Source organism: Aythya ferina (assembly GCF_964211825.1).
Source record: "Aythya ferina genome assembly, chromosome: 2".
Classification (NCBI taxonomy): domain Eukaryota; kingdom Metazoa; phylum Chordata; class Aves; order Anseriformes; family Anatidae; genus Aythya; species Aythya ferina.
In genome coordinates, this window is record NC_140297.1 from 149236578 (window position 1) to 149352751 (window position 116174).

Genomic DNA, 116174 nt, shown 5'->3' on the forward strand with positions numbered 1-116174 from the left:
ACTAATCGAGAAATATTAAAAACTTAAATTAATAAAATTACTAATTCCATGGCTCTAGATTCCGTGTAGGATTTGAAAGTGAGGAATTTTCAAACTGGGCATCAAAAAGGAAGCCTTACATTCCACCAGCATCACAGATCCCCCAAAAACTCACAGATGCTTCAAGAACCCTGTGAGGTTCGTGACGGAAAGCTACCTCTGGAAGTTCAACTGAAAGGGCGATTTTATACTGGATTTCTTATTATTTTTAAGATATCAGTGAGCAAAGAAAATCATGAGACATTAAAAGTTTAAATGCAGAGATTTATGCATTCTTAAAAGATACACAGTAAGAACTCTTAAAAAAATATGAACGTTTTTGCAAGCATCATTCCACAGGCATTTGAAGACGTGATAATACAAACAACCAAACTTTTACGTAGCCGGAGGTGGGATATGTGATTCTTGACAGAGCTGTCTGTCCGAGTGGCATAAATCATCCCGGAGCTCACCGAACCATTTGGTTTCAAACTCTGAGGCCGAGGCAGTTACCAACGATGCCAGTGCTGAGGAGCCTATGCATTTCACCTCACCCTGGAATTCCTCTTTTAGCTTTTCCGGTATCAGATCCGCCCCCATAGCCTGCAAACAGAGTAAGAAAGAAGGTGGGAAACAAGGAAACAACGTGCAGAGGAAACCAGGAATGTGACAACAGCCAAGGCATTTACACATGAACCATACTCCACCTAGGAGACGTTCCCAAGCCACCATTACGTTGTCTGCCTGTTGGGTTCTGCAATAAATATGGAAAAGGGAGAGGCTTCACAGGGCACAACCCCTCCCACCTTCGCTCTCGGCTTCTATGCGGGGATTTTTGCTCTGAATAGCAGGGGAAATCTCACCCCCAGCCCCACACTCAATGCCCACCTCCCAGGAACACCGACTGTGGCCTCCTGCTAGGGGGTGTCAGGCCAAGGGAAGCAGGGACAGGATTTTCTCTTCACCAGCGTTTTTAAAAGCTGCGATAGTCTGCATGCTACTGCCCTCTTATGGCTGAAATCCCACAAGATCTTCTGCCAACTTGGCAAGTAATTTGGCTTTTAGTAACTTAAACCTGTAATGCTGGCAGCAAAGTTTAAATCCCGCCAGCTTCTTTTTGTTCTTTAAAATAGAACTCCATAAATGACACCACAGATGTTTAAGCTCTGTGAACAAAGCCATGCAATGTTAATCTCCTCCTCTGTAGTTCTTTAAAATTACAAGCCAGTACTCGGACCGAACAAAGAAATAATGTCAAAGGTTGTCTCTGGCTTTTTCTGGAAATTTGCTGAAGGAGCAGAGAGTTCCCCAACCCAGTGGCCCTCGGTGCAATCCCCACGCGCATTTCACGCCCGTGATTCACTTGGTGGCATCGCAAGTCCCCGAGATAAAACCTGCATCCCAGGAAACGATGATGAACGGCGATGATGATGATGCAAACGCCAGCCCGATGAGGAAAGTAACAGCCCTGAGAGCTCCCGCAAGGAGAACCTCGTCAGAACACAGATCCACCCGCGTGACACACGGCAGCACCAAACAGTTCTGGATAACGCGCTCCCAGGGCATCCACCCTGCCTAATTTACCTCGTTTCCCAGCACAGTTAACGAGGCGAGGGGAGTGTCGGGCAGCTGGAGGCAGCACCCGGCCCAGGCACCTCACCCAGGCCTCGGTGCTGAGCTGCCCGCAGGAACCTCCACCCAGAGCAGCGTTCCCTCACCTTGCTCAGCAGCAGCAAGGAGGCCGGGGTTAAGCCAAACCGCGCCACTTTGTCATCAATTTCTTTTTGACTTCTTAAGTTGCTCTCCAGAGCAAAGGACGCCTGTTGAGACTGGGTAAGCTGCAGTAAAAGCCTGCAATGAGAAAGGCAGTTAAAGAGGGGACCGCTGGAGAAAGAGTACGTCAGCAAACCTAAACCCAGCTGCAGTGTGGCACTTTAAAGCAGCTCTCCTTCCTGAATTTAGCCAGCTGCACAAACTGAGGAGAAATAAACACGTGTAGCAATCTGCTCTGCTTATCCTGCCTGCTATGGGACTGAGACAAACAGTTGCTTTTAATAAACGACGTACCAAGTATCTCTGCTTGCTCTACACAGACATTTTCCTCCCCTCGTAGTCAGAGAAGCTCAGGTCTGCAAGCAAGGTGCTGTGCATCAAGCCCCTCACGCCCTGAGGCCAAACAAGGCAGCAAGGCCTTGCTGCATACAGCACTGGTTATTTCAGCTATTATTTTTGCAGCCTGAAAAGCCAGAGATTTGGTTTTGTGTAGCCAAACATCAAATACCTGCAACTATCCAACATCCTGGCAGTTCCCAGAGTCCTCCTCCCACAAGGACTGTGAAATGTGTCAGCAGAGGAAATATCTGTGCCTGTTCAACCACTGAGGCTTAGCAGGATCATGCTGAAACTATGCTTCATTCACTTTATGCATAAATAAAATAAAAATGTATCGCATCTACCACAGCTAAATGTAGCAGGTGTTATAATAGAGGCGTGCTTTCGTAGCAAGAGCAAACATCAGGTCTTAGCTGACAGTTTTCACGTGAGCAATACAAACATCAAAACCTCCAAGTCTCAGCCAACAAACCATGGGTAAGTTCAGAGAAGTTTTCACAGGGAATTCGAGGTAAAAATGGGAAGGAGCTTTTCTGATGGAACATTTTTGCCTCAAAATTTGCATAACAATATTTTAAAAAATGAAATGTTGAAAACTAAGCAAAACCATTTCTCCATTATTGTTGCTGGCAAAACTAAAAGAATTAATTATTTACAATGCTCTGAAGCAGACCCTTATTTACTGAACAAAGCCATGCTCACATCCCTTTTCCAGGTGCCATGTACCCCACATACACAACATCCAAGTCTCACTTAAAATCCAGCTGACCTGAAAACTTCAGATAGCCTGACACATAAACCCTGGGATGGGAAGAAGTTCCCCCGGGACAAGTGTTTATGCAAATATAAACCACCACAACACCTTGTGAATCTGTGAAGTGAAGCAAGGAGATCCCTGAATTTACAGTTGTCTCAGTGCTGAGCCACACACACTGAAACAAGAAGCACAAATTATTTTAATACCAATGTAGCTTAATATTGGACATCGATACTAAATCTACTACCTGCTCCCAAGCAGCAATTAAATCCCCTTCTTTCAGTCAGAGTACAGTTAAAAACTACTCTTCCTGTTTTAATATTTCTTAAAAATCGTCCACACAGGGCAGTTATAAGGGTTTCTCTGTAAAAACCTTCAGAAGTTCATAAAAAGGTATTAAGCACATTCAGTGCCTAATGTGTTACTAAAAGGCAAGAGGAAAAAAAAATCAAGGATATTTGAACAAAAATCATTTCCTAATTATCGCTTTGAAAGACTGTGTTGTGGGGATTTTTGTTGTGTACAAGAGTTTCAGTAAGAGGGAAAAGAAAAGGGAAGAGCATTTTAATGCAGCCTTGTCAGTCAGCTGTCACAGAGTTCATTTTTCCGCCTCATCCATTATGCAAATCGGTGTATTATTAAAATAATATGCTTTTGCTCAAGCAGGAGGCTTCAAGCAAATAAGACAGGTGGCACTCACAGAGGGAAGACAGGCAAGGCTTCCCTCTGGGGGCCTTCAGCTGCTGCATCTTTAACAGCAAACCAGGAAACAGCAACGCTGTTCTGTGTCTGTAGGAGAACAACCCCTTTAGTATACAATTATTTGAAAAAATCACACAAGGAGATCATTAAAGAAAAGTTTTGCTTCTCCATGTTGCATGGCAGACTTTTTCCACTTGGATTTTAGTTGTTCATGGTTGGTGGACTTTACCTTTCACATCTCAAGCAGGGTGCCTCTTTGTGTCGTCAGTGCCGAAACAAACCTTGACATTGAAAATGGAAGCTCAACATTTCAGAGCCGGGTAACAACATGCTTAAAATTGTCCTGGACTGGGAGAAGTTAGCATTATTCTAAGAATGCAATTAATTACCTTGCTCTAATAAATGAGGCACATGCCTTTATCCCAGCCTCCTTCGGCACGCTCTGCTCCCAGGCCTCGGAGGCTCCCTCCTTCCCTTTGTCCTTTCTCTCAGGTGCGTGCGAAGCGCAGAGGGTTTCATTTTCAGCTTGGCTGCTGCTACAAGTCCCCGTGTCCTCGCTCTTTGTAACAAGGCCGGACCAAAGGCCTTCCCTCTGGCTGCCTGAGAGCTGAATCTCTCTTCCAGTTGGTATTTTGGAGTGGCTGTCACTGACACGAACCTCCTCAGAGCTATTTGTGTTTGTTTCTGGAACGCGTAACGGAGACAGACTCCCTAAAAGGCTTGTGTAAGCTTCACCAAGTAACTTCCAGTACCAAGGGTTGAAGGGATGTAGGCAGATCAGCTGCTGCAGGCACAGCAGCTCTTTTTCGACGTTTTTCAGACCCTGATAAATGGCAAGCTGCAGGCTGAGAACAGTCGTTAAGTGATCCGTGTTAGTAGCGCCGCTCCTCTGAAAACAGAAGATAAAAGATTAATAACAGAAGCACGGAGCCATCCTTCAGAGCCTAAGAAAGCGTCTCCCTGGATAACGACAGACAAACACCTCTGAAGGTGATTTTTAAATCGTGCAAGGCTGTTCTCTGAGCTTTAAATGGCACAGCGTGACATGGATCGCGCCAGATCAATCCGGCAGCGCTGCCTCCAGTCGCCTTGTCCCAGCCTGGAAGACAAGAAGGCCCCTGAACATTTCTGCCCCTGAACTCTGTCACTTGCTTCTTTGCCTTCAGTTTTATCCAGCTGCCCTTTGATAATATAAATACCTTTTCTATACAATACACAGCAGCAGTAAAATCTTAGATTTCGGAGCCTCTCGACACTTTCCTCTATGGAAAAAACTCCACTTGGGGCTCGGCACCCTTCTTGGTGGCAGTTTGGCAGCGAGTACATGGAAATAAAAGCAAGTTTTGAACCATCACTTTTAGAGTGGAAAGATTTAAGCACTCATTTATCCCCTTCCTTATAAATCCCATTACGTTACGTTAACTCTGCCTGGCAGAGCGTGATGTTCAGTCCCTTCCAGGACTACCAGGCTCCCTGCACGGGGAGCTCACAGTGGTACAGGCTGTTCTGATTTCTACAGGGTGATGCTATCTGCAGTGACAGTTACCCTCTGCTTCCCAAACAGTCCCAGCATCCTGAAGGATTACACACATGAAGATTATTTTTCCAGAAAACAATCCATACAAAAGGACTACCAGCAACGTTTTAATGTTCAAAGCGTAAAAGAAAGATTGGAGGAGTTACCATTTTTTCTGCGATATCCAGAGCCTCCTCGTGCCTTCCTAGTTGAGACAAACACCGAGCCTGGCCCTCCTGGACGTCCCGCCTCATGGCGATGTTACCGGGAGGTAAGAGCAGCAAGCAGCTGGAGTATTCCCGCAGAGATTTCTGGTAGCGGTGGTAGAAAGAAAAGGCAGACAGAACAGGGAGAAATGGTCATTTGGAGGCAATCCCGGCAGTGTGCTTTGTTTACAACTACAGTCACAAAGGGAATCCCGGAGCTGAAGCCCAAATTTTTGTGTCTCCAGAGCCAGCTACCACCCACGGCCAGCAGCGCACAAAGGACCTGGTACCTCGGGGTCAGAGAGCCCAGCTCTGAACCACCTGAGCGTGGACAGCAAGGAGCAGCCCCAGCCCTAACCCACGTTTAAGCACGGGCAGGGATTGCAGGAGGTCGCCTATGGACAGGGCACACGTGACACAAGGCTCCTTCGTCCCAGCTAACTGAGTGATCACAGCGCTGAGCCCAAATTTGGCAGACGTTGCTTCAAATCCACGAACATCCTGGCAAGAAGGTATGAACCTGCGAAGGTGTGAGCAACGAGAAGGGCTCCAACCCTGTGAGCAACGAGAAGGGCTCACCTCACATGAATAATCAGCAAGTTGGGGAAGACCGCAAAGAAAGGGAGCCTCCATCACTCCTGTACGGCGGCTCGGATTTGCATGAAATAATTAAATATTAATTGGTTCAAGGAAAAAGACAAGAATGAGCAATACTCGGTAGCTTAATGCTCAGGGCACTCCCCAGGACTCCAATTAACATTTAAATACATTATATTAAGTATTCAGTGATGCTAAGACTGGAATCTTGGTTCCTTCCTCTCCATGGGAGAGCTCAGACCAAAAGACTAAAGAGCAGAGCTCGTTCTCCCATCTCTCTAAATGAATATTTAATTATTCCTTGCAAACCTGAATAGCTCTAACAAAAAGAGCCCATGAGCAACATCCCCAGAATACTTCCTGGCATAACGGCCGAAGCATTTCTCTTCCCTGGTAAGCTCACTTTCCTTCTCAAGCAGAAGTGGGAGCTCCCTTACACCCGGTGAGTACAGCAGGCACAAGGGTAGAAGGACCAGAGGAGGGCTGCAGGATGTCCCTCTCTGCCTTGCTACGTGATGAAGGGGAATAACCCCAGCAAAGGTTTGGCATTACGAATGCAAGCAGGTTCTGCAGTCCTAAAAAAAAGGCTTAGATCACTGCTGTCCTTGGTCTCTCCTATCCACTAGCTTAGGCTGGCATCAAAAACTATTCACAACGTGTGAATATTTAGTCCCGTTTACTTATTTCCAGCCCCCTTTCTGAGGTCACTGCCCTCAAATCTGTGATTTTACACGCAGACACTCTCTATCCTGGCTCTGGTCCTGCCGCAGTGATCCAAGAACACGCCACCAGACACGGCTGACGTGAATCGCTGTGAGGGAAGATGCTCGGGAAGCAAGAGACGTTGTGTCGTGCTGCAGATCTGCGGGGTGCCAGTCCCTCGAGGTTGGGCACCGCAGCACGGGGCAGGGAGCAAAGCTCTTCATGGGGCAGGATGCCTGGCTGCAGCCTCAGGCATCTCCCACAGCACACTTCTGTGAAGCCATTCAGGCTGAGATTGGAAAATGTCCGTCAGGTACAGACAAGGTGACAGCAGAGCTGGGATAATGTTTGAAAGCAGGACTGAAAACAGAACCCTGACAGCCAGGGGGAGCCCTGAGAAAGGTGCAGGGCAGCCAGGCGGTGACCTGTGAGGCAACAACCTTTGGGGGACGAGGCATGTGTCAGTGTTAGGTCAGAGGCTGGACTAGGTGATCTTGGAGGCCTCTTCCAACCTAGATGACTCTGTGATTCTCTCCACAAGCACAGAAATCAGCATGTTAACTCCTAATGACCACAATTTCAGCAATCGCAAACATCAGCCCTGCTAAATGCCGGGCCATTCAAATGCACAGGCTGGGTGTGCATCGCCTCCGGAGGTCAAACACCATTTCTTTTAGGCTGGCCGGTTCACCCTGGTTCCCGTTGCCTCTAGGACATGACAGCTGGCGGAGAAAGCTTGCCAGAACAAGGTTAAATGTTATTATTTGGGCACGCTTTAACCAGCAGCGCCTCCCTCCTAGCTGACGGGGCTGTAGTGCCTCCCAAGGTGCCATCGGGATGGATTTAGGCACCACAGGACTTAGGGGCACAGCTAGATGAGGATTTTTTTACAAAAACCTATATGTTCACTCAACACACTGAGGACTACAGGGCCTGAATTTTGTGTCCCAGTAACCGGGACTGACAGAGGCACCGACTCGTCCCCGAGCCGGGTGCGTGCGGGTACCTCAAAGTGCCGCTCCCTGTACGCCAGGTCAGCCCGGAATTTATTGCCCGTTACGATCTCGGCGTCCTCCTCGCCGCCTGTCTCGCCGCAGAACCACTGGGGGCATTAAAAAAACAAAACAAAACAAAAACAAAACATATTTGTAAACCCACGGCCGCCACGCTCGGAGGCGCTCCGGGGCGGCTCCCTCAGCCCCCGGGAGCCTCCCTTGGACCCCGGGCGACCTCCTGCAGCCCCCGGGAGCCTCCCTCAGACCCCAGGAGCCTCCCTTAGCCCCCGGTCCCCGTCCCCCAAGCCCCGGGCAGGCAAAATCCCGGTCAGAGCCGCCGCTATCCCAGCCCATGCCGGCCCCACACGGCTCCCCCCCCCTCTCCGCCTCCTCACCCGGGGCTCGCAGCGCTTGGCGCTGTAGGGCTGCCCGCTCCCTCCGCCCTTTCCCCGCTCCCTGCCGCCGGAGAAAAGGCTCTCGGCGAACTCGCAGCCCAGCGGCAGCTCCATCGCCGCCTCCATCGCCGCCTCCATCGCCGCCGAGAGCAGCCCAGAGCGGCTCCCCCCCGGCCGGCCGGCGGCAGCGCTCCCCCTGCCGGGCCCGGGGAGAGGCTGAGGGGGCGCGGCCGCCATTTTGGGCAGGGCGCTGTGGGGTTGGGGGGTGCTGAGGCACCGATCTGGGGTCGCGCTGGCAGCGCTGAGCCCCTCGGGGAGAGCCGCAGAGTGTGAGGGGCGGCTGAGGGAGCTGGGGGTGGTTGGGCTGGGGAAGAGGAGGCTCAGGGGAGGCCTCATTGCTCTCTGCAACTGCCTGAAAGGAAGGTGTGGGGAGCTGGGGGTCGGCCTCTGCTCACAGGTAACCAGTGATAGGACCAGAGGGAATGGCCTCGAGTTGTGCCAGGAGAGGTTCAGGCTGGAAATGAGGAGACATTTCTGCTCAGCAAGAGCAGTCAGGCACTGGGACGGGTTGCCCAGGGAGGTGGTGGAGTCCCCGTCCCTGGGGGTGTTCAAGGAGAGGTTGGACGTGGTGCTTGGGGACATGGGTTAGTGGTGACATTGGTGGTAGGGGATGGTTGGACCAGGTGAGCTTGAAGGTTTTTCCCAACCTTAATGATTCAGTGATCCCGTTCCTAGCATTTGTGCACTGTTTTTATAAGGTAGGTGCTAAAAGGGCGAAGCTTCCCCTCCCACTTGGAACAGGACTATTGCATTTCCCGCTGCTCTGCTGAAGATCCTGGTCACGAGTCATCGTAATGGAAATTTAGAAAGATACCGTAAGAAATACTCAAACTTAAGTGTCCCGTGCTTAGATGAATTAATTGCAGAACCGTGGAGTTATTCTGTTGGTATCGTGGTCCAGTGTGCATGCCAGGGTGGATGGGGCAGTATTTCAGTAACTTTACCATTTGATTTCAGTTCTGGCCCAAGGTAGGATGGGGAACTTTGGAAATCTCTTTCAGAAGGCTTTCAGAACACAGAACATCCCAAATCTCCCTGCACTCTGCATTGTTGTGCTATGGGAAAAGGGGACGCAGCAAAGTAAAGACTGATCCTACAGCTTCTTTAAGATTTTAAGACTCAGACATGGCACTGCTTATTAACAGCTGCCCATCCTGCCTCAGGTTACCACCATACAGAAAGTGTATCATGTTTTAAGTGTCCTGCAGTGTTGTTTCTTCTCTCTGCCCTGCTGGCCCTTTCATCCAGGGAAACCCATTTCCTCCCACTAAACCACCACACAAGTTCAGAGAAGGTGAGCTGAGAAGTCGTCCTTGTGCTTCCCTAACCTGAAAATGGACTCATGAACCTGTGCCTACCAGAACAGCATTCGAGGCCAAACCACTGCTTGTATGGATAATTTGAAAGGTTTCCTTCTAGCAGAGATGTGAGAAAGGGGTGGAGGATGCTTGTGTTGTTTTTTTGCTCTAAGTGGATACATGCTCAAAATATCTTCCACACCAGCATAGCTGTGACTGGAACTAGCATCAGCTGGTATAAATCCTTTGGTTGAAACTAAACATTGGCAGGTAGATTTGACCAGAAAATGAAAGGGGATTGAGGTTTCTTTCGCTTCTAAGCTGACCGTTTGGCAAACAAGCCCTCCTGAACATAGGAAACTGCTTAACAAGCAAGTCTGGAGGGAAGCAGGAGCTTGCTCCACGTGATGCTTCAGTCATTTCGTTACAAGCATCAGGGTAGGCGAGCACAGTCAGAGCTTCTTGTATGCGCACAGCAAAACCATCTGTCTCCTCTCTGCATGCAGACTGGTGTGCTGAGCTCCTGCAGGACACGCAGAGGACACGGGAAGGAATCTGCAGAGGTTGGCACTGGTGTCTGAACAGCTACAGCGTCTGCGCCTCTCTTCACACATGCTGGGCACGTGCTGCTGCTTCCCCACTCCTCCAGGACTGCCGGTCATGCTGCAAAACACAGGTCTGATGAGTACAGCACTAAAATCCAGCAGGACTGTTAAGAACAAATCGAAAAGAACAAAAAAAAAAAAAAAGAAAGAAAGAAAGAAAGAAAGATGAGTAATCAAAGTGAAATGTGGCCCCCGCTCAAAGTAAAACACAAAGTGCAAGGCGCTCCCAGGGGCAAACCCGAGAGCAGCCAGCTGGCTGCCAGCGTGGATTGCGGAGTCCTCCAGGGCTCAGGGTTTCAGCCACCGGTGCCTCTGAGGATACCAACGTGGTCTGCAGAGGCTCAGTGTTGCAACGAGCGTGCCTCTGCCTGGTAAATCAATGATAGGGGAGCAATTCCTGAGCGCCACGCAGGGGGCCTAGCGGCTGACTGTGTGCTTTGAGGCAGAAGTCCCAGGCATAGCATCGCTTCTCTTCTTCCATCCTTCCTTCCTTCCCTGGCTCTCCCTTTCTCCCGCCTCCCCTCAGACATTTAAAATGCTCCTCGTGTCTTAGTTACCGAAATTAAAAATGTGCAACTTAAGGAAATTCCTCTGCCTTGTCAGCACTGGAGGTTTGCTCAATTCCTCCTGCGAGACCCGAGTCATCGGCGGAGCTGCCAGCGCGCAAATCCCCGCTGTACGTGAGCAAAGCTGTTTGCCTGAGCTTGCACGGCGTGGTTTGCTGTGGTGCTGTGAGCCTGGGCTTCACTTGGGAGAAAGCAGCTCTGCAAGAGGCAGCTCTGAGAGGGTTTGGAGATACAGGAGCCTGAACTGGCACAGCTGCTCCGTGTATCCTCAAGGATAACAAGCCACAGATGAATCTCTTCCTCCAGGCAGACGAGGTCTTACCCCCCTGCCAGCCGAAACCACCAGCTCAGCGGGTGAAAATCAGGCCAGTGGCACCGACGGACTCTGAGAAGTTGCAGTCGCCGAGTTCCTGCGCATCAGCCAAGCCGCTGGAGCTGCTGGCATGAGCCTGAGCCAGCTGTGGTGTGCTGGGACCCAGCTCCAGCCTCAGCGAGCCGGGGACGAGCTCGTGTGCTTCAGCTCGCCGTCAGGGTGAGCCCGGAGAAAGCCCGGACACGCAGGACAGCCCAAACGACGGGCAGGAATTTGTTCCGAGCTTTTTGGCCAGGAAAAGAACACGCAGCATGGCAGGCAGAGCTCGTCTGAACCCCCACAGCCCTTCTTCTCCAGCTCCCCAGCCTATTCCGAGGCGAAATTAATTCCAAAGAATTGCCCCCTGGGTTCTTCCAGGCACTGTGAAACACTCGTACCTCGAGGGGAGAGCAGTTTGCTTTTTTTTTTTTTTATTATTTATGGACAGTCATAACATGGGCTCTCCCCTGAAGACGAGGAGGAGCTCGTTATGGAGCTCTTCATTTCCTGGCAGTGTCTCGAGGTGTCCTTGTCTCCCTCTGCTTATTGTCTCCTTCCTTTTATTGAGCCGCGAGTTCTTCGCAGCGCCAGCCATCCCTCAGCCTCTTTGCACGGTGCCAAACGAGGGGATATTGCCCGTGATGGAAAAACAGCATTTCAGGTGAGCTCTAGAAAATCGTAGGCTGGTTTGAGATGCAGCTGCAGGTCCCAGGTGGCACCAAAGCCACCACAGCGGGCGGCGTCAGGCCCAAAACTCATCCAGAAACCTGAGCTGACTGCCTGCGACGTTGCTGCCTTGCAGGAACAGAGAGAAATAAACCTAAAGAACGGGAAAACAACCAAGAAACCAAAAAGCTATGTCAAAGAAATGCACAAAGGGCTTGTGGATTGCCCTCGAGTGCTCCTCACAACTCGTGGGCTTTCAGCCCCGCTCTCCTTGTCTGTCTGGAGGCTTCCACACGGGAATACCCAAAGTGGGGGTTTTTTGGGTTCTCTGGTGCAGCTTCTGCACAGCTGGACAGGACCAGTCGCTCAGAGAATTACTGCCAGAGCTGACCTTTACTTTCACCCAAAGACACGAATCAGCTAGGTGAGACCACCAGTTTCTCCCCCTTTTCCCATCTTTTTCTTTTTTTCTTCTCCCAGATAAATATTTTAAGGTAACGCACATTGGCACCGAGACTGCAAGGCGACACGGACGGGAAGGAGTTAGTCACAGCGCTCACAGTTCAGCGTTTTTGCACTGGAAACACGTAGTCAGAGCTTTCATTTTACACTACTCGAAGTGCAACAAGGCAATGAACAGCCCCAAAACGCCATCAGGACTTGAAATTATTAAAAATAGCCGAGTTTGGAGCCACTGCCAAGGCAGCAACCGAAAAAAGGTAACTTTAAAAAAAAAAAGGTGTTTGTGTGACGCTTTTCCTGCCTCCCTCTGGAGCTGACCGAATCTCGAACAAGCATTTTTTGCCCTCCTGTTTTTTTTTTTTTTCACTGGACCGAGTGCAACTATTTGGGCAAACACCCAGCTGTGCTGACCGCTAGCGCTCGCCTCCAGGTCACTGCTTGGGTTCAGGGCGTAGTTTTTCCGTGCTGACACAAGCCATGGCACAGGAACAGCTCTGCTGCCTTAAACCTGTCTTTTTCTTTCAGGGATCGGCATGTGGGAGTGAAGCCAGGTCCTGTGGGGACAATGGGGTCCCGAGCACCCCAGGCCATGGCACAGTGGCTGGAGCAGGACACCGCAGGTAGCTGGGGAGGTGAGGGAGGCTGGCAGGAGGCTCCTGGAGCCTTCTGGGGCTTCTAGAGAGATTTGGGGCTCAACAAAATGCCCACCTCTGGCACTGCCTGAGGAAAACACACATTTTTAAACCAGCCCTGAGGTCACCCAGCGTGACGTCCAGTTGACAGGGGCTTCAGCAGGGAGGCTCCTGCTCACCCCTACTCCTCCCACCCCAAATATTTTCAGTGTGGTAATAAAGAGCGTCTGCCTTAATGAGAAAAGCCCCGGGAACGTCCCTGCTGATAGGACAGGAGAGTTAGCAGCAAGCTGCTGCCTCGACCCCAACGTGAAGCTGCCCTGGTGCTGGCTCTCCAGCCAAGCCACTTCTCCACTTGTATCGCCTCCGAGGCATCAATGAAATTCGGTTTTGTGGAACAGGAAAAAAAAAAAAAAAGCACTCGGCAAGATCCGTTTCGTGACATTTTCAGACAAACACGGTCTCTGGTTTCCACGCGGCCCTTGAAAAACACACACACTCAGTAAGGAGACGTTTATTCCATTATTTCTGGTTTCAAATTTTTTTGGTACAAAGTTTATTTTCAGAAGTCCCCACGTGATCCTTTCTTCTACCAGCTTCTTGTAGGATTTTTCTATCTCTGATTTATTTTCTTTATCTGTTGAAGCAAAAGCGGTAATTGCTACAGAAAGCAATAATGGCAATATTACAAATATTTTACAGCAGCATCCATTCATCTCTTTGCCTCAAAAAAATAACAAAAATAAATCCAAAGACGAGATCCATACCGCCACAAAGGCTTAGGTTTGTAGTATCAAGAAGTATGCTGCGTTCCCATATATGAGTTGTACAAGTCCGGCACAACTTTCCAAGTTTGTGCAGAGCCTGATAAATAAGACACAGAAATATCAGTTACATTATACTGTTTCTAAGAACTTTTACTCTGTAAAATGTTTGGTCACTCCAAGCTATAAGCTTAATCACATATCAAAGAACACAGGCAGTAAAGCCCATCTTACTAGAACATATAGGATTAGGCCAAACAAAATATAAGAGGACAAAATCTAGTGGTCACTGAAGCCTCTTCAGAAAAGGTCTAAAACAGAATGTTTCCATTATGTATCAGAATAAAAATGTACTGTATTAAAATTTGATTTTCTTTTTTTCCTTTTTTTTTTTTTTTCTTTTTTAAAAGCTGTCTTTTAATCAGTCTTCTATTTACAGTGCAGAACTTCTGCCAACTGCAGTAGTTTTAACTTTGGCACAACACTAAGTTCCAATCCTTTTGAGTATTCAAGTCCTGTGTGTGTCCAAATATGTTCTTGGTTTCACGAAAAGTTTAGGGCCCATTCACAGTTAACCAGTTCTCTTGAACTTTTTCAAGAATTGCTTCCCCTTCACCACGCTGGGCAGCTACAAAGGAAAGACACTGTAAGCTATTGCATCACTCATCAGAAACGCTTCATTCTACACGAGAACAGCATCGCTGCTTCCGTTAACAACAGCACGTACGCCAGACATCACACAGACTGCTACATACCGGACACCTTCTAAAAACCTTGCTGGTCGTTAGTGAATCGTCTTCCTCATACTTCCAACACATTAACAACGCATTAATTTAGCTTCATTTCACATGTCAAACAGGACATTTAAATATATTGCAATATATTATAGGAAATTGCAAAGCTCCATCTTTTCTGTAAACGAGACCGACACCTGTTAACTCTCCTGTGCACGTGAAGAGCGGTACCTAGTGCCACATTTTCTGTACAATATAAAGCCTTCCCAGTAGGGCAACTCCTTTTAGTGCATTTCTGTACAAACGGTGAGCATACGTGCAGGTAACCAACTAGGCAGGATCGGGAACGCTCCCGTAAGCTGGGACTGGAGGCAAGGGGAACACGGCAAAATCAGAGCGGAGCGCTCGCGCTTGGTTGTTTCATCTCCCAAGTGAAGACTTGGCAGCTTGAATCTTCTGTCATCCTAGCAGATTCGTTAGGGTAAGTTTCATGATAGGTATCTGGTATTGAATAAGCATAAGGAGACGCTTTGATCAATTGGGATACAAATATTACGTCTCAACGCACTTTTAGGTATGCACAGTCCAATGCTCGGATGCTAACACTCTCTAAAATATTTTGGCAACCCGACAGCCGTATTTATGCCACAGTACTCTAACCAGGACCAGCTACGTTATCCGCCACTGGAGTGCCAGCTGCTCTAGAGTAAGGAACAAAACCCAAAAGGAAGACCTCACGCTTCCCCACGCGTGCCATCAGGGAGCGGAGGCGAGTACCATCGCTCACACAACAGAAGCCCTCCAGAGACCAGCGCTGCCACCCAGCCAGCACGCTGCAAGGTGAAGATTCGTCTCCCCTTAACTCCAGACATCTCTAAGATCGGTGTCTGCCTGCAAGCTGCCTGTAACAGCCAGCGGGGTTTGGGGCACAGTTCCTCTGACCGGCTGCAGGCATTGGGGACGAGCAGCCTCGCACTCAGCCAGACGAATCCCCCCTGAACTCAGGAAAAGTGCTACGGGATCCTCAGCCACCCCCCAACATTTTGAATGTTGTGGTAAGGCGTTTTTTATTTTTTTTTTTTTTCTATGAGTATCCACTGAAAAAGTGCAGATGCCCTTCACTGCAGCAGGAAAAAAAAAAAAAAAAGACAAAAGAAAAGCTCAGACCATTAGGCTTGATAATACTGTCAGCAACTGCCCGTGCTTCAGAAGCTCCCTTTTCACAAGTGGGACAATGACGCTGAAATTTCCACTATTGAGTGTGTACAAATAGCTCTGGAGAGGACTTTACTTTTGTTTAAAACCTCACCAAACCTGCCCCAGTAAGTTTGTGTCACACCAAACATCTTTATCCCAGTGCATCAGAAGCTCAACGGGGAACACAACAGGCAGAACCCAGCACTGCTCAGGGCAGGAACCGAGCCCTGCACTTGCCTGTCCCATCCCCGACACGATTATCCCAGGCGTTCCCAACAACTTCCAGCAGTTTTACTGCTCCCTCATCACTAATTCCTCATTCCTACCGAACGCAGGCAAAAGTATTTTCCAATAAATAATAAATTAAATCAAAGACAAGTAACTACATTTCATTGCACTCTACTTTTGTGCCTTCGGGTGAGGGCGGGGATATTTACTAGCACAGAAGCCTAAGGGTTATCTTCTCTCCTTGGGAGATAGGAACACAGAGAGGAGGAGGTGGTGGAGGACACGGTTTGGGGCTGTCATATTTACAGGAGCAAACGCTGAGATCCGATTTGGATGCGCAGCGCCCCGTTAAGTGCAAAAGGAAAATGCTCCCCACCTTCCAGCTTGGTTCCGCAGCAGCCAGACTTGTTGTCAGAGTTACTGCTGTGCTTTCACTTCTGGGGAAGATGCAGGAGGAGAGTGTCTGCAGCTTGGGGCTTTCTAGCTTACGGGACTGCATCGGGCTTTGAATCCCTTTGTATGGGCTGCAGAAATCCTCTCTCTGCTCCGAAGGAGAAGGGAGAGCATTCGCCTGCCTCGGAGCTCCTTGGTGGGCAGGAAGACAAGGGGCTTTCACCCCACGTCAGCAAGCCATGCATTAGAGAAATTATTTCACGTCACACGTGGACATCGCGTGAGTTTCCTTACTGATGACCAAAGTTACTGCTAGAAACCATATTGCACATAACGCTGTGAAAAAAACACTAGAAATGGAACTGGACAAGGTTCAGAAATGGAACGGCCCGGCTCACTGCAGTATTAGAGATAATCCACTGAATCTAGTCATGGGCTACCAGCTATCTTTTTTCTGCTTTCAGGTCAGAGCTGGGATTTCTGCGTGCTGCACATGAGTGACTGCAGCGCTTGTTCAGTGCTCGGAAGAGCGCAACGTGCGGTGAAGCAGCACGATGCAGGGACAGCGAGCGCCTCGGCAGCTGCCTGCCTTCAGCCTGGCTTTATCCGGATCCCAGAGACAACATTAACCAGCACCAGGTCAACCAGGTGATCGGATCTAAGACCAGATGAGATGAATCTGGGCTGACCCCCTGCCACCAGCACTTTGGGGCTGCCACGACCAGGGGCTACAGACAAAGCAGAGCATCCCTCGGCCTCCAGCATGCCGCCAGCTCCTTCCAGTGCTCCTCCCATCAGCTCTGCTGCAGGAGCCTCTGGTAAGCATCTCCCACAATGCAAATACACCCGTGCTGTAAACGTGAAATAACCTGGACTCTTTTTTCCAACTAAAATAGCAGATTGTGAGTGGTAAGTGCATACAGCCGGTGTTCTCAGGACTGAACCCACACAGAGTTGTCTCGTCCTTGGCACAACCGAAAGGTTGCATCTAGCCTAAGGGACAGGTGGGTACCCTGCACCTCTCGTTACCCGGCCCCCAGCACCTGGTTTAATTTAAGTTCTGTGTTCTGCAAAGAGATGAGACGGGCTGTGAATGCTGTTATAACAATATTATGCAACGCGAGGAACTGTGATGTTTGCAGCAGTTGAAGATCTGGTCCAGCACACACCAGCCATCCTCTCTGACCATTTTACTCAAAGAAGACGTCCAATCCAACTATATTTAGTCTGATAAACAATGTGTTTCCTCTTCCTGCCTTTCTCAGACCAGATGTGCTAAGGCCTAACACTGTAGCTGCGTGTTAGTTAACAGAGCACTGCCAAAACGGAAAATTTCCCAGTAATCATACAATTAACTTGGATCTTTGTATTTTTTTTTTTTTGCATCTTTTAAAGAAGGTTAGATTTAGTGATAAACTAAATGCTAACGAAAATCAAGATGCTTATCAGGTTGCTTGGGTGTTGTTTTTTGTTTGTTTGTTTGTTTTTAAATTAATTCTGGCTCACCCCTAAGGTTGAAGGCAGAACTCGCTTGTTGGAGGCATATTCCCAAGGAGTTTAAGGATTTGCTTTAATATTTCTAGAAACTTAAAAATAGCATCTCTTCCCCTACTAGTTCTGTCCTTTCCCACCCATCAAGCATTGATTTCTGACCCTGTGGTCCCAGCGGAGCTTGAAGCTAACGCAAATCTTTCCTTGATTTTGTGCTATCCCCGACAGCCTCACCCACACCATCACCTGCCAAGCCACAGCTCCCAACCTCCCGCAGCAGCCCGTGCTGGGGAGGCCAGATCCTGACCTCTCTTACACCAGCTCACAGACATTTGTCAGACATTATTCCCTCTCTTGTTCTGACCCAGGTTTCAGCCACAATCTGGCAGGAAAATCGCGTTTAATATGAGCTCCTCTGCTTCAGAAAATCATCACCGAAAAGATTTCCTTGGTCTTTTGACAGTTATCACAACAAGGAAGAAAGAATAACTCTAGATTAGGTTCTTGGAGATCCGGAAACATCAGGACACGTTTTCTCTATGCTCATCTTTCCCTCACAGGTCAACAGATGCAAATGCCTACAGAGAAGAGGTCGACAGATTTGGAAAGGAGATGGCTAGCGTGCACTCTGTTAGTGCCCATGGAAAAGCAGACAACGCTGCTTACAGCAGCACCAGTTCATTAGCATCTTTAGACACCTAAATATAAAGCAACTTACCCCTAAAAAACTGCAGACTGACAGTGGTACGGACACAAACTACTCTTCCTTGGAGTACCACTCCTCTACAACACCAGGTATCTGCCTAAACTTCTGTGAATTTGGCCCCCTGTTCTTAAGTTGGTCATCCAAACGCTATGGAGACTTCATTGCCTCGAGACCATTTTTTCTTTTCTTTTCCTTTCTTTTCTTTAAATATAAACACTCATCCAAGACGCAGATGCTCCCTATCAGATTCGACTGCTCCTGGAGTTCAGGCAGATCGAACCATCCCTACAAATACGTGTGCTCACCCCGCAGCCCTAAGAGCGACCAGCACAGTGGCAAGCTCAATCCACGAGGCTGAATTTTAGCTTAAACTTGCACGTGAAACATTCAGCCGGGCTATCGCTAGAGAACAAGCTAACACCGCTGTGTTTATCGTGCCTAACCATCTAAAAGCCACATAACTTCATTTCGTTTGAGAATTATAAAGCAGGTCGTTGCCACAACTTACTTGAAACCCTTTCTTACTAGCACCTGAAGACGCTTTTCGCCTCTGTCTCTGTGTATTCTTACACGACCGTAAGCAACGCTGACCCAATGGAAACAGGCAGGTTCTGCCTTGTGTTCACCTTAAAATACAGTGTAAGATTTCAAGAAATTAGTCTTTTTAGCTAGAAACATAAATACTTTTCTTACCATTTTCCAACAAAGTAAAGAATGCATAAGCTAAAAATGAATGTTGCTATCAACTGCATCAAGTCTGTCAGGCATTTAAATTAAATTGATGTAGGATACACTGATTAAATTTAACGAAAAGCATCTTCTAGCATTAAACTCGTTCAGTTAGCTCATAATTATCAGCAAGAAACATTTCAGCACAAGCTCTGTAAACCCAAAACACTTTGAAGATATGCAAAAGGTGCAATATCGCCTCGTTTTCTTAAACCAAGCAATCCTCACCCCTAGGTTCATTGGTTCCTTTGTCACACTTTTCCCCTTCTCTTTTGTTTTGAATCCTTTCCTTAAGAAATAAACCCAGGCCTTGAAACCTTTCAGGTGAAGTGATGTTTGCAAAAACACATCCTAGGTTTTCTGTATTTTCCTCCTTCGCGAGCAGGCAATGTTCTCCTACAACAACAAAAAAATATGCGTCTGTGGTGGTTTGTGTTTTTTTGGAATCAAACAACATAAGGCAATGAAATATTGAGAAGCAGTCATGTGAATGATGAACCTTCCCATCGGTAACGCGGAAGAGGAGGAGCTCAACTGGAGCTGATTTGTAACCCCATGTCCTAGGCTGGGCCTGAGGATGTCCACCTCTGGTAGCAAGGAAGCAAACGCTGGCCGCCTGCACGGGTCGCATCTTGCCCGTGTTCTCCCGGGTGCCAGGGAGATGCTTTGCAGGTGCTTGCTAAAACCGAAGGCCAGGAAAAATGGTTTGGCTCTTCAGCATCAGATCAAACCTAATTCACAGGTTTTTGGCTCCCAGATCCCAAACCGTGCGTCAATCGGATTTGGAGAGTTTACGCTTAACATGTCGGGGCGGTTCCCACGTATCGCTATCGTCTGTTTCTTCCTCGTCTTCCTGATCTTCCAGCGTTTCGTCTTCCTCCTCGTTCTCCTCAAAGAGCTCTATCCCAAGTTCTAACCTCCTTTGCCTTTCTGCAAACCACTCTCGGACCTGCTCATACCCCATGTGCGATTTGGCTACCAGTTCATCGAGGTCTTGCTCGTTAAGGAATTTGTGCTTCATGTAGTAGTCCTTCAAGATCGCTGTTCCAGTTTTGAATTTTATCACCGACACGCCTCTGTCCCAGCAGTTTAACCTCTTGCTCCCCCGAGGCCTCCCTCGAGGCCTTCCTCTCCCCCTCCCTTTTGGTCTTCCTCTCCCTCTCTTCCTCGCGAAGCCCTGCCCGTTTAGGCTGCCCGCGTTGGCGCTCTGGTAGTAGTAATACCACTTCAGCCCACCGTTTTTCCAGGCGTAGCGAGTGTCGCCGAACCAGCTCACAATTTCTGACCTTGGGAGCCCCGTTTCCTCTGCCAGCTTGTTGTACTCTTGCGGGGACGGCCACTGAGTGCGAACAAAGGAACTTTTAAGCATGTGCAACTGCTCTGGGGATTTTTTGCCTATTTTGCTGGAAGCAGAGCCCCCCGATTTTGGTCCCGCTGCTCCGTCTCCCACAGATGTTTCTCCAGCCTCCTCTTTTGAGCTGCTGGCATTGCTCTCGTTCACGTCGGCTCCCTCTTCCTTTAAGACATTCGACTTCCGTCTTTCTGTAAACCAGGCATCGATCTCCCTCCTGGTCAGTTTGGTTTGGGCTCTTAACCTGTTCATCTCCTCGTCCGTAAGGACGGGGTTATTAAGAAAACTCGCCTGGAGGACTTGCAGCTGTTCAGCCGTCTTCTCCTTGAACTTCTGCGGGGTGAAGTCGGGAAATGCACCCCACGAGGACTTGCTCTGGGGAGCGGCTCCCGTTGGGGACTCGTTCATTTCATCACTCGAGTCAATAACAATGGTGGCGCACGAATCGCTGTTGAGATGAATCCCGTGGTTATTCTTCGAGTTCCTCTGATTGTAGCGCGTGTCACTGAACCACTTCTTGATCTCTCCTTTAGTCAGGCCCGTTATTTTCATAAGCCGGCTGATTTCCGAATCTTGAGGGAACTGGTTCTTCAGGTAGCTGACTTTTAATTCTGCCAGCTGTTCCTTCGTTTTTTTGGCCCGCATGCCGAAGGAATCGGGATTCATTAGGGCGGTTTCGTTTTTGATCGGCTGAGGGGCAGGCACTGCAGCTACCTGCTTGGTTTCTGCCACGGGCTGAGCGGTGTGGATCTGACTCTTCTGCAGCTGGGTTTGGTTTGGGACTCCCGCTACAGTCAGAGCTATCGGGGCTGTCACCGGTAAGGTATTGGCACCTGCGACTTGAGTGAGAACAAGGCCTGGCTGACCGACTATTTGGCACGTCTGTAAAATCGAAGGTAGCCCGTTGCTAGCGGCAGAAATGTGCGCTGGGATGACGGTGATCGTCTGCGGCACCGTGTGCACCGTGCCATTAAATTGCTTCCTCCTCGCTTCCTCTACTTCCTCCGGCGTCCAGCTCACACCGTGCTTCAGACGCTGGGCAGAAAACCAGATTTTGATCTGCTCCTCCGTGTACTTCGCTTGAGTGGAGAGCACAGTGATTTCTGACATGGTCGGGTACGGGAATTTGTTGTAGGTGTTGAGCAAAAGAGGGTTGTTGTCCAGAGCGGTGTTGTAGGTCGGAATGCTATTTACAGGGATCAGGACTTTGGGGATCAGGTTGGAGTTCTGCGGAGCTGTAACAGCCGTGATGACCTGTGCCACCCCGGGCTGAAGCACCGGCGCGGGGGTCACCACCGTGCTCGTCACGTCTGCTGCGCTGCAAACGGCCGAGTGGCTCGCTTTGGACTCGGAAACCGCTGGCGGTGGCTTCTCTCCTGCTTCTTCCGAGTTTGGCTCATTTTCCGTTCCCTTTTCTTCGCCAGGAATGTCATCGATGACGTTGTGGAAAACAGCAATGCGTTTGGTTTCGCTTTTGTTTTTCATCATCTTCATAATGGGCGTCTTGCTAATGGAGATCCCCGACGAGGGGGCCTCGGCAGGGTCAGCCTGCTCGGCGTTTTCTTCTCTAACAAAGCTCCCATCGAAAGTGAGGTCGTTGACAGTCTGCTCGAAGATTGTCTGATTGTTACGCTTCACCATGGTCAGTTTAAAATTCTCCTCGCCGGGGTGGTACTTCAGATTGTGTTCTGAGAGCGCGTCGTATCTTTTGGTAAGGAAATTGCATTCCACGCAAACGTAGGACGAATTCAGCACGACGTTGGGATGTTCCGAATCCACGTGGAAAGTAAACATGTTGAGATCGGGAGTCTGGAAAGTACAGTATTTACACTCGTAGCCGCCTTCGACTTTACTGGCGTTCTTCTGATTGTCTGAATCCACGCACTCGTGCGCGTCCTCCTCGCTCGTGGCGCTCTCTGCCGCGGGGTTGTTCTCTGCCGGCGCCGCTGCGGGCGGCCCTTCCTCCACGTCCGACACCGTCCCCAGGTCCGGATCCTGCTCGTTGGCTAAGACCATGCACGGCGTTGTTGATTTTCGTTTACTTGCCATGCCTGTTCCTGTGGATGCGATACGGACTGGTCAGCTACAGGCTTAGCTTCAAGCTCTTCTGCATCAGTAATAATGGCTTTTGGTGCTTCAAGTCAGTTCTGGTGACGTCTCAACATTTCTCCCGTTAGCAGCTTTTCTTGGGTAGTGCAATCGGATTAAAAAAAAGACAGTTGAGGATGAAATGTTGAGACACTGCTTTAAAGTCCACATCCACCACCTGTAGCAAAGAAGAGAGTGTAATTAGTTCGATTTAAAGGCTGACTTCTATTCTGCTACATAGCATGGCTTAAGGTAATCCAGCCCCTTAGGGTTCCGTCCACCACTGTTCACCCCTGAAACCAGCAGACCCATTCCAGGAAGAGATCCTCACAGCTAAGGCAAGAAGGACAAATTCCAACTCAATTATAGCTGGGCTACTGATTTCCCCTCTGTTTCCTTTCTAAAAAAGGCACATTTAGCCTATTTTTCTGCTTCATTACACACAGAGGGACAAGCATGCACAGGGCCTTTCTCCCCACTTTGAAATGAGGCAAAAAATGCCTTTTTAAGGCGCTCTGACAGACAAAAGATGAGTGTCCTTTCCTCCTAGCTCCCCAAATGTCATTCTTCAAGTGAAAGCCAATCCCAGACCAATAAAAGTTGATTGTTAACAAATGGCAATTAACTAAGATCTGTTTTCTTGGCTCTATGCATTAATGGGGATGTGATTGATTATGTGAACTCTACCAGAAGAAAAAAAAAAAGGCATTAAAAAGTGATATAGCAAGCAGCAGCCAAACAAAATTATGTATTTTCTATTCAGAATTCCTTGTTCATTTCTAAGAAAAACTAAAGAAGTACCAGCCCAGTCTGAGGCCTGCATAAATTCAGAGAATAAATATGTTCTTAAATAGCACAGACTGGAGTGAGTTGTATCCCACTGGGACCACAACTAGGCTGTTGGAAACGATGCACCAACTTCTGCAGTGGGTTATACTCTCTTTAATAGTTTTCTTATTGAAATAAAAGCAGGCACTGATTGCTCGTACAAGAAATCCCACAGATACATGAGTCTGTAGACAGTGGAACATTATCTACTGCCCAGAGTGCAAGAGGAACATCCAAGCAGCAGCTTCAGAAGGTTTTTGGGGTGTGTAACAGGTTAGAAACAGAAGGCCAGCTTGGATCTTGACAAAATCTTGAAAGAAGAGCAGTGTAAAAGGAAGCAGTGCAGTTTAAAGAAACAAGAAGGAGAAAATAAATACTATTTCCCACAGTAGGGTAACACAGCCCTTTATTTTTGATTATGGGGCGAGCAGAGGCTGTGGCTAGGAAGGAAGGCAAATAATTCATAACTTCACCTTTTGTCTTTAGGCAAAAGACAAAATCACTCATCCGTAGCTATCACACAGTGCTTTGAAACTGGGGCTTACTGCACTTTGCTGCAAAAATCCTCCCCAAGTGCCTGGAAGTGACCCTCCGAATCTCTCTGCACTGCTCCTCTGCCTACACCCGGCGTGTGCCACCCAGGACGAGGGGCTCCTTATGCCAGGGCTACGGTTACACAGCATTAAGGACACCGCCAGCGCTCCATAAATCTCCGGTAATCATCATTCCAGGGTCATAATTATTTCATAGCGCTGGCACTGAAGGGTGCCCTTCTTCAACAAGCCACCGCCAGCCGTCTGTAAAATCGCAGAGAGGCGTAAAGGATATTTATTTTAAAGCATACACAAAGCGTGCGCTGCAGACCGTCTCGTTTATCTTCGCAGCGAGAAAGCCACGAAGCCCAGCTAAATGGATCCATTTGTCTCCCTGCCCGGAGGGACGAGAGGTAGGGAGAGCATCAGTAACTGTGCCACTCCTCTGCGGGGCTGGAGGGCTCTTCACAAAAGACAGGCAACTGCCAAGACGAAACGTTGGGCAATTCTCCTGGGGAAGAGCTGGGTGGTATTACCTAATTTTTCTGCGATCTTGAGTAAAATTTCCGAGATGCCAGACATGCCAGTTGTCACAAGCTCCTCAGCAGCCAGCAGAGCTGGCTGGGGTTGCAGTTTGACACGACCGGAGGTGCAGCAGCACTCACTGTTCTCAAATCCCAGCAAAGCCAGATGTTTGCAGCCCTTCCCAGCCCTCCTTCCTCTACAAACCTTCCAGAAGCCCCGGTACCGGTTACTGATGGGATTGCTGCAGCTGCAGCACGCTGCCTGACCACCGTCTGTCAGCGTACCAGGGAATTACAACTCACGCTTGAGCAGTAGATCAAAGCAATCACGCACACCCCCAGTAGTTAAGTTCCCCTGAAACACCTCTCCTCTTCTGCTTACGAGGATGCCGCTGCGACCTTCTCGTGGGTTTTGACTTCAGGCGGCTTTGCAGCATCCAGCTGCAGGAGGCTGACTCCACTGACAAGGAAGGAATGCAGGTTTGCGTGGGATAACTTGCTTTTTGACAAATCCACCTGTCTTAAAAATAAACTCTTGTTGTTCTCTAGGTGCTTACAGGCTCTTTTTAAAGCAAATTCTTCCTGTATTTTTCTGGGAACAACGATTCCAGGAACTGATCTGTAATTCCCGGCGTGTTCTCCCCCTCATTTCAGACCAGGTTTTATGTTTGCCTGCCCCATCTCCCCTGAGACCACCCCTCATCCTCCACAAACTCCTAAAGACTGCCACTAGTGGCTCAGGGGTCTCTTTGGCTTGTCCCTTAAATACTTTTGAGTCAAATACAGGAGCAAAGATTAAGATATAAGGCAGAAATTCAGTACTCTGAGGGTGGTGAGGCCCTGGCACAGGCTGCCCAGAGAAGCTGTGGGTGCCCCATCCCTGGAGGTGCTCAAGGCCAGGCTGGATGGGGCTTTGGGCAACCTGGGCTGGTGGGAGGTGTCCCTGCCCGTGGCAGGGGGCTGGAATTAAATGGTCTTCAAGGTCCCTTCCAACCCAACCCATTCTGTGATTCTGCAGTAGAAGAATCTGGAGGAAAAATTCCACGTAGCTGCACTTCATCTCTCAGGACATTCGCTACTACAATGCCCTTTTGTAATTTTACCTCAGATCTTCACACAAGTGACATTCCTAGCACAACCAGCCCACAAAACGGATATTTTCCCAGGGAAATAAAACTAAACTAAGTGCAGGCACACCTTTTCAAAGGCCCTGGAGCTTATATTTTATCTCCGAGCACACAACTGCTCAGGACTCTGCTCTTCAGAACATAAACAGTTCATAACACCAATTCATTAGTAATTTTATTAAGACCGGCTTACTCTCCAGAGTGGAATTCAACACTTAAAAGCTGTCTCAGTAGCAGATCTGGATACAGATTTATACATTTCCTAAGTGCTGCCTCTTTGATTGAAGTTTCAGGAGGAAAAGATATACGGCTGACAGCAGAAAGCAAGTCAAAGAACACATTTCTAAAGTTTTGCCCGCCTCGTCCTTCCATGCCCCAAGCAGGAGGAGCCGATGCCACAAGAAATGAGACTACAGAAAGTGTTCTCCGTGTGTTAAGGTGCTTTATGAAAAGCCATTTTTCCCTGCTTGCTGTATGACATTTCTGTGCAGCATGCAGGAAAAAGGGAGAAAAACGCAACAAAACCCCAAACTGAACGTAACTGGAAGGATGTGCCCAAGCGGAGTGGCTCAGGAGGGCATCGCTGCTCCTGACCCCAGAATTTTGAGCAAATCTCAATTTAAACCTAATTTTCCCTCACCTGCTCATCCGGGCAGCTCCACTTTACATGGGCAGCTCTTGGTTTTTGGAGCTCGAGCGTGTTTAATTCAGGAGGTGAGCGCCCAGTGCTCATAGCACCTGACATCTCCACGTCATTACTCTTTAAAGGATCAGGCCTGGCCACGATCGCCGAAGCAAACGTTCACCTTAGCCAGCAAAACGGTGGCAGAGTTCAGAGATGGATTTCTTTTTGCATAGTTACAGCTCTGTTTTGTTTTGCCTGCTGTGCTGTTACACAGAAAAACGGGGAGGAAGAGGAAATAACATTATTGACCTGAAAAGATCGTGGAGCGTGTTTTGGGTTGAATAAACATTTAATTCAACCCCCAAAATATTTGTTCCATATTGGCTTTTAAAAACCGTAGCGGTAAAAATTGATTTCACTTCAGAAGCTGTTTATCAAAAAAAGTTTATCCTTAAAACACCAAAACAAAAGGTTTTGTTCCCCCGGGATTTCCTCCCTTAAAACGAAAATCTGGCACAGGCACCGTTTCACAAAATGTTCCTTTCCACTTCCATTTTTTAAAATTTATTTATTTTTTTTTCCCTAAGCTGAAAAAAAAAAAATCTGCGGAGACCTCAGCTTTCCCAGGCCCCGGCGTAGGGCTGCGAGTACAAAACCTTCCCTTCGCCTCGGGAGCTCAGTGTCCCCAGGCACCTCTCAGCTGCCGCAGCCCCGCAGATGGTCCCACACCACGCCGGGGTGACAGCCCAGGCAGAGGGAGGAGGAGAATCCATTTGCCAGCGGAGGTTTAAAGCAGCAGGAGTGACAGGCATGAAAGCCCGTGGAGAGCGGGTAACAAAATATCCTGCAAATCCTACCTTGGATACAAGGAGGTGGCGACAAACTCTGACTCATAATCCTGCCAGTTCCTTCGCTTTGAACAGCAGAAGGCATTTGTCAGACCTCGGGCTAGACCCTTGCCAGATTTCAAGTTGCAAGTCAGAATTTCAAACTGCAAGTCAAAAATGTGACTCCGGAGCTGACGTTTGATTGTTTTGAAGGTGCCTCCTGCTGTCACACATCGGCTTTACACCTGTAAGCTGAATTAAACCACAAAACCAAAGCAGAATTCACCTAGAGCCTACTGGCAGACTCTCCTAGAACTGGGGAGATGAATTTCTTTGGTCGATGCTTGCAATTTCTTTAGGATGTGCCCTGACCTGATCCAAGCAGCACAACCCTTGAGTTTCCCTCTCCGTATGCAGGGTGCTCGGTCCCTGCTGAGCTTCTGCCAGGAGCCAGGAGAGGCTCTGGGGCTGCTTCGGGTCTGTCTCCACCTCGCTGCTCTCGGCCTGCTCCTGGAGATCACTCACTGCTTGTGGGGCAGGCTGATGGAGGAGTAGCAGCACCTCCACACCGGCTGGGGACTGCAGGCAGCTGTGTGGAGAGGTCGAGGAGATCTGCTGGCAACTTTGAAGGAATTTCCGTCCCTGGAAGATTGCAAAACTCGGCAAGACCCAGACCAACCCGATCTCATTTCAAAGTTAACCTCGCTTTGAGCAGGAGGCAGGGCCAGATGACCTCCGCAAGTCCCTTCTATTCTTTTTCCCCTTACAATCTGGGGATGTTTCAGCTAAAAAGGAGGGCAGAAACACTCTCCGCAGGTCTCCACCACGTAGTAAAACAGCGCTGTGTATCCGGTTAACCTCTGCAGCCAGCAAAGCATTTCTATCTGCAGCAGTGCCCTGACCCCAGCCTCTTGCTGAGCTCCGTCCTGTGCTGCTCGGATGCTCCCGCTGCTCAGACCCGGGGGCTGAGAGAGCCACCGGGCCAGCACAAGCCCCCAGCTCACTGTCAAACTTCACATTTGGCTTCTTTCACTTCACCAGCGCCGCCGGACGAGGAGCCCAGCGATGCCTGACGCCACTCCGGGCTCACCTAAACGCGGGGCTGCAAATTCAGATTCAAAGCAGCGAAGCTTTTTCTTACTGAAAGCACAGAACGAGTGGCCATCGGGGACTAACCTTACAGGAAGGCATTCACTTTGTGAATGCTGCAGTGAGTGAAGACTGAAGGCGTTTTCTGAATGACCTAAGGAGAGTCCTCCCCGAAAAGCAGGACGGTTTATTGTCCATGTAACATCTCCTTTGAAGGTTCGAGCATGAGCTCCACCAGGTTTAAGATCTCAAGACATGGATCTGTCACCACAGAAGCAACACATTTCATCTACTAAGCCTAAATACCGTATTTTGCCTCCTCTGTAGGTTTAAAAAAACACGGTCATGCTTGAAGGAATGCATTCTCAGATATTCTACGTATTTACAGTGCTTTAATTAATACCACAGACATGTTGTGCTGTTTAGGGGAATTTGCAATTACATTTTCATTTCCAACCAAACGCAGCCTGACACAAATTGGGAGTAACAGGAACTAATCATCTGGAAGCCAGGATACGCATCATTCACCATTTTCTAAGAAAATGACAAAAATATAAAACCCCAGCAGTCTGAGAACGTGAGGCCTGATCAAACAACACCCACAACTATGATTTGTCCTTTTAACTCAGCAAAAGTCCGCGAACTGCCACGGTAGCAAACGAGGAGAAGGAGTTGGTATTTACAGAAGTTGCAGCTGAAGATTCGGATAAACCATTTGGATCGATGCTCCCTTCCTGCAGGTTTAAGTTGCGGTCACATCGCCTATTTCAAACCCTTTTGATTTCTACCAGTCACCCCAGATCCCACCTATTTTGCACGTTTTCCAATCAACGAATTCGCTACCTGATTTCTGGGGCAGAAGAGCAGGCCTGGTGAAGAGGAGCACGCCCGGTGCCATTATTAAATCGAATCAAAAGCGTCCAGGAGAAGCCCGGGGTGTGGTACTCACAGGGAATGTTTGCGAGCAGCCAAGTTCAGCAGAAGAGAATAGGCAGGCCTGGAAGCCCAGGGGAACGAGATGCATCTGTTGTTGTAGGCAGCCCCAGCAAAATGTTACAGCTTCACTAGCCTGGGGCATGATTCCCCCCTTCCCTTTTGACAGCCAAGTACAATATTAGCTTGCCTTTTCTTTTTTTTTTTTTTTATTATTATTTTTATTTCTTTTTGCCATCATCGGGCTGAGGCCGGCTGAGAATATTTTGTGTCTAGACTAATAAATGTTTGTGCGGATTTTGCAAGAGCGGCTTATGGGAACAGAATCCACTTTTTGTTTTCTGCTGGAGGAAAAAAAATAAAATAAAAATAAAGGAGGAGCATTAAAAACAACCGAGCACCCCCGTGCATTTGTTTTCAATTGCATATTACGGTGCTGCTATTTTATGTGCAATCAATACATAATTTGGAAGAAAAAAAAATGCTTTTAAAATTCAGAGCTATCCCTGAGCAGCTAAGGTTCTCTTGGAAACTGAAGGAGGAGTCTGAAATTATTGTTCTTTTGTTTGCATCCCCCAGTGGGAAAGGCAGCACACAAGTAGAAACCACTGTGCTTTGAGGCGGCATGAATCATTAAGAATAAAGATCAGCCCCCCCCCATTTAAACATGAGATATTAAAACTGAATCTAGGACAAAGGTAAACTGCACAGACTCCTTCCTTCCCGGGCAGTCAGTGGGTTAAATCAAATATCAAAGGGGCAACATCAACCTTATCACTTCCTCTGCCAAAATTAAAAAAAATAAATAAAGGTAACTTCTATTTTGCCTGCCCCGACCCCAATCGCATCACCCGAACGGGTGCAAACTGCTGGGATCTGTGAGGGCCCAAGCCTACATTTTCCCTTTTTCATATTTGTTGGAGGAGGGCGGGGTATCTCCAGATGAAATGGCTGACCGAGCTTTTTATTTCCTCGCTTTGGGTGGAAATGACTGAATCTTTCCAGGCAGCGGAGCAGCGCTCGGCCGGCTCCCTCGGCCTCCCCGGGTGGGAAGAGCCCGGCCGGGAGCAGCCCGCGTAACCCTCAGATGCCAGCCCCATCAGGATGAGGTCCAGCAATGGGATGTCGGCTCCTCTAAGTGAGGACGCATCCTCTCGAAACACATACACAGAGATTTAAATGAGAGATTCCCAAGAACACCCGCCTGTTCTTTCAGCAGGTGTGCGAAGAGTAAATTCATTTGACTTCATTCCTCCTTTTCTCAACTCTCCCCTCCTTCCTCCAGAAGGAAACAACCAAGCAATATTAGCAGGGCCTTCCTTTTCCCCTGGTGGAGTCCAAGAACTCGAGAATTAAGAAAAGCGACTTGTCAGGAATCAAGTTTAAAAAGAGTGTTCGTGGACTGCGAGGTAAAATACCCGAAGTTGTAATCAGAAACACAACTTTTCACTAAAAAAAGCTTCTTTCCATTGTAAATTATTCCAGTTAGTGAAATAACAAATTAGTTCTCTGCTCAGCCACAGCCTCCTCCACCAAATTTAAGTAAAACCTGCAAAGAAGTCGAAGTTGTAAAACATTTGTCAGATGCAAGGGGCAGCGTTGCGTGGGTTAGCATCACACTCGGATGCCCACAGCACCAACAGGTGCTTTCTTTCCCGAGGCACCAGCTCCTCCAAGAGTTCCCCGCATGAAGAACTGAAGAAGCTGCAGGCACGGTGAGCCTTCCTCAGTCCTCATCCTCACAGCGAGGAATACTGGGGACGGGGAGCTGTGTTTCGGCTTGCTGAGAAGCAGAAACCCCCCAAATTTTCAGGCAGGCTCCGCTCAGCTCCCCTTGTGACTGCTGCTCGGGACACGACCCTGCCTTGCTCAGCACCCTTGACTCCAGCAGGTGCTGCTGCTGGCAGCTGCCCTATGTATACAAAAAAAAAATAAACCAACATAGTATTTTCCTGCTTTTAAAGTATATCCCGAAGATTTACTAGGAATTGTGACGTTCTGCAGAAGCCCACAGCTGTAACTAAGGTTTGTGGAGTGTAGAGGGGCTGGGGGTTAAACAAGGCCAAGAAGAGCCACACCTCCTCCCCGGTTGTCTCCCCTGTACTCTTTTTAGGACATCCAACATTCCCAGGTCTCGTTTTGTCCCAGTGACCAAACAGGAGCCTGGCACTCATGCACGACGCCTTAAAACCTCTACAAACCATGTGCCTAAGTCACAGCACTCATTATAAGCCGGCAGCTCTTTCTGGTCTCATAAACTATATGTGGCTCGAGAGATGCTCTGAGGATTCAGGGTGCTGACCACCTGCAGCCTTTGCCAGAACCATGACAAAGTTCAGGAGCTCCCTGCTGGCTCCAAGGCTGGCTCCAGCAGCGGCTTCAAGCTATGGGTCAAGAAGGCCAAGACACCCAACAAGAACCTACAACACCAAGTGGCTTTCTGGAACGGCTCCAAACACAACTGGAAGCCTGTTTTTTTTTTTTTTGGAAGTGAGCTCTTCTGGACCTGTTAGGTGCAAGCAGAAGTCAAACTTTCAAAGCGTGTTTGCATCATTAAGCTCTCCATGATCTACCTCCAAGGTCTTTTAAGAGCTACTAGCAACGTGTTCAGAGTTCTTGCCTGTTTTGCCCTTCATGTTCTCCCACAACAGCAGCCGTGCGCTCCCTTTGGGCTGACTTCCAGAGCTGGGTAGAAAGGATCCCCTGGAAGCAGAGATGCTGCTTTGTGCAACACCTTGCAGCTCGCTGCACTCTGAAGGGTACGAGAAAAGAGGTGAGTGGTCCTGGTGTGGTTCCTTCCAGCTCTCAGAAAGACAAGAGAACTGGAAATGAACCATCAGCCAAAGGGAGGCACGGCGCAGCGTTACAAAATGCCATCTGGCTGCTGCAGGATAAGGAAATGAGGCATTTTTGGTGGCTCCCACCTCCACAGAAAAAGAAACAACTGTTTATGCAGCAGAGTGGTTGGAGTATTTCAGGAGGCCCTGAGCTACCCCAAAAACCAACAACAAAACCACAAACCGAACCCAAACCAAACTAACATGATGGACTGCAATAAAAGATGAAAATCAGAATTAATACTACCAATGACAATAAAGATGTTGAAAACTTCACTCATCACATCCCTTGTGTAGACTGCAGGAGGAAGCACCTTTAGTGCCTGATGTGACAGTGTCAGAAAGTTAATTAGTAACACCACAAAACTGGATTCCTACGAGCACACACTCGGCAAAGGTGATACAACCAGCAGCAGGACTTGAACACTGATACTGGTACCTGACTGGGAAATAGCGAGGAAACAAAGGGAGGAGGGGAAACGGTGCTATCCTGAAAATTGCATCACTTGTTTACAAGTCACCGGCAACTCCGAGGCAAACCATCTCGGGCATTTATGGATCAGTGACCTCACGTCTCTGGCACAGGACGGAGAGGGAATACCGACCGTGAGTTCACAGAAGGGAACAGCGCGTCCAGGCCCTCCTGCACTCAGCCAAACGTGGCCAGAACGTCCCCTCCCGTCATCACCCCAAAACTTATCATGGAGGACTTCTATTAAACAGACCCCAAAGAGCTCGTTCTGTCAATTTTGCAACAGGCTCAGGATTTCTGAAAATTAGAGAGGCTAATTTCATAATATAAAAAAACACTGCATCTGGCACAGGGGAATTCTCAGCCAGACTTCAGCCTTGAGACACAAAGAGAAACTGACCATAGAAATAGAGATTGGCCATAGCTCAGCCACAAGCGAGTATGCCTCGGTTATATTTATTACGTGCAAACAGAACTAGAAAAACAGTTTACACTGACTTGCTGCTTTAGAAGTTGGTTCCATAAAGATGGAAGAAATTCTCAACTCAAACTTGAAGAAAGCATCAGACTTCAAAACCAGTCGTAGATCTTTGAAGTAAGACTGTTATGAATTCAGAAGTCACATCCAAACAAAAAGATCATTTATGTTAATGGTAACTAGATAAAAAAAAAATAATCCTGTCCCTCAGGCTTTGTAAGTGACTGGGGGAAAAACAGCTCAAGGATAGTAATAAGCCTAAGTGAAACACCACAAACTGCTAAGGGAAGCAAAAGACCCAAGGGAACAGCCTTTTTGGTACATTAGGAACAAAAGGAATCCTAACAACAGCACAAAGTCCATCACTTGACAGAAATTCTTCAGCGTGGAGAAATTTACAAAAGGCAGAACAGTTCAAAAGCCAGCTCTAACAAGCTCCAAGGACACATGGACACGCAGCGATAAACATCGTCTTTCCCAATAATAACCAGCAGAGATAAATGACAACAATTACGGCTAGCAAACGGAGCGCTGGATGCAGCTGAAGCAGGCACAGGTCATCGAGGGCTTGGCAAGAGAAGAGAGAGCCCAGGAGAGCCACAAGAAGCATTAAAGGAGTAGGAAAGCCTCACAAAGAGAATGAGTGCCCTACCTCCAAGTGTTATGTCCCAAACTTGTCTTTGTTAAACAAGCACAGTGCACAGGTGCTTTACCGAAATGCAAAGGGCTTTTTGGCTGGGGAAAGCTAGGAGGACTGCCAGCCTGAAGTTAGCAGTCACCTCGGTTAGAAAAAATGGCACCTCCTTCTAACGAGCTCCGGGGAACCCAATTAACAGCGTAACTGGAAGAGGCTGCCTTGCTGGCAATGTTTAAAGACGGTAACAAATGGGTTTTGTACATGATGTCTGCTTGTTCGGGGAGGTTTGGACTTACGGCCTATGGTATTTGGGTCCTGGGCTTTGCCTCATACAGGTTGTTCTCCACAGCTGGACCGGGTTCCTCAGAGCTCCCACCAGCTCCTCGTGCGTGCAACCCCTCTGAGCAAACACCACCACGGCACAGGCTGCTCCTGCTCCTTCACACCAGCAGCGCAGCTTTCCAAACTCCCCTCTCCTCTCCCCCTCCAGCTCGTCCTCACCTCAGCACTTCCACAACAAAGCCCCCCCCTTTGCACGGATCGCCGCGCACTTTGACAGCCCCGAGGCGCTCTCCGGGCCGCCTGTCCCGGCTGGGACCGCCACCTCAGCCTTGACTCACCCTTCAACGAAGCCAAACTCCTCCGTCAAGCCTGACGGGGAGCCCCAGCACCTACCGGGCAGCGCTGACAGCCGCAGCCTCTCCGCTCCCTCAGCGCCCCGCCGCCGCCTCCATTAGGCGCCTCGCCCCGCCGGGTGCCGATCTCCAGCGCCGCGCAGCACCTGGGGGACAGCCGGGCGTCAGGGCGGCCCCCGGCACCCCAAAAACCCCCGGCAGGGCTGGGGACATGGCCCCGCTCCCCTCCCACCGCCACACCGAGCGTGTGTGTGTATATAGAAAGGGGGGGGGGGGGGGAGCCCGGTCTCGGCTGGCTCCGTCCCGTTTCAAGGCAAGGAAAGCGAAGTTGCTCGCCCTGCCCGTGTGCCCCCCATCCCCCCCGGCTCTGTCACTGCCTCGTTTATCCCCCCCCGGGGGCCGCCAGACAATGAGGAGGAGGAGGGCGACGAGGCGGGGCGCCGCCGCCCCACCGCGCCCCGTTCCCCCCCTGACGGACCCGGGGAAGGGGTGCTCGCAGCCGCCCCTCTCCTCAGGGCCGGCCGGGGGAGCGCCTCGCCTTCTCCCCGGGGGTCTCCCGTGGCCGCTTGGGGTCGCCCCCCGCAGCCGCCTCGCCCCCCTCTCCTCTCCTCGCAGCCCCGCCGCCTGCCTCCTCCTCTGCCGCCGCCATTTTGCGTCTCCGGGAGTCGTCCGCTGCCGGCGGGGCGGGCGCTGAGCCGCCGCCGAGTCCCAGCTCCGCCGGCCGCCCGGGCCCTCGCCTCGCCGCCCGCGGCGCCCACTCGCATCCTCCCGGCGCCTCGCAGCCTCTCCCCCCCCTCCCCGGGAGGCTTTGAGAGCCGGGGAGGGCCGGGCAGCGGCGGGCCGCGGTGCCTCAGCCTCCCCCGGCAGGGAGCGGGGCGGAGCCGCTCCGCCCGGCAGGCGGCGGCCGGCCCGGCCCGGCCCGGCTCGGCTCGGCTCGGCTCAGGGCATCAAGGCGCTGAGGGCGCCCGGCTCCCCGCCCTCGGCTTCTTCTCCAGCCCCGAGTTCCCCTCAGGTGCCCGGTGCTGAGGGAGGAATTCCCTCCGGGGCTGGCTGGGACACCCCCAAAGCCTTTGGAGAAAAAACAAACGAAGAGCGAACAAGCAAAAAACCCACCCCAACCCCCTTTTTTTCCACCTCCAAGTTGAATAAAGAGGAGCTCTTCCTTCAATACGCGTCCAGATATCTTAGTCTACGCTTCGCTTTAACTCCCACTACGTACTTCTCTTCAATACGCTGTGTTTCCACATACCGCTGCTTTTAGCAATGTTTCTACCTCAGACGCTAAAAGTTGGTCTTTTCCCCAAGTCAGAAAAAACAGAATGGGGCTTCTGGGAACCCTTAGCTGTGACAGCTGTTCATGTAGAACCGAGATTTACACCTTTATATATATATATATATATATATTTTTTTTTTTTAACTGTGAAGGTCTTCTCTCCAGACTAATAACGGGAAGAAGTTTGCCCAAAACTTTGAAGAGCAAAAGTTTTGATGCCAGGAACGTTCCTGCTTCCTCATTGCCTGTCATTCCCTTTTAAGTATGAAATTTTCCAGTTGCAATGCAATGAGCTGACTGTGGTTCCATAGGTAAAGATGCATTTAGGATCCCAGGTTTTCAACATCGTCTTGAAGTGGATAAGAAGAAACACATTTTTGCCTTAGTGATACTTTTTTTTCCTCTCCTTTGCCTGGAGATGCAATGAAAGCTTCCTGTTGTCCGCTCAACACAGGCATCTTCTTCATGGTAGCTTTTTAAATACAGTGCTAACAACACAGCTCTTTGTTCCTTTCTGTACATCTACTGAAACACAGAAGACTAGGTGCCAGGTGTAGGTCAGTCTTGGAAAAAGCTGCCACCCCTCACACACTGACGGAAACGTCAGCATTGAGTTGCACCTGGCTCACGATTTGCCAGTGTTTACCTAGAAAGCTCCATGGTTTATATGGCACAGATAGATCCTGCAACAATTGAGAAAAGTTAGACTTGGAGTACTGTGTCCAGCAGTTCTGGGCTCCCCAGTACAAAAAAGACAGGGGTCTCCTGGAAAGAGTCCAGCGGAGGGCAACAAAGACGATAATGGGGCCTGGAGCATCTCCCCTGTGAGGAAGGGCTGAGAGACCTGGGGCTGTTCAGCCTGGAGAAAAGACTGAGAGGGGATCTCCTCAGTGTGTATAAATAGCTGAGATGTGGTAGACAGAGGGATTTGGCCAACCTCTTTTCAATGGTTTGTGGGGACAGGACAAGGGGCAATGGCCACAAAATGGAGCCCAGGAAGCTCCGCACCAACATGTGGAAGAACTTCTTCACGGTGAGGGTGACGGAGCACTGGGACAGGCTGCCCAGGGAGGTTGTGGAGTCTCCTTCTCTGGAGATATTCAAGGCCCGTCTGGATGCCTACCTGGGCAACCTGCTCTAAGGAACCTGCTTTGGCAGGGGATTTGGACCCGATGATCTCTGGAGGTCCCTTCCAACCCCTACAATTCTAACAAAAAGGACTGGTTCATATTCATTCTGGTGCCTCAGTGGTGGAAGACGCTTATTGGACTGGCCTAGAAACCTGAAGTAATGTGCTCAGGAGTGCTAGCTAGCATCCCAAAAACTCAGCCCTGTAGAATGCAGTCACAGGAGAAAGATGACAATGCACTTCTAACAGATGAGGAAAAAAGCTAGGAAGCACAAATGGATATTTTTATGGTGTGTACTCTTTTGAGCACCTCAGAAGTTATTTTCACCTGTCTTGTATGTGATTCCTCAACTTCATGTTTATTATATAAAGGATTTCTCAAAAAGTCATTTTAGAGAACAAGATAAGCAACCCATATACACAATCCCATTAAAAATGTCAAGCATAGATAAAAAACATCATACGATGGGTGAACAATGTCTGACGGGTAGGGCTCAGAGGGTTATGGTAAATGGGGCTACATCAGGCTGGTGGCTGGTCACCAGTGGGGTCCCCAGGGCTCCGTTTTAGGGCCAGTTCTTTTCAATGCTTTTATAAACAATCTGGATGTAGGACTAGAAGGTGTCTTGAGCAAATTTGCTGATGACACTCAACGTGAAGTTGTTGACTGTTGAGGGTGGAAAGGCCTTGCAGAGAGATCTGGACAGATTGGAGAGCTGGGCGATCACCAGCTGCATGAAGTTTTACAAGAGCAAGTGCCGGGTCCTGCACCTGGGACGGGGCAACCCTGGTTATATGTACAGACTGGGCGATGAGATGCTGGAGAGCAGCCCTGCAGAGACGGATCTAGGGGCGTTGTGGTTGACAGCAAGTTGAGTATGAGCCAGCAGTGTGCCCTGGCAGCCAGCAGGGCCAACCATACCCTGGGGTGCATCAAGCACGGCACTGCTAGTCAGTTGAGGGAGGTGATTGTCCTGCACTGCTCTGCGCTGTGCGGCCTCACCTCGAGCACTGTGTGCAGTTCTGGGCACCACAGTACAAAAAGAACATTAAACTGTTGGAGAGTGTCCAGAGAAGAGCTACGAAGATGGTGAAGGGCCTTGAGGGGAAGACATATGAGGAGCGGCTGAGGGCACTGGGCCCGTTTGGCCTGGAAAGGAGCAGGCTGAGGGGAGACCTCATCGCGGTCTACAGCTTCCTCATGAAAGACTCATAGAAACACAAGCTTGGAAAGGACCCACAGGATCATCTAGTCCAACCATCCTTCTATTATCATTACTACCTACTAAGCTACTAAATCATAGCTCGTGCACCTTGTCCAGGCGCTTCCTGAACACCGTGAGGGACGGCGACTCCACCACCTCCCTGGGCAGGCCGTTCCAGTGCCTCACTGCCCTCAGAGAGAAAAAGTTTTTCCTGATATCTTATCTAAATCTCCCCAGGCACAACTTGTGGCCATTTCCTCAAGTCCTATCATTAGTTATCTGAGAAAAGAGGCTGACCCCTCCTCATCACAACCTCCCTTCAGGCAGTTGCAGAGAGCAATGAGGTCTCACTGAGCCTCCTCTTCCCCACACCAACCACCCCCAGCTCCCTCAGCCGCTCCTCACAGGACTTGTGCCCCAGGCCCTTCCCCAACTTCGTAGCTCTGGGCACGCTCCAGGGCCTCGATGTCCTTCTGGGACTGAGGGACCCAAAGCTGAGCACAGCACTTGAGGGGCGGCCTCACCAGAGCAGAGTACAGGGGGACGATCACCTCCCTGATCCTGCTGGCTGTAGTATTTCTAATGCAGGCCAGGATGCCATTGGCCTTCTTGGCCACCTGGGCACACAGCTGGCTTGTGTTCAGCCGAGCAGCGATCAACACTCCCAGGTCCCCTTCCTCTTCCTAATTTTCTAGCCACTCTGCCCCAAGCCTATGGCATTGCATGGGCTTCTTGTGGCCAAAGTGCAGGACCCGGCACTTGGCCTTGGTAAACCTCACCCCATTCAGCTCAGCCCAGCAGTCCGGTCTATCCAGGGCCCTCTGAAGGGCCGCCCTACCCTCAAGCAGGTCGACACTATCTCCCGGCTTGGTGTCTGTAGTGGGTGTCTGTAGTGGCAAGGTTTTGGGGGCAGGGGGCCATAGGGGTGGTTTCTGTGAGAAGGATCTAGAAGCTGCCCCATGTTTGGTAGGGCCCCACTGTTTTCCAGAGCTGAGCCAATAAGCGATGTTGTTTTGTGCCTCTGTGAGAGGGAAAGACAGGGAAAAAAACGCTGCGCCAGACAGCAGCTGGGAGAGTGAGAGGAGTGAGGAACGGCCTTGCAGGCACCAGGGTCAGTGCAGAAGGAGGGGGAGAGGTGCTCCAGGCGCCGGAGCAGAAGTCCCCTGCGGCCTGTGGTGAGGACCATGGTGAAGCAGGATGTCCCCCTGCAGCCCATGGAGTACCACGGTGGAGCAGGGTTCCACGCTGCAGCCCGTGGAGGAGACCACAGTGGAGCAGGTGACCTGGCAGGAGCTGCTGCCCATGGGGGAGCCAGGTTGGAGCAGTTTCCTCCTGAGGGATGGACCCCGTGGTACGGACCCATATCTGGAGCAGCTCTGGAAGAGCTGCTGCCTGTGGGCAGCCCACGCCGGATCAGTTCATCAAGGACTGCATCCCGTGGGTGGGACCCCACAGCACAGGGGACGAGAGTGACCGAGAAGGAGCGGCAGAGAAGAAGCGCTGTAGACTGACCATAACCCCCATTCCCCCGTGCCGCTCGGGGGGAGGAGGTGGAAGAGGGTGGATGGGGGGGAAGGTGCTTTTGGTTTCTTTCCTTTGTTTCTCACTTCTCTAGCTTGTTAGTAATAAGCAATGAATCTTACTATCTCCCTACGCTGAGGCTGCTTTGCCTGTTACAATCATTACTGCGTGATTTTCTCGTCCTTATCTCAACCTTTGAGCCCTTTTCACATATTTTCTCCCCATTCCTCTTTGAGGAGGGGGAGGGAGAGAGCGGCTGTGGTGGAGCTCGGCTGCCCACTCGAGCAGAACCACGACAGTGTCACCTGCCACCTTACTGAGGGTACGCTCCATCCCCTCATCTAGGTCATCAGTAAAGGTATTAAACAAGATAGGCCCCAGTACCGACCCCTGGGGGGCACCACTTGGAATGGGACGCCAGCTGGACTTAATTAGCCACAACCCACTGGGCACAGCCCTCCAGCCAGTTCTGTACCAGGAGAGGGAGTGGAGGGGCAGGCACCAATCTGTCCTCTTTAGAGACCAGTGACAGGACCTGAGGGAATGGTGCCAAGCTGAGGCAGGGGAGGTTCAGGCTGGACATCAGGATGAGGTTCTTCACCGAGAGGGTGGTCGCACACTGGAACAGGCTCCCCAGGGAAGCAGTCGCTGCACCGAGCCTGTCGGAGTTTAAGAAGTGTTTGGACTGTGCTCTTAGTCACATGGCCTGAATTTTGGGGTAGACCTGTGTAGTGCCAGGAGCTGGACTCGATGATCCTTAGGGGGCTCTTCCAACTTGGGATATTCTATGGTTCTGTGGTTCTAAAAATCTGTGACATATTAACCAAGTTAAAGAAGAATTTAAGGAAAAAGGAGGTCGACTCCTTTATTACCTTTTCAATGTAATAATACATTAAAATGTAAATTCTCCATATATATTTTTCTTCCTCCTGTGTTTGCCTTTGACATACAACCAAGACAACAAGAATGGGGTAAGCTGCTCACAAACTTTTTTTTTTTTAAAGTTTATACAGTTTGAAGTGTAATATTAAAAAACGATGACAACAACAAAACAGATGGTGGCAGATGGTGGCTCACTTTTTATTATTATAGCCAAACAATACACATGAAAGAAAAAATTCTTAATACTACACTGATATTGGGACAGATGCTAAAAAGCTGCACGTGTGTTTCAGTTTTCTTAAGAAAAACAGACGAAGACATTGCAAAGCATAGATTGCATTGCATAGAGATGGTATTCACCATCAGTAGGTGTTGTGTACGTGATGTGACAACACAACAGCAACATATCCTGCTGCGTATTTTAGCACAGCTGATACAGAATCTTATTTTCAAAAAAATTAAACCTTTCCTGCCTTAAGTATCTGTGAAATTCAGAGAAATTTTTCTCTGCTGGGTTGAAGAGGTATGCTTCAAACAGAATATTGCTTTCTGTTTATATTTAAATATATTTATCACCAGCAATATATTCATTTTTATGAAAATAAATAGATATAATTATCTCCAGGTCAGTAGAAAACAATTTATTCAACTATAAGGCTTTCTTGTAACTAGTTTTTCATATTAAAATGGTATTCTCTGGTATCAGTAACACTGTCATTGTTAGAAGCAAGACTCTTGCTTTGCTTCAGTTTGTGTCGTTTACTTTTAATAGGCAAAAATCTTGTGTTTCTGGACAGTGTTTCTCCCACATCCTTTCTCTAGCGTGTTAACGCTATGAAAGCCCTTTAAGGTGATATCAGTAAATTATAAAAAAAGATACCTCCTGCACTAAGGTCAAGGAGGTTTACAAGTTTTTATAGGACATAAAAGTACCTCCTGCACTAAACTGCACTAAGAGGTTTCTGAAGGATTTGCGTTTCATATATAGGTTTCTTTTAAGACATTTATGTAGTGTCCAGTGGAATAAAGAGCACCACAGGTTACTTCAGAAAAATATATTCTGAAGAGCTGACAAAGTACGTTAAAAGTCTATCCAGTTTTCAGTCATTTTCTTTTAAAAAGAGGTATTGGCAGTATCCGAAAGACGTTCAAATCTACAGTGTTACATAGGCACTGTCAGCAGTAGCTCCGATAAAAAGAAGATGGAAAATGAAGGTGTTGTGTAATGGAAATGAAAGTCATGTCCTGTGATTTCAAAAGACTGTGTATATTCCATTCCTTCTGCCAAGCTTGCTATTTATCATGCTATATACATACACATATACACGCATATACATAGAGAGAGAGGATAATAAATAGCTAAAAATATCAAATAAAAGTACTTAAATATATTTAAGAAAAACAAATTTGTTTATTTGACCTAAAATATCTTAAAATACCTATACATGAAATTTTATATACCTATATGAGATACTATTTACTAAATTGTTTACAAATAACAGAACAGTGTGCAACAAAAGCCTCTGGAGAGTAAAAATTAAGTATGTTGAAGACTACGTGTCGGACCAGAAGGCTGAGATTTCTTTCTTAATTTCCTAGGAAGAAAAAAAAGACAAAATAGCAGTAAGCACAAATGAAAGCTTAAGAACACTTTCTATTACTACAAAAATAAATAATTTGTAATACATGGTTAGTAATATTTAGCAAACAGTGTGCTACCACCATCACAACGGCCTATTACCCTTTCTAGCTTCAGAGGCATCCTTATACATCCAAAAGAGAGAGGAGGATATCAACTATATGGATCTCTCTCAGCAGCGGTTTCACAACAATTAGAAAGAAGAAACAGTTCCTGAGAAGCCACAACAAGCTCAAGTTAATTTCTGGACTTTGAATAATTACTCCTTCAGTTCTCTCTCTCTCCATACAGTAGAGCACGCTCCTGACTAACTTGTACCGTGCACTCTGAAGAGGAGAGATTTGTTTGCTGAAGCTAAAGGAAGAAATAGAAAACCAAGAAAGCTACTTAACTTTTAATACTTCAATTAAATGTTAAGTTACAAAAGTTCACAGGCCATGAGATAACATAAATAAATCCCTTCTCGAGCTAAAAGATCTCATTTTTTTATTCAGGAGCGGCCTCCCTGAATCTAAATAATCCTCTCACAGGCAGAACAGAGTGTCCGTTCTAACTCTTTATCAGATGTGGAAGAAGAGAGCGAGGTGACCAGTGCCTAAAAAAAAAGAGGCACTCTCTTTTTAAGGCAGACTGATCGGCACAACACATTTTATCTGTTCTCAAGCACGAGCAACTCTAAGATAAATGGGTTCAAGGATCTTCAATGTGAAGAGTGAATATCCAGCGTATACTGGGGACACCTGACTTGGACCATGGACGCCTCACGCAGATTTCTGAGGAGTTCGGACAACTCAGAAATCATCTTTTACAGGAAGAGACCAGAGAATTCGACTCAGTGTAAAACTGGCACAGGCAGAAATCTCCCCAGTGACAGATGCTCAAGGGCATTAGTTAAAAAGAGATTAGAGTGTGACTAGAGAGAAGTCTCAAACTCTTGTTATATACTTAAATTTCTCTCCAAGGATGGAACAACTGCTATCACCGTGCATGACTGGCTGTAGAGGGAGAGAGAGCAAGTGAAAGACTTAGAAAAGCACCTTCCCTTCGTAGTCCTCCCGCTCCCAAAATGGTTCTCAAGGAAAACTACTGACAGACTAAGGTTAACTGCTTTGAAAGGGCTGTGTGGGTGGACCCATTCATTGTCTTCAAGTTCAAGCTTTTTCCTGCAGAAACTGCCAACAATTATGCCAAATATAACAATGGTTTTGCAAGATGGAGAAACGTCTTCCAGACTGAAAGGGAGAAGTCGTACTGTTGTTGTTGTCGTCTGCGCACAGACAGCTAAGCAGTAACGAGCAATGCTAAACAACCACGATATTCCAGAACACACAAATACTGCCTAACAGTGACAGAAAGTGCTAGAATTCAAAACAAAAATTACCTCCACCAAATCGGTTTTGTCGTAGTCTTCTCGATGGTTGTAAATACACTGAATAATGACTCCATACACTTTTTCCAGGTGATATATGTCCAATCTCTTCGTTATCTTAGTGACAAAGCGTAACAGTTTCTGAAGACAACAATGGAGCAAAGCAACAACTTTAGAATAGTACAAGATCCTTTGAATACGCTCTGTATGTTTTCAGAGGTTGAACAGTAACAATACAAGTGACATCCTACTTTTTCTTTCGCTATTAAATAAAATGTGACACACAGATTAAATATCCCATGAGATTTCAGCAGGGAAAGGAGTTAATTTTTCATAGTTCAGAGAAAGAAAAGGCTGAAATTTCGGACAATCTTTTACTACTAATCAATCTATCCCATCGATGGTCGTAATTGCAAGTCGACTGCTCCCAAAGCAGCAGGGAATGACACGATCCTCGCTGTAGGACAGCTGCTGCCACAGCAAAGCCACTGTTGCAGTTCATTCGAGAAGCGTTGCAGCAGCGCGGGGCACTGTAAAAAGGCTGCAGATCTTGTAGATACAGCTGTGCCAGCTGGAAAAGGAAGCACCCTTAGGTGATTACCTTTACCCACGTGTGCCATGCCTACAACTCTGCTGGCAGAACAGATTGCTCAAACGCCCAGAGCAAAGGTGGATTCGTTTGCTCAATCCTATCTTTAAATTCAGGGGTGGGTAAATAGCAAAGTGACTGCTTGGAGCAATCACCTCTCTCTCACACAGTCATTTCTATTACCAAAGATGCAGAGATGATCATCTCTGGCACAGCAACAGTGACGAGCTAGTGGCAGCACCTTCTTCCACTGCCACAGCTGTCCATTAGCTGTGTGAGCCTGCGAGTATGTAGCTGCAGATGACCAGAAGCAAATGGTAGCCTACAGAAATCTACACGAGCTGTGGAAACTAAACAGTCACAGTGCATTACAGGCTGAATGATTTCACTATCTATATGTCCTTCCAATTAATTGTTTTAATTGGCATTGGTTAACAATGGGCTTAATTTGCAATTTCACATGTCGCAGGAATATGTCCTATTTGAGCATTAAAAGAAAGCTGAAATGAGACATACTTTGAGCTCAGAGCGATCCACGATAACTACGTAGTCTGTCTCTGCAGGAACTTTTACAGTGTTCTCATCCCTTGTCTGTTGCTGGTCTTCTTCCCAAGAACGTTCAGGAGTCACCGCTTGAAATGCCCAGGAATCTGGAAGGACACAAATTTCTTCAGTCAGGTTTTCTGTTTATCTAGAGTACAGTCTCAGTGAAGTATCCTGTACCTGCAAAACAGTCTCCTTCTGCAAATACAGAGACAGAATTGTTAGCGTCTTCACTGAGAAATACTTGGCTTCTCCCTTCTTTCCAGCTACAGTCACTGCTCCATGAAAATTAGAAACTAAGACCAAAAAAAGCAAACAACAATACCCACAAACAAACAAAAAGCACTCCTGAAAAGGTTAATAGTGGAAAAAAAGAGTCACGTTGCCAATTCAGGTTAGGGAACACATCTTAGAGTACAACATAGGGCTTAAGTCTCCTATTCCACATGTTACTCTGGATCCACGCATCTTGAAGGGCAGCTTTTTCACCTAAGCTGCTCGTTATTGGAAAGCACCTCGTACAATAAAAGAATGGCAGTGACTGTCAGTGACTGCTGGCTTTCAGTTAGGTACCATTAGAAAAAAACTGACTTTAGAATCAAAACACCAGCACCTACAGAAACCTGTGGGCTTGGCTTGCACAATTAGAGGAGCAACATCATTACGGAATAAGCTGTGTGATGAGTTTTGAGAGCTGTAACAGAAAAAATAGAGTGAAATTGAAGGCTAAGAAATAGTGCAATCCTCCTCAGCAAGAATAAGGTGCTAAAGGATCTGTTGGACTTCTCCCTTACCATTTGAACTTGGATTTTCATTAGTTATAGTTCCCCATCTTGGTGTCGAATATCCACAAAGCTTAGCGCTTTCCTTTTCAGTGTTCAGTTTCACTTGACATATGTCAGAAACATGTTTTTCCACAAACTCTTCTTCAGCACTATCGTTTTGGTCACCTGTTGGTACTCTGTTCTCTTTATCAAATTGAGAACTCCTTCTTCTCTTTGCTGCAGCACGCGCACAGTTGTTCCTTCTGCGCTTTCTTTCTGACGCACCTACAAAGAGACAGCATAAAAAAATAATCCAAAATATAACCAAAAGAATTCTTTCTTCAAAATACGTTATCTTCATCTTACTCGACTGACAAGGAAAACAGAGGAACTGAGCTGCCACTGCCTATATCCCTACATATGCTGAGAAAAGAGTTGAAAGTTCATGGGGTCAGGTTGCTATTAAGATTAAAAACAAGCAAACAAACCACACACACAGCTACGGAATTTCATTCACTAAACAGTCACTTTCAGGATTTTACATGCTGAGGACTCTTACTTTGGATGGGCAGTATTAATACAACGTGAGGTTATTTGATAAAGTCACTGTCTTACTACATGAACTAATACAGATGAACATCATAAAAGCCTCTGGAAAGAAGCTCTCCTTCGAGTCTGGTATCAAGCTGAAGACTTCCAAAGCTGAATACGTGTTTGGAAGAGTTTAATTAATGAGACAATTTTAAGGGAATATTCAAAGGAGAAAAAACGGGAAGACTTATACCTCGTATGCTTCCTGATTCGGTAAACCTTTTGTGAAAAAACAGACTTTGTGGTTTTGCCCAACTTTCGTAGTATCCATCTAGTATTGCAAAAGGATATGTGTGGAGTCCATGGCAAAATTCCCACTCTCACTAGTTAGACTTCCCTCCTTCAACTGGGAATCACAGGATGAGATAGCTAAGATTTTAGCATTTGGGGAAGGGAGGGGTGGAGTGGGGGTAAAAATACCATTGTGCATAATTAAGAACTAGTTAAGTATTCAGAAACTGCCATCCACGATGTTTTTTACCTCAAAAATTAGCAATTCAGGGGCGACTAAATGTCAATTGGGCCATCAAAGTTGTTTTTTTTTTTTTTTTTTTTTATATTGTAAACCAACTTTCTTTGAACTTTAATTCATAACTATATTGAATGAATGACCTCTGGATTTCTCTCTCCCATTTTGAAGTAAATTTGAAAACAAAATACCTCTGGGATAAAGAGCCAGGCATCAGAGACACCTGTTGCACCTCAAGAACAGAGAAGGTAGGAATGACAAGAGCAGCTGAATAAAATGCAACTTGCCATTAGAAATGGGTGTACTGGCATCTACAGGTGCTGCTGCCATCTCCTCATTTTCATTACTCTCTTCATCTGCTTTGTCGTCTTCAGGAGCAGGGTTCTGCTGTGGTGACTTGGAGTTGTCGCATGGAGCACACGCTGGAGAGGTGCGACCTTGCAATAAAGAATAGATACCAAAGGTCTTCGTCGTGCATTTTCAGTTACAAATGCAGAGACAAGTCTTAAAATCCTTAGCGTTAAAGCACGTACCTCTTTTCTCACGAGATTCTTTAATTTGTTCACAAAGTCGTCCAAACTCTGTCTCCATTTCATTCCTCACCATTGAATATGCAGTGTCTTGCAAAACATAGGCTCTGTGACGATCTGAAATTTTACAGACTTTAACTGAATGTTGTCTACCAACCAATGAAACTGTTTGGATCACAGAAAAAAATTGCTTTCTTCAGAGGTTGGTTCCGAAAGGTTCTCTCAGTGAATATTTTCAGCATAACAACATAGAAGTTAATTAAAACAAAAGCACTAGTTCCTTGGGAACACTTATATCACAATTCCATGCCCAAGTAGCAAAATGATCAAATATTTACAATGTGCTAAGAGATGTTCTCTGTGGACGTCCAAAATCATCTAATCCATCCGAAGTCTATTGTCCGCACACAGCATTTATCCATCTCTACGTTCGACAGATTTTTTAAACTAGGGCTAAAAAGCACATCCTCACCTGTAGATCTTTGATCTGGGTAGTACTCTAAGGCATTGTTACAGATTAGGTCGATGTCCTTTAGATAGTCTCCTGCAGTGAGGTACTGGCGCGAGTCAATTTTCGTCAGAACTGTTGAAAGATCCATCGGCTCTTTAATCCTCGTGGCATAGTCAGGTACCTGCAGGTCAAGTACAAGCATTCAGAGGTTTTCTTAACCTTGCACACTGTCTGCCAAAATTATTCTGAAAACTTTACATAAACGACTTCCTAAAAACTCTGAACATTTGCGATGCATCGGAAGATGCTGAAATTAACCAGTTTGCTTCTCAAAAATGGAAGGGCTCTTTCAACTGGCATTAGAGCTGCTAGGAGAGGACAACAAGAAGCAGGGAGGTCAGAAGCACGTTCACGGTAGAGAAGAAACTCTGAGGGTGGGAGATTCTTTTCACTTTGCTTCAGAAAATCACAACAGTGAAAGCTGAGTAAGCCATCCAACATTCTCTTTGTTATCGACATTGAGGAAAAGGTGCATGCATTGCACCTGTGAAGTACCTAGTGCAGGCATCTACTTTAGAATGAGATAACTGGGCCCAGAGGTGCTGATTTCTTCCCTCAGACCGTAATAGGAGCCTCATGACTAGTTCAGATGAGGACATATGGATCTGTCTAGATTTTTCACAGCTCAAGAACCCAGGAGAAAAGGGGAAGAAAAGCCAGTGGATGCCCACACGAAGAGGACTTTGCTGATCCGCAGGTATATTCAAGTTACATCTGTCTTTGAAATATACGCCCCTAGTTTAGGCTTATCTAATAAATTAAGGAGAAAAAGGGCTCTAAGCAGCCAATCGGAGGAAAAAGAAAACACACTGCACTTATGGTTGATTCCTATTGAGGAGTTCCAGATGAAACAGAGAACAGGATCTCAAAACTTATTTTTACAAACTGCTGCTCCTATTCCTGTTCCCACAGGAACTGACAGTCCAATAAAGGCCTTTAGACTTCATTAAAGTAGTCCTGTAAATACTGTTTGTAATTAAAAGGAAAGATCTCTGCGCTCTTCTGTGCTGTGACATGCCTACATATCAAAGCCTTTTCACGAGCAAACTGTGTTGGCATTTGGACTAGCTTTTTAGCATGAAACCAGGGCTTTCAGCAAACAATCCAGTAAGAGACATTTGAGAGTCAGCAGAAGTAAAAGCACTGCCTCTGATTCTTGCAAAATCCCAATAGTGCAGCCCTAAAAACAAAGTTGAACCTTCCCCAAAACGCTGAGAAATACGAACACTGAGAAGTTACAGACACACACAGATCAGCACTAGTTTACCTTCTGGGGGTCAACGGGCTTTGCAAATTCCCTGAAACGTCTGTCAGTGGCAAGTCTGTGGGTAATGTCCCTCAAGAAAATTCTAAGTTCACGCAAGGTATCCTCCTCTTCCTCCTCCAGCATCCCTACTTCTTCCTCTTGTGGCTTCCGAGGCTCAGCTGCTGGTGCTACAGGCACGACTTCCAATGTCCGATGAACTTCAATTAATCAGGAAAAATTAGCCAATTTACAGTACTCAAACACAAGCATATGACAAATTACTGACAGAAAACGACCACCAAAGCAAATCCCAAAGAGCTAGTAACTTAGGAAAGTTTTAGATGTACTTCTTATATCCTCCTCACCTCTTTTCTTTACAGGAGGCTTAGCCACTTGATTTAGAATTAGGTCCTCAAAAAAAGCTGCTCTCTCTGCCCTACCAGGCAACTCAAGATTGAAAACTTCTCCAAACTCCTTATTAAATAATTTCTGGATCTAAAGCAGAAGGAGGAAAGACATTTCAGATTTAAGGCCACAAAAACTCATATTCTATTCCAAAAAGACGAGTGCTTTTTAAAATTAATAATAACCTGAAGAACACACACTGGAAAAAGTTATCTTCCTGGCCTTAAAAGGCTACATGCTCACAGGCTGGCACGGCAAATTCAAATATCACCTTTAAGAATCACCTGGAGAATTAAATCTCGGTGAAGGGATTGTACGCTACACTGATAAAGTAATGGCTTTCACCACATCCAACATCGCTTCCTTTGTATTTACTTGCCTTGCTGCATCCTTTAGTTAGAACCTTTATGGCTACAGAGGGAAGAGAAAGGCTTCAGCAGACAAGTGAGGGCTTTTTGCTGAGTTTTTATTTCTGTACCAAAAGGTGTCTGAAGTAGCTAGTACCTCTACGTCTTCCTCCATTTTCAAGTTCTAGTATTAAAAGGTAGGTAAGTGTCCTGGTTTCAGTTAGAACAGAGTTAATTTTCTTCCTAGTAGCTGGTAGAATGCTGTGTTTTGGCTTAGGATGAGAAGAGTGCTGATAACACCCCGATGTTTTAATTGTTGCAGAGCAGTGCTTATACCAAGCTAAGGACACCTCAGACTTTTGCTCTGTCCTGCCAACAGGCAGGCTGGGGGTGCAGTAAGAGCTGGGAGGGGACAGACCCAGGACAGGTGACCCGAACTAGCCAAAGGGGTATTCCATACCATCTGACGTCATGCTAAACAATATAGAGGGGTGGCTAGATGGGGGGAGGAGGGCTGGATTGCTCGGAGTTAGGCTGGGCATCGGTCAGCGGGTGGTGAGCAATTGCATTGTGCACCACTTGTTTCGTACACATTATTAGTAGTAGTACTATTATCATCATTATTGTTATTGTTATTATTGTTATTATTATTTTCCTGTCTTAATAAACTGTCTTTATGTCAACTCACGGGCTTCACTTTCCATTTCTCTCCCCCGTCCCAGAGAGGGAGGGGGGAGGGTGAGCAAACGGCTGTGTGGTGTTTAGCTGCCGGCTGGGTTAAACCACGACAGTAAGGAATTTCACTACTTATTTTAGAAGGAATTTAGAACCTGTGCAAAAACTTCTGTGGGAACTCAAGCACTTTCAAAGCAGTTGATAATAAACATGTCTAGGTAAGACCCGTTCTCTTCCCCCAATAACAGACAAAATAATCCGAATGAGAACAGTGTGTTCCTGTTTTGGGCACCTTCCCTTCATGTAAACTCTCAGAAGTCAGTGAAGTTCTGCATGTACTTTTACTGCAGTTTATTTAGGAATACAACTAGAATTCGATTCCAAAGTTACTTTAGCAGAAATTGGAACTCAGCTTTCCAGCTTGGAAAGCTTTGGCCTATATGAAGAAAGAAACTGATTTTTTTTTTTTTTTAATCAAAGCGTTTCAATTCTCTACTAAATTGCATTATTAGCAGTTTGCCCAACATAGCATGGAATGGCAGACTGTCAGAAGAAATTTCTTCAGTAAAGACATCCTCTTGTCATTTCAAGCACTGCATATTCTTGACTGAACCACTTTGTAGCCACCGGAATTATTGTATTAATTTATTATTTGCATGCGTGAGAAGGGGGTGAAAGTCACTTGCTTGACCTTAAGCAGATGCTTTCACAGTATTCTTTTTCTCTAAGCAAATTTTACGAGATTTGTTAGGGTGCCTGAGTAATAACAGCATGCATTTAACAAAGCACAGCATTTTGATGCTGAAAGCATTCATAAATTACAAGAAACTGAAGAAATAGTAAGAAAAGTATTGACAAATACCTCTTCTGGGAGATCTGAGTGACCTACATCAGATGTAGCAAGCAGCAAAACTGGCGAAAATGCTGGAATGTTACGTAGTAGAGTTAGAAAAGTAAATTTCAAGGCAGGTCCAGCATTGTCCCACCATGAATGGATATCTGGGACATAAATTATGCTTGGTGCTGTCTTCTGAGCATTTCGGATCAGCTAGTGAAAAGAAAAGCTTGGGTAAGAAAACTAAAACACGTAGAATAACCTGTTAATACACAGCTACATAGCCATCGGACTGCCCCATGAAATGAAACTACGTGAACAGAGTGGCAAGCATCCTTTCACATAAGGAATTTCTCTGTGCACCCTTTCAGATGATCAGTATTCGGAGAACTCTAGTCAGAAGATGGGAAGGATATATTCAGGCAGTGGCTAGACACCGTAGCTATATGGCCACAGCCACAATCATCGCATCACAAAGAAAATAAATGTCCCTCTTATGGGACACATCAGTATTCAGTCGTGTAACACATCTGTCCTTACTTGGATGGCTCTCAAAAGTTTCCACTAAAGGGAAAAATATTTTAAGGTAGTGATGCCAAACAGTAAAATGGATTTCCTGCCTAAAAGTAAAAACACTAAATCTGTTCATTTTTTCTAGTTAAAACCACATCAGCGTGCAAATGAAGTGTTTTGTGAATGTTAATGCTTTCATTGCACATACTGCAACAGCACAAGTTGTGTCTGTCCGTGTGAAAACAAAACAAACAGAAGCCCCAAACCTTGGTTGCCTTACTAATATAATTTAAAAGAAGGCTACAAAAAGCAGCCGACATGCAGTCTGATACAGAGCCATCTACTGGGAGCACACAGTCTTAGGAGGCAATAAGAACTACTTTCTGGATCCCAGTGAGATGAGCAGCATTTCTTTCCACAAAGAGATGTTTATTAGCAACACCGCCCAGCTTCCTGAGCTGCTAGCAACATCCTCACTGTAAAATTGGGTATGGAAAACGTGGACATGTACAACATCCAGACTGTTTGTGGTTCTGTCTAAAAGAAAAGGGCATTTTCAGACAGAAGCAAACATCCTAGCACATTAAAACAAGGCCACCTCCACTACCAATGAATTTTGCTCACCTTACTTGCAACTCGATTGATCCTTTACATACAGCCAGTGAATCTGATGAGAAGAAAAAGAAAAAAGGTACCTGTCCACAGATTTCTTCTGGCGGTGCAACCTTTGTAAGCAGAATAGAAAGGTCCAGGGTGTGAACGGGAAACTTCTCCAAAGCGTGCAACACTGCGGGTGCCACGTAAGAAACCTGGCCATACCCTTCTTTTCCTACTATTAGCAGACGGGGCCGGCATGATGTTGGTTCGCAGAAAGCACTCCTAGAACAAGAGTTAAGAAAACAAGTTTATAAGTGAGGTGCTGAATAGACACACAGATGTTCCAAGTACTTTTCCTATAGACTTTCTTTTCCCTCCCCAAATAATCCAAATGGCAGCGGTACATTAAATACGTGTAACATTTCCAGTTAAGTTATTCAGTCATTCCAATTGTTTCATCTTCTTCCCTTGTGTTTCCTATAATTTACTAAACCAAGACTGCAAATTAATATCCCTGCAATCTTGCTTTACTACTAGGAAATAAATTTGCGAGGAGCATTTGTTTCCCCACTACAATCAGGCTGTACCTTTGCTGGCTTAAATCAAAGATGCTCGAGACTTAGCCTTGCTCTAGAGGACAGAAAATCTTCTGGACAGCACAGCAATAGAAACTGAGAAAAATAACTGATCCAGCTGCGACAACATGATCTAACTTCCCAACTGTGGGCTTGTATGACTTCCATACTAAAATACCAAAAGATTAACACAACTTGGTGGCTTAACAAATAAAGACACCGTTCAAATTTTTCTCAAGGTGTTTTAACAAGCCATTTCTCAGTTTTCTTTCTGCTACATAATTCACTCCTGGTTTAACAATCCTGGAAAACAGAAGGGCAAAAGGTGGCAACACAAACCCATAAAGTTGGGGTGTTTTTAGCTAAAAGGACAGACAGGACATTTATGTGGTCTTGAGTCTTTCAAAGAATGCCATGGATTAAGTCAACGTGTTCTGGTAGTCTACGGATCACTTTGGCTTAGGAAGAGAAGCCTGGGCTTTTCAATTTGGTCATTCAGAGCAACTTCATTACAACTTTAGTCCCTTCACCCTTTCTTCTCGTGAATACCAAGCACCCCTTCAACACACAAACTTGATGTTACCCCTTCGTCTACCACCCCTCGCACTTTTAACAGCTGGAACTGTTTACAAAGACTCAGCAGACCTGAGAATTTAAACGTAACAGGGATCTATCTTTCTTTACCTGCTGAAACAGAGGCGTTTTTTCTCTGGTCCGTCAGGCATTCCATCTTTTAATTCATCTCCAGAAACCAAGGATGCATCGTCATCACTGTCGAACATATCATCTTGTAAAATAGGATTTAAATGGTCTGAAAGGCAAAAGAGGTTTGTTAACTTTCCTGAATAGCCCGTGTCTCTTTCTCTTACATTAATACAGCTTCTAAATCAGTGCCAAAACCCTTTCTTCATTTGAGAGCACACACTGAAAGCTATTTCCTAGAGTTCATCCCACCACAGATCTAAGGAGATGGCACAAGGCCCTACAAAGCTGTACTAAGTCCCACTGATGTGTACGTATAAGGTACGCTACTCTTGGTGATTTTTTTCTCCCCCTTAGAATAAAGGAGATTACTAACAATTTCTGCAGTTGCTAAATAGCTAAAAAAAAACCAACCAAACAAACAAACAAAAAAACACATTTCTTTCTGGAGGAGGTTCCCACAATGAAAGCACAGGGATTAAGGAGGTGATGGCCACAGAATTCCATTCATCTAGTAAGTATCAATGCTAACTGATCTCACGTGCACGTGTATAGTACGATCCACAAACATTTAAATTAGGAGACTGGTTAAAAATGATGATAGCTAAAACAATATTTAGCTTAGACCAGTTATACTTGTATCCTGGTCCTGACATTCTTCAGAAAGGAATTAGAAACATTGACCTAGAAGTGCTTCCCCTCCAAATATCTGAGTTTTTGCTTTTTAAAGAAAAATAGGTGCCTTATACTTCAAACCTCAAGTCAACCTCTACAAATGCTAATTATCTTAGCTGCCGTCAGAAGCAGGATGCTTCAGTAGAGAACGCATCGTCCTTTACTGTGTATTGAGTCATTCAGAGCTTCCATTTGGCATTTCAGTTTCGAATCCAGAATAAAACCTACGCGTTATATTCCAGACATGCCCAAAAGAAAGACATGCACATGCAAATAATAAAATTCTACCATCATTATGTCTGAAAGGTTTAAGTTGATTGCACAAACCACAAGTTTTTGCTTTAGCAGAATTATGAAGAAGTGGATGCTGTGGTTATACCTTGCTCTCGGTCCTTCTTTAGCGCAAGCAGTGCATGCGGGAAGATCTTCTGCACAACTTGTAAAATATTCTCTACTGATCTTTTAAAAAGTGGCTTGAAAATAGGCGATAGTGCTTGTACGGGTGAAGCCTCGATCCTGTTTGAAGCTGGAACAACCTTCTTCATAGCCATGAAAAAGTCCTTTGGTTTTATTTTAATAGAATTAACGTCTAGTTGCAACTTCTCCCTACTTGCATAGATCTGAGGATAGCATCGGCGCAGAGAGCACAGAGCAGCTTCAGTACATAGGGATTTGATATCCGCACCACAGTATCCTAACAAACAAAAATCAAACGTTACATCAGTCAAGGCCCAGGTTTACAACATGCAACATTTCAAGAATTTGTAATGCCAAAACCAAACAGGTTAACAGGGAGTTCAAAGTGCTACTGCTCTGCAGGGAAGTTTCACGTTGCTCACTGCCTGATATCCTGCGCTTATGCAGCTGAAGCAGACTCCTCATCAAAAAATCTACTCTTGAGGAAGATGCCCCAGAACCATTTCATGTTCTCAGACAACAAGAGGAACGACAACAAAGAGTAAATAGATGAAAGCATCTAACTCTGATTGCTAGGAAGGCGTGCCAGCTGCCTCCTTGACTAGTTGTGCAGCAACGCACAAGAGCTTGGGTACTGCCTGCTACAAGCTAAGGTTCTTTACAGCTTGGTCACAAGCAAGAATCCACTTTGGTTTCAGTCTTACCAATGCATTTCTCAGCTAGTTCATCAAGCAACATGTCCGGTGGCTTAGGGGTCCAGTCACGAGTATGAATCTTGAAAATTTCTTTTCTAGCCTGGAAGCAAAATCATTGCATTTTAGCTTGTCCAAGTTTTCCTTAAAAATACCAACAAGAAACAAACAAACCAAGAAGCAAAAAAAAACCAACAAAAACAACCAAAAACAGTCCTCCCTCAAAACCCCTCGTCTGTTAATACGCTTTTCTTACTTGCTCAACTTCCAAGTATTTTACAGTTATTTAATATACACTCTGCATTTTCAACCAGGAAATTGAATATTTCTTACTTGTTACACTTAACTTTTTTCTAGGAACCTGCAGTGAAAGAAAAGGCATTTATAGCTTCAATAACAAGTTTCCAAACTAGGAGACCTAAGGACCCAGAGGAAAATACTGTAATGAAAAATTTATCCAGAAGCATTTCTTTGTTGTCCAAAAAACTTCTCTAACATTTAGCAAGCTTTCATTGTGACAGTCTCATTAGTTCATCACATTTGCTTTTCAGTCAGTAAATTCACAGAATGCACTTCTGGCACAATGTCTCAAATTGCTACAATTACTATAAAGAAAATAATTATGACTCAAACTACTACCGCTGATCCGGGGCACAATCAAATGCAAACACGTGCCCTATTCATTCATAAGTGAAGGATTGAGACCAAAAACACAACTTCATGATGAAAGCGCCCAAGTGGACTAAATAATTAAGCAAACAGGTACAACTTTGGGAATGAAAGGTTTGATTACAGAATTAACTACTTGGTGGTATCATCCTGACCATATATATCCAGTACCAGATTTGCCCTCCACGGAACAACGCAGTGTCTCCACATATCACTCTCTTGTTCAAGTTGTCAATTTTTTTTCCCTATAAAGTTGGACTTTGCCATGGTAGCACTAATGTTGAATTTAAGTTCTCACCTCTTTATTTGGCAAGTTGAAGAGGAACTCTCTGTCAAAGCGTCCCGGTCTTCGTAAAGCAGGATCTATAGAATCCAGTCTGTTGGTAGCTCCGATTACCACGATCTCCCCTCTGTTACCTACGCCGTCCATAAGTGTCAGAAGAGTTGAAACAATGGAACTAATAGAAAAATATAAGTTTTACTTACTGGTTCAGTAAATTTTGTTACATTCCACGACTTTCTTCCATGAGTAGTCAAAAAGGACAAGCTTTAAGGACAAGACTCGTTTTAAGACATAAAAAACAGGTAAGTTAACACAGACCACATGCTGATACCAGGCTTAGTAAATTGGTTTCAGCTATTGTTTAAAATCACCTGTTTTGGCATTGAGTTACAAGTGTGCAGGATAAATTAACGTGCTCACAGTAAATTAAACAGGTCATCATCCCTTTTTTTTTTTTTTTTTTTTTTACTTCCCCAAAGATCAAGCAGATTTTATGTAGGTGCAAAACTGTAATACCTATGAATGTGGTCTTGTTTACTGGAGCGCACAGGAGCGAGACCATCTATCTCATCAAAGAAAATAATTGAAGGTCGCATCTGATAGGCCTAGCACGAAAACACAGAGTAGAACAGCATTATTTAAAGGAAAAATGCACAAAAACATCATGGTTGGAATGTCATCTAAACTTGATTTTTCACTTTAGCCTCTGGGACCTCTACTGATAGAGCCACTGGAGTATCTGGCATGACTAACAGAAGACAGCAGTCTGTGTCAACCCACTGGATCCGGGTGACAGGAAGCAAATCGTTCCAGTAGTTCTTACAGCTGACATTCACAGAATGACAGCAGAAACACTGACATTTCCATTGCAGTGGGACAAAAAAACTAACAAAATACAAAAAAAGAGCAAGTTCTACTTAAAAACGTTGACTACAGAAAATAATGGTTTCAACTCTGACAGAATACACTGCGCATTTCAACCTTACCTGTTCAAATAACACACGAAGTTGGCGTTCTGATTCCCCCACGTATTTTCTCATGCAGTCCGAAGCATTTCTCATAAAAAATGATATTTTTCTGTCACTTCGGCTATATTCACTGGCAAGTGCACGAGCAACTAGTGTTTTCCCTGTTCCTGGGGGGCCATAAAATAGACAGCCTCTGCAATAATAAGAACATAATAAGAATAAGAACAGATAGAAGTTCCGCGTTTTTACAACGTTTCACGAGAAAATTCTTTTTTTTCACCCAAAGAAATGAATAAGGGGGTAACTCAAGTGTATAAAACCTTCAAAAGAGAGCATATTGTCCCAGAAGGACACTTCCAAAACTGCTGACAAACAGGGTGATTACAGCAAACTGGAGCCAAACGGGCAAACTTCAGCACAGAATCTGAGAATAGGCTGAACGGTGAATCACCAGTTTATTCTTCAGCGATAAACTACGTATTCTTGCTTTCACAATATGCAGAATCTGATAGTAAAGCATTTAATGCTCCTCTCAAAAGCATTAAGTTACTGGGTTTGGTCTCTCAGACCATCTATTGCTGATGGCAAGTGAGGAAGCCTAAAGCCAGAAGGAAAAGTGATGCCTTAGCACTCAGAGGAGAAAAAAAAAAAAAAGAAAGCAAAAGTAGGCAGGAAAAACAACTGGGCTTCCAGGCAACATATTACAATTGACTTCCACTAGATAATCCCTTCTTGCTTACAAACTAATCAAGCTGACTTGTACATAAAACTGAGAACAAAACCAATCCAACCCAACTAACCCAACTTTTTAAAAACACCAGATGGTAAAACTTAAAATTTTAAGACGTTGCTTATATTTTTAACCTACAAATATTCTGGATTCTATCCATTTTTAAGAAACCACTTTTTGCTACTACTAAAACAAATGTTCACCGCTGCCAAAAATGTTGAAGCATGGAAGCATAGTGATACCTTAATTGAACTTTCTCCTGAAAACAGCTGACTTACGATTTACCACTTTAATGAGTTACCTTGGGGGCTGAATATTGAACCGCTGAAAAACTTCTGGATACAGGAGGGGAAAAATCACCATCTCTTTCAAAGCTGCGATGTGTTTGGAAAGACCACCCACATTCTCAAATCCAATCTAAAGAGAAATTCAACACCACAGAGTTTGTATGTTAAAGAAAGCAGCAACCTAGATCAAGGTTTCATCAGAAATTCTCTCAGCACAACGGAAACATTCTGGGCAATTTTTGAAGTTGCTTTAGAGAAAACCATCAACAAAGGGAGTTGTAGATGGCACACTGATATCTCCCATAATCACTGGAAACACTCGCTGACACGAGGATTAGTTTAAGACTTACCGCACTATCTATTTGCATTGCATCTCCCTGACTTCCTCCAACTTTCTTTTGATCCCTCTGAACTCTCTTTAGGTCCTGTTTCTGAAGTTTCACTCGAAAAGTCCTGATTTGAATTAAGGAGAAGTTATAAGGCTTCTTTTTCTTTAAGATGCAGCTCAAAGATTTTTGTTTTTCATAGTAATGCCAAGCAAATGTAGAAGACATTAATTAATATATAGAAGACCTAATTAATTGACATAAACTTCCACAGTTCAATTTAGATAAACTTAAACATGGCTAAATATTCATTTGAAGGAGATTCATCCCTCCCCTGTTCTCTAACGACAGCAACCTTCTTGGAGATGTGCTCTCGCCGTCCTCACTGCTCTCACCACCCTCCTCCGTATCACATGTGCTAAGCGAGGGAGATGAGCAAGAGGATGTAGAATCACTGATGTCATCTGCACGTCTCCGTCTGCAAGCAAGCATATAAACCAGAAAGTTAACAAGAAAATAGAGCAGATACTAAGTAACACCAAAAATTAAGGGAATTCCATCTCCGAATTTACTCTGAGATCTATTTTCCAGTCCATTGTACTCCTTAGGAATCTGATTTCAAAGGCCATGACATGATTTTCCTCGTGACAACTGTCTGCTTTCAAGAATGCTCAACAAAACATCTGGCAATCAACAGCATTCTCTACACACTAACTGCTTACAGAATCCAAAAAGCCTTTACCATGACTAAGGCAATTTATGACTTCATTTAGATCTTTTATTGTTTAAGGTTAATTTCATATAGAAACATTACTTGATTCCAAACAGAAACTAGAGTCAGTATTTGAGTGATAACTTTTTTTTTTTTTTTTTTTTAAATCTAACGAAACTTCCATAAAGCCTCTCCCTCTAAATCAAATACAATTATTTTCGGTTTTAAGAAAATAATTTGTATCCTTCAAGATTAAATAGTCTGACTAAGATTTTTAAGGGGGGATTCTGGCTTCAGTTCCAGAACCAAAAAATTTCAGTTACAGAAACTCAGACACTACCTCCATAATCATCTTATCAGCGACCCACAAACATTGGATTTAAAAAAGAAACCAACTTAAAAGTATCCACCTCCTCCCCTCCAAATATTTCTTTCCTCTCTATCCTCAGACTACCAAAGTATCGATCATAAACTTACTCTGTAATTACCACTAAACTGAAAACCCTTTGAAGCATTATGCAGTAAGGAGACTGACAGCTCTACGGATAAGTAAGAGCTATCACTAGCCATACACCAACCTGGCACGTCTTCTAGATTTTTGTGACCCAGCATTTTCAAGTGACTCTTTCTGTCTGACAGAACGGGGCTGGCCCGAGTTAGTCCTCTCTCGATCTCTTTGTCTTACTGAAAGGAAAGAATTTAGAATAATGATACAGATACAGTTAAGAGAGGAGGATATCAAAAGATAAAGAAAATGCCACGTGTTTCACTCATCCCTAATGCCAGAAGAATTTTTAACTGGTTTTGCTTTTCAGCAGTGCATGGTACAAGTGGAAAAGTACAAGTTCACCCTTTTTAAAGGTGAACTGAAAATCACAAGAGCAAGACTATTAAGTGTGATTAATCACTGTTATATCAAGGATACACAGCACTAAGTACACCAAACAGCAAAGAAATACAATGTGCACAGGACACACGTGTCTGCTAAAAACAGGGAAGTTCATGTGCAGAATGAAGGTACAGAACTGAAATAGAACTGTGTGCGCAAACACATGTATTTGCATTCAAAAAGTTTATCTCACTTATGTGCAAGAAACAAGGTTTTCAGAGAAACTGTGCGTTCAACCTACTTTCCATAGGAGCTTGGTAGCGGTCAACAGGTTTCCTCTGTCGACGGTTGTAACGCCTCGGAACATCTTCACCATCATTTTCTTTGTTCTCACTTCCTCTTGATGTTTGTACTGTACCACAAAATGACACCAAATCGTTAAGTACTTTTGCAAATTATATGAAATCCAAAAGGCATTACACAGATGCCTGTAAGTTTTATTACTATCATTATTTGAATGACACAGTGGATCCTGCAAAACCTTAAGATGAATTTATGCAAGTCACGTTTCAGAAATCACAAATCCTAGCATGCAGCTAGACATTGTTCTGTCCTCTCTGAAACTGCTGATGGACTTGTCGTCAGCCTCAGCGTTTAACAACAGGCCAAATTCTGTCATATTGCTTAGCTAAGATGCAGATCTTCTGAAATCAGCTACTTCAGAAAGTCACTTCTTAGTTTGAGAAAGTATTTAATGGAAAGGGTTTTAATAATCTGGAGTGCTAAGACTAAGCATAGTCATCTAAGTCCAAGTCTAGCTCTGCCACAAATTCTGTGAGCAATAATGGGCCAGACACAGGCTTGAAGCTCACCAATGAGAAAACAATGCTAAATGCACATAAGTTTAGGCCATTAGCTTCTGCCAAGTAACCTGAAGTTGTTTCATGAAAGATGGTAAAATACACAAGAACCAGAGTGCAATTATCTACTGGGTTCTGCTGAATATCCTCTCACGTTAACAGCAGGACACCGAGGAAGGAACGTACATACTCCGTTCACCTACCTGTTTGCCAAAAGGACTTTTTTTTTCTTGGAAAGCACTGCCCTCTTTGGTTTTTATTTGTTAACCCCAAAGGTTGCATTGCTTTCTGAATGCAAGGTAGGTGCCATGGGGTATACAGACAGCACACGGAAAACTGAGTGATCAGGAAATGAGTCTGTGATCACTACCATCTCCAGTCCTTGGTGTTCCAACACTTCTATCGCAAAAGCATGAATTCCTCTGCTTTATTGCTCCTCTAACCCTTTCCTTTGTTCCAATAACTTCCTTTAGAACAACACTGACACTTTCCTCACTCTTTTCTGGCATATTGTTCATTATAAAAGTATATCCTAGCTTTTTCCTGATTTAAAATTGTAGTTTGCATTTTGATCATCAATTAATTGCCCCGGGCTCATTTCCCATTCAACGTGCTATTTAAAATTCCTCTCTACAACTCCCTACTGCACAGCTCCCTGAAACCCACACACTTTAACCAAGCTTCTCCCTCTAGACTGGCCCCCGCCTTGTATTCAAGCTACTCTTACTAAGACTTTGAGCTAACATTTTCTTAACTAAGCCTCCAAAGGAGTCAACTCTGCATCTCCCTTACTAGTCCATGGCCCAGCCATTCTTCCTCTGAAGAACTTCCCTCAGGTTCCCACCTGCCACTGTGCATCTCTCTGCTCCTCTGGGCCTCTGAAGGGAGGAGCAAAGTCTTTTCTGGGGCTCAGCCTCCTGTCACTGTCTCTCTGAGCTCCTTTGCAGGTGTGCAGGTGAGCTCTATCACTTAATCTAACTCGTCAGCTCATCTACTGCAACACCCTTGTCGGTCCTTAAGTACAGTCTTGCCCTGTTCTGATCTGTTTACAAAGCTCCTACGAGGATGATCTAATTTACTGCCTTAATCACAACTAACATTCTTCTTAAAAACTGTAAGTTTTCCCATCACTTCCAAGTTAATATGGCCTTTCGTGGCTTAACCTCATTCCACAAGTCACTGAGTACCCAGATGACAGCTCCTAATTACAGGCCCTGACAGCAGCTTACGGTGACTGCCTCCTCAACGCAGAAATGCACAACGCTATCTTCCCTCCTGCTGAGCTTCACGCTTGGGAGGAGCTTTTCATACACATCTGGCAGCCTATCTATCTTGCTTCCTGAAAATTCTTGCTGTGCTGCTCAAAACCATGAAAACTGTCACACTCCTGCTGTAGCGGTATCGCCGTTTCGCATGCTGAGTAATGCTGTCCATTTCTTTCCATTCCCACCTGTCTACAACCATCTGTTGCCTTTTATCTTGTAAGCAGTTTGGAAAAGCGCTGTATTTTTTTTTTTTCACCTGTTCTGAGCTCACTACAGTACAGCCCTAGAGCTCATAGTAAGGCTTGTGAAGTCAATAGCAACACAGAATTTTTACAGAAGACAAATACCCAGTAGATTAGCTTGTTTCAGTTGTTCAAGACAAGGCTTTTGGTTAGAACAGAGTAAAGAAAACTTAAAACCAGAACTCACCAATCTCATCTGGACTGCCAGGTCCAGTTCTTTCAAAGTCCGACCTCACACAGGTGAAGATATCAAGGTTCTCCTAATTCCAAGCAGCAAGAAAGATCGGTCACAAACGTGCAGCAAAACAGACGTGCATACACATACATCCACTGACAGACACGTCTGTCTGTTGATGCTTACACAGAAACATTATCGAGGCACCCCGTATACACACAAAAAATAAATTATTGCACAAGATGACAGAATGGGAATATGATTGCGTGCACTCACAATCAGTAACAAGAATTTCTGCTCTAAACCAGGGCTCAGTACATGCAGTGGTTAAATACTTGCCCAGATACAAAACTGAGTGCATTAATCGTAGGTTAATAACCTACAGCGTGACAGAACCAAGGAAAAAGAACTACCTTTCTAGCAGACATACCAAAAGAAATCATACAGGCGTGTGAGAGATGCTAATAAAAAGTACTGTGGACAATTCTGGATTAATTTCACAGCCCTGGGCAACCAGCTCTAGGTGTCCCTGCTTGAGCAGGGGAAGGTTGGACCAGGTGACCTCCAGAGGCCCCTTCTAACCTCAACCATTCTGTGATTTGAGAGAAAAAAAAAAAAAAAAAAAAGGGAATTCAGAGCTAAACAAAAAGCTATGAAAGTAGGTTATCGGGAAGTTTTACAATGATGTGCCTATCATTCAAAAGAACAGTAATTTAATAAAATAATTTAATTTAATAGAGCAAAACTAAGACAGAGGAAGTATGATTGCTGCATACAACTTTAACATGGGTTCCTCTACAGACAGGGGTTTATTTAAGCTCTCAGGCAAGGCCAGCACACGAACAAATATACATAAAGTAGCCATCAGTTCATTCAGCTGGAAATTTGAAAGGCTTCTGAAAACTCTGCTGAAAACTCTGGGAGCAGTTTGCAACCAAGGAAGAATTCTAAAATGCAAGTTAGGTCAATTAAAGAAAACAGCTCCATTTGCCTGTAACAGATGATTAAAGCTACATGATACTGGAGATTCTTTGTGAGCTCTCAGGAAAAAAAAAAAGTTCAGTCAAAATTTGAGCGAGTGACCAACACAGGAAGCTATGCACTGCCTTTTGTCAAGCTTTCCAAGTAAGTGCGTTCCTGAGCACGACGAGAAATATGATTTAGGAGTTAATGATAAAAAGCTAAACAGCTTAAACTGCCAAGCTGATGGAAAGCACCAGGCTTTTTGCATATTCAGTCCCCCAGGCAGAGCTTTTAGTAACATTTGCAGTAAAAACCCAAGTCCGAAACAGCTGTTTGTAAACAGTGTCCATTCAAAAAGCAGAAGGCAATTCAGAAACTGGAGTGGTAGACATGCATTTCAGCATCTCCCCGTTATCCCACGTCTTCTGCAGAAGATGCTTCCTCCACTCTTAAAAGATACCTGGAGCACAACCGTATCAGTAAGACATGAAGACATAACCAGAGAGCAAGACCAAATGGTAGTTTAGACCACACTATTCTTTGGAAGGAAGTTATTTCAGTTCAATTAAAATTACAACTAAGTTACTTCCCTACGGGAAATACTCTACAAAAATGGCAAACTGACGGAGTATTTGCTCTGTCATTTGTACCTCAACATCTTCCCAACGTCTTTGGCATCTACGTATCTGCTCCATTTCATCCATTTTTTGTAGCACAACTTCCGCAGTACTAAGATACAAAGTTGACATGGAAGAGCAAAGTTCGGCATGTATGAAAAAAATAAAACAGCACACATAATCAATAAGAGATTTTAATGTAGTATGCACAAAGCAAAAGTCATTGACACTTAGCCAAGACTTTAGACATTACCAAAAGATTAGGTCAAATCTTTATTTTTGATAGAGATTTAAGAACAAGCTTTTGAGGATTTGCAAACATACGCTGTTTTCAGGTTTATTTTCCCCTCTTACTGAGCACATTTAAAAATATATATATATTTAAATGCAGCAGGAAAAGAAGAATTCTGACATCCTAAGAAGATGTTATAAAAAAATTATGTCAACTTTTAATCCTACTTAAGTTGCTCTGCACAGTAGCAGTAAGTCATTTTTTGTTAACCGAGGAAAGGCTGTTTGTCCTTCTCTACGTGGGAATCTAAGTTTAGTGTTGTAGAAAATGATGAAATGAAAGGAAAGCAAATTCTGAAGCAGAAAACAATTTTGGCTTCAGAAAGAGAAATAAACCATGGACAGAAGTGCAGAATCGCTAGGACTACTTTGCTTTGACTGTATCAAACCGTTCTCAGTTTCCTAACCAAGCATTACATTCACTTTTGTGAGTATGGAACAAAAAGTTCATTAAAAATGATGGCACTTCTGATGCTAAGAAAACTACCAAATGGGGAAAACTCAACGAATTGAACTCTCAAGGCCAGGAGCAGCCATACCTCTTTGCTGTCAAAATAAAGAGCAAGTCGAGGCCAACATCATGCCATAGCGCAAAGGCTTGCTAAGAAAGATCATTTTAAGAGGTCTGCAAGAAAAGATGACTTACTTTGTTATAAATTTGTCAAATAGAATAGACGAGTTAGGAGTAGAGTACCGACTGCTTCGGACTTGACAGCTGCGGCGCAGCTCCAAGTCCCTGTTTTCTCCGTGGACTCGTCTCACAGGTTTTGCACCAGCTCTACTCCTCAATGTTCTGGTGACTGAAACGCAGAAACAAAGTATTTTGAAACAGTGAAGATGGGATTCTCCTTATTTCACCGTTGCTCTTGTAAAATGTAAACAGACAAACAAAAAAGGCACCCTGAAGTGGATTGATTTTTCTTTACATTCCAGATCAGAAGTTGTTGTCACAACCACTGCATTCCACTTATTTATCGCTCTGCACGTTTAAACTGTCTACTTAAAACTGTGACCTGTAGAGAAATTTTTAAAGAGACTGAAAGCTAGCCAGACAAAAACAAACGTGCAACTTTTGTTCCATGCAGGAGGGAAATTTACTCCAGTTACTTCTGTCTTGGAAAAGTGAGAACAATCAACACCTTTCTCTAAGGTGTTTTCACTCCATTTATGTAAAAGTGTATATAACAGTGCTCAAAAAAAACACTAGTACATTGCAAGCCTCTTCCTAAGAAGTGTATGTTTTATTACTCTGTTTAGGCATGCAGCACTTTCTTTTCCTGCATTATGATCTAACAGCTCAAGGAGGTAAGAATTGTTTCAAGAGAAACACCCAAACACCAGATAACTCAAACTCGTGCTTTTTAGGAAAAAGCCTGCCCATTGTTTACCATACAGCAACCTTTGGCACAGCTTTGTTGCTTGCACTGTCATTAAAAGAGCCAAGAGGACAAGGGGAAGGGAAGAGCTACACCACTGTGGTGGTAGGATCACAGCTAATGTTTAGTTTTGGGGTTGCCAACTATAAAACTAAGTTTGAACTTACTTTTCAATTTACTTTGCACAATTAGAACAGTTTCCTTTGCGCCTACAAAGCTGCAATTCACACTGCTCCCTCCCCAAGGAATTCATAAAATCTCCTATTTGCACCTACCTCTCTTCACAGAAAAGTCACTGAGGAGTGAATTCAGCTGAGTACAGAAGGCTTTGGGGCCAAATGAAAGCGATGCAGTGACCAAGTGCCATCCTCTTCAGTAACCAGCATAAATAGGTATCCCGGGGAATTACAGCCACTTACCTGTGTTATATTCTTTTTCTTGTTCCAATTTCGGCTTTCTCAACTGCCTACATTAAGAAAGAGGACAGGGGAGAGAAGGGAGAAAAGAGTTTTTGTATTAGACCCATCAAGGATGGGAAATTTCACCAGGTTTACAAGCCAGTGCTCCATGGTATACAAAGAGAAGCCTGTAGGCCTCACGGAGGATCCAGATCCCAAGTCTGTTGCATACCGTATACACGTGGTTCTGTATGTACCCACATTTCCTAGCTTGCTCATGTTGAATTCTCAAAATTAGGAGCAATAGCACCCAAGTGGAAAAGATCCATGTCCTGGTTTCAGTTAGGACAGAGTTAGTTCTCCTAGTAGCGGGTAGGTTGCTATGTTTTGGTTAGGATGTGTGAAAGGATGTTTAGAAGAGTGCTGATACCACCCCGATGTTTCCATTGCTGCAGAGCAGTACTTACAACAAGCCAAGGACCTTTTGGTGTCTCACTGTCCTACCAGCGATCAGAATCGGCGCACAGCAACAGCTGCGAGGGGACAGACTCAGGATGGCCGACCCCAACTGGCCAAAGAATTCTATGCCTCATGGCAACAAGCTGCACCATGGATAGGGCGGGGCAGCCGGGCTGTTAGGGGTTACGCTGGGCACTGGGCAGCGGGTAGTGAGCAACTGCATTGTACTTCACTGGTTTTGTACGCATTACTATTAGCAGTACCATCATCATCATCATTATTTTCCTGTCTTAATAAACTGCCTTTATCTCAACTCACGGGCTTCACTTTCCCGTTTCTCTCCCCCATCCCAGAGAGGGAGGTGGGAGGGTTGGCGAAGGGCTGTGTGGTGTTTAACCCGGCTGGCAGCTAAACCACAACAACACCTCGAAGGGGTTGGGGAAAAAACACACGTTTTTTTAGAAAAGCAGAAGACTTTCACTGAGAAGAGGGATTCTAGTTTTAAGGTACTGGTACCGCCATCAGCATGCTCATAGGCCTCTGCTGATTTTAGCCGGAGTTTTCTCAGGCCACGACTCACTGCACATGCTTTCTCTCTTGCTTTTCAATCTACAAATCGAACAGAGATTGAACATATAGAAATACAGTACCTTGAAAAGCGTCTTCTGTTGACATTTGCCCTCAGTATGGCCATACTTCCTTCAAAGTTGGAGTCCGAACACCGCAGGATGCTTTTTCTCATTGATCTTAAACAGTGTCCGTTGAAACATTCAATACTGGTAGAAGAATAATCCTAGGGAAAGAAGGAAATAAGAATATATTTATGTGAACCGCGTAGATTCAGATAAAGAAATTCTGCCTCACGCAAGTTTAATTAACCCTCCTGACTTGGTAGTGGGGCAACTAATGGCAGGCAGACACTGAAACACCGCTGTGCTCAAGAAAAACCCAGGGAAAAAAAAAAAAAAAGCTTTCAACACTAAAGCTTCCCTCTCCCCACCGTTTTCTTGTGGATAACTTAAGCTTAATATCCTTGGCAAAAACATATTGCAGCAAAACGTTTCACATAAACTTAGTGTTTCGTGAAAAACAACAACAAAAAACTTTAAATTCAATTGGAATTTCTTTCAATAAATTCAACTGGAATTTAAATTCAAAACTTTAAATTCAATTGAATTTAAATTAAAAAAAACTAAACTAATTAATTTAAATTAAAAAATTTTAAATTCAATTGACTGTTCAGAGGAACAGTCAAGCTTGACATTATACGTCCTAGAATTAAAATCTAGTTAGTTTTTCTCCCATCTCCAGACCTTGCTAAAGATGCTTATTAGGAGCTCTGTCAAAAAAAAGAGTCAGCTCGTTATACCAAAGCTTTGAACCCTTCTTACTGCCCTTGACCTTCTTCACATTGCTGCTACAAGGGTCAGTACTATCATTTCTAGTACGGGAGGGAAGCTGTGATATCCTTGAGCGGGGACTCGTTCTGTTTACAAAATGAAGTTTCAGTAAGAGTACCTCAAACCAAATTTCACTCCAAAGTCAGAAAATAGACAAGATTCTTCTGCTTCTCAGCACCAACTTTACTAAGAGCTTAGTTAGTGTTTGCTCAAGGTAACGGCAAAGGCATGAAGAAGTTAGAGGAGGGCACTGGTAAGGGCACGTGGGAGAACGCTTTTCTTCCTCCTGTTCTCTGTGCTGATAGAAAGGGGCCTCACGAGATGCTTGCCCTAGCACGAGTTTGAATCCAGGCACCTGAAACAACTCTTGAAGACATTTTTTGTTACCCAGATCCAGCAGAGATGAAACAAGACCTAAAGCTTGATGAGACCAGCCTGTTTAACGTTTTTCCTCTGGGAGGCTTAAGAAAGAAAAGAGTGGAATAACTCGGGAGACCTCTGTACACATAGTTTTGCATTTATTTGATGACTTCTCTGCAACAAGCACAGTGCCGTGTACTCGTGTTATTCTTTATCAGCTCTTCTTTTATCTTCACCCTGTCTCAAACAAGGGCACAGCCAGGAACAATGGACATTGCTAACTCTGACCATCCTCTGGCTCCTACGAAAGCATCCCAAGTCAGTGAGACAGCAGGCGCTGAGAAGCACTACGTCACCTGCAGCAGGCTGCCAGCAGGGCAGAACTGGCTCGCATCAGTCATACAAGGCTGAAAAAACGCACTCAAGAAGTGAAATTCAGCAGAAGCAAGCACCTAAACCAGAACAAGGAAACCGGAGGAAGGAATTCTGTAGTAGTTTGAAAGTTATTTTCCTCCTACTACGGGAAGCGATCAACAATCGCTTCTAAGAAGTTAGCTGTCGGGTGTCTCTAGGGAAGTAAGCAGATGCTCAAGTGCCAGCCAAACAGATAAGTGCGTTTAAGCTACGAGCTCTGGTGTCAAGTCCCTACGCAGATGACTCAGGAAGGCTCAGCAGAGAAAAGGGCCACTTTCCCCAAACAAAAAGGGAACTCTGAAGCACACGGGTGTCAAGTACAGGTCACAACAAAACGACCTGGTCCAGCCTGAGGAATTACAGCGGGGATGTAAAGCTGCAGACAAACAGCCTCCAGAGGGACAGCAGCCACTTACGGTCTGCCACAGGACTCCTTGGGACTGGAAACTTGGGAGAAGACGAAGCCATCAGATTCCAGTTTACCTGAGACTTTCTGCTGCATGCTTCTTAATCTAGATGGATGAAATACGCCGAATAACTGGAGGTAAGCGGCTTGCTGATATTGGGGAAGCTGCAAAAGCTGCTATTGCCATGTCTTTGTGCACCAGAAAGTTAGGGAAGAGACATTAGGATGTGAACATGCAGCTAGGAGCAGGATCGCCATCTCTGTCATCTAGGGCACTTCTACATGTCTCCCATATTGAGTGCTCCAGCAAAGCCTGGCGGTCCTACAAACGAAACAGGATTGAGTCTGTGCCTCGAAGCATGGGAAAGTTCTGCAAAGAGGTGAAAAAACACAAAGAAAGAAACCAAACCAAACACACCTTACAACCTGTCTCATGAGAACGAACATCTGCTTTCGCTTCAGTGAAAACTTTACACTTAACTTCCTCATTCCTGCTCCCACAACGAAAGCGGGCCGGCTGTTTGCCCTGCCTGACTTTGCACAGCCTTCCCTCACGTGCCGCGGGCAGCTCAAGTCCTTGCAGGCTTTGACAACCATTTCTCGCGCACACTGCAACAGCAAAGTGCAGATACTGAAGCAGCCTCCAGCGCCTGCTTGCAAAGAGAAGACACCCCAAGGGCTGCTTCCTGCTTAGTTCAGCAGACTTGAAATGAGAAGGGGGAAGAGAAAAAGCAAAACAAAACCCCAGCCTGAACCCAAACAGCCGAGAACGCTGAGCTCGGCGGCACGGAGAGCTGAAAGCATCGCTCAGAGGCAGGGCTCGCCCCGAGAGCTGTGAGGTGGTTTGAGGTGCTTCTGCTCTGCCTTTGGGAAGAGCAGAGCTTTACCTCTCGCTAGCTGTATGTACAGCAGCCAACTCCTCCAGGTGATGCTGAGAGGGGATGGGAGCAGCAAGACGGAGCTGGAAATGGTGCGGATGAAATACCAGACACACAAACCGTCCCTAAGAACAAATTAGGGTCTTCCCTAACACCAGCAAACCCTTCAGGGAAGTCGTAACCACATTACACCCCCTAACTAACGGTTTTTTTCCTTCAGCACTACTTAGCCCTGATTTTTAGCCTTGCTCTCCGAGCCCCCTCAGCACCCCCCGCCTGCACCTGCCCCCGGGGCCGCCTGAGGGAGGGGGGGGGCTGAGGGGGGGGGGTGGAGAACGACCCCCGCGGGAACTCACGGCCGGGGCTGCTCTCTGCCTGCTCGTCCTCCTGCCGCCGGGCTGCAGCGAGAGGAACTCGGAGCTCGAGTCCATGGCGGCCAGGGACTGCCGGCGGCTGCCGGCACTGCGCCTCAGCACCACCATGGCGGCGCCGCAGGGACGGCGCCCGCTGAGGCGGACCCGCGCAGCGCTGCGGATCCCTCCGCCTCACACGGAGCCCTCCAGCTCCTTCCTCCCCCCTTTCTTCCTCCCCTCTCTTCCCTCCTCTCCCCGCCCTCACGGAGGGCCGGCCCTCGCCCGCCCTTTTTTTTTTTTTATTATTATTTCTTTATTTTTCGGAACTATTTTTGAAATCTTTCCCGGCGGAGGGTTCGACTTAGCGGCCTCAGCACCGTTTGAGCCTTTTGGCGGGCGGGAAGCGGCGCGTGCCGCCCCCTCAGGCGGGCGCCGCCTCCTCACGGGCTCCGCGCCCGCCCTCAGGCGGCTCCCTCAGGAGCCCGGCCCCGTTCCCCAGCACGGGAAATCTCCCCCCGGAGCATGGCGGAGCTGGATGAGGGCCGGTATCGGTACCGGTACCGGCCGGCGGTGCCTCCCCGAGCCGCCTGCGCCTACACCGGCTGCTCCTGGTAAGGGAGGCGCCTCAAAATGGAGGCTGGCGGCGCGCTGAGGGGGGAGCTGGAAACGGAGCTAAAAACCCCGCAGGGAAACCTTCCCGGCCCGGTTTGGGTTGCTGGAGGTGAAGGTGAAAAGGGGATGGAAAAAAAACAGAAAACGGTGCCGTCGGCGGTTGTGTTTTGCAGCGAGGAAAAGGCGTGGAAGCAGCGCGACTGCATCAGGAGTCGGGGGGAGCGCCCTGTGGAGGAGTCCTACGCGGGTTTCATCTCCGACGAGAGGAGGATGGCGAGTGGGGGAGTTGTGCGCTCCGGGGGGGTGGTAAAGCAGAGGCGAGGGGAGCTGGGAGGCCCTTTAACTATCCCAGGCCTTTTAACTAGGGCCTGGGGTAGGTGAGACTTGGCCCCAGGCCCCCCTGCAGCAGCTGAGAGGCGTGCGGGCAGCACCACCCGGGAGCATGAAGAATTTCATTTGTTTCTGGCCTCCGGACCCTAGGCAGCATTTGCTCAAGACATCAAGGCGACAGCAGAACCTGAGAAACGGTAAAAGGAAACAGCTCGAGCTGCCATGCCAGAAGAGAGCCCTGCTCTCTCCTCTAGAAGCCCCAAGGATAAGGATACCCTCAGGGGAACAAAAGGTTCGTGGCATTCTTTCCAAGCTTAAAAGAAGTTGCCCTAAAACAACAGATTAATCTTAATTAAAGGTTAAAGGTTGGGCTGGATGATCTTAAAGGTCTCTTCCAACCTGAATGTTTCTATGAATGTCCTTACCTGACACGCTTGGATTGTGGGAAGAAGGAATCGTGGTGCCCCTAAGGGCTGTGGGCTGATTTTTCCCTGTCATCCCTCAAGTTAGGGGGAAGATTACATTATATGGTCCAGAATAGCGTCCAGTTTAATGTTTCTGAAAGATAAAAACTGGGGCAAGCTTTCTGACAGCAGCACTGATACAAGCTGATGAAATGCAGAGTTTAGCGAAGAACTTACCCAAGCCGAAACTAATCTCTGGAAGTCAGGAGTGGTTTATGGCAAATTGCTTAACTTTCAGATCCCGCTCTGGAAACAGAAGTCAGGGCACGGAGATGAGCCTGTTGTGTGGGTAAGGCCCTCTGTTCTTTCTTTGTCAGTATTGAAGTGCGTGCCTCTGCAGCTGAGGTCTGCAGGATCAGATGTGGGCAGTGTTAGATACCTCTGCTGGAATGAATTTAGGTTGATGTCCCCCCTGAGCATCAGGAAGCACTCTCACTGTGCCAGAGGTCCCTTCCGACCTCAGCCATCCCGTAGTTCTGTATTAGTATTTCTTCTTCTTCTACAGCAGCCTAAATGCAGCCCTCCTTTTATTGTTCACAGGAAAAGAGCAGTGAGATGGCCCATAAAACCGCCAGGTGACAAAGCTTAGTTAGCATCGGTAAGAGTGCACAACAGTTCTGTGAAAATGACTGTCTGGATTTGTTGGGGCCCGCCAGCTTTGTAGGATGTTAAATAGATGTCTTGTAACAAGCTGACGGGTGAAAATATCCATGTGGGTCTGACACGGGATGGAAAAACGTGAGCAATGCATGTCTTCAGGTGGCAGCGTGTATGTAAGCTCTTCCAGAGTTTTTGGTGTGTCGTTTAATTGAATGTAGTTCAGTAGTTGCCACTACAGAATTCCTTTTAAAGATGTGTAGTTATGGTTATACTGTATGGGAGGGAAAAAATCAATTTTGTGTGGCAATTTGTTTCAGAAATTCTGCTTTAAAAAAAATCTGTGAATTTCTGAAATTCTGTCATTACAGAATCATTTTCTGGAAAATTATCAGTGTGTTTATATTGTAAAAAAAAGCTTGGTTTAAAAAGAGGTCCAAGCGTTATGGGGATGATCTGAGAAGGAAGAGGAGTTAACAACAACTATCTTCAATTTACTTTTTGGAAAACTGCACTGAATGTAAGTAACTACCACTGAAAATAGTAACTGGAGTTTCTCCAACCCCCTGCCATACCCGTGTTTCCTGCATGTTAAGGAATCCAAGATGTGGTATGAGCACATGAGGACTAGCCTACTCTTCAGGTTAGCTGCCCAGGCTGATATCAAAGAAGGCTACAAGTAATGGGGAGAATAGCAACGCTTACCAAAAGGCACGAGGGCTGAGGCGGGCATTAGGAAACCTCTCTCCTGGTACTGGAACATCACAGGCCCAATACCCAAGCATCAGACTTTATCAAATAACCTCACGTTGTATTAATACTGCCCATCCAAAGTAAGAATCCTCAGCATGTAAAATCCTGAAAGTGACTGTTTAGTGAATGAAATTCCGTAGCTGTGTGTGTGGTTTGTTTGCTTGTTTTTAATCTTAATAGCAACCTGACCCCATGAACTTTCAACTCTTTTCTCAGCATATGTAGGGATATAGGCAGTGGCAGCTCAGTTCCTCTGTTTTCCTTGTCAGTCAAGTAAGATGAAGATAACGTATTTTGAAGAAAGAATTCTTTTGGTTATATTTTGGATTATTTTTTTATGCTGTCTCTTTGTAGGTGCGTCAGAAAGAAAGCGCAGAAGGAACAACTGTGCGCGTGCTGCAGCAAAGAGAAGAAGGAGTTCTCAATTTGATAAAGAGAACAGAGTACCAACAGGTGACCAAAACGATAGTGCTGAAGAAGAGTTTGTGGAAAAACATGTTTCTGACATATGTCAAGTGAAACTGAACACTGAAAAGGAAAGCGCTAAGCTTTGTGGATATTCGACACCAAGATGGGGAACTATAACTAATGAAAATCCAAGTTCAAATGGTAAGGGAGAAGTCCAACAGATCCTTTAGCACCTTATTCTTGCTGAGGAGGATTGCACTATTTCTTAGCCTTCAATTTCACTCTATTTTTTCTGTTACAGCTCTCAAAACTCATCACACAGCTTATTCCGTAATGATGTTGCTCCTCTAATTGTGCAAGCCAAGCCCACAGGTTTCTGTAGGTGCTGGTGTTTTGATTCTAAAGTCAGTTTTTTTCTAATGGTACCTAACTGAAAGCCAGCAGTCACTGACAGTCACTGCCATTCTTTTATTGTACGAGGTGCTTTCCAATAACGAGCAGCTTAGGTGAAAAAGCTGCCCTTCAAGATGCGTGGATCCAGAGTAACATGTGGAATAGGAGACTTAAGCCCTATGTTGTACTCTAAGATGTGTTCCCTAACCTGAATTGGCAACGTGACTCTTTTTTTCCACTATTAACCTTTTCAGGAGTGCTTTTTGTTTGTTTGTGGGTATTGTTGTTTGCTTTTTTTGGTCTTAGTTTCTAATTTTCATGGAGCAGTGACTGTAGCTGGAAAGAAGGGAGAAGCCAAGTATTTCTCAGTGAAGACGCTAACAATTCTGTCTCTGTATTTGCAGAAGGAGACTGTTTTGCAGGTACAGGATACTTCACTGAGACTGTATTCTAGATAAACAGAAAACCTGACTGAAGAAATTTGTGTCCTTCCAGATTCCTGGGCATTTCAAGCGGTGACTCCTGAACGTTCTTGGGAAGAAGACCAGCAACAGACAAGGGATGAGAACACTGTAAAAGTTCCTGCAGAGACAGAGTACATAGTTATCGTGGATCGCTCTGAGCTCAAAGTATGTCTAATTTCAGCTTTCTTTTAATGCTCAAATAGGACATATTCCTGCGACATGTGAAATTGCAAATTAAGCCCATTGTTAACCAATGCCAATTAAAACAATTAATTGGAAGGACATATAGATAGTGAAATCATTCAGCCTGTAATGCACTGTGACTGTTTAGTTTCCACAGCTCGTGTAGATTTCTGTAGGCTACCATTTGCTTCTGGTCATCTGCAGCTACATACTCGCAGGCTCACACAGCTAATGGACAGCTGTGGCAGTGGAAGAAGGTGCTGCCACTAGCTCGTCACTGTTGCTGTGCCAGAGATGATCATCTCTGCATCTTTGGTAATAGAAATGACTGTGTGAGAGAGAGGTGATTGCTCCAAGCAGTCACTTTGCTATTTACCCACCCCTGAATTTAAAGGTAGGATTGAGCAAACGAATCCACCTTTGCTCTGGGCGTTTGAGCAATCTGTTCTGCCAGCAGAGTTGTAGGCATGGCACACGTGGGTAAAGGTAATCACCTAAGGGTGCTTCCTTTTCCAGCTGGCACAGCTGTATCTACAAGATCTGCAGCCTTTTTACAGTGCCCCGCGCTGCTGCAACGCTTCTCGAATGAACTGCAACAGTGGCTTTGCTGTGGCAGCAGCTGTCCTACAGCGAGGATCGTGTCATTCCCTGCTGCTTTGGGAGCAGTCGACTTGCAATTACGACCATCGATGGGATAGATTGATTAGTAGTAAAAGATTGTCCGAAATTTCAGCCTTTTCTTTCTCTGAACTATGAAAAATTAACTCCTTTCCCTGCTGAAATCTCATGGGATATTTAATCTGTGTGTCACATTTTATTTAATAGCGAAAGAAAAAGTAGGATGTCACTTGTATTGTTACTGTTCAACCTCTGAAAACATACAGAGCGTATTCAAAGGATCTTGTACTATTCTAAAGTTGTTGCTTTGCTCCATTGTTGTCTTCAGAAACTGTTACGCTTTGTCACTAAGATAACGAAGAGATTGGACATATATCACCTGGAAAAAGTGTATGGAGTCATTATTCAGTGTATTTACAACCATCGAGAAGACTACGACAAAACCGATTTGGTGGAGGTAATTTTTGTTTTGAATTCTAGCACTTTCTGTCACTGTTAGGCAGTATTTGTGTGTTCTGGAATATCGTGGTTGTTTAGCATTGCTCGTTACTGCTTAGCTGTCTGTGCGCAGATGACAACAACAACAGTACGACTTCTCCCTTTCAGTCTGGAAGACGTTTCTCCATCTTGCAAAACCATTGTTATATTTGGCATAATTGTTGGCAGTTTCTGCAGGAAAAAGCTTGAACTTGAAGACAATGAATGGGTCCACCCACACAGCCCTTTCAAAGCAGTTAACCTTAGTCTGTCAGTAGTTTTCCTTGAGAACCATTTTGGGAGCGGGAGGACTACGAAGGGAAGGTGCTTTTCTAAGTCTTTCACTTGCTCTCTCTCCCTCTACAGCCAGTCATGCACGGTGATAGCAGTTGTTCCATCCTTGGAGAGAAATTTAAGTATATAACAAGAGTTTGAGACTTCTCTCTAGTCACACTCTAATCTCTTTTTAACTAATGCCCTTGAGCATCTGTCACTGGGGAGATTTCTGCCTGTGCCAGTTTTACACTGAGTCGAATTCTCTGGTCTCTTCCTGTAAAAGATGATTTCTGAGTTGTCCGAACTCCTCAGAAATCTGCGTGAGGCGTCCATGGTCCAAGTCAGGTGTCCCCAGTATACGCTGGATATTCACTCTTCACATTGAAGATCCTTGAACCCATTTATCTTAGAGTTGCTCGTGCTTGAGAACAGATAAAATGTGTTGTGCCGATCAGTCTGCCTTAAAAAGAGAGTGCCTCTTTTTTTTTAGGCACTGGTCACCTCGCTCTCTTCTTCCACATCTGATAAAGAGTTAGAACGGACACTCTGTTCTGCCTGTGAGAGGATTATTTAGATTCAGGGAGGCCGCTCCTGAATAAAAAAATGAGATCTTTTAGCTCGAGAAGGGATTTATTTATGTTATCTCATGGCCTGTGAACTTTTGTAACTTAACATTTAATTGAAGTATTAAAAGTTAAGTAGCTTTCTTGGTTTTCTATTTCTTCCTTTAGCTTCGGCAAACAAATCTCTCCTCTTCAGAGTGCACTGTACAAGTTAGTCAGGAGCGTGCTCTACTGTATGGAGAGAGAGAGAACTGAAAACTGGATAGACTTTTAACGTACTCTATCAGCTCTTCAGAATATATTTTTCTGAAGTAACCTGTAGTGCTCTTTATTCCACTGGACACTACATAAATGTCTTAAAAGAAACCTATATACGAAATGCAAATCCTTCAGAAACCTCTTAGTGCAGTTTAGTGCAGGAGGTACTTTTATGTCCTATAAAAACTTGTAAACCTCCTTGACCTTAGTGCAGGAGGTATCTTTTTTTATAATTTACTGATAGCACCTTAAAGGGCTTTCATAGCGTTAACACGCTAGAGAAAGGATGTGGGAGAAACACTGTCCAGAAACACAAGATTTTTGCCTATTAAAAGTAAACGACACAAACTGAAGCAAAGCAAGAGTCTTGCTTCTAACAATGACAGTGTTACTGATACCAGAGAATACCATTTTAATATGAAAAACTAGTTACAAGAAAGCCTTATAGTTGAATAAATTGTTTTCTACTGTCCTGGAGATAATTATAGATATTTATTTTCATAAAAATGAATATATTGCTGGTGATAAATATATTTAAATATAAACAGAAAGCAATATTCTGTTTGAAGCATACCTCTTCAACCCAGCAGAGAAAAATTTCTCTGAATTTCACAGATACTTAAGTTAAGGCAGGAAAGGTTTAATTTTTTTGAAAATAAGATTCTGTATCAGCTGTGCTAAAATACACAGCAGGATATGTTGCTGTTGTGTTGTCACATCTTGTACACAACACCTACTGATGGTGAATACCATCTCTATGCAATGCAATCTATGCTTTGCAATGTCTTTGTCTGTTTTTCTTAAGAAAACTGAAACACACGTGCAGCTTTTTAGCATCTGTCCCAATATCAGTGTAGTATTAAGAATTTTTTTTCATGTGTATTGTTTGGCTATGTAATAATAAAAAGTCTGTTTCGTAATAATAAAAACATCACATTTTGTAATAATAAAAACATTTATGTAATAATAAAAACATCTGTTTTGTTGTTGTCGTCGTTTTTTAATCTTACACTTCAAACTGTATGAACTTTAAAAAAAAAAAGTTTGTGAGCAGCTTACCCCATTCTTGTTGTCTTGGTTGTGTGTCAAAGGCAAACATAGGAGGAAGAAAAATATATATGGAGAATTTACATTTTAATGTATTATTACATTGAGAAGGTAATAAAGGAGTCGACCTCCTTTTTCCTTAAATTCTTCTTCAACTTGGTTAATATGTCACAGATTTTTAGAACCACAGAATCATAGAATATCGCAAGTTGGAAGGGCCCCCTAAGGATCATCGAGTCCAGCTCCTGGCACTACACAGGTCTACCCCAAAATTCAGGCCATGTGACTAAGAGCACAGTCCAAACGCTGCTTAAACTCCGACAGGCTCGGTGCAGCGACTGCTTCCCTGGGGAGCCTGTTCCAGTGTGCGACCACCCTCTCGGTGAAGAACCTCGTCCTGATGTCCAGCCTGAACCTCCCCTGCCTCAGCTTGGCACCATTCCCTCAGGTCCTGTCACTGGTCTCTAAAGAGGACAGATTGGTGCCTGCCCCTCCACTCCCTCTCCTGGTACAGAACTGGCTGGAGGGCTGTGCCCAGTGGGTTGTGGCTAATTAAGTCCAGCTGGCGTCCCATTCCAAGTGGTGCCCCCCAGGGGTCGGTACTGGGGCCTATCTTGTTTAATACCTTTACTGATGACCTAGATGAGGGGATGGAGCGTACCCTCAGAAAGGTGGCAGGTGACACTGTCGTGGTTCCACTCGAGTGGGCAGCCGAGCTCCACCACAGCCGCTCTCTCCCTCCCCCTCCTCAAAGAGGAATGGGGAGAAAATATGTGAAAAAGGCTCAAAGGTTGAGATAAGGACGAGAAAATCACGCAGTAATGATAGTAACGGGCAAAACAGGCTCAGCATAGGGAGATAGTAAGATTTATTGCTTATTACTAACAAGCTAGAGAAGTGAGAAACAAAGGAAAGAAACCAAAAGCACCTTCCCCCCCATCTACCCTCTTCCACCTCCTCCCCCCGAGCGGCGCAGGGGAACGGGGGAATGGGGGTTATGGTCAGTCTACAGCACTTCTTCTCTGCCGCTCCTTCTCGGTCACTCTCGTCCCCTGTGCTGTGGGGTCCCACCCACGGGATGCAGTCCTTGATGAACTGATCCGGCGTGGGCTGCCCACAGGCAGGGCTACGAAGCTGGGGAAGGGCCTGGGGCACAAGTCCTGTGAGGAGTGGCTGAGGGAGCTGGGGGTGGTTGGTGTGGGGAAGAGGAGGCTCAGGGGAGACCTCATTGTACTCTACAACTTCCTGAAGGGAGGTTGTGATGAGGAGGGGTCAGCCTCTTTTCTCAGATAACTAATGATAGGACTTGAGGAAATGGCCACAAGTTGTGCCTGGGGAGATTTAGATAAGATATCAGGAAAAACTTTTTCTCTCTGAGGGCAGTGAGGCACTGGAACGGCCTGCCCAGGGAGGTGGTGGAGTCGCCGTCCCTCACGGTGTTCAGGAAGCGCCTGGACAAGGTGCACGAGCTATGATTTAGTAGCTTAGTGGGTAGCAATGGTAATAGAAGGATGGTTGGACTAGATGATCCTGTGGGTCCTTTCCAAGCTTGTGTTTCTATGAGTCTTTCATGAGGAAGCTGTAGACCGCGATGAGGTCTCCCCTCAGCCTGCTCCTTTCCAGGCCAAACGGGCCCAGTGCCCTCAGCCGCTCCTCATATGTCTTCCCCTCAAGGCCCTTCACCATCTTCGTAGCTCTTCTCTGGACACTCTCCAACAGTTTAATGTTCTTTTTGTACTGTGGTGCCCAGAACTGCACACAGTGCTCGAGGTGAGGCCGCACAGCGCAGAGCAGTGCAGGACAATCACCTCCCTCAACTGACTAGCAGTGCCGTGCTTGATGCACCCCAGGGTATGGTTGGCCCTGCTGGCTGCCAGGGCACACTGCTGGCTCATACTCAACTTGCTGTCAACCACAACGCCCCTAGATCCGTCTCTGCAGGGCTGCTCTCCAGCATCTCATCGCCCAGTCTGTACATATAACCAGGGTTGCCCCGTCCCAGGTGCAGGACCCGGCACTTGCTCTTGTAAAACTTCATGCAGCTGGTGATCGCCCAGCTCTCCAATCTGTCCAGATCTCTCTGCAAGGCCTTTCCACCCTCAACAGTCAACAACTTCACGTTGAGTGTCATCAGCAAATTTGCTCAAGACACCTTCTAGTCCTACATCCAAATTGTTTATAAAAGCATTGAAAAGAACTGGCCCTAAAACGGAGCCCTGGGGACCCCACTGGTGACCAGCCACCAGCCTGATGTAGCCCCATTTACCATAACCCTCTGAGCCCTACCCGTCAGACATTGTTCACCCATCGTATGATGTTTTTTATCTATGCTTGACATTTTTAATGGGATTGTGTATATGGTTTGCTTATCTTGTTCTCTAAAATGACTTTTTGAGAAATGCTTTATATAATAAACATGAAGTTGAGGAATCACAGACAAGACAGGTGAAAATAACTTCTGAGGTGCTCAAAAGAGTACACACCATAAAAATATCCATTTGTGCTTCCTAGCTTTTTTCCTCATCTGTTAGAAGTGCATTGTCATCTTTCTCCTGTGACTGCATTCTACAGGGCTGAGTTTTTGGGATGCTAGCTAGCACTCCTGAGCACATTACTTCAGGTTTCTAGGCCAGTCCAATAAGCGTCTTCCACCACTGAGGCACCAGAATGAATATGAACCAGTCCTTTTTGTTAGAATTGTAGGGGTTGGAAGGGACCTCCAGAGATCATCGGGTCCAAATCCCCTGCCAAAGCAGGTTCCTTAGAGCAGGTTGCCCAGGTAGGCATCCAGACGGGCCTTGAATATCTCCAGAGAAGGAGACTCCACAACCTCCCTGGGCAGCCTGTCCCAGTGCTCCGTCACCCTCACCGTGAAGAAGTTCTTCCACATGTTGGTGCGGAGCTTCCTGGGCTCCATTTTGTGGCCATTGCCCCTTGTCCTGTCCCCACAAACCATTGAAAAGAGGTTGGCCAAATCCCTCTGTCTACCACATCTCAGCTATTTATACACATTGAGGAGATCCCCTCTCAGTCTTTTCTCCAGGCTGAACAGCCCCAGGTCTCTCAGCCCTTCCTCACAGGGGAGATGCTCCAGGCCCCATTATCGTCTTTGTTGCCCTCCGCTGGACTCTTTCCAGGAGACCCCTGTCTTTTTTGTACTGGGGAGCCCAGAACTGCTGGACACAGTACTCCAAGTCTAACTTTTCTCAATTGTTGCAGGATCTATCTGTGCCATATAAACCATGGAGCTTTCTAGGTAAACACTGGCAAATCGTGAGCCAGGTGCAACTCAATGCTGACGTTTCCGTCAGTGTGTTAGGGGTGGCAGCTTTTTCCAAGACTGACCTACACCTGGCACCTAGTCTTCTGTGTTTCAGTAGATGTACAGAAAGGAACAAAGAGCTGTGTTGTTAGCACTGTATTTAAAAAGCTACCGTGAAGAAGATGCCTGTGTTGAGCGGACAACAGGAAGCTTTCATTGCATGCAAAGGAGAGGAAAAAAAAATATCACTGAGGCAAAAATGTGTTTCTTCTTATCCACTTCAAGACAATATTGAAAACCTGGTATCCTAAATGCATCTTTACCTATGGAACCACAGTCAGCTCATTGCATTGCAACTGGAAAATTTCACACTTAAAAGGGAATGACAGGCAATGAGGAAGCAGGAGCGTTCCTGGCATCAAAACTTTTGCTCTTCAAAGTTTTGGGCAAACTTCTTCCTGTTATTAGTCTGAATAGAAGACCTTCACAGTTAAACCATTATTCAGAATGTAGAAGTTAAAAATCAGCATGAAGAAATGTTCCTTTTTCTCTTTAATCACTCTTTATCCTTTCCCACAGAGAAGTCCTGACTTTCTGTAGTCCATTCCTATTACAGTATTTATGTGCTGAGAGTCCCTGTGTGGTGGCTTTTTGGACTCGGTCACCCTTGAGTTAGGCATTGAACAAACAGAAAAAAGTTCCTCACAGTCCCACTCTCTCCTGGCTTGTGTGTGCTGGTGGTCACTGCAAATTCTCCAGTAACCCAACACTACAATGTTCGCTACTGAAAATGTTAGGGCAAGGCCCTGATGGCCTTACATGCACGCTGGGGGCACCCTGTCCCACGGGTCGGTCCTCTCACTTCCACCAAACTATGGATGCAGTGAGCTGGGATGGGACAGAAGACCCATGTCTGTCCTGCCTCTTTCTCCTCCACTGCTTCTTTTTCATTAAGAATACCATTTATTCAATTCAACCTCTTTTATATGCCTGTTTGGGACTTTAGGGGAAAAAAAAAAGCTCTATTTTTCTGACACGCATTTTCTAGGTCGGTGCATTTCTGCAGGCCCGTCTCGTGGAAATAACATTTTTCAGTTGGCCAGCAGAGAGAGCAGTCGGCACGCAGCAAGCGTGCAGCCAGCTCCCCTCCAGCACGGCGTGCCAGGAGCTGTTACAGCTCAAAACAAATCATCCCACAGCGGTGCAGAGGTGATCTGTGTCTCACGGGGTTGGGGCACCGGGTTTTGTGTTGGCCTTGTCAGCCTGGGCCCCTGAGAGCATCGAGGAGCATGCCAAGGCCTTCAAACTAAGCCTCTGGATGGGACCAGCGTTCGTAATTCCTTTTGAAATGGGTGCGTGGCACTTGAGGATGTCAAACTAATCGATATATGGATTTGGGGGGCTAAATTTAGGCACCCGGGAGGCTGCAATCCGATCTGCACCATTAAGTAGGGTGGCTGGGAGGCACCAGGCTGCACTCGTATGAATCAGATTCCAGGATCAGAGCCCGGGTCGGAACATTTTGGCCTGCGGGGCCCTTCCCTGCTCGCCCACTCGGCATCATCCAGCCAGGACCTCACGCGTGCTGTGAAACCATCTGCTGTGAAAACGGTCAGCTCTAGGGTCTGCTTTTCCCTTGTTAGGATGAATTGGGCCGAATTTCCCCATTTTACGGTGCCGTGAGGTTGTTTTCTCCTTTTCCCCTTGCCTTTCCAGCAAATGCGGGTGGTGGGTTGAAGGAAACGGCAAGGAGCAGGCAGGAGGTGTGAAAACCCCAGCTGGCTCCACCTTTTGAGGGGTTGCCCTCTTAGGGCACTTAGGATTTGCAGGCCCAGGGAATCTCAACGTGAAACCCATCTCCACGTCCGCCTGCGGTAATTTCCTGCTCAGAAATTGGAGGGAGCAAGCGCCGGTGATTTTCTTCTCCCTCCTGGCCCAGCCGAGGTCAAGGTGAATGAGGCATGCCCGGGGAGTGAGTGTCTGGAGGCATCCGCGCAGCTTTGCTCAGCAGCTGCCTGCGCCCTTGCCCCTGGAGCTCGGCGAAGATCTGAGCGAGGCTTTTTTGTCATCATGGTGTCAGCAGAGAAGCACTCACTGGAAGGGCAGCCTCTCGAAGCGCAGCTGCAGCAGCGGTTCTGGAAAATCTCCCTGCTTTGACCTAAGATAAACAAAGATGGCAGCTGAAGCGTCCTCAATGTTTCCTTATTCTTACAGTAGGAAATACCTTGAATGCTGAGGGCGGCTAAAACAAATCTTGCCTACTTATCTAAGGCCTCTGGCAAGTCCCTGAGTTTCTGGGGGAGCTAAGCCGCTTCCCATGCGGGAGGCACACAGAGCTCGGGTTCGTGCCGCTGAAAATCAGCATGCAAAGGACCTGAGCTGTGGACCGGTGCTCGCCAGGCCTGAGGGAGGTGGCATTGCTGGGTGTGATGAGCAGGGTGTTTCCAGCGGGCCAGATTCCTGACATTACATGACTTAAAAGCAGGAAATGCTCATTTGGCTCCCTCCAACGTCATACCTGCCTTCCCATGCAGGGCTATATCTGGAAGCCAAACACTGCAATAAGGCAGGAATCATTATATGTTACATTTTTTTTTTTTTTAACCAGCCTACACGCTAAGAATATGGTAGTTAGCTCGGCCTTCCCCTCTTCCGAGTGTGTAATTGTGGTGGCACGCTTCCCACCGCCTCGGCATGGCTGGTCGGGTGGCAGAGCACCAGCTTCACGCTCGGAGCCCTCCAGAAAAACCACTCTGCCACGGCTTTTAATGATTTAGCTGTAAAACCTCCCTCCGCTGCCATGGCTTCCGACTTGCAGGGGGGAACAAGGGTTTCCAGCCCGTGTTTATAGCTCCTGTAATCAGTAAGGCTATTTATACTGTACTCATGTACTCATCACAGAGTGCTTTGCTGGATGAAATGGTCGTGGTTATATTTATCCCCGTGCAAAAACAAAGTCATCACAAACTCGGGCGGCAATGTTCGGCGTGTTTTGCCCTTGCTGTGTGCTGCTGTTTCTTCAGCAAACGGAGCATCTACCAGCCCGAGCCACGCTCCTAGCACAAAAACTCCAGCCTGCTGTACGTCAGGAACCCCTCTGGTGTTTTTCTCTGCTTTTTTTTTTTTTTTTTTTTTTTTTTTTTTTTTTTTTTTTTGTCTCGTGTGAAGTAAACACAACTATTTAGTAAACTTTGCTCAGCTGCTACCTCGGTACGAATACGAGGCGATGCCAGCAAAGTCCACAGGGTTCTATTAGCAGAGCTGAAAGCTGAGTTTGATCTGTTCTGCCAGAGGTACTAAAAATACCTTCTAATATGCTAAGGTATGTGTCTAGCCAGAAGATGTTTTCAAACGCCTTGTTCCAGGGAGCTGCTACGCAGTAAACGGAGCTCGAGCAGCTTGGTCCTGAGGTGCAGAGGAAGAAGAGAAGAGGAAGGCCAAGTACCTCCAGCCTGGCTGTAGACCAGGGGTAGCAGCACCGTTTTCCCCCCATGTTGGTCCCAGCAGCAGGGTGGGAAGAGGGGACCTGGAGGGGGTTACAGTGCCCTACCTGCCATATGAACCAGTGGTGTTTTACTGGGAGGAATTAGATGCTTAATCCCTCATTTAGGGCTTTCTCCATGGCCTCTGCACTGCTTGGCATGGCAGCTGGGAGAAATGGCTGGGACAGCCTTCCTCCACCAGTGTCCTGCTCCGAGAAACTTCAAGGGTTACACGTGCTCATGGAGAGGGACTAAAATGAAGGCCCTCAGAACACCTGTGTCCTTTTCTATTCAGATTTCCACCTCCTCTGGAAATCAAATGCTGTTTCTGGTTGCTTTAGACAGTCAGGCAGGGTGTGCTTACCTCCAGCAGAATACACTCGTGAAAAAGACAAGTTCATGATTAATGCAGAAAGATTTCTTCCCCACCACAGGATGAGCCATGTCTTAAAACCTTTCCTTCAAGAAAAGCTGCTGCTGACAAGAAATTACTGACCTCCATTACTCATGCTGCAGCGCCCAGCATCTAAAAGACCTCTTCTATTACTTATTTGCACGTAATGTGTGTGCATGTGCCCTTATCGCTCCCATGGGCAGTTGGCGCCTCCTGAGAAATGCTCACACCTTGGCTGCTGCTGCCTGGCAACATTTACGGGATTTTGGGCCAAAATTTGCAGCGCTGTTAGTCATTTTAACTCCCATTGTCACCCCATCACATAGCCCTTTGGAAACGTTTCAAGATTTTATTTTTATTTTTTTTTCCATGCCAAAGCTTGGTTCCTTTAGGAAGACAACCTGGCAGTGGAAACACTGACAAAAGCACAGGCTAATACTGTGTTGCTTAACATCCTTTCTTTAGACTGTTCCATCGGGGGAGTTGCTTGTTTGGTGTTGGGTTTTGTTGTTGTTTTTGTTTTATGGCTAAAGAAGCCATAAAATTAGCTACAGTACTGCTTCAGGGATTTGCACACTTCAGCCACATCTGCCTTCAAAATAAGAAGAGGATCACAGTAAAATGAAGGACAGGAATGGCGCTAACCCTGCTGCCACCAGTCGGGCAGGGCAGGCCGGTGGCAGGGCAAGGCCTCGCCGCTGTGCCTCGGGGACAGGGGTTTCTGGCAGGCTGACAGCATGCACAGGGACATTTGGCTCAGGCAGAACATTTCAAACGAGGGGGATGAGGAGCATGAGATAAATGGGGTCCCATCCTGTACTGTAGCAGAGGCACTGCCCTGCTGCCCGCTGGGGCCTTCAAGGCCTTGGGCTTTCCTGAAGGCGCAAGCAAGGGAAATTTGCATTTTCAGGGTTTCTTTCTCAAATAAAGACGAACTGAATTCACAAATACTAAAAAAACCTTGAGGCTCTAGCCTGAGGAGAAGGGGTTTAAGGTGCCCAGGTGTGTTACAGACTGTGAGGCCTAGCACTGAGCACGCAGAGGCCGTGCTACCTTCAGCTCTACTCTGTGTGTGTGTGAAACCGGTTACCTGGCCTCTTTTCCTTCAAATGTTCACAAGAAGCAGGGAATAATAAAACACAGCTTTTCCCCAGAGAGCACAGGAAAAGAATTACTGCCTGGGTGTAGCTGGGGGCAGAGTCTGGCTCGTTATTTTCTGTGAAATAATTCTCACGGGGCCTTGTGGAAACCCAGTGTTGTTTTTTTTTTTTTTACTTTATTTTATTATTTTTCCTTCATCTTCTACTTCCTTAAACTTTCACAATATAAAATACTTCACCCAGTCCCATGTTAGCTAGGAGAGAAAAGGTTAAATTCTCCTTTCATACCCTAATGTAATTCGTTTCCTGTTTTTCACAACTGTCTAGACACAGATCTAACGAGCATTAACCCTGAGTCCCACCATTGGGTTAAAAATAGCAGGTTTAAATATAAAAGGGTGTAGTAAGGGAAAGATTGTAGGTTTCTACCTACTGCCATGAGCCAGCTATTTTAAACAAGAACCATTTAATTGGTTATAAGCAAGGAAAAAAAAAACAAAAACAAAAAAAAAAAAAAACACAAAAAAACACACCAACAAATAAAATGACTTCAGTTTCTGAGGTTTAAAAAGGCTCATGGTGGTGTTTGCTTTACACACAGACAATGCAAGTGCTGAGGTGCAGCGGCACAGACAGCTCGATGCCCCTTCAGGAGTTACAGCCATCTGGATTTACACCTCCAGCCACATCCAAAAAAAAATATAAATAAATTCCACTTAGGCGAGAGAGCTATAAAAAGACTGGAAGAAAGTAAGTTGAGAGATAGCCTGTGTTGAAAACCATGTTCAGGTTCTGGTGGGAAACCAAATTACACATGGTCATCCACGGGCAAAAGGCCCCACAGGCGTGCGTGCCAAGCCCCAAGGACAAAAGCTGCAGTTACTGCAGTACCCAAAGCCCTTTGTCTTGGCAAGGCAAGGGCCAAGGTGCCAGTGCACCACAATATTTAAACACTCACTCACTTGTCAATGGGATTCTCAACAAACTTGGGCTGAGCGTTGGCCAAGGAAAATCTCCCCTTGGACGTGTGGCCTCCTCAGAGGCATCTCGCACCACCTGGGCTGTAGTATCAGAGCAGGAGGCAGAAAGAAGATGTCTGAAGTGTAACACGGTCCAAAACCCTCTCAAAAGAGTGAGTTTTGCCTCAGGAGAAGAGGCAAAGAGAAAACAAGCAGCTGCTCCATGACCCAGAGCTCAGAACAGTGGGGAGCACGCAGGGTTCAAGGCAGCCACAAGCAGCTCGGCACATGCACCACCCCGACAAAAACTTACCCACAGAGTCATCGTTTTTGATGTACTTGATGAATGAGCCTACTCTTACTGACATTTTTAACTCGACAGCCAAAGCTCTTTTAAAATAAGTCAAAATTCATGGTGTGCCTCAAAGGGGAGGAAATCACATTTCCTGAGCTGATTGCATTTGTCCATCTATAAATGCAAAACGCAGAGGGCTGTTTATTTGTTTTGTAGAGCTGGGGGTGGGTGTCCTTCCTGTTTAGCCACCCATTTTCAACAGTTGCATTTTGTAATTTCAGCAACAAACAACAGAGACCGCTGTGACAAAACACAGTCGAGCTGGAAACTCCGATGGAGGCATAAAGAGCAGCCAGCAGCTCTTGGTGTGAGGGGCTGGACGTGCCACCTCGGCTGCAGAAGTTGTGTTTGGTTCCTCCCCTTCTCTGCTACAAGTTCAAGGCCTGTTCTGACCAGGACCAAAGTGATCCAAGAAAAACATATTAAAATGACATTAGTTTGTTTACTTTCTACTAAAAAGCACAATATAGTACGCATCAAGAAATGCGAGGGGTGAGCTGATGTCCTTCCAGCTTTGGAAAGGCCTTTGAACCTATGTGAGTTATTTATAGAGCCTTTTAGAAAACAGCTCTCTTCTAGTTTTGCAATTTAACAAAAGGATCAGCTCAGGTTTTGTCAAAAATAAAGTAACCCTCTAAAGGGTTCTCTGGAGCTCAGCCCATATCCCTTAGAAAAAAGAGAAGCAGGAAGTGATGGCTAATGAAAATTGGGGCAAATAAGAGTCATAACCCTAAATTTTGTTGTGCAAGTAGTTTTTTTCAGAATGCTTTTGCCCCATCTCTACTTCTTTACTGGGCTTTGGGCTTTAAGGCAGGTGGTGAGGGCACTCCAAGGAGCTCCCTGAGTAATTGTTTCACTAGAACTAAGCAGGTGCCATGTTATCTTTGACCAAGGCAGGGCTTCCTTCATGCTTCAGGCTGCTTCCATAGAATCACTGAATCATCTAGGTTAGAAGAAGCCTTCAAGGTCATCAAGTTGAGTCATCAACCTGACCTACCAAGTCCCATCCCCGAACCATGTCCCTTAGTGCCACATCCAAGCATCTCAGATACCTCCAGGGATGGGAACTCCACCAGCCCCCTGGACAGCCCATTCCAGGGCTTGCTTCTGCTCCAGTCCCTGTGAGCTCCTAGAAGGTTGGAGGTGTTACAGTGACAGGAAAACAGGAAAAAAGCATGGCCAAACCTCTGTCACCTAAAGGGACTATGGACTCACCTACCCACTCATTCTAAAGAGACCAAGTATCGCCTTTAAAGGACTTAGTCTACTAAAATAAGTAGAATTGAGCACTTCCAAGAAGATTAAGGGCATTTGAACAGCTTTCTCACTGCCTTGCTTAAGGCTGGCAGGCTGTCCCATGTTCTAAAGACTGGGGATGCAACCCTCTAACTACAGTCCTGATACAGCATAAGCACAGAAAGACACATGCAACTGCTCGAACACCCTACCTGACAGTGAAAATGAACTGGAAAAATAACCATCTGCTTTTTGGTCTTGTTTTCATAGCTGCTTTCCATGCAGCAAGTCATCCTGTTTTACCAAGATAACTTCTCCCATCCCAGCCGGAGACATATTTGCCTTTTCTATTATTATTTCTTCCCCAATTTACTGAGACTCCCTTCAGCGGGCTCCTCGCTTGCATTCCCTCTGGCCAGGAGCCTGGGTCTGAGCGTTGCAGTGCTGACTAACCAGATGCAGTAACTGGGACGAAAATAAAAATAAATCAAAGTCACTTGGATAACATGGCTAGAAAAACATTTCTGTAAGCCAGGAAGTAAAGCTATCAGATCAGTGCAAGCACTGGAGATCTCTTTTGGAACAATCACTCCTGTGTTTGGTAGAGCACAAATTCAAGTGCATGAGCTGCAGGTGGGCGCTGGTTTTACTGGAAGCAAGTGCTCCATTCACCTCATTTTCCTTCGAGTTGCAGTGAAGTAGCAGCTCCATCCTGGACATTCCCCATGTGCCTAGTGCCATGACAGCCCAAGTTCTGGATGTTCCTGCCGAAGAGTTTCTGCTTACAGTCACGAGAAGCTCAAGGCCGATAAGGTCAACAACTTGGAAGCAGTGAGACAACCAACTCTGTGGTTCACATTGTTTGAACATTTATTGCAATTCAGTGTCAAAAAATGTTTTACAAAAATACATTACTGTCTGCACAGAACAGCTGTAAAAATCAGGGCTGAACATGCAAGGGAAGAGGAAAAAGTGTGCAAATTTATAAGGAAGGATTTTAACCACACAGTAATATTAAACAGAAGTCGTATTATACAAGGGATGCCTTTCACTTCATATCATCTCTACTTACAACTGTAAAGAAAAACAAAACAGAACACACTCTCTTCCATATACAAGTATTTATAGTTACTGCAGATAGTTCCTAAAGATGAGCATATTTGCCATGTCAAATTAAAATGCTCCCTTGGTAGCAGACCTGTTCGTGCTCCGCACCGCTCGTAATAGCTAAGGAAATGCAAGGTCTGCCCTCGGTTGCCCTCCCAGGGGGAGGAAAGGCAATGCTTGGCCACCGGAGGGGGAATCTCTCTGGTGTTCACGATATTAATACAGCAGCCTACCTATGGCAAAGACAAGATTTACCCTCCCTAGGGCCAAATCCTGCAAGGCCTATTTGCTGCCAGTGAAATCACTGGAGGAAGATGGGGGATAGAAATCAGGCACTGGAAAAGCAGCTCATGCCCCAGCAGCCACACGCTGCCAGCTACACGGACACCTGGTTGCATCTTCGGGGCCTTTAATGAGCATCATGACAAGCAATGAGCTGCAAACAGCAGCACGGGCAGAACATCGGAGTCCCCAACCTTGTAACTGGCAGTCTTCATCAACCTGAGCAGCCATCAGCTCTGCTGGGTCCCTGCTTCTGCTAACAGGCCAGCTAGGAAGAGTGGCATTTTAATTTAAAGCTAGTTCTTTTTTTTTTTTTTTTTGGCAAGGTGCTGATCTGTGGGGAAGCCGTGCAACAGGTTTCTGAGAACAACCCCAGGACATGGTTCGCTGCACTGAACAGCGCCTAAGCATGAAACAGCACGTCTGATCGACTAGCTATGTAACAGAACCTGAAATGTTCCTGTTCTAAATCAAATTTCAGCTACTAAAGGCCAAGGAGCTTTCCGGGCAGGAAAAGCTGGTGTAGTACCTGTGTGTGTTCTAGGAGGAGAGAGCTTTGCGAGAGCAATCAAAGTCAAACAAACGGGAACACAGACAGCTCAAAACCTGGGGGGCAGAGAAAAATGATAGAAAAGATACTCTCATATACAGAAAGTGGCAGGGTGCAATTAAATGCTTACATAAAAAGCGATGTCTTCAGAGCAATAGAAGTTCTTCTAATCACTTCACAAAACAAAAGGACCTAGAAGCTTTCGCAACTCATAAAAGAAACCCAAACGATGTAAGAGGAGGTGCACACATTTTAGGATCAAACTTCACCATACCGTAGTTAATATAAATGGCTTAAGGTATGTACAGCTGAAACGGTGCCTCTTGAGGTGGCTGTCACATGAAAGCGAATTCCAAACACCTGCCTCTTATAGAAAGCTGGAACAGAAAGATCTCTCCCTTTCTGAGCCTCCTCCCCTGCACGGATCTGTTTTTCCTCTCCACGGTGCCATGCTCCACACCACTGCACTGCTTAAAAACCTCTGAAGATAAAGACATTTCTTTGCATACACTGGCAGCAGAAAAAAAAGGAGGAAAAACCTCCTTTCATAGTATACGAACCGATGCATTTTTAATGGGAACGCAGCCACCAACTTGAGGATGAGATGCTGTTTGAAAAGAACACTCGATTTCCAAAATACAAACAGTAAAAGCCTGTTTTCCATTCACAGTAGGCTTTGCCAGAGTTGTCCTAAAATCAAGGTCCTTTTTGCGAGAGAGCAGCCTTACACCATCCTGTCTGGGGTCCTGAGCTATCCTGGCTGGTTTCGCTCCTCTGCCACCCAAAGCCAAGCAGATGCACTTGCACTGCTAAATCCCAATCATTTTGTTTTCAAGTGGTTAGGCCAAGGTATTTGGATGCAACAGCATTTTGTTTTAAATGCACAAAACAGAACTGAATCTCACACAATACCTCCCTGTACCAGCCACTCGAGGAACAATGAGCATCCCAAAGAGATCAGGGTCTGCTTTGACAGCTGCTGGAGCTGTAAGATGGTGACGGAGGCAGTAACTGACTGAGGCCTATTCTGCTTTTTGTTCAGCTGGTTTTGTTCTCCAGCACAGTGGTTGCTTGGATTTCTGCTACTTGGGACACCAACAGCAACATCCCAGGGCTCGGGACGAGCAACACACAAGTGCCTGGATTAGCAGATTGATCTTCAGCAATCTGACCCTTTAAGATCTACCCAGTGCTACAAGAACACTAATTGAAATTAACTTTTGCAGATAGGAGCCTCAGTTGTATCTAAGTACAGCATCACCTGTGCTCTCTGGGCAGGGCACATGGCATAAACTCTGCTCAAAAGAAGTGAAGGGCTCACAGAGGCAGCGCTGAGAGCTGAGGGGTTCCTAGACCACAGCTAAATTCTGGGGTTTTGTCTTGTCGTGCAGACTGGATTTAAAGCCAAGCTTGAAATTCACCCAGAGCAACAACCTCATTGTTGGGGTAAGTGTCATCTGGCAAGCACGGCCTCAGCCTACACGGAAACCCCCAGCAGCTCAGGCCACCTCCATCATGAGAGGTTGACTCACTGCAGAGGGCAGGGGCAGAAGGACTACAAACCAAACCACTCCTGCGTCAGAGCTGGAAGCAGGAGATGGTGATGGTGAAGGTCACGCGAGTCCTCTCACTACTATAAAAATTAACAGGAGTCTCCCAAGACAGTGGCAATACTTCATGCACTTGCAGGTTCCTGTCCTTAGCATCCTCTTTCGACGAGGCGGATTTCAGCCTCATCTACCCGCTGACATCGGTGCAGGAATGAAAACAAAAACCAGCCTCCCTTACTCATGAGCATCCCCCCAAAACAAACACAAGATGATTTTCCCAAGGTATCAGCTTTTAAATCACTTTCAGTTGACATGAGCATAATCAACAGGCTTATTTTTACCAGCAAACTGACGGAGAGAGCATCAACACCAAAACAGAATTCCCTATCCCAGGTTTTCTCCTCGTCTCTGGATATTGCCAAGCTCTTGGCCATGGCTAAGGGCTGTGCTGGCTCACAGAGCTCTCTAAAAAAGCAAAAACTCGGGTTTGCTGTGGGAAGGCAGGAGAACAGCAGTTCTTGTCAGCTTTTTCCTGCCTTTCCCCTTCCCAGTCTTCTTCCCCTCTTCCCTACTGCTCCATCTAGAGGCAGCTTTTTTCCCCTTTTTGAGTTTCTCCCAGGGTATGCAAAGTGATTTAGTTTGCAAAAACGCAAATACTGTCCATTTTTTAAAATATAAACAGCCGCAGAAAAGTGTTGAAAGTCAGTTATAAAAACGTTAAAAAAAAGGAACAGAATATTTAACAATATTAACTCAAGTAGTTCTTCCTGAATTGTCCTGAGTACTCCTCTTCCTCAATTCTCTGTACATGGTCAGACACAACCCCCTAATTTTTACCCTCCTGAGGTATCCTGCTTCTGTGGCGCACAACAGAGAAAGTGCTATACAGGAAACCTACTGGCAAATGGCAAAAACCTTCCAACGCAGGTTTTCAAATGGTTATATGTGAGCTGGAATCTTCTAGTTCTGCCATGGTGCATGTAAGGTTACACTTGAAAACATTGTGAACAAAATCACAGCCACAATGATGTCAGGAGTTTGGCCACTTGCTCCATAGGACTGGAAACTCTGCTCTAGGCTCGTCCTAAAAGATCCCATAAAGAAGGTCAGCACTGGAAGCAGAAGGGGCTAGACTGGGTCTTTGTTTCCTTGGCACACAGAAATAGCATAAGAGGTTGAGTGCCACATTGGAAATCCCTCACTTTCCTCAGCCTCGAGTGCTGTTTTTAGCAAAATGCTGGCCACTTTCTTTATGGTCTCTCACCACCCTAAACCCCGCTAGGCTGAGATTAAGCAGAATGCTGCCAGTCTTTCGAGGAATTAAAACCGCATCACTTCACTGGACTCAACAGCCCAAATCTCCCCATGAATTACCAGCTCCAAGATGATTTAATTCACTTGACAGCAGTGGGAATACAGAGCGGTGTGTGGATGTTGGAAAACCAGGAAGACACGGGCTTGAACCAGAGTCTAACCTCACTTGGGAATTCATCCAGTGCAATTAACCTAGCGGAGCTGATATGAATTTATGTTGCAAGATTAAACCCAGTCCTTTGTTTCCCTATAATAGAACTTCCTCCCTTTTAGATAATCTTCACCCTCATGACTTCTCTTCCCTTTTACTTAAGTCTTTCATAAAACCAACAAATTAAAAGAGGATGGAGTAAAGTCTTAGGTATTTATACAGTGCCTATCATCTAGGCATTCAAGCACTGAGTAGAGCAAGAAAACTAATGTAAAGAGGTAAGCATTAATGCAAGAAAAGATGCTTACTATCACAAACGTTTCCCTTTAAATCATTGTACAAAATACAAAAGTTCACATTGTACACTGGATTTTTGTTTGAAAGGTACTCAATCTGTTAGAGGTAGAAAGTGGTATGGTGCGATTCTTTTGTAAGTAGGCTAGAGTTCCACGCTAAGTATTTCAGAATGTCTCCTTTTTAAAAACAGAAGTATTATTAAACTTGTCACAGGGATATTTTTCATAAATACTTTTAAAAACATCATATTTATAAATATGTATGCTAAATAAAACCAGATGGAGAAACAGTTCAACAGTCCTAGCCTCATATTGCTTTCTCTCAATTATTAGAAACAAACCAGAAAAGTTCTCAAATGGTTGCGGGGCAAATTCATTTTTAACTTCTAAAAATGAAAATGAAGGTTTTGCCCTGTATCTTGTACTCTGATCATAAAAAAGGGACTCTGTACAACATGCTGCATTTATACACCAGTCCTATGGAATTCTGTATTCCTTAAGTGCTGCACGTCAGCGAGCAATTTCACCTTTCATCTCCGAAATCCTCTTGTTCCTTGACTCAGGAGCTTCACACAACCATGAATATTTACACTATTTACAAACGGAGTGTCCAAGCTCAGTGGCATAAAGTGTCCTGTAAGAATCGCGTGAGCTGCGGTGAGCCAAGTTCAGAACCTGAACAAGTTGATAAAGTCTTGCGGGGAAAGAGAGGTGGAGCACGTCTCCGGGTTGTTGGCTGTGCAAGGGTGATCGGTACCCTGGGAAAGGAGAAAACAACTCCATTTAGAGAGACTGCAGAAAGGGTGCCAGGGCACCTAAGTGCCAACTGAGTGCTGCCACTCCGCCAGACATCCTGCTTGCAAACAGAGCGGAGCCCAAAATATTCCCACTCTCGCCAAAGCAGACAGTTCAGAACTGGGCTTCATATTTTAGGGGTTACTGTGAAGTCTGGGGAAATGAAACCAGAAAAAAATCCAATTCACTCTTTCATCCTATTCTCTGAGGCACCACAGGGCAGAGGCTACCATCAGCTACAGGAGCTTAAATCTAGAGATGTGCCGTGGATAGCAACACAGAGGCCAGCAGAATCGTGTTGTGGGCTGTTTTACAGCCATCAGCTCTCATTCTAGCTAATCCCACTGCCAAGACCTTCACCTCCACATGATGGGTGGCAGGGGCTGCTGGCAGTGCTAATGCAATTTGCTGCGAGTAGCCTGACAGTATGCCCATCTCACTCCCTTCTGGCTTTGACAGCAATAACTTGTTCAATGCAGTCAAAATGGGAATCCCTGAAGCATAATGAAAGGGTCTTAAGAGTTGAGGGAGGATTGGGATGTAGGAAAACACCCAATCATGCCAGGCAAAGGAACTGCAGCTTCTTTAGGGTGCTGCAATCAGAGGAAGCCCTGGGTACCCAACCAATTTTGCCCCCCCCCCCACCTCCTACCTTCCAGGAGAGGATGTGGCAGTGCCTGCACAGCTGCAGCGTGTCACCGTACTGCTCCTTCCGTGGGTAACACCTTATAAGCTTGAAGTACATCTTTTTCCAATCCAGCTGTCCCTTGTCAGATAAGATTAGCCGTTTACGAATCTGAAAGAATTAATATGATGGTAACTGCACTAGGACAAAAAAAAATAATCATGGTTTGTTCTTTCCACCCATCTTGTTCTCTCCCTTGCTTTAAGTTTAAGTTAAGCACCATCCCTGCCCATCACGTAACAGTTTCTGCATAACACCAGGAAAATTCCTGCTTTGAATGCTCTGCTCTAACAGGCCTCCTGATAGCAACAGCCTCACCTGATACCGTTAGCAGGGTCCAGCCTCATTTCACGATGACTACTGTATGAAAGCCTGCAACTCCGGGAGCTATTTCATACTACATTAGCCACTGTTTCAGGCTGGCAGGGAAGTGGAACTGCATTTAACAGTTTCTAAAGTTCAGGTCAGTTCTTTGTCACATTAGCTTGTGAGACCTCCATCTTTCTTTTTGGGTTCATTAGCTGCAGAAATTGGATTTGAATGTACTCTTTAACAGAAATGACTTCCCCAGAGTCACTTCCAAAGTCAGATCCAGAGCGAGCAAACAAAGCAAGTCAGCAGGGGAATCTGGCACATGTTTCCTGAAGTGCAGAGATCTGATACAGACACCCCACACAAACATCATCCATAAACAGAGAGGTGTTTGTTTCTTTCCATTTGTTTTTAATTTTAGAAGACCCTAGGCGATTACCAGCCTGCAAAAGGCCAAGGGTCTTTACACAGGTACAACTTGGGTAGCAGCAGGGCTGCTTTCCACATACTGTCCTGTCACTCACAAAACAGCTCAGAGGGGATTTCTCGCTCTAAAGGGCAGGAGAGTACAACACATTGCTCACAAACCACATCCACAGAGATTCTCCACGAGGGTGTCAGTCCTTAGGACACTGCAGTTAAGGCTGGAGCTCGGCCGCACGTTTTCCCTGCACACGTGGGGCGAGCAACCATGACTTGCAGTTGTTACCACCTGGATTAGGGCTGCAGAAGTTCACCCTGTGACTAATTCCTGAGACTCCTATTTCAGGAATCATTGCTGGGGCATGCAGAAGCCTCCTCATAAATCATCTTTACAGCCATTCTCATACCAGCCGGCGTTATCAGCTTGCAGCACAGCCCACAGATCCAGAAGACAGTCAAGTAAGAGTGTCCTACCCATACAGATTCACTTGCTAACAGGTTACAACAGGCAACTGATAGCGATTTGCACCTCTCCTCGTACCTGTCTGTCTGTGAAGTGGTACTGGCAGAGCTTCTTCCACAGCAGCCGGTCTTCACTGAGCACTTGCAGGTCGGGAGCCACTTGACCGAGGCTAACCAGGTCTCTCCCATCGCTCAGCCGCTGCATGATGTTTAATTGTAAACAGAGTGGCAGGTCTGTCAAAGTGGTTCCTTTAAAGGCAGGCTGGGGAAAAAAAAACAAAAAAAAAAGCAAAATTGAGCTGGGAGGAAGCTGGAAAACCGGTACTTCTAACTTGCAGGTGAGTTACTGCTTTTTAAATATTGCATTTCACACTCAAAATAAGCAGTAGTTCCTTCTTCTGAACAAAGAGACATTTGACCTTCCTCCACAAAAAAAGAATTTGAGGTATCTTCAATGTTGTTTCAGCTCAGATCATCACAAGATCTCACTGCAACCACAGTGGCGGCTGATGAACCAGGATTTTCCCTGCAGGGATTCCCGAGGCAGTGCTGGCAGGGCTACCCCTTCCTCCGAACGCTTGAAGAACCTGCCCCTTTCCCACCAGCCGCAGCTTCGCAGGCTGTTCAGCCACATCAAAGCACGCTCTGCAGAGCCAAAGCCACCTCCGCTCCTGTTCACCTTTGCCTGGTCTATAGAGGATTATTTTATGAGTCTGCACAGCTCCAGGACAAACCAACTGCAACGGATTTGCAGATCCTGCACCTGGGGGCGATCCAAAGCATCAGCAAGGACCACAACCTGGGCTCGAGCTGCTCCCAAATCAGCCCCAGCCTTATTAAGGCAAACAGCAGCTTTGCGGATTGGGCCCCAAGGAAGAAACAATGTCCAACAGATGTGCCAAGTTGATCGTTTACCCTGCGCAGGGATGCTGCTATTTTTAAGCTGCAGAGTCACATCGCCCGCCTGGCAATTGGCAGGGCTGTTAACCGTTTCAAACGAGAAGCACGTGGGCCAGCAGCAGCAGGGGAACGCCGCGTGAGGCTGCTTTCAATCATACGGCCCCATCTCCAGCCATGTGAAACCGCAGGGGCACGAGGAGAACAACTGCACACAAACAGCTCCTACCTTCCCCAGGGACCAGCCTGTGCTGCTGGTGGTCCACGCAGCCTGGCTGGTACCTGCAAGAACCCCTCTGCTGAAGCCAGGCATCATTTTTGGATTGCTCCAAAGCAAGGCTGAGGTCTGCTCCAACCCCTCCAGAAGAGTTGAACCATCTCGGCCACCTCCAGAGGGTATTTGCTCCAACACCAACCTCAAACAATTGTTCCCCTGTTCCCGTTTCGTGCTGAGGGTTAAGCTGCGAGCATGCTGCCTGGCTACAACGCAGATGTTTGCTTGGTGCAATCCACTCGTGTACTTGGAAATGGAAGAGGAGGCAGAGAGCAGCACTCCATCAATTCCTGAAGCCCATGAGTCGTGTCCCCACCCGCCAGTGCAAGCTGAGGTCGCTTTTAGGGGCAGGAGGAGCGCACCGCAGCCTTGGATCCCCTCCCGGTGATCTCCCCACCACGCTGGCTTTTGCCCTCTCCTGCAGACAGCCCACACAAGCTCCACCAGGGCAGAGCAGGCAGGACTGTGCTCAGAGGCTCTTGGTTCAGCAAGGGGGGGAAAAAAAAGGCAAAATCAAGCAAGCACACGCTAATGTCTTATTTCTGAGGAAGCCAGTGTGACTAAAACAACTCCATACAGGTTTTCTGAGTCAGAGCCAAGGACTTATCTGCTACTTCTTTTCCCTCAGTGCTCCTTTCCAGGACTTTTCAAACATTACTTTCTTTGGAGAAAGAACACAGATTAGATCAGAGCAGATCATTATGTTGTCACTTTCTGGACAGTTGTTTTTGTGCCTTTTTTTAATGCAACTCTAGCACATACTCAGTGTTTTGCAATTTTTCTTTTAAAAACGGTCTGTCTTGGCTGTTGTGAAGCTTTTTACCCCCTCCAGAAATACCAGAAGCGCTCAGCGCTGTAAGCATCTGGCTGCACAGAACTGGGCTTGTTCTGCCTTCCTCTCACCTCAGGTTTTGTTCTAGTTTGACCTGAAGCCACCTTCAGAGGTGTGATTTTTTTTTTTTGCAAGCTCTCCATGTACTTTTATTATATTTTAGAGAAGTGACTGCAAACCTACGCTAAGTGTGCATAAAAGGCAGTTCCCTTCACAAGCACATTTTGATGTGATTTTATCTGGGCAGGCAGAGCTTTGAAAAGCTTATGGGAGTTTTTGTAGTCGATAAAGATGAGGGGAACAAACCCATACTGTAGTACTGAGTTGAGCAGGAGGTCCTAACCTGCAGGGTAGTGGAGAAACAGATGCCCCAGCAGAGCTGATCCCAGCAGGGCCCAGGCACTGAGCAGCTCCCCAGAGCTGGGCACATCCCACAGCAGGGCAGAGACCACCACCACCTAAGGGAATGTGGATTTTGCAGTTCTTCAAACTCCCTGGGACCTCCCAGAGTTTATCTTCTCCCAAATCCTTCTGCCTGTATTGCTCTTTACAACCAAAGGATTGGAAACTGTTTCTTGATGTTCCCAGCAAACACAGTCCTGAAGAACAATGAAAGCAGGACCTCTCTGGTTGACCCACCAAGGAAAAAGGCGCTTTTAAAATCCCCTCTGGCCATGCTTTGGTATGGCCACGTGGGAATTTCACAGCTCAGCTCACTGTAGAAGACTCTTACAACAGACACATTGACAGGGGGGTCAGCAAGCAGGAAGGCTTTAACATCTCTGGGGAGCGAGCACCCACTCAAAGTGAAGTGGAACAAGTTCGCATTCAATTCACATGCAAAGCCAGGTTAGGAATTTATCAACTCCTCGTCTCTCCCTGCTCCACAGATGCTGCTGGAGGACCAGATGTTGTGAAAGCAGGACTTGTCTGGCTGGAACAGCCAGCTCCAGACTACTGGAAGAATCACTGATGTTTTCAGCCAGGAAGCATGAAGTTATGCAGCTATTTGGAAATTTGCATTTAATTTACAGATTAAACAAATCTAAAAACCTCAACTATCTGATAAACAAAGTTTTGAGGGCAATTTCTCAGATTTCGAAAAATTGAGTTGACTTTTCATACCGAGGCCTCATCTCTAAAGACTCTCAGGAGGAGGAGATGCTTCCTGCCCAGCTCTGTTCACACAGAGCCTCAAGACCAGAAAGGAGTCACGCCACCAGTAATGGTGAACATGATCCCACACTGTGTGCACTGAACTGGCTGGGGACATGTAATGGCTACTAGTGCTTTATTTTGAATTAAGGGACTGAAGTGATTCAAGGAATGCAGCCAGTTATTTTGGCAACTTCAGGTCCTTCTGCAGCACTCTGCCTGCATCGGGAGTACAGTGAGATAGAGTCACCCAGATGAAAGCTGCTACATGAGAAGGTTTCATGAAGGAGCCGCATTATTTTTAGCCTTTGGGATTCGTGCTTACCCTGGTGATCTGAATGTTGTTCAGTTGCTGTTGCCAGTGGAGAATCGTCTCCATCCTGTGCACCCACATGTTGATGTTTCCAACCAGGACAGACTTGCCGACCCGTTGAACCAAAGTGCAGAGGGATGTGTAGAGGGTCTGCAGCAATTCCCGTATTAGCCTGATGTTCTGCTGGTCTTCAAGGACTTTGGGGGGAACAGGAAAGGTTAAAAATGGAAGCTGCCCAAATCCTTTTCTGAATCTACATGATTCTCAGGGAAAAGTTACCTGCTGGAATCTCACAGGCCAAGAGAGCCAGCCTGCGCTTTTCTTTTGACAGAAAAGCACTTAAACATGAGCCAAGCACAGCAGGTTAGAGAGCAGATGGAGACCTTCCCAGGCTAAGCAGATGAGGTACCCATCCTTTCTAGAGCGCTTCCCATTTCCATCGCTGGGAAACCAGCCAGCTTTCCCCTCTGTTACACGTGAGGGGTTGTGTGTGTGCCTCTCCCCCACCACCCCAGCTGATAATGCTCAGCATCTCCAGCCTCATCATGCGTGCACACCCCAACAGGGTGCTCTCCATTCCCAGGCTTCAGTCAGAGCTGAAGCACCAGGAAGGGAAACAGCACCTCTCAGCTGCGATCCAGCCCCACCAGGAGCCCGGGGAGGTGAAGACAGCCCTCCAGTTTTACTTTCCCCTGGAGGAGAGGGAACACTTGATATTGCAAACTGGAGACAGAGCAGCAGAGGCTGCCAGTGTGTCAGGCTGGGGGGAAGGAGCCTCTTCTGCAGTCAGAAATAGGATTCAGAAGGATGCATAAGGAGTGGTAGCGAGGGAAGTAGGAGAAGGAGGAACTGCCTCCCAGATACCTACCAAAATACAGAGATTTCCTCCCACTCTCCCCACTCTACATAGTCCTTCCCTGACAAAAAGTGGAACTGAGCAACAGAAATAAACAGGGGTGGCCCCTCTTCACCCATCTTACACGGGGTATCCCTCAGGATGCCGCTCATGCTGAGCACACCGCATTAATTCCAACTCCTCCTCCCCCGCAGCGTTTCCATTTCTTACCTTTCTGCACCACTTTCTCCAAGATGTTCATGTAGTTTTTCTGGGCAATGCCACTCAGTGACGTCAGCTGAGACTTCGCTATCAGCTCCAGCAGCTGTGGATAAAAATAGAAGTGGCAAGCCTTAGAGAGCAGAGATACCTTTCTAATCTTAACTCCCGTCACATGACACAGCAAAACAGTCCGGGCACTTGTTTGCTGCATGAAAATAAAAGGTAGATGGAGCGACAGCAAACTAATGCACGGGGGGGAAAAAAAAAAGAAAAAAAGCAGAGAAGAAATAATTAAATCCACATAGAAAGGGGTGGGAAAAAAAAAAGCCTTCTAATGATACTGGGGAGAAAAATTTGGTTTCATGGCTCAGAGATGCAGGGAAACCACAGAGCAGCGCTCAGGCTGACAGCATCTATTCACCTCGAGGAACAATGAGCGGAGACGTCACCGTCCCTCACTGGGGCATAAACAAGCAGTGTCATGAGGGAACACAAGCGAGCGCTGGTTTGGATGGGGATGTTATTGATGGGGCAGTAATGAGAATCAGACCCTGCAATTTACGTCAAACGCCTTGGTTGCATGGGCTTTGTCAGAGCGCTGTCACCACGATGGAAAGGTTAAGGGCTGTATTAAAACCAAGTAATTTCCCCCCCAGCTCTAACAACCCCCTAATCCCTCAACATTTCTCCTCTCCGTGCAGTTCCTGCAGCTGTAACAGTCCCAAGCCATCCACCTTTCCCTGTTTGTCCTGTTTACTCCCCGTCGAACCAGGGAAATCTCACTTTTACTTTCGATTGCCATTTGCTTCCTGTCCCCGACTGCCTGACTGACTGCTGGATTTGGGCTGCAGTTGCTGAAGGAAGCGTTTCCCCTGGGACAGATGCCCTCTCCTCCCTGGGCTCTCTGCTGGTGCAAGAAGAGTCGTGGAAGTTTCCTACGGGTCATGTTCTGCAGAACATGTGGCTTGTGATCTTCCAAGCCTTCCTCCCTTCCCCCAGCATTATATAAATACAGGCTGTCCACATGTCGTTCCATTTGTTTTGGATGTACATAGCCTTCTGTTTTAATTTAGAAGGGAAAGGAAAAACCTTTTATGCCACAAATCAATCAACACGTTACCACATGACTAGCTTATTAATCCTTTATCGTCTGGAGCTACGCTATCCCATGGCTGGCACCGCGTGGAGTACAGAGAAGGTGCAACTACTTGTGTCAAGTAACTAAGATGTTTTTTGATAAGACTCGATAAGTCGTGAGCTGAACTGTTCGCCCCGTTTTAAGAATGACAGGAATGCATCCATAAAGTTACCGGCAGCCTGCCATGAAGCAGAGAGCTCGGGGAGAGAAATTAGTGCAGCCGTTTGCCCATTCTGCTCGTCTCAGGCATGTGACTGCCAGTTAGCAGCCCTGAGGTCGCTGAGAGTGAAGTTGCCTTCTTCAGTTTAATTTCCAGGCCAACACCATCAGACGGCACTGAGTTTACATTCTATGAATATCTTACACCTCGCGTGACTGAAAAAGTGAGGAAAAAGCATTGCACCAACTTCTGTGAAAGGCAGGCTGCCTGTTTTCTTGCCTCATTTTGTAGAAACAAGATACAGGAGAGCTGGATAGTGTTTGGTGCACAGAGCAAGATGGCCCACTGATGCCTCTCAGCAAAACAAAGACCCCAGGTACTCTTAAAAACAAGGCAGTCTGCAGGGTGCTTGGGAAGTCTTAAATCTTTTCCTAATTTCTGAAGATGCTGGAGGAAGTAGAAGAAACAGCATCCCAAAGTAACCTGCGATACTCTGCTTACATTAACCTATTTAGCCTCCAGACCTTTGATTATAATGACCAACTTGCCAGACTCCATCTGTACATTAGGCACACACGCACGCAGATCAGCTCTTGTGCACAAACAACTGCTGCCTCCAGATTGCGCCGCTCAGGAGCTGGCACAGGGACAGCTTCCTCCAGGCTGGGTGTTAGCGATGTTGTGCCCATGGCTGAAAACACTGAAATATGCCCAGTGATAAGTATCATGTAATGCAGCACTGTAAGAGCTGGAAAAGCCAGAGCCATTCTTCACGAGGACTGAAGATAAAAATCTCAGTTCCTTGAAGAACACTAAATTGGTACAAATTTCAAACTAGACAAACAGACTCAGATTTGCCTTGCCCGTGTTTATCAAGGTTCAATTTATGTGCAGTGAACCAGCTCTGATGTCACGTGTCACCTCCCTTCCCCTGCAGCAATAAACACAGGATGAAATTCCATATGAAAACTATGTTGTGAGTACTTCTAGGACTACTCCACTCCCCAGCAACCCAAAGGCATTTTTATTCCTCTGTCCTCATATAATGCATGCAAAACATGTAAGGGATATGGTTCAGCCAGGCTCTGACCCATCCATACCCCACACACTGCAGTGAATTGAGGGTCTTTTAGCACTGGCACGGCCCCGGAGTACAGCCTCATTTAATGGACTGCCAAATTTGGGTCTACGGTGTGATACAAATCAATGTTGTCACTTGCATAATACAGACTAAAAGCAGACTGATGGGTTCAGATTAATGCTGAGTAGGGTAAAAAACAGCGGAGAGCTGCAAGCATGTTATGATGCTGTTGCATTAAGTCCAGCCCACGCTCAGCTGAGAGGGACAGATGGTGGGGAGAGCACAAAGGGAAAGGTTAAGAGCAATTTTAAAAGGCCTGCTTTTCAGAAACACTAAGTAATTGCATTCCAGCTGATTTTAATTGGAGCTGGGAGTCTGTAACCCCTCCTGGAAAGAGGGCATTAGATCCCAATTCCTTCTTTCAGATCCTCAGAAGTTGAAAAAAGTGACCTGGTAGCTACCCCCAGAAAACCCTTCCTGTCACCTTGCCACTATTTGGTTTGCTCTCAGGGGGTCTGCACCAGCCAAGGAGGAAAGACAAGAGATGCAGCAGGTTATTCCAGAGCGTCTGCAGAGCTGGCAGGAGACAGCAGCTTCCACAGCAGGGCAAGATCCTGCTCACCTCCCCACACCAAGGGGATGGGGCTCCTGCTCAAACCCCACTAGCTCGGGGAGCACAACAGGCCTTCCTCCCCACATGGAGAGAAAAAAAGGAAACAAGTGACACACAGCAGGGAAAAAGGGCCCCGAAATTGCGTTGTTCTGTACTTATTGTTGTGCACATCACTTGCAGGCACCCCACAGCCAGCTGGTAACTTCTGCCATACTCCTGTGTAGGCAATCCAGCCCCATATGGCCCACAGGCCCTAAATGGCTTACAGCGCCCAGACTGAAAGGCCTCTGCAGGCCTGCACTGCACTGAGGAGGGCATAACTTGGCCTCAAACCCAGCAGTGGTTAAAAATCACAAGCCTCAAGCTGAGGGAGTGTAAAACCCCACTAGAATACCCCCAAACACCTGCCATAGGTAAGGAGGACTGGATCCTGTGGGATCCCCCAGCTCCTCAGGGCTGGGGCTCCTCACACCTGAGCTGCTCGGAGAAGCTTACTGCAATGAAAGTTTCCTCCTGTCACCCCCCGTTCTCACAGCCCTTCACTTTTTGTGGCTGAAAATGTCACATTGGCTGTAAGCTGGGAGGTAGAACAACAGCAGGGCAAGTTATGATGATTTACAGTGCAGGTGCTGACAGATCTCCATGAGGCAGCATTGAGCTGATATTCTTTCAGCACAGCATAAATCCAGGACTCCTGGAGCTAAGGGCTATAAAAACTTAAGAAGAAACAAATTTAAGAGACTACTTTAGCAGGCTGCATGCTGTCTAGATCATGTTATTCCAAGAGCTGTGCCCATGCAGCTTAACCTGACCTAAGCTTTTATGATCAGAAACAGCACCTTCCCTTGAGACATTACTACACAACCATCATATGACAAATCTTTCTGAAGGAAACAGCCTGCAAAGCCTCACTGTCATCTGAACAGAGTGTTCCCAGAGGAGAACCAACAACTTCTGGGCTGCAGGCACTCATCTCTGCTTATATTGTGTACGCTCACAGGAACACTTCCAGTCTGTTAATTCTGCAAGAGCAGAGAAATCAGGGCTGCTTCAATATGAAAAAGTTTGGATCTTCTGGATCAATCAAGCACCTTCCTTATGAGCTCTAAAAGAGGAATATTTTCTTGTAATGTGTATGTAGATGCTATAGTTCAAACAGTCAAGCAAGGACCAGGTCACAGCACTAATACCTGTGCTTGCACTTCCAGCACTGTATCAGCACTGTTGAGACAAGATTGATTTTGGAAGATTTCTCCTCCTTCAGTTACATGAGCTCACCAGCTGCAGTTGATGGTACCTGATCATGAAAAAAAGTCTGACAAGCTTTCCAGCACTCACAAATCTACCTCACCTGGAAGAACCTGTAACAGATCAGTGCACTGTTAGGAGCTAAGAACTTAATCTGGGAATACTTTAGACTTCTGTAAAACAAAATCAGTACTGAAAACACTACAGCACTGATGTTCAGAGACATTCATAAGGGAATGCTTTGAGAAAGGCCAGAGGAAGCTGATGGTCAGCCTGAAAGCCTGTGTTAACAGCAGTGATGTTATCTTTTTTCTCTACTGATAAAGTTTGGGTATAGCCAGCAGAGTTCCAGGTCTGTAGCCGTTTCTCTCCCTTCTTTCCCTGTGGGCATCCTCATCCTCATTCCAACTCAGCTTACCTCCTTGGAAAGCATTTGCTTGATGAAGTAAATACTATGACATTAATCAGATCCTCTGGGCAACGGGTGGAACCAGAGAGAACAAGGAGAGGGAGGGAAGGGAAAAAAAATCTGCCTGCCAATATTCAAGGCATTTTCCATGTGACAGATTGCTCATCTGCGTGCTCTAGGAGGCCTGCAGTTTGCAAAGACCCATAAACAAGATCCACATCTAGGCAGAGCTTTTCATGAGTGAATCTGGCACATCAGGCATTTTTTGAGCTACTATTCACCAGAGACTTGGCCGATACAACCCCTTCATTTAAGTAGTCAGTTTTATATTTGATCCATGGTACCAGGTTTAATATCTTTTTTTTTTTTTCTAAATCCACCAAACCACATGTCAGCCTCAATTAGAAAGCTTCATACTTCTCTGTAATGCTGTATCCTTAGAACTACTTAGCCTTAAAAGCTCAATTTGTAGAAACAAGGATAAATATTGACTTCCATACAGAATACTATTTGGGACACATGGCAGGTTGGGTATGCTTTTATGAAGTCCTCATAGGAAAAATGAAGAAAGAAGTCAGCCTGAGCATCCCACCAGGCCACAGCAACTACACTGAAATCTGAGTTTGCTCTTTAAGAAATTTCATGGGCCTCCTGCCCAGTCACTGCGGCCCTGTGAGATAACTGTCACATTGTGAGAGCAGCAGGAGCCCATCACATGGAAGAGCCTGACCTAAGGCTGGACTTAGCACAAGTCTCCAGAGTTTTTCATGGTCATAAGGTAAAAAAAAAATCCACCAAGGTAATCCTTGGAGCACCAAATACATGTTTTATTTTTTCTTCTTTATCTTTAAAGGGTTATTGCCTTGGCACAAACTAACTGCCCTAAGGATGACGTAGTGGTGTAGACATCCACTATCAGAAAACAGTATCTGTCCTGGCAACCACCTTCTCTGTGCAAGCAGGAAAACAAGCTGTCCCAGGACTCACAGAGCTGGGGAAGCCTGAATTTCAATGGACCTGTATCCTGCTTTTCCTCTGGCATCATCCCCACTCCTCACCACCACTGTGGCACTTCACCCAAGCAATTACCATTTTCCTTCCTGCACTGTGGGTGGGTAATCACCCCCGCAGTGTCTGTGCCCTTCCCAGGGTGACAGGGTTTTCACAGGCTCCTGGTCACCTAACCAACAGGTGAACTGAAGTGAACTTGCTCAGATCATTTCTTTCTGACTTCCCAGGACACTTGACTAAAAGGGAAAGCAACACCACTGCTGCTTGCTTCAGAACCTAAAACCTAAACAGCTGGTGCCTCACCAGTGATTAACAGCTGACAAAATGTGAAAAGGAGCTGTTTATAAACAGCCCCAAGCTAATAACAGGGTTTTTTTAAGCTTATTAAATTCCAAGACTTGATAAGCATTCTGAAATGTGAGATCAATTTGCAGATCACATGTACATAAACACACAACCACCTGCAGCCCTTAGGATAGGGGATACCCCAGAACACCACCATTTCTTGGTAATCCAAAGGGAAATGAGAAGCCCTGATCTGTTATGATAAGTCAGATTATGAGGAACCTCAGCAGAAACCTGGGGCTGACAAGTCCCACTGACTGAAAGCATCAGGGCTAACAGAATGCCTCACCCACTGAAACTGCTGCTGCTAAAGATTAAGAACCACCACGATCCTCAAGTCCTTCATTCCAACTTCTATGAGGTTCAGCCCGTTTTCTCATTCCCAAAACATGAGGTCTCTCCTTTATCACTTCACAGGACACCACCCCCCTCAGCACTCATGCTGACAGGTATCTCAGCCTCCTGTGCAAAAAGAGGTCCCCACAGCTCTGTGGCCTCTGCAGAGCCCATGCTCCTCCTGGGACTACAGGAACTGCATTTGGAAGCAGGACTTAAAATACAGTAATTAGAAACAACTTTTCTTCTCCAACATGAATTTTATGCATAACTGAAATTATGTATTACCTGAAACTATCAGCTGTTCACTATAACTTACTTAAAAAATATTAGGATTGCTGGAATAAGGACAGCCTACCCATCTTTTACATCACCACCACATCCCTCTCTCCCCACCTCAACAGATCTGAGCATAGGCTTTGGGGTCTATCCACACATTTTCCATCAAGAACTTGGCATAGCAAGGCCCAACATCCCCATGTGCACCTCTTCTTTGCTGGTGCTTCCCATCACCCGATGGATGCTCAGTTCAGAACCCTCCCCACCACCACAGCGAGATAAGCCCGGGCCTTTCACTCACCCTCACGACATAGTTGAATCTCCTGGAGTCCAGGATAGCACTGGAGAAGTCAAGCCTGTTGAAGGCTTCTCCCAAGGTGCAGTAACCATGGCGCTAAGAAAAAAAAAACAGTCTGGGTCATATTTTGGCAGACAAGAATCCAGACAGCATCAGGAAGACGTGACCCAGAGGAACTCAATTTAGCAAGCTCATGGGTACAAAGCATGGGACTCGCTCACAGCCCGAGGAGGCAGTCCCATCTCCCATGGAGCTGCGCTCACTGACGTCAAGAGTGGGCACGGTTCAATGTGGGTTATGGTATTTTCCCAAAAGTGACACGAGCTCTATTCATGACCCTTAGATAGCTCGGATCCATCCCTCCAGAATTTACGAGGGAGAAGGAGCCTGACATTCCTGGGGCTCAACATACAGCCCAAGTTCACAGAGGGTGGTTTCATGCAGCCGCTTCCCTCCACGAGCCCAAGCGAGCCGTTGTGATGAATTCCAATGATTTTCCATGTTAGGACTGTGCTGGGTGAAGGCCAAGAACAGTATTATGGCTTGGTCCGCAAATGGCTTTTTTTTTTTTTTTTAAACCGAGGGAAGCAAACAAGTCATATTTTAAACACATGTATAGAGCCTTGCGCAGCAAGTCCTGGCTCCCTGATTAGGGCTTAAAATCATTACTGCAATTCCAACCACAAGCCAGATCTTCCACTTATCTCTTAAGAGCTTCTGCTGATTTGTATCAGCTCGCTATCTTCCACCGGGTGGAAAATGGAAAAACAGTACAAAAGGGAACAGACAACCTACTCACCTCTTTTGTGCTCCCCTTATGAACATAGATCCACTTCTCTTGGTGGAAATCTGTTTAAAAAACACATTTTGCTCAGTTAATTTTACTCTGCAGAGGGCCGGATCTCTGTTCTGCTCACTATGCTCGCTGCCCTTTTATCACAAAGGGAGTTTTTTTATTGTTTACACTGCTGAACTTGAAACCAAAACTAGCAACTTGCTGAGCTGCTTTGTTTCCATACTCCTTCATTTGAGACGACAGCCCTGAGCCTTAAAAAGGGTTTATGTTTCAGCGACAGAGCTCAAGACTGTAAATGTTTAATCTGCCAGCTACAGATATACCATAGCACCTCCTCTTCTTTGGTACCAAACAGAAAGCGTGGCTGACAGCCAGGTTCTGTTGTTATTGATTTTATTAACTATTCATTACCTTGGATACAGGCTTGGGATCGAATGTCAAAATTGAAGTTGAGCAAAAATGTCATGAGACATCAGGCATGTGGGAGAGAGCTTTTAGCAGTGAGGTCAGGCTCCGAGGAGCATGCTTATGCTTGCAGCTAACTTGCTAAAAAAGAAAAACCTATTTGGGACCCAAATTTTCCTATTTCTAATTGCCCCTCCCTTCCCTCAGAAATAGGAGTTGTCCCATCTGTCCCCCAAAATAGCCTCCCTGTACCCACCACATGCTGCTCACTCAGTTTGCAGCAGTAACAGCAGTTGCACGGCTCAGCCCTTTTCCCTCCCCACTTTCACATGGGCTCTTGACCCTGCTTTCACCACACACTGGCAATTCAACAGGTAATATGAATAAGAGAACCCCATCCTACAAGACTCCTGACTGTGAAGGACACGCTGTGCTCCTGGAACCCTTTTCCACCTAAGGACACAGTGATGTATGTCTGCCTGGTACTGAGAGCCCAAGGACAAACCCAGCCTCAGCTGCAGGCATGCAGATCCTGCATCAAGCCCTTTCAAACAAGGAGGTCAGAGCAAAATCCAGCCAAAAACTGTCATGGTAACATTTGTTTGTTCACACAGAGCCGAATGCACAGAGGGGCCAGCTTTTGGCATCTGCTTCCAAAATCCTGGGGGATCCACAGTGAGCTAATACTAGTGTGGGAACGGTAACTCATTTCCTCTGTGCATGTTTACATTTGGAGCCTTCACCAGCTCCAGTACCTATCTCGCAATCGGACCAGGACTCACAGTCCCCGCAGGATCCCCACGTTATCCCCCAGGGTGCCATCTGAGACCCCGGCCGCTCGCTGTGCACAGAAAGATCTCAAAGCTCCCATTGTTTTGAGCAAGCTGAAGAAGTCTCGGTTCATTTTTCACGCGCTCTGCACGCAGAGATACAATCAAAGCTCACGTTCAGGCTTGTAGCCTCCAGTAACGTTGATTAGTGCTCCGCATGCATATGGAAGGGAAAATAAATTTAGCCTGTTGTGCACGAGGAAGTCTACAGGGGGAAAAAAAAAACTGGAACTGGTTCATTTGAATGTACCATAGGAAAAAATTACCCTCCTCCTGACAAATACAAATGACAAAAAAGTTGAACACAACAAGTACAACTCCTCAGAGCAGGGATTACTAACAGGGGCATAAATCTTCACATTAAGCTGTATCCAAGTTCCCTACTTAAGTCAAACATGGGCGCAAAGCCCTTTGAGATAGTTTGGAAGACTTCTCAAGCACCATCCAAAAAACCCATAGATCTGAAGCATTTTCCATTCTCCCCCTGCAACAACTTAGTTGAAAAAAAAATGCCCAAGCAGACATCTTACACTGAATCTTGGCTTTGTTATTCAGCAGGTCCTTTTTCCTCTTCTTGGCAGCAACATCATAGTTGAGGCTGTTGAAGAGATTCTCCTTGTTGTGATCTTCCTTTTTACAAAAGCTGTGAATGATACAAAGCAAGGATTCTAGTTATTTCTGCAGTCTGCTGAATATATCTCCTATATCTCCTGCAAGGAGAGAAAATACACAGATTTTCATCACAAATCCTGAAGCTACCTCGCTGCAGACCATTCTAGAGGCTGCACACAGGTTTTGCATCCAATAATGTTATTTTTCAATGAGCCTCCAGTGCCCCATCTCTGTGCTGGAGAAAAAAAAACACGTAACAGACAGGAGCAGGCAGAGCATTTTTTTTTCCTCCCTTTAACTCCCTGTTTCTGTGCTTAAGTAACACCACTTCCTCCTACTGTAGGTGGTAGATCCCTGAGACAGATTTCTATGCCAGGACATATTTAGGCATCTGACGACACAGATGCACACAAAGTATTAACAGAGTCCCTCCAAAACATTCTGCTTTCAAGCAGACAGGAAAAGCTCAGCTGAGGTTCAGTGGTTTTCCGAGCCCCACAGAGCAGTGACTGTACAAATTAACAGCTAGGATCTCTCATCTAAGGCTTCATCTTCTGTATTTGCTGGAGCTTTGCTTTATCATTAGCGGGGGGAGCTGTAACCACTCATTTTCTTGGAGGGCAATGAAAGGCTAAACGAGCGCCTCGAGATCGCCGCGTTCTGCGGGCCTGCAGATCAGCAGGATGCGAGCAGCAACGTGAAACTGAGAAGTCCTTGGGCAGCTGCAGTGCAGAGCCCGGGGAAGGCAGCACTGTCCTGGAGCTCTTGGCTGCAGCTCTGGTCCCCCACCAGAGCCCCCACACGCTGGGTGAGCAGGGATGCCCCACAGGTGCTGCAAAAGGCAAGCGATGCATCTGGGAGATGAAAAAGAGCTCGAGCAGCTTGCAAAGGATGGGAGACAGCTGCCAACAGACCCAAACCCTAAAAAAGAAGGGTCTCAGGCACCTCACCCATGGCAGCACTAACCCGGGACACCCCCGGAGCTCTGGCTGCTGCTGCACCCCGCTGCTGCTCGCGGCACTGAGCTTCCTGTGCTGCAGCCACAAGGACCCCACGCAGCCAGGCTGCTTCCTCCGCAGCCCTCTTGTTTCTTTTGAGGCTAAAGAGCGTAAACATGAGCACCTCACAGCCGTGCTCACACCTGACAGCTGATCAGCACACAAAACCTGCAGGAGAAGGCTCCTCACTTCTCCCTGCTGCTCAAGCGGATCGCCAGCCCAAGCCTGCAGCCAGGGGAGGGAGGTTGGTGGCTGTCAGCCTGGTCACAGCACCACTACGGGCAGGGAAACAAATGCAGGTGGACAACGCTCACAGCACGGGGAACTGGACACTTCCACCAGCTCAGCTGGGCAGTCCCCAGGGTCAGAAACCAAATCTGAGAGCAAAACATCTCGGCTGCTCGCTTCCCCTGCCTGCGCTGCTTCATGCTGGGGGACCAAAACCAAACAGCACACGGCAGTCAAAACCATTTGTGAGCAGTCCAAGCTCCTGCTTTATCAAAGCCACACAAAAATCGGGAGTGGGCCAGGCGAACGTGCCCAGAATCCAAGCTCAAGAGCACGAGAGATCTGCTTCAAATCTGACATGTCAGCAGCACACCCCGGGCTGTTGACTTCCTACTGAATGACTCCGTAACCCGAAGCCTTCATAACAGCAGCGGTGGACGGATTCCAGCATGGGAGGCAGATTATTCCCCTGTCTGTGTATTGACAGATCTCCGTATTGCTCTCCAAGGAGCCTGGACAGGTTGAAGGGTCAGGCACCGGGACCTCACACCGCACGGATCTCGGTCCAGGACTCTCCTCACTTTTGACCGAGGAAGATGCCTAAACCCAGGCCAAACCTCAGTGTTCCCAACGCGCTGACTCCTGCCAGCCAGACATTTTTCTACCTATTTACAAAATAGCTGTTTCGCATTCTGAGCTTGATTTAGAGCTTGCACAAAGGAGGGGAAGATAAAGAGCCACCGCGTAAGCCTCCTTGCACAACAGGATCTCACCCGTGGCTCACAGCAAATCCCCCGTTTGCTCCGAGCTGCTGTCACGTACATTCCTGTCCCCTCGCAGCCAGACCTCGCTGGGCAGAGCTGAAAACAAGGCACAGCTCTGCAGGAAAAGGGTGGTTTTGACAGGGGCCATCTGGCCAGGACCCATCGCACCCGTACCGCTGCTTCCTGCCCTCAACCACGCAGTTTCACAGCGCTTAGACCATCCTGGGGGTTTAGTCCCTCTGCAGTCAGATTAATCAAGCCGCACATAAGGCAAGCTTTCCATAATCTGGGGGGAAGATTTATGGCTTCAGACACATGATACTTCTCCAGCTTGGGAAGCGGAAAGCCTAAGGCAGGGCTTGCTGCTGGAGAAGGAAAGAGGGAGGGCAGGTTACCTCCAGAGCTCCCCCGTGAAGGTAGTACGTAACAAGGAGATTTTCAGTGGCACTCCTTACAGGCAAAATCCCACAACCAAGGGGACAGCAAACGTGACAGTTCCTAGAAGGAGGCTGAGGAATAAAAGGCTGCCGTTGCCCAGCCTATTTCCAAATTACAGCATGCCCCTGAGTGGGGTTACAGGGGGCTCTGCAGCTCTATTTCTGCAGGAGACAAGCCTCAGGTGGCAGCACAGCCCCTGCCCCAGCCCATGAGGTACAGCCCCAAGGGACCCGGGGCTGCTTTGCCCCCCTGTCCCCAGCAGCAGGGGAGCTGGGCTGTGGTTTGGGGCTGTGTTTATTCCCCGTGCTGCAGAACGCTGCCTGGTGACTCAGGGCTGACTCCCAGCATGTGACGAAGCCGGGAGCCTGCGCGGCTCCGGCGGGGTTTTAGGAGAAGGGGAAGCGCTGAGAATCCCAAACAGGGCTCAGCACCTCCCTGAGCGGCTCCAGGATAAAACCCAGCCCCAAACACCCCAAAAATCAACATCCCTTAAGTCTGCAGTGCCCTATACAAGCCCCTCAGACAACCGAGGGGGGCTTTTACCCGAAGGGCGACGGGTCCACCCCATGGCTCCCCACCCCATACCCATCCCCTATAACCCCCCAGACCCTGGTGACCCCCAAACCAGCGCCCCCATCCATTTTGGGGTGTCCCCCCGGGGACCATAACTGCGGCTCCCCGCACCCAGCGCCCTCTGGCGGTAGCTGAGACCGGGACCGGGACCCAAAAAGGGACCGGGACCCAAAACGGGGCCACCACCGGGGCCGGGTCCGGTACCTGCTGATGTCGCCGACGAAGCCGCCGCTCTTCTCGTCGAGGAAGCGCGTCCAGCCGTCGGCCGTCTTCACCCAGCTCTGCCCGGGGGAGCGCCAGTCCTGCCCCAGGAACGGCATGGCGGCTGGGACCGGGATTGGGACCGGGATCGGGGCTGGGATCGGGAGCGGTGCCGCGGGGTCTCGGTGCCGCCGGGTGCCGGCTGCGGGCGCGGCGTTGCCGGGCGCTGCTTTATGGGCGGCGCGCGCCCGTGTTGCCGGAAGCGCGGCGCTGGCCCGGCCCCGCCGCCGCCGCACGTGGCCGTGTTTATGGGCAACGCCCCTCCCGGGGGGCGGGGCCGGAGCCCGGCAGGGACACGCCCACTGGAGCCAGCGGGACACGCCCACTCGGCTCACAGCCACGCCCCCTTCGTGCCGTGTGCAGTGATAGGGCTGTGGGGGAGCTCACCTGCTCCAACCACCCCCTGCCAATGTCACCACCGAGCCGTGTCCCCAAGCACCACGTCCAACCTCTCCCTGAACACCCCCAGGGACGGGGACTCCACCACCTCCCTGGGCAACCCGTCCCAGTGCCTGACTGCTCTTTCTGAGCAGAAATGTCTCCTCATTTCCAGCCTGAACCTCTCCTGGCACAACTTGAGGCCATTCCCTCTGGTCCTATCTGTGAGCAGAGGCCGACCCCCAGCTCCCCACAGCTTCTTTTCAGGCAGTTGCAGAGAGCAATGAGGCCTCCCCTGAGCCTCCTCTTCCCCACACCAACCACCCCCAGCTCCCTCAGCCGCTCCTCACAGGACTTGTGCCCCAGGCCCTTCCCCAGCTTCGTAGCCCTGCTCTGGGCACGCTCCAGGGCCTCGATGTCCTTCTGGGACTGAGGGGCCCAGAGCTGAGCACAGCACTCGAGGGGCGGCCTCACAGAGAGAATTATATACAGAATGTTTTCTAACTGTATGTTTCTTACGTTTGCATTTTGTATCACCACATTATATTTTATGTATGTATGTTTTATATATGCATGCTTGCAAAGCACTATGTTTATATATATACACATACAGCTATTCATATAATACTATAGAGGTGAATATTCATAGCACAAATATTTAAAACCCAAGATTATACATGACAATATGTATGGACATCTGTAAACATAACTCATTGGGTACTTGTTAGCGGAGGCGTTGCGGAACATTAACGATTGCCACCTTGCAGTCCAGCCCAGGCTGTGGTGCACTGACAGGCACCACAGCTCGTTTGGCAGAGGCAGGGCACTTTGTGCAGATATTGCAATGGAGCTGCCCGGTGCTGTGCTGAACCCGTCTTCACACAGGGAATTTGTGGCAGAGGGGACAGAGCCACTGCTCTGCTCCTCAGGCCGAGGGAAGGAGTGAGCAACAGGCGCGTGGGCTGGGGAGGATCAGCTGCCCTAATCCAGCCTGCACCACCCACGCTCCCTGGCTGTGCTGCTCACTACCACGGGCATCTGGTGCTTGCTAGCACCGGTGCTGTGCGTTCACCCTCGATGACGATGCAGTTAACAGCATTGAAGCCCTGGGGAGGCTGTGCAGGTCAGGAGTGGTGCTGGATGCCTGCAGCTCCTGCATGCTGCTCACACCTGCATGGCAGGGCAGAAAGTGGTCGAGAGCTGCGGCGAGCCTGAGCACAGGCAGAAACTAAAAGTCAAGTGCAAGGGCACCAGAGTGAGCTCTCTGGGGCAGCAAAACCCTTTCCTTATGGGCCAGCTATTTTTTGTGTGAAAGGGGATAGTGTTTAAGCTGTAAGAGTGCTTGGAGCTGCAGGACAAATTGTGAGTGTGTTTCTTGTGTGATTTAAGCATCCTGTGCCTTTGACAATTGAGCACAGCTGCAATAGCAGCGCTGCAAGTGATGCTGCCCTCCATCTGCAAGGTGTCCCTGGGGGATAAGGGCTGCAGGGGCTAAGTCCACTTGGGACGAGGACAGCTCCTAACAGTGGGACCATGTCCGTGTGCCCCAGTGCCTGCAGTGTCTGCATCCTGCCCGGATGAGTTCAGGCGGTTTGGATCCATGCCACTAGAAATACCATCATCCTTTTAATGAGGGTCACTTGGCATCTGCACTGTAGGTCGGGTTCAGTCTGCAGGAAGGGACAGGGAGAGCAATGGGTGCTAGGGAAAGCAGCCACAGACTGATTTGTGCTGTCTCTTTTAAAAGCCATTGTGGGCTGGGGTGATAACCCACAACAGGTAGCTCAGGCTCTGCAACTCTGCCTTTGGTCCTCTGGACATTGGTGTGCAAGGGTTAGGTTTTGTCTAGAGCTTGTACATCTATAACTGATGGTGGCTCCGTGCTTACAGATCTGAGAAATGGCATTAGGGGCTGGAAACGGGGATGTCCAGGCTTGAAAGGAGAGTGTCCTCCTCTTGGCCCCAGTGCACAGAAGTGCTGGCCGGTGTTCACAGGGAGCCTCCTGTGTGATGGTTTGTGCCCATTGCCTCTTGTCCTGGCACTGGGCACCACTGAAAAGAGCCTGGCTCTTCTCTTTGCACCCTCCCTTCAGCTATTTGTACACATTGATGGGATCCCCCCTGAGCCTCCTCTGCTCCAGGCTGAACGGTTCCAGCTCCCTCTCAGCATCTCTTCGTAGGAGAGGTGCTCCAAAAGCAGCCTATCCAAAAGCATCAAAGCAGCCTCTTACACCTCCTCCTAGGGATCACACACCCCAAAAACCTCTAACTTACACCTTTAACTGCACAGCCTGGGGGCACCTGGCAAGGACTTCCCCACAGTGGCACCCCGACTTGTACCTGTGGGTACACAGCCAGCACCTACAGACACCGTGGGGCCAGGCTAACACTGGAGATCAGCTCCGAGAGAGGAGGTTGGCACTGAGGCAGAGCATGAGGATGTTACGTGCGGGCACTGTGTGACA

The 116174-nt window shown here is 46.7% G+C and overlaps 5 protein-coding genes and 2 long non-coding RNA genes across 28 annotated transcripts; 3 read left to right on the plus strand and 4 right to left on the minus strand.

The window, feature by feature from the left end:
- Positions 1–289: 289 nt before the first annotated feature.
- Positions 290–8379, minus strand: LOC311430838 (uncharacterized protein C8orf76 homolog). Of its 4 annotated transcripts, none has more exons than XM_084507734.1 (7): positions 8001–8379; positions 7617–7712; positions 5273–5416; positions 3979–4478; positions 1737–1869; positions 721–772; positions 290–621 (listed from the first exon to the last, which is right to left on the minus strand). In XM_084507734.1, the coding sequence occupies exons 1-7, from the start codon at positions 8235–8237 to the stop codon at positions 569–571; spliced, it is 1215 nt and encodes a 404-aa protein (XP_084363860.1). In that variant the 5' UTR covers positions 8238–8379; the 3' UTR covers positions 290–568. The 4 variants fall into 4 exon arrangements, with proteins under 4 accessions (XP_084363860.1, XP_084363858.1, XP_084363859.1 ...); XM_084507732.1 differs by having other exon boundaries at positions 716–772; XM_084507735.1 differs by having other exon boundaries at positions 356–621; positions 726–772; positions 8001–8378.
- Positions 8380–11408: 3029 nt separating this feature from the next.
- LOC311430839 lies at positions 11409–14048 on the plus strand. Its single transcript, XR_014689056.1, has 2 exons — positions 11409–12266; positions 12535–14048. It is a non-coding gene; the product is annotated as an uncharacterized lncRNA (long non-coding RNA).
- Positions 13141–34123, minus strand: ZHX1 (zinc fingers and homeoboxes 1). 4 transcript variants are annotated; one of them, XR_014689054.1, is made up of 3 exons: positions 33908–34123; positions 19112–22500; positions 13141–14033 (listed from the first exon to the last, which is right to left on the minus strand). XR_014689054.1 is itself a non-coding variant. In XM_084507730.1 (2 exons), the coding sequence occupies exon 2, from the start codon at positions 22281–22283 to the stop codon at positions 19656–19658; it is 2628 nt and encodes an 875-aa protein (XP_084363856.1). In that variant the 5' UTR covers positions 22284–22500; positions 33908–34123; the 3' UTR covers positions 13141–19655. The 4 variants fall into 4 exon arrangements, 2 of the variants coding, with proteins under 2 accessions (XP_084363856.1, XP_084363857.1); XR_014689055.1 differs by having other exon boundaries at positions 13141–14640; XM_084507730.1 differs by having other exon boundaries at positions 13141–22500.
- Positions 34124–40061: 5938 nt separating this feature from the next.
- Positions 40062–70029, minus strand: ATAD2 (ATPase family AAA domain containing 2). 3 transcript variants are annotated; one of them, XM_084508419.1, is made up of 28 exons: positions 69826–70029; positions 66662–66804; positions 65574–65620; positions 64425–64578; positions 63521–63599; positions 61920–61992; positions 59667–59777; positions 59115–59220; positions 58180–58302; positions 57849–57951; positions 57513–57628; positions 56500–56674; positions 56030–56118; positions 55529–55688; positions 54574–54664; positions 53832–54146; positions 52760–52886; positions 51599–51782; positions 50418–50603; positions 48494–48623; positions 48150–48346; positions 46844–47003; positions 46375–46488; positions 46129–46278; positions 44812–45066; positions 43991–44124; positions 42898–43026; positions 40062–41472 (listed from the first exon to the last, which is right to left on the minus strand). In XM_084508419.1, the coding sequence occupies exons 1-28, from the start codon at positions 69949–69951 to the stop codon at positions 41431–41433; spliced, it is 3819 nt and encodes a 1272-aa protein (XP_084364545.1). In that variant the 5' UTR covers positions 69952–70029; the 3' UTR covers positions 40062–41430. The 3 variants fall into 3 exon arrangements, with proteins under 3 accessions (XP_084364545.1, XP_084364544.1, XP_084364546.1); XM_084508418.1 differs by lacking the exon at positions 40062–41472 and adding an exon at positions 41896–42748; XM_084508420.1 differs by lacking the exons at positions 40062–41472; positions 69826–70029 and adding exons at positions 41896–42748; positions 69010–69624.
- A 182-nt stretch (positions 70030–70211) lies between these two features.
- Positions 70212–77014, plus strand: LOC311431151 (uncharacterized protein). Of its 14 annotated transcripts, none has more exons than XR_014689276.1 (7): positions 70212–70433; positions 70608–70711; positions 70919–71056; positions 71467–72345; positions 72933–73187; positions 73875–74008; positions 74973–77014. XR_014689276.1 is itself a non-coding variant. In XM_084508424.1 (7 exons), exons 3-7 carry the CDS (start codon positions 70987–70989, stop codon positions 76213–76215), a joined length of 675 nt encoding a protein of 224 aa, XP_084364550.1. In that variant the 5' UTR covers positions 70249–70433; positions 70608–70711; positions 70919–70986; the 3' UTR covers positions 76216–77014. The 14 variants fall into 14 exon arrangements, 4 of the variants coding, with proteins under 4 accessions (XP_084364550.1, XP_084364549.1, XP_084364548.1 ...); XM_084508424.1 differs by lacking the exon at positions 71467–72345 and having other exon boundaries at positions 70249–70433; positions 74973–75101; positions 76129–77014; XR_014689280.1 differs by having other exon boundaries at positions 70251–71056; positions 71467–71517; positions 71769–71826; positions 72197–72345.
- A 16187-nt stretch (positions 77015–93201) lies between these two features.
- FBXO32 (F-box protein 32) lies at positions 93202–113542 on the minus strand. Its single transcript, XM_084507736.1, has 9 exons — positions 113275–113542; positions 109988–110100; positions 108226–108275; positions 107430–107522; positions 100518–100611; positions 99464–99648; positions 96060–96242; positions 94751–94894; positions 93202–94061 (listed from the first exon to the last, which is right to left on the minus strand). The coding sequence occupies exons 1-9, from the start codon at positions 113388–113390 to the stop codon at positions 93972–93974; spliced, it is 1068 nt and encodes a 355-aa protein (XP_084363862.1). The 5' UTR covers positions 113391–113542; the 3' UTR covers positions 93202–93971.
- Positions 100644–102775, plus strand: LOC311430841. The gene is made up of 2 exons (XR_014689057.1): positions 100644–100730; positions 101210–102775. It is a non-coding gene; the product is annotated as an uncharacterized lncRNA (long non-coding RNA).
- Positions 113543–116174: the final 2632 nt, after the last annotated feature.

Coding starts and splice junctions, on each gene's coding strand:
- ZHX1 (XM_084507730.1), bottom strand. CDS start 22,283: ATGGCAAGTAAACGAAAATCAACAACGCCGTGCATGGTCTTAGCCAAC.
- LOC311430838 (XM_084507732.1), bottom strand. CDS start 8,237: ATGGCGGCCGCGCCCCCTCAGCCTCTCCCCGGGCCCGGCAGGGGGAGC. Junction 4,479..5,272: donor TGGATATCGCAGAAAAAATG/GTAACTCCTCCA, acceptor TTCTGTTTTCAG/AGGAGCGGCGCTACTAACAC. Junction 773..1,736: donor CCTTGCTGCTGCTGAGCAAG/GTGAGGGAACGC, acceptor TATTTATTGCAG/AACCCAACAGGCAGACAACG.
- ATAD2 (XM_084508418.1), bottom strand. CDS start 69,951: ATGGTGGTGCTGAGGCGCAGTGCCGGCAGCCGCCGGCAGTCCCTGGCC. Junction 56,675..57,512: donor TTCAATATTCAGCCCCCAAG/GTAACTCATTAA, acceptor TTATTATTGCAG/AGGCTGTCTATTTTATGGCC. Junction 54,665..55,528: donor TCAACTTGCCAAATAAAGAG/GTGAGAACTTAA, acceptor TTTTGCTTCCAG/GCTAGAAAAGAAATTTTCAA.
- FBXO32 (XM_084507736.1), bottom strand. CDS start 113,390: ATGCCGTTCCTGGGGCAGGACTGGCGCTCCCCCGGGCAGAGCTGGGTG. Junction 99,649..100,517: donor GGAGAAAGTGGTGCAGAAAG/GTAAGAAATGGA, acceptor TTCCCCCCAAAG/TCCTTGAAGACCAGCAGAAC. Junction 94,062..94,750: donor GCCACATCCTCTCCTGGAAG/GTAGGAGGTGGG, acceptor CTCCTTTCCCAG/GGTACCGATCACCCTTGCAC.
- LOC311431151 (XM_084508421.1), top strand. CDS start 70,987: ATGCCAGAAGAGAGCCCTGCTCTCTCCTCTAGAAGCCCCAAGGATAAG. Junction 71,057..72,932: donor TACCCTCAGGGGAACAAAAG/GTTCGTGGCATT, acceptor GTCTCTTTGTAG/GTGCGTCAGAAAGAAAGCGC. Junction 75,102..76,128: donor ACAAAACCGATTTGGTGGAG/GTAATTTTTGTT, acceptor TTCTTCCTTTAG/CTTCGGCAAACAAATCTCTC.